The 141,107-nt window shown below is 47.0% G+C and overlaps 5 protein-coding genes across 10 annotated transcripts in view; 1 reads left to right on the top strand and 4 right to left on the bottom strand.

The window, feature by feature from the left end:
- The first annotated feature begins 3,987 nt into the window (after window positions 1-3,987).
- On the top strand, window positions 3,988-34,187 carry DPF2 (double PHD fingers 2). 4 transcript variants are annotated; one of them, XM_077329274.1, is made up of 12 exons: window positions 3,988-4,165; window positions 6,187-6,347; window positions 6,761-6,868; window positions 9,263-9,426; window positions 11,697-11,789; window positions 15,520-15,598; window positions 16,615-16,656; window positions 23,929-24,066; window positions 24,958-25,086; window positions 26,780-26,892; window positions 28,716-28,797; window positions 30,680-34,187. In XM_077329274.1, exons 1-12 carry the CDS (start codon window positions 4,011-4,013, stop codon window positions 30,754-30,756), a joined length of 1,341 nt encoding a protein of 446 aa, XP_077185389.1. In that variant the 5' UTR covers window positions 3,988-4,010; the 3' UTR covers window positions 30,757-34,187. The 4 variants fall into 4 exon arrangements, with proteins under 4 accessions (XP_077185389.1, XP_077185381.1, XP_077185405.1 ...); XM_077329266.1 differs by having other exon boundaries at window positions 3,989-4,165; window positions 24,955-25,086; XM_077329290.1 differs by lacking the exon at window positions 16,615-16,656 and having other exon boundaries at window positions 3,990-4,165.
- Window positions 34,188-39,551: 5,364 nt separating this feature from the next.
- CHRM1 (cholinergic receptor muscarinic 1) lies at window positions 39,552-73,568 on the bottom strand. 2 transcript variants are annotated; one of them, XM_077329302.1, is made up of 3 exons: window positions 73,477-73,568; window positions 44,084-45,833; window positions 39,552-42,073 (listed from the first exon to the last, which is right to left on the bottom strand). In XM_077329302.1, the coding sequence occupies exon 2, from the start codon at window positions 45,738-45,740 to the stop codon at window positions 44,106-44,108; it is 1,635 nt and encodes a 544-aa protein (XP_077185417.1). In that variant the 5' UTR covers window positions 45,741-45,833; window positions 73,477-73,568; the 3' UTR covers window positions 39,552-42,073; window positions 44,084-44,105. The 2 variants fall into 2 exon arrangements, with proteins under 2 accessions (XP_077185417.1, XP_077185426.1); XM_077329311.1 differs by lacking the exon at window positions 73,477-73,568 and adding an exon at window positions 49,691-49,763.
- Window positions 73,569-82,672: 9,104 nt separating this feature from the next.
- Window positions 82,673-103,820, bottom strand: LOC143833464 (solute carrier family 22 member 6-A-like). 2 transcript variants are annotated; one of them, XM_077329323.1, is made up of 10 exons: window positions 102,918-103,809; window positions 98,331-98,434; window positions 96,868-97,022; window positions 92,281-92,449; window positions 88,496-88,619; window positions 87,906-88,021; window positions 87,407-87,621; window positions 85,949-86,057; window positions 84,627-84,830; window positions 82,673-82,973 (listed from the first exon to the last, which is right to left on the bottom strand). In XM_077329323.1, exons 1-10 carry the CDS (start codon window positions 103,323-103,325, stop codon window positions 82,883-82,885), a joined length of 1,695 nt encoding a protein of 564 aa, XP_077185438.1. In that variant the 5' UTR covers window positions 103,326-103,809; the 3' UTR covers window positions 82,673-82,882. The 2 variants fall into 2 exon arrangements, with proteins under 2 accessions (XP_077185438.1, XP_077185448.1); XM_077329333.1 differs by lacking the exon at window positions 82,673-82,973 and having other exon boundaries at window positions 84,638-84,850; window positions 102,918-103,820.
- Window positions 103,821-110,048: 6,228 nt separating this feature from the next.
- Window positions 110,049-126,101, bottom strand: LOC143833329 (solute carrier family 22 member 6-A-like). The gene is made up of 10 exons (XM_077329057.1): window positions 125,706-126,101; window positions 123,580-123,683; window positions 122,500-122,654; window positions 121,271-121,439; window positions 119,854-119,977; window positions 118,123-118,238; window positions 116,493-116,707; window positions 114,293-114,401; window positions 111,785-111,988; window positions 110,049-110,585 (listed from the first exon to the last, which is right to left on the bottom strand). The coding sequence occupies exons 1-10, from the start codon at window positions 126,099-126,101 to the stop codon at window positions 110,426-110,428; spliced, it is 1,752 nt and encodes a 583-aa protein (XP_077185172.1). The 3' UTR covers window positions 110,049-110,425.
- Window positions 126,102-128,863: 2,762 nt separating this feature from the next.
- LOC143833475 (solute carrier family 22 member 6-A-like) overlaps window positions 128,864-141,107 on the bottom strand; it is a 15,513-nt gene continuing 3,269 nt past the window's right edge. The window contains exons 4-10 of the mRNA XM_077329345.1: window positions 138,445-138,613; window positions 137,408-137,531; window positions 135,331-135,446; window positions 134,817-135,031; window positions 133,053-133,161; window positions 131,455-131,658; window positions 128,864-130,774 (exon numbers count right to left, since the gene is read on the bottom strand). Of these exons, the coding sequence (XP_077185460.1) occupies window positions 130,690-130,774; window positions 131,455-131,658; window positions 133,053-133,161; window positions 134,817-135,031; window positions 135,331-135,446; window positions 137,408-137,531; window positions 138,445-138,613 (1,022 nt within the window). The 3' untranslated portion in view covers window positions 128,864-130,689. The remainder of the gene's footprint in view (window positions 130,775-131,454; window positions 131,659-133,052; window positions 133,162-134,816; window positions 135,032-135,330; window positions 135,447-137,407; window positions 137,532-138,444; window positions 138,614-141,107) is intronic.

A 141,107-nucleotide genomic window follows, 5' to 3' on the forward strand; every position in this document is an offset into this window, starting at 1 on the left:
ATCTGATGTTTAACATTTTTTTAATATATAAAAATAATTAACTGTGAAGGTTCAAGGGGGTGGCAGGTTACAGTGGATGAGTAATAGGGTTGTGAGTGTCCTACATAGTGCAGGGGGTTGGACTAGATGACCCAGAAGGTCCCTTCCTACTCTATGATTCTCCCATCCATTTGGAAAGCCCATCCAAGGCTGTCAAGAAACTGCAGAGTTTCATAAAACCCTGGTTGAGAAAGGCTGCTCTAATCCCCCTTTGTAACAACAAACCCAGATAAGTACCCCAAAGGCATTTAAAGGTAAAGGTAAAGTTGGGTACTCATTTTACCGACCTCGGAAGGATGGAAGGCTGAGTCAACCTTGAGCCGGCTGCTGGGATTGAACTCCCAGCCTCATGGGCAGAGCTAAAACCATGCTTATAGTGGGGGGGGGAGTGGGGGGGGGAACGCAGTCAATTAACAAGAAGGAAAAGCTGCAGACTGTAGCTGATTCATACTTCCTAGAGGAAAGCATTCTATGGGACAGCAATAGGCTAGTGGATCTTTGTTATCAACTGCTAACCTGATCTATTCAGATCAGGACGTTAAGCAGGGTTGGCCCCAGTTAGCATTTGGATGGGAGACCACCAAAGAAGTCCAGGAGTGTGATACAGAGATAGGAGATGGCAAACCACCCCTGAGCTTCTCTTGCCTTGAAAACACCACAGGGTTGCTGTAAGTTGGCTTTGATTTGATGGCCCTTTCCACCAGCATTCTGAATATGAGAAGCAGCAAATAGTCCTCAAAGGTCGATGAACACAGCAACACAAGCTGGAGGTTTCCAAAGCGTAGGTAATATGTTGATCAGCTCTTGGGTATACTGCCCCTCCCTGGTGGTCTTCAAGCAGCAGCTGGAGCAACTTATCAAGGATGCTTAGGGCTGATCCTGCATTGAGCAGGGGGCTGGACTAGGTGGCCTGTATGACCCCTTCCAGATCTATAATTCTATGATCATCCTTATCAGACAGCCTGATAGTTCTGGGTCTATATCAGCAAGCCAGCTCTTCAGCCCCCATGAGGGCTGCCCCTGCACTCAAAGCCCTCATGTGGGAAAACAACAATAAAACTCAGCGATATGATTTTAACCTAACTGGTCCATCCAAGTACCAGCTCAGGGCTACTGATAGCCCTGAGGGGAGGAGATGTTTGAAAAGAGGGCAGCTTGTCAGATAACTCTGTGCCAAATGAAGATCTAGAATCCCAGTGATTGTATGGATTCTTACAGATTTTCATAAACATGCTTTTGTGAAGGGTAGTTGAGAGCCACAGGCACATGGGCTTCCTACCAATGTTTGCTTTCTGAGGGGGAAGCATATGGACCACCTTGAAGGCCCTAACTTGTACAGTATTTTTGGTACAGGTCTGCAAGTTTTATAGTAATAGAATCCTAGAGTTGGAAGGGGCCATACAGGCCACCTAGTCCAACCCCCTGCTCAGTGCAGGATCAGCCTAAAGCATCTGGATATGTATCAAATTAGTACATGAATTCCAGAGTAATTGGGCAGACTTTAGATAACAAATTTAAATACTTCAAAAGGGTCAAATGGTAGGGACCATGGTAGAAAGGACACCTATTTATTTTTCACTCACACATGCCTGCCTCCTATAAAATACTTTCTCCCCTCATAACTGCTACAGGCAACTGCACCCTAATTGTGGTTGCCAACCTCTGGGTCGTACCTGAAGATATCCTGCTATTACAATAGATCTCCAGACAACAGAGATCAGACAAAGTGGCAGACGGGCTCTATGGCATTGTACGTTGCTGAGGTCCTTCCCTTTCCCAAACCCCACCCTACCCAGGCCTTGCACCCTAAATCTATAGGTATTTCTCCACCCAAGCTGGAAACCTATACCTCAACTTAATTAACAATTCAGTAGTAAACTCTACAATTCAGAAGTAAAAGCCCCTTGTGGCACAAAGTGGTAAAGCAGCCAACATGCTGTTTGAAGCTCTACCCATGAGGCTGGGAGTTCAATCCCAGCAGCTGGCTCAAGGTTGACTCAGCCTTCCATCCTTCCGAGGTCGGTAAAATGAGTACCCAGCTTGCTGGGGGGTAAACGGTAATGACTGGGGAAGGCACTGGCAAACCACCCCGTATTGAGTCTGCCATGAAAACGCTGGAGGGCGTCACCCCAAGGGTCAGACATGACTCGGTGCTTGCACAGGGGATACCTTTACCTTTAGTAAACTCTGTTTTAAAGCCGAAGGATGTTCTAATTATTACATTTGCCTTTAATGGTTAAAATAAAATCAATGCTATTATTGTTTCACTGGATATTTTGTTTCGGTTTTTTATGTGATACAAAATATACAAAATATTATGTTTTCCCAACCTCCACTGCTGTTTTTTTCAGTTTGTCCATCTCTGTTTGCTCTCTGCTTTCATAGCTCTTTACTGGTACTTTGATTAGGGAATGAATTTTGCTTCCTGCCAAGAAAGAGCTGCACCTGTGCCAGATGAAGTAATCTTTTGTTGATGAGCCATAGCCAAAACTTGATTTATACCTAACAATAGACCCCACCTTTCTCCCTGATGGAGAAACAAAGCGGGTTACATCAGTCTCCTCTCTTCAGGTAGGTCTGGCTGAGAGAATGTGACTGGCCCAAAGTCAGATGGCAACCTTCTGAGTTAGAGAGAGGATTAAAACATCTCCTTGGTCGGAGTCCAAAAATCTAACCACTACATGACGCTGACTCTTATGTGAGAAAGGAACCTGTTAAACCCTCCGGAGAAGAGATACTTTCCACCACTAGTCTGTGCTGATGCCTTTGCTAGATTCTCAGGAGTAAACTTTGCCTCCACTGCAAATATTGCATTTGTGCGTGTGGTCATTTGTGCAAGGATCATATGAGTCCATTAATTTTTGGTACTACAAATACCATCATCCATCTAAACCCAATGACCACTTTTGAGACTCTTAGGTTTATTGTTCTGTCCAAGATGCCTAAGACGACTTCAGTTTTGTCATATCTTGGAAGCTGTGTAGGACGGGGCCTGGTTACTACTTGGATGGGAGACCACCAAGGCAGCGCAGGATCATTAGGCAAAGGCAGTGGCAGACAGCCACTTTTGCCTTGACTGCTTAATGGGATTGCCATACATTAGCAGAGTGACTTGACACCACTTTCCACTGCCAGCTTAATTTTCTGATGAGTTACGCCTGCCAAAGGCAACTTTCCCCTCAAAATGTTGTTGGTCTCTGAGATGCTCCTGGACTTGGAATTTAACTTTTTTGAGGAGTTATGCAGGCTTCCGAGGGATGGACAGATCCTTTTATTGCTACAAACGTAACTCGGCTTCAGAGGTCTGATTTCAGGCTTCTCCTACTGTTAACAACAGATACAGTTGGTTCTCAACGATGTAGAGAAAGATCAAGATGGACAGTCGTGTTTGCCTCCAGCTGTAGAAAAGACCAAAAGGACAGCAGCACCTAAAAGACTAACAGAATTGGTGGCAGGGAAGGAGCTTTCATGAGTCAAGGCTCACTTCTTCAGCTGTGAGTCCTGATTCACCACTGTTGTTAGTCTTTAAGGTGCTCCTGGACTCCTGCTCGTTTCTCCTGTATACGGAATTCATCCTCATAAGTTGCACAAAGTAATATATACTAAGAGTATTTTTTTCCATTCAGCCTCCTCTTATGCGTCAGCATCACACTCCTGATACTTATTTATTACATTTATATGCCGCCTTCCTCTAAGGCTCAGGGCGGTTTTAAAATGTTAATAGTTACACACTTGCTCTCAGACTGTGCAGCAGCGCCTGACCGGGAAATTTCTTAGCCCTATGCAGAGGGCAGAATTGTATTTACGCACGCGCAATTGGGCAAACTCCGGCAAAGTCTATGGCGTCAGTAGTGCTTATTGCCTTTTCCTCTCTGCGCGTGCGTAACTGTGATGTTGACGGTAGCGGCGGCGGGAAGGGTGTGGGATTTGGTCATACTTTACATTGCGCATGCTCGGTTGGACTCGTACGCATGCGGCTGCTCTTGGGCGACAACGAGACGTCTATAGAGCACGGATTAAGCCGATGTCAGCGTGAACGCCGTCTTGGCGCACGCGCACTTCAGCAGCCTGCGGCCCGGGCGGCAGAGGGGAAGATGGCGGCGGTGGTACAGAATGTGGTGAAGCTGTGAGTGGAACTCTTGCTCTTCTTTCTGTTTCCCCCCTCCGGGCTTGAGTGGTACAGCCCGAACCCTTTGGAAGCGCGCGCGCAGGAAGGCAGTCAGGAAGATTCCATTTCTCTTTGGGTGGTGGTGGGATTGGGGAAAGAAGAAGGGAGGGGGAGGTTGTTATATCTTCTCATTGTTCGGGGTTGAAGTTTTTGTTTTAACTTAAATAAATTTTGTTTGCTAACCCCCATAAGGGGAGGGGAGCGAAAAACCGTTCTCCCCACAGAGTTTCGAAAGTGGAGGAAAACAAGAGCCGATCTGTTAAAAATCCCAAAACAATTTGAGAAAAAATCCAGAGGTCCCCGTTCCAAGATTCAGAAATGGGCAGATTGATGAAAGAAGTAGAGCCTTCACTCTAGTGATGGAGTTGCTAGAAGAGGGGGAAGAGAAACGACCCCTTAAAATCCCACAGGGAAAAGGGGGTGGGGAAGGGAATTGTGGCTGCTTCCCCCTGTCCCTTTAGAGCAACAATGTTGAGGGTGGGAAAGGAAAACCTCCCTCACTTTTGGAAAAAAAAATCTGGAAGGAACGGGCAGGGGCAGAATGAGCCTTCATCCACCCTGTCCCAAAGGAGAACAGGAGAGGGGAGAATAAAAGTGAACCCCACCATAGATATCCAAAAAGGGGATGGGGTAAAGTCATTAATGAACAGCGTATCAGATCTACAGAAAGAAAAGTGTCTGTCTTTGTGGAGGGGGCAGACCCCCTCCCCCCATTGCCTCGTCCATAAGTTTCTGCAGGAGATGGTTGGGGTCAAAAAGCAGAATCATACACCCAGAATCATGGCAGGAATTTGTATATTTGAAACGTTTATAATCCTGCTCTCAACCAAGAATGGTTTCCAGGCTGGTTACAGATTAAGTAAAAATAGGTGCTAATCAATAAGAGAAAACCAGACCATTATAAAACAACGAAACATTCATAACTGGTGTATCAATACAGTCATTGTACAAAATATTAAAAAGCAAGCATCAAAATTAGAAACAAATAGAAAATGAATGGGAGTGGGAAGATGCTCCCCTAGATCAGGGCAAGGGCTGGAAAGGAAGTTACACTCTCCACCCACTATGTAAAGTCTCAGTGGTCAGAGGTGAATGCAGGAGAAATGAAGAGCTCTTCACTGGTAAGGAGAAAGTATGGTGATGCATCTCCCCATAATATATATATATATTTAAATTAGGGATTGGGAGAGGGCTCTTCATAGAAATCAAGAAGACAGGGATAAGAGGGAGGATTGAGTACCACAAATGATCTTTAATTCTTGAGAGATTTCTTTGCCAAACAGCTTACTAGACAATGTTTTACTTTGTGGAGAGCCTGGAGTCATAGAATTATAGGGTTGAAAGGGGCCATGCAGCCCATCTAGTCCAATCTAGTTCAATGCAGTATCAGTCTATACAGCATCCCTGATAATGGTTCATCCAGCCGCTGCTTGAAATCTCCCATGAGGAATGCAGGCAGGGGCTCATGGGAATTGTAGTCCATGGACATCTGGAGGGCTGCAGTTTGACTACCCCTGTGGGTACCTTTCCACCTGTAGTTTAAAACCATTATTGTGAGTATTATCCTCTGCTGCTAAAAGGAACAGATCCCTGACCTCTAAGTGACAGCCTTTCAGATATTTAAGCATAGCTATCATGTCCCCCTTCAGCTTTTTCCTCATAGGGCTTGGTCTCTAAGCCCTTCATCATCCTCGTAGCTCTCTTCTGAACTCCAGGCACATCTTTTTTGCACACAGTATTTTAGGTGTGGCCTCACCGGTGTGGTGTATAGCAGGACTATGACATCTTGCAATTCGGGTGTTATGCTATTGTTGATACAAAAGGACCGTTTTAGCCTTTTTTGCCGCAGCATCACCCTTTTTGAATTGCATCTTGTTCACATCTGCCCACTTTTCCAGTGTGTTCTGTTATATGAGTTCATGAAGGATGATTCTGGTATGAACAAGTCTTTTCTGATGCTTCATTCTTTGACTCCACAGCCTTGGTGAACAGTATTACAAGGACGCAATGGAGCAGTGCCACAACTACAACGCCCGACTGTGTGCTGAGAGGAGTGTTCGGCTGCCATTCTTGGACTCGCAGACTGGGGTGGCGCAGAGCAACTGTTACATCTGGATGGAGAAGCGGCACAGAGGGCCAGGTTGGGAGCGGCTGTTCTTTTGAGGCACTTGAGATCCTGGATCTTCAGATCACAGCATGTTTTTTTTTGTGTGTGGGGAGCATTTTGCAAGAAGATTGTGGGCTTTACTTAGATCTAGGCAGCAGCTCTTCTTGGCTCCTTAACAGCTCACATGGGAGGTATGGGACAGGCGGGTACCTTCTTCCTTGTTAAAACCTATTCAGTGGAAGAAGATAGCCATGTGGAGAGTATCACTTATGTAGTTCTGTGTTAGTGCTTTACAGTTTTATAGACCAGTAGTGGCCAAGATGAATGATGGGAATGCTCTGTAGAGGCATGAAAGAAGGGTCATCTGGATTTACCCCGGATAAAGCTCCGAAGAGGCCACGTTAGTGCTGCTTTTCTGAAGAGCCTTTCTTTTTATTTCCTGGAAGGTTTGGCGTCTGGACAGCTCTATTCCTACCCTGCTCGCCGCTGGAGGAAAAAACGCCGTGCTCATCCTCCTGAGGATCCAAGGCTTTCCTTTCCTTCTATTAAACCGGGTATGTCATCTGTCTTGTCTCCAAACCACCACGGCTTTACTGCGGTGTCAAAAGTGGCATTGACCTGGGAGTGGAGATGAGAGGGTTAAGAGGATAAAATAACTTTGCTGGTCTGATTGAGTATTTATAATGACAGGAGTGGGTTTCAGGAGCATCTCTCCAGGACTTGTCATCCCCCCAAAAAGAAGTTAAAGAATCATACTTCGACCCTGCGAAGGCTGTACCTCTTTGGGTCTTGTATATTTCAGTTTCCTCTGCTTTATCTTATCAGCTACTATAATATTAATGGAGAACCCATTATTGTAGATCAGCGGTTCTCAACCACCTTAATGCTGCAACTCCTACAGCAGGGGAAGGGAGCTCCAGGGTCATCTAGTCCAACCCCCTGAACAATGCAGGACACTCACAACTACCTGCCCACCCACACTGACCCCAGTATCATGCCCAAGTGATCCCTTCACCAAAAGTCTCCAGAATCCAGCCTGGAGGAAATTCACCTACCATCCCAAAGTGATGATCAGCAATTCCCTGGGTATGCAAGGAAGGGCCACAAGAGACAAACACTGGCACATCTCTTCCTGCCCACCCACTCATAATCTACCTAAGTTCATAAAATCAGCATTTCTGTCAGATGACTATCTAGCCTCTGCTTAAAAACTTCCAAAGAAGGAGAACTCTCCACCTCCTGAGAAAGCCTTCTCCACTGAGGTCCTCTGGGAGGGAAGTTCTTCTGTTACAGCCCCTCTGCATATAATATAACAAGACCCTTGCTGGGTTAAGGCATATTTGCAGAAACTCTTGCAATGTTTATCAGATCAGGAACTGTTAACTTTCCTGAAAATCCTTCTGGTGACTGCTTCTGTCCCATCCCCTGTGATATGTGGCCAGAGGGAAACGCTGGTATGTCCCAAGTCATGCCTTCCATTCATACCCAGTGCCAGTGAAGACAGTCATGCTTTTGGCCTTGCTGTGCACCATACAACAGTTTCCAGATACTTTTGCAATATGCAGTGTTTCCTTCATGGTAGATTTAGCAGCAACAGTTCCTTGATGTCAGAAGGCTTGAAACCCAGTCTCCTTCTATGCTCCTTTAGCTCAGTCCTCAACCTTTATAGTACAGTGACTAAACTGAGCATGTGCAAATCAGTAACACTGAGGGACCCACTTTAACAGGCTTTGAGATTGAGACTCACCAGTTGGGGAAAGCTGGCATCATGGTGGAAGGTGCCTCGTAGGGTTTTCAAGGCAGAGGTGGCCTGCTGTTGCCTGCCTCTGCATGGCAACCCTGGGCTTCCTGGTGGTCTCCCATCCAAGTACTCACCAGGGCTGACCCTGCTTAGCTTCTGAGGTCTGACGGGATTCGGCTAACCTCGGACACCTGCTTATTTTATTTTTTTATTATCACGTGTATAGTCCTCCCTTCCCGAGATCAGAGAAATGCTGCTCTAGCTCAATCTCCACCCCCAAACAAACAAACAAACACAATCCTGCATGTTGAGATTCTGGCACACGCTCCATTCTACAAAAGCAACCAAGTGTGACACCTGAAAGACGAGCAGGTTTTTTGTGGCAGAAGCTTTTGTGCTGTGTCCGAAGCGCAGAGTATTGTCCTTGATTGGTGTGCACTGTATATTCTCGTAGAAAGGAAATAAAGGCTGTGAAATGAAAAGAGTTCCATGACAATCTAGGCACAACTCAGGCTGCCCTTATGATTCCTAGCTTTTGCAGTACTAATGATGTTGGAATATGCAGTGTGCATGATGGAGCAGAATAGAAAGTGTCCTGCAGGGGGAGATGTGTATTTAGCATAGTTAGATCAGGAACTTCTTGATATTTTTCAGATTATCTCCTCCAGCGTCCTGATTGGCTCAGTAGGAGACTTCCTGCTCCCTTGAGCATACCTCCTCCCTGCTTGCCTCCAGGTCACCAGTTGCACAGAAGAATGACTGCAGACAACAGTTAGAACATTAGAACCATTAGAGCATCCTGGTGCTTTGCTCCTTTGAGTGTTCAAACTCTGTAAACAAATGGAATAGCTGCATAAATCAGCATAGCAAAATGAGGACGATGGTGTTCCTAATAACAGCTGTTGTGGGTGGATACTCCTTTCATCTTGTATACATTTGAGCTTTGCATGGAGATGCCACAGTCCTCTTGCATTTCATAACCTTCTGGCTCCCCTGTCCACAGTTCCTTTCCCTCTGCTTCCATGTGTGTGTGTGTGTGTGTGTGTGTGTGTGTGTGTCTATACCTGCTTTTGGCGAGTAGCCCTTCCTGTCCCTGAGAAAGCAGCCCCCTAGCTCAAGAGAGCTGTTAGCTTTTATGGTGCCACATGATCCTGTTCTTGCAGCAGTCGGCTAAAATGGTTGTCTCTCTGGGACTTCTCTTTTGCAGACACTGAACAAACCCTAAAGAAAGACGGTATCATCTCTCAGGATGGAAGCAGCCTGGAGGCCCTCCTGAGGACGGACCCTCTTGAGAAACGCAGCCTGCCTGACCCTCGGACTGACGAAGACAGCCTTGGCGAGTTCCCCGTTGCCAACAGCCGTGCTCGTAAGGTAGGGCAGAGAGAGGGCAGTCTCCTGTTTAAAAAGGGGATTCGTGGTAGAACTCATAAAGCTCCTCTGTTATACTGCAGTTTCAACTTGCTTCTCTGTTTTGTTGTCGGGGGCGGCAGAAGGGAAAAAACTTCACCTAGAAGATGAAGTGAGAGGCCTCCTGGTTTTCCTTGCTTGATCTCTTTAGTTCTGAATCGTGTTTTCGTCATCTTTTTATCTCAGGTTTCCAAGGCACTGGAAACGTTTCCGGGACTCCCTAATATTTATAGGGTGTAGCATATCCTGTATGCTAATAAAGGAAGTTGGGATCAAGGCTATGTGGGACCTTCCGCCTAGCAAAGGGTGTGGAGTGTTGGATGCAAACAATTAATTTTTCTTTTATCGACATATAAGGAAACATGCCTTCCATTCATCATGCATTTATTTTCTATTCCCTGCATCACGATACACGCAAAGTACAGCCTAAGGCAGCTTCCTCCGACTTACATGGCTCTTTTCCTGGAGGGAGGCTTCAAATGTTGGTCTGTGCCAAGTTAGTATCTATGCGTGAGCCTCCGGGGAGGGCGGTATAAAAGTATGATAAATAAATAAATAAATATGCCGTCTGTTCTTTTTTATAGTACAGTGTATACTTTTTCACTGGATATCCTCCCCCTTTTCAGATGACTTCTCCCATTTTCTGTGGGTAGTTGGAATGCATCCTCTTTTGTCAAGCGTATTTTCATAGGTAACTAGAGGATGTAACTGTGAAAATCTGGTTGGCTTCACTTTCTCAAGGATTGCCTGCTCATAAACATGAATGTTGTTTCAGTTTAATAGGCAGGCAGTTAAGTTACCCGGTGCTATGTGCCAGGTTTTTCCAGCGAGCAAGCTTTCTCAACCGTGACTAGGACCACTAATCCATGCTCATCCTTTTATGCTTCCGGAGAAATTCAGCTGCTTTCGACCTCTCAGTTTTCTGGTGGATGGACTGCGTGCGAGCCGTGCTGTTAGTGCATGGTTGGAGTAATGGTTTCAATTATATTAGTCATGCTGTTACAAAATTCTCCACTTGTGCCGTGTAATCACATGATATGATCCTGCCTGTAGCTTCTGTTTCCAGGACCTTCATTTTCTTCCTGCATTGTCCTGTCACATCTCCCCCCCCCGCCTCCCCCCCTCCCCCCCCATATCCTCCTTAAGGCCTTCTGCTATCTTCTGCTCCTTGTTTGTTTTCTCCTTTTATTGCAAACTGTCTTTTTGGCTCATGGACACTTCCTTTGTAACCAGGATGGAATTTAATGTGAAATGTAAACCAGTCTGCTTTGCAAAAATCACTGCAGGAAAGAGGGATTGGGGTTGGTTGGGGGGGGGGTGGACTCTCTGGTTTTCATCATCATTTTTGGCTTGTTGAACTGCTGAATATTATAACACTGTTGGCCAGCTCCCAGCATCAACGCCAATATCCTAGTAAGGCAGCTGAAAGAGAGAACTTGTAGTTTGTTTCCAGATTCCAGGAAAGCAGAGAAGGGGGAGAGAATTCTTTTTCTTATTGAAGAGCTTGCGTGTGCCAGCCCTTGTTTAACTCTGAATTGTGGGAATGAGATGCCCACTTGCACATCCTGTGTGTTTTCTTTGTTTAATTAGCTTATGCATGCCTACATAAGTTGGCTGCAATGTAAAACAGTGGGAAAATTTTGCTTGCTTCAGCTTGAGACACTTAGAGCAGAGTTCCTCTTAGTTCCCACCTACATCAGAAGTAACTTATCAGATGGAGCCCTATTGAGGAACAGTGCAGGTGGTCTGCTATGTGGGATCTGTTCTCTGGATTTAAAGTGAACAGATGTTGGGATTCATGAAGTCCATCCAATGGAGCGTGGAAAGAGGACTTGTCAGGCAGGCCCTGCAGCCCCCCCCCCCAATTATATTTAATAATGAAGTGGATTTATTACATCGCCAAGTGTGGAAGAATTGCTGAGGCTACAGTAATGCAGTGTTACTTTTGTTTCTGCCAAGCAGATTGACAGCCTGATCCTATGTGAGTGACCCTCAGCTTAATCTCGTTGATTACAAGCTGGCTTAAACCAGATCAGTTCTGCCTAGGGTTGCACTGTAGATCCTTTGTGGTCTTCAGCTGGTCACTGGTTTTGTAACAACTTCAGAAACACTGCAATTAAAATCTGGGACAAACCCAGTTCTTAACAGAGGTGCCTGTTGGATCAGCTCTGGAAGCTGTTTTCCATCCACTTTCTGCTTGTTTCCAAATGATGATCTCTATTTCTCGGCTTTAGCGCATCCTGGAACCAGATGATTTCTTGGATGACCTGGATGATGAGGATTATGAAGAAGACACGCCAAAACGCAGAGGAAAAGGCAAGGCGAAGGTACAGCTAGGGAAGCAGAGCTTGGGAACGTTCTGTTATTCCTCTGCTGAGGGATGAGGGTAATCCCAAGTGGCTTCCCACTTTTCGCCCTCGATCCAAGCACAGGGCCATGCAAGTTTTGCCTGGATTGTGCCGCTCCTTCCAGTCCCAATCCCTGCCTCTCTTATTCTGCAGTGGTGTGTTTTTTTGTCAGAGTTCATGCTTGGTCACTATTTCTGGATACAACTTGGATGTCATGGTTAGGCCACTTTTGGAAAAAAACAAATCTGGATTCATCCGACCCAGCCAACTATTGCCCAGTTTTGCATTTGCCATTTCTGGGTGTCGAGTGGACGGGCAGAAAACAGCTTTAGAGCTTCTTAGAGGAAACATTGGCTCTTGATCTATTTCAGTCTGGCTTGTGGCCTGGCTATGGTGTAGAAGCTGCTCTGGTTACCTTAATGGACAACTGGATCTAGGCAGGTTGGTGATGCTGCTTTTCCTAAATCGGTAACAGCTGTGTTTGACACTATCAACCATGGGCTGCTTGCCTAGTATTTAGCCAACATGGGAAGACAAAGGGCCACCCTCAGTTGCTGCAGTCTTTCGTCCAGGGTCAGGGACAGAGTCAGAGGGTTACGCTAGGGGAGAGTACCTCCCAGCAGCATGCCCTGGTTCTGCAGGGTCTGTTCACTCCCCAATGTTGTTTAACATCTATATACACCCCCTCACCCAGCTGATCTGGAAACTCAGGCTGGGCTGTCATCAATATGTAGATGACACCCAGTTGTCTCTGTTGATAGCTGGCCATCCATCTGTACCCCCGAATTTGTTGGCCAGTTGTCTGGAGGCTGTGGTGGACTAACACAAGCAGTGTTGACTAAAGTTAGATCCAGCTAAGATGGAGGTCCTTTGGCTGTGTTGGTGTGCCTGTGCAAATCCCAGCTCTTGAGAGTCCAATTAAGTATTTCAGCCACCACCAAGGGCCTGTGTGTGATCCTGGACTCCTTGTTGGCCCAGGTCACCAATGCTGCTTGGCAAGCATTTTACCATCATTCACAGGTGTGGCAACTAGCACCTTACCTGTTGGCATCCGACCTAGCCAGTGTGGTTGGCGTCTGACGTGGCCACTATAGCGACCACCTCTAAACTGGACTACTGCAACCTGCTCGTTATTATTATTATTATTATTATTATTATTATTATTATTATTATTATTATTATTATTATTATTATTATTATTATTATTATTATTATTAAAATCACTCTACGCAGTGTATTATTATTAATATAATAATATTAATATTAATTATTAATATTAATAAAAAAATAATACACTACGCAGTGTATTATTATTAAAATCACTCTACCATGAAGCTCTGGAAGCTTCAACAGATCCAGAATGCGACTGTGCGGGCCCTTACTGGGACCCAGTAGAGAGCACACGTTTGACCTGTGCTTTCCCAGCTACACTGGCTCCAGATTGAAGGCTAAATCAGGTTCAAGGTTCTGGTTCTCACCTTCAGAGCCCTAAATGGTCTGGGACCTTTGTATCTTCAGGACCACCTCCTGTGTTATGTCCCTCCAAGGAGACAAAGATCCAGTGACGAAACTTGCTCAAAGCTCCCAGCCCCAAAGAAGTTAAAACTGACCTCACCTGGCCTGGTGCAGCTCTTCTGCTTGGCATATGGTTGAGGCCAGGAAAAATAGCAAAATTCAGGCCTCCCTGCCCCAAACGTTAGTTGAATAATTTTGATCACCAAGCTTACATTTATTATCCTCTCTCACTAGAGAGAAGTCAGCAGCTTTTAGAATGATTAATTTTAAAATGGAATGTAATTTAATTTTGGCTTTAGGCCAGTTGTGAGGGAGAGAATCGTACATGTCACAAAAGATGCTTAATGGAGAGGAGGGAACAAGCAGGGGAGCAAAGTGGAGTCAGAACAGTAAAGGGGTTGGGCCCTTTGCTCTCTCAGCCTCAGTGGCTTCAAAGAGTGGTTGTTGTAAGGATAAAGTGAGTAATGGGAGAATAATTTTGCACGCTGGTTTGATCTGCATTGGGAAAATATAATGCAAAGTGCAATGACAGAGCCCTGTGCAAGGATATGAAAGGGGTGTAGATATCTCTTAGTGCAGGCTTTCTCAACCAGGGTTTTGTGAAACCCTGGGGCTTCTTGACGGCCCTGGAAAGAATTCCCAAACGGGTGGGAGTTAATTAATTTTCATTTAAAAATTGTTAAACATTTATCAGGTGATATGACCATATATGGTCATGTTCACCTGTTCCCCCCCCCCAATGGCCAAAGATGGGCCTGGAGAGGTTGCGAACCCCTAGTCATATTCTGCACAATTGCATCACTTCTGGGGTTTCTCAAAGCCTGAAGAATGTTTCAGGGATTTCTCAATGGTAAAAAAGTTGAGAAAGGCCGTCCTAGTGTGCTATCATGTCATTTATAGTTATTTATTTAGTTTATTTACAGTCTCTCTTGCTGAGGCTCAAGCTGGATTACCAAATTAAAAACAACAGGAGGAAGATGTAACAGTAGTTGTCCACTTTGAGGCTCACAATTCTTTAAAACTTAAAATTCCTTCTAGGTGTCTGCCACAGGGGGGCAGTAATGGACTGTCATTTCTCATCTCCTTGGCAGTGCCTGAGCTCAGTTAATCTACTTCCTGTGTTTGATTAGAATTACTCCCCTGCCCAATTCCAATAATGATAAGAGATTTGAAAATAGTTTTTAAACAACTTAGCCTTTGCTGTATTTTCTGGAGAAAGGATATATGCCTGCATATTTTCTTTTTAAATATTGTCATAAAATAAGGGGACTCAATGTATATGCCGCATCCACAATCCAAAGAAGATAGGATGCTTGTATTTGTTTTTGCCTAAATTTATAGTTTGCCTTTCTCACTGAGACTCAAGTTGAATGACATTCTTTTAAATGCAATAAAACAGTTTAGTAATACAGAAACCGGGTTGTAAAAATTAGGAGAAAATTCAGTTTTAAAAGTGCAATACATATAGTTAACTTGGTACACTGTGTTAAAAATATTTCTCTATACTAACTGCAACAAATAATCCATAAGGATCACGGCAAGAAATCTCATGGGTTTCAGTTAATGGGTCTGCCTCATGTAGCTAAATTGCTTGTTTAGGTCACTTGCTGCCTATATTATACATGCCATACGAAGGCCCCGGCACCAGGCCGTGGCTCCCTCTCCCCGCCCCCCAAGGCCGCAAGCTTCTTTTTGCGGGAGGAGGGGGGAGAGGGAAGTGCGACCGCATGCGCAAACGCCGGGCCGGGCATGCGTGTTTGCACGCATGCGGCCGCGCATGGCACAAATGCGCATTCGCAACCCAGCCGCGCATGTGCGGCTGCCGGATTGCCCTCCCACACCCACCAGTCCGCAGCCTAAAAAAGGTTGCGGACCACTGCTTTACAACACATGTATTGTTACCTTTCATGTGGGGTTGAAAACATATCTCAGTTCCTAGAGCCAGCAAGAACTTTTATTTTCCTTAGGCCAGCTAGTGTTTCATTTATTATATATTTCTATATCTTGTTCTTCATCCATTATGGTGGCTTAAATAGGATTCCCAAGAAATCTCCCAGCCGGTCACCGATTAGACCCAGGTCTGTCTGTTTAGCTTAGCTTCAGCAAGATGACTGTGTCCTGTGCTCTCTGGCTGTGCTTTGGGGCCAGAATATCACATGGCTGTGTTTCCTCATTTCCTTTTCCGGTTCCCTAGGGCAAAGGAGTTGGGGGTGCCCGGAAAAAAATCGATGCAGCCATTTTGGAAGACAGAGACAAACCTTATGCCTGTGACAGTGAGTACTAAGGCGGGCGTTCCTGGCGGGTGGAAGCTGTCATGAGTCTACACCAAATGTGCTTTTGCTAGAGAGGGCATTGATCTTGTGGGCTGTGGGGCTGCAGGTGAATGTCATGTCTGGTCTCATTTGAATAAAATGCTTTAGAAGAGCCAGAGGAACTTCCTGTTCTGTCTTGGCCTTTTGAGGTTGTGAGGAACTGCTTTATCGTGAGAAGCTGTGAAATTATGACTTTTCTTTGCCCAGATTAGGTGTATACAAGCCTTTCAGGTTCACAGAACTCTTGCTTTTGCCTGCTGAAATGTTTTGTGGAGATGCAAATGCTTGCATATTCCTTCTCCCAGCCTAAGTCAACTCCCGCAGAATGAGAAATTTTGGCAACTTCTTCATTTCCTTGGCTTCAGGCATGAAAGCCTAGCCCAGTATTGTCAGCCCTGACTTGCAAGAGATCCTGGAGTCTCTCCCAGGCCTGGAAATGCTGGGGATGGAACCTGTGGTCACATTGATGTGAAGCAGGTGCTGTACGACAGAACCTCCACCCCTTTCTCCTTCTCTGGCAGAACCCAGGGTGGAGTATGCATATACACAGCACAGAAGGAGCAGCTGCTTTGCCTGGGTATCACTTTACTAATATTCCATCCCACACAGGTGCCTTCACTGTAAGAAAACCAACCCTGTTTGGCTGCCTTTTTCAACTCTGTATTCACTTTTCCATTCCCTGTGTACCAATTTGGAAATTATTGCCCATGCAAACCTGGCTATTATCATGGGGCGGGTAGGGGAACTGACGAGAATTTTAAAAAAATTACAAAGAATGAGTTTTTGAAATTACTTTTCTTTCTCTCTTCCTTTACTGTCCTGTACAAATTTTATATTTGCCCCCTTTAATTTGAAATTAACACCAGTTAGCGTTTTCTTTCCTCCTTTTTAATCGCTCTATATAGCTGACTGTGTGCATGTCTGTGACCTATAGAGTGTTTTCATCTTTCTCTCATTATTCTCTTTCTGTATTTCAGATAGTTACAAACAAAAGCATACCTCGAAACCTCCTGACCGAGGTAGTCCATTCTCTCTGTCTGCTATTTTATTTCTTCCTGACTTTGTTCTCCTGAAATGTTAGTTTCAAAACTCTTTTTTAAAAAGTGGGTGTATTTTGATACAAGGCACCAAAAATCCCTCCCTCCTGTGATGTGCTCGTTGGAGTTGTTGTGTGTGTTGGGGGGGGGGGGTTGTGTTTGAGTGGGTGTTGTGTATTGGGTTTGGAGGGTCTATGGGAATTGGTTTTGGGTCCGAATTTCTTAGAAATGTAGTAGAGAGATAAGAGGTTGGCAGTAAAGTGGTACCATCACCTCCCGTGATCTGGACACGATACTCCGTTTGATACAGCCCAAAATCCCATTTGCCTTTTTAGCCACTGAGTCACACTGCTGACTCATGTTCAATGTATGGTCTACTAAGACTCCTAGATCCTTTTCGCACATGCTACTGCCAAGACAAGTCTCTCCCATCCTATATTGGTGTATTTGTTTTTTCCTACCTAAATGCAGAACTTTACATTTGTCCCTATTGAACTTCATTTTTTTTCAGTTTAGTCCACTTCTCGAGCCTATCAAGATCATCCTGTTGAGCTGGCACTTGCCACAGTGGGGCACTGTGTTGAGCTGCTGGGCCGCTAGCAGGCTGTCTCTGAGTTCTGCTGTTGGGCAGTGCTAGGGTGGCACATGGTTCTGCAGCAGGGCTCTAGTATATTGCACTGGCTTTGCTGTCCCTGCAAAATGTCCCTTCCCCCTCAGTTTCTTCTTCAGTGATTCTCTGATGTGGACTTGGTCCTGTTGGGTTGGCATGGGCACAGTGTGACTGGTTTTGCTGGGCGGTGTTGTACTGGTCCTGCTGCTGGGCTGGCCTTTCAAAAATGCCCCCCCCCCCCCCCCGTGATGTTCACTGCAGAAATTCTCTGGGACATTCTGCTGGGCTTGTTCTAGCAATTTTCCCCCCATAGGAAACCATGGAGGATGGGGCACCTTCTTTGGGTGTCCATAGATCCAATCTTTTTGAACTTTGGTGGTTCTTTTGAGGACAGTCTCCAGCATCTACTCTGCAAATTTGATGCCTCTACCTAACCCTCCTTATGACCACTGAATAGACAGGTTAGATTTCCCATTGACTGTAATGGCTCCAGAGGGTATAATGGAGCTAAATATATATTTGGGGATCTTGAATCTTGACAAATCAAATTGGGCTTAGCGATTCAGCTCCCAGATTAAATAGGAGAACTGTGTTTGGCTTAAAAATACCCCCTCACACACAGCATTAGGGTTTTTTCGTAATATACCACGCCAAATCACATACCCCTAGTCAGAATTGGCTTGCTTCAGACCAGACTCGACATATGAAGCACATTCTGCGGATTCATACTGTAAGTCTGTCCTTGCTCCTCTCCATACCTTTCACTGCCCTGCGTGGCACAAACAAAGCCCTAATTTTTCCTGTCAGCAGCATTCCAGTTTCTCCTCTGCCTATAAGAGTGAAGAAGTCCAAGAAGCACCCAGCGAAGTTTCCAGGCCTGTCCATTGCAAGTTTCTCTGCTTCCAGCTGCCAGCAAATGTAAAGAGTACCAGTTTATTGGGCCTCTTGTAATGCAGTTTTTCTGTCTTGAGAGGAGGGCTCTTTGCCCTTGAGCCAAGATGCAGCTTCCATTTCTGTCCATGGGCAGGGTAATGCATTAACACAGCCGTGGGGTCCAAAAGGCCTTGGAACTTGACATGCTCTGTTAATGATAGGCCAGAGCATGAGTCTTCAGTTTCCTCTCCCTGTGTAATGACCCCTTTCAGCTGTTGGTTTCTGGCTTCTCAAGGCTGCCTCTGGCCATAATCTTGATTGGTGGCATTCCTTAAAAAAAAAACACCCAATTTTTTATAAAGCGTTTAGCTCAAAGGATACCTCGAAAGTACACACTTAACAAGAAATAAGCCATAGTTTGTATTGTTAAGTCATGTCTCAGATTGTTTCAGAAATACAAAACAGTGCCAAAGCTTAATAGGGGCAGGTCAATTAATTCATAAACATAATGTTCTAGGCTTTAGTCAGACATTCTAGTTGGCACGGAATGCTTGTCCTCCCTTTTGCCCAGCTGCTGAAAGAAGATCTCTATCTAAAGTAGGGTTCTCTGTATATTCAAATAGAGGCGTGTGTTGTTTTTGAATGCATTTGGGATAATTACAGTTCTTCTGTTAGTAAAATCAGTTGGATGATCCCCGTCATTTCCCTCAGTGAGGTCAACTTTCAGAACCTTTCCATCATATATGTTGATAGCATTAAATACAAATCCTGTAGGGAATTTTGGGCTAGGAGCACAGGAGAGTGACTCTTAGAATTCAGCGAAGGCAACAAATTGTTCATAACAAGCACATGTCTCAGGCAGCCAAAACCGATGATTGGGTAAATGGATAAAAGGCTGAGTCCCTAATACAGAAATCATAGAATCATAGAGTTGGAAGGGGCCACACAGGCCATCTAGTCCAACCCCCTGCTCAACGCAGGATCAGCCCAGAGCATCCTAAAGCAGGGGTAGTCAACCTGTGGTCCTCCAGATGTTCATGGACTACAGTTCCCATGAGCCCCTGACAGTGTTAGCTGGGGAATTGTAGTCCATGGACACCTGGAGGACCACAGGTTGACTACCCCTGTCCTAAAGCATCCAAGAAAAGCGTGTATCCAACCTTTGTTTGAAGACTGCCAGTTTTGAATGTTTTGAATACGGGATGTTTTGGAGGCCATGGATTCATTGGCTCGCCAGAAGCTGGAAATGATAGCACATATATTAATACCAAGTATCTCCAATGGGCTTATTGACTTGTATGCTTAGGAAATGTTTACACTGCCTTTCCAGGGAACATGCCAGAGGTGTCTTACAAAACAAAACATAACTTCTTGTTTAAAACCCAGCCAGAACACACAAACACACACGTAAATCACTGAGCAGCTTTAAAATAAATCTAACACTTTTCAGGCTAAAAGTGCTGTATAAATCGGTGTCAAAAGCTGAGCCCCTTGATTAAAAGTCTGGGTAAACAGAAACATTATGATTGGTGCCTAGAAGAGAGTATCATAGGTACCAGGTGACCCTCAGGGCAAAGCCATTCTGCTTAGTCTAATAGTGATAACCTCACTGATAAGATTTGAAACAAAGGGACAAAAAAGGATTTTTTTTTTACAAATTACAGGATAACGCCCTGTTTGACATCACTAACATAATTGGGCATAGGTTAGAGAGAGCTGACAATGAGAAATTTCCCCCCCTCTCCAAAAATGGTAGAACATAAGAGCATCCAATGAAGCTGTGGGGCAGTAGATTCAGAACCGACAAAAGGAAATACTTCTTTGTGCAGTGAATGATTAAAATGTGGAATTTGTTGCTAGAGAATGTAGTCATGACCACAGGAATAAACAGCTTTAAGAGACCGGGCAGATAGATTCATGGAGGATAGGTTTATCAGTGGCTACTAGCCATGGTGACTGAGGGGAATCCTTACATTCAGAAGCATGAATCCCTCTGAATCCCAGAGTCAAGAGGCAACCTCAGCCTCGATGCCTTGTGTTTGGCCCTCTATAACAGGGGTAGTCAAACTGCGGCCCTCCAGATGTCCACGGACTACAATTCCCAGGAGCCCCTGCCAGCGAATGCTGGCAGGGGCTCCTGGGAATTGTAGTCCATGGACATCTGGAGGGCCGCAGTTTGACTACCCCTGCTCTAGAAGAACTGTCTTGCCACTGTGTGAGTCAGGATACTGGATGAGATGAACCACTGGCCTGATCCAGCAGGGCTCTCCTTTAAGTTCTTGTGACCATAGGAGGAGTCGTCAGTTTAGTCTTCACTGGTATCACATTTAACAACACATTATATATATAAAATAAAAATTAATAATGATTATTAGTAATAATAATAATCCTTTAGCGTTTACTGATCCTCTTAGAGGAGCTGGATCTTGCTTTCGGTCACTGACTTTCCCTGCGTTGATCCCCTCACTGATCTAAAGGCCGTTTATTTCTGAGATCACAGACCTATGTGGACTAATGGCTGTGTAGGTTGGGAGGCTTCAGTGGAAGGGTATGTGTGAGATCTTTCTCTTCCATCCTCAAAACTGCACTGGGGAAACAGACAAACAGGGCATCCCCTTCTCCACTGCACTTTCCCTGCTCCTGCGGCTATTAGACCACATGGGTCCGGCGGCCCCAGGAATAAGCTTTTCCAGATTTGGAAAAGACTACATGAAGGAGGGTAGTGCAGGAAAAATTCATGTTCCCTCAATCCAGGGATCCTGGAATCTATGCCAGGATCTTTTAAAAAGTGAGCAGTTTTCTGATTCTTTTGAATGCGAGTTGGCAGCATTATTATTATAAATTGCAGCTCAGAAGGGAGACGGCCCTTGAATGGCATTTTGTACCTTTTAATATTCTTTGCTGGGGGAACAGCTGCGGCTGCTGCTACTCCATGAATCACTTTATTGCAACATTATACTGGACTAGCAATTAAGCCCGCTGTATCCGAAATACAGCGGGCGCTAGTGGGCAGTGGGTGGGTGCGGGAGGCCCCCCCCACCCGGGAGGCCCCTTCCCCTGCCTGGGCCTCCCACACACTCCCCCGATCCTTCCCCCCCCCAGTCAGTGGGCGGCCCCCCTCACTCACGGGCCCGCCCTCCCCACCCTCCAGGCTTCAGCGCAGGGCTTGGAGCCCCGTGCGGAAGCCTGCCCCAGCCCCCACTCTGGGGCTGACGACAGGGCTTCGGGGCGGGCCAAGCGACAGCCCTGCGGCGTCAGCAACGCAGCGGAGCTGTCCCTTAGGTCAGACCAAAGCCCCCCTGGCCACCTCCCGGTCAACACCGGGGCGCTGACGCGGTGGGGCTGTCCCTTCGCCAGCCCCGAAGCTCTGCCCGCCTGTTTTTCGGCCGAGGCCCGCTGGGCTGGCCGGCCGCCTACATACCGTGTCGGTGGCCAGGGGGTGGGCCCAGTTCGGGGCCAAGGGGCCAGTGGGTGCCCTTCCCCATCCTAGACTGGGCCCACCCAAACCCCCCTTACTGCTTTATTTATACCACTCCCGCAGAGTGGTTAAAGATGTGGCACAGAATGCATCCGTGATTTAGTAGCCTGTCCAAATGGCTTCCGTGAAACATCAGGTGGGCATCAAGAAAAAAGGTCAAGTGGCCATATGTGTGCCACACACTTATCCCTGAAAAATTTTGTTGCCAGTTCTACAATGATGGGTTTGCGCCAGAATAATCTCCCCTGAGTGTGAAAAGTGAGAGAGCCAGCTAGGTGTAGTGGTCAAGAGAGTGGATTTCTAATCTAGCATGCCAGGTTTGATTCCACACTCCCCCATGTGCAGCCAGCTGGGTGACCTTGGGCTCGCCACGGCACTGATAAAGCTGTTCTGACCGAGCAGTGATATCAGGGCTCCTTCAGCCTCACCCACCTCCCTCACAGGGTGTCTGTTGTGGGGAGAGGAAAGGGAAGGCGACTGTAAGCCACTTTGAGACTCCTTCAGGTAGAGAAAAGCGACATATAAGAACCAATTCTTCTTCTTCTAAATGGGGTTTCCTCACCCTTAGGGTCATTATTGTAAACAGAGGAGTTGGGGTTAATTTCCTATCCAGATTAGATTGGCCAGCACCCTCGACTCTCTTTTACCTGCCAGCTTTCCCTGGCGCCATCTTGTGGCTTGGTTTGCTGGCATGAATTGCCTGCCGCTTGGCTTCCTGCGGGTGGCCCATGGTGGTGCAGGTTGGGTATGGGCTCAGTGATCTCCTCCAGATCCTCTCTCAGCATTAACAGGTCTGAGTCGCACAACACCATACTTTGTCTGTCTCTGGGTTAACCTCTGAAATGGTTGGGCTGGTGTGCATGGCAATGCCTCGCCTGCTTCCTCCAGCACCACCCAGGACCAGCCAAACAATCCCCTGAGGACCAAATAAAGAAATGCTTTAAGGAAAGTCGGGGATCTGACTGCCAGGAACGTTTTGTGTGATGTGGTTTACGAAAAGGAGAGGTGCTGGGGCTTCCGAATCCCCCTCTTCTGGATGTGTGTAGGCTGACTGTGTTCCAGATTTGGAGAAGGGGGAGCTCTGTCCTTCTTCTGGTACTGGGGATAAAGTACCCCTCCCGCTGCACCTGAACAAGAGCTCCTTTGGGGCTGAAGCCATTCCCTTCTCTCCTAGCTCTTCCAAATAAGTTTTCCTCACTCCAGCTAAGCCTCTTAAGAAGCAGATAGAGCAGTAGAGGATGGAGCCAGCATTCTTCCCCCCCCCCCATCAGCTGTGTTTACACAAGCCTTAAGAGAGTCATAACTTCTTTTTTTGGCAAATTCGCTTTCTAGTTATTGTGCAGAAACACTTGGGGCAGGCTTAATGGACTCTCGAAAGGATTTGTTTCTTTCCTTCAGAGCTGAGCTGTTTGCTTGAGAGCAAAACGCTGGGGAAAGACAGCAAAACGCTGCCTGAGCAACGTCCACCTTACATTTCTGATCCTGGCAATTTCCTACTGCTGGTTCTTCAGGAGTGGCCCAGTTTAGATTGCTGAGTTGGCAGATGGAGGGGTATTGCTTGTCCCTGTCCTGGAGGATATGCGACTTCTGTGTTGGGGATCCAAGCATCTGGTCCCCCGAATATTTTTGTTTGCCTTGCGGGCGGGGAACTAGCTGGAGACGTAAGAAGGGCAAGGCAAGCACAGAGTTGAAAGGAGCCACCTACTAAGGGCTGCTTTCACCATATAGAATAGCTGCATTCTGAGATCCGGGCACATTGCCACAATAATTCTGAAAATGGGCAGGCTGTTGAATATCCACTCAGCATTTTCCTGCTGACTCTGGACATGGCTTGTGTGTCTTTGCCCCCCCCCCCCCGCAACTTCTTTCCTGAGGTCTAGTATCATTGTTTGATTGTTTATTTTTAAAGTAAAACCTTACATGGCTTTCAATTTGTAATCCACGAGGCTGTGCGGTAGCCAGTGTGCCCTTTGCGAGGGAGGCACCAGAAGACGTGGGGGAAAGGAGTTATGAGACAGTAAACCACGCACAGGTTACTAGGTATGCTGTGATGTGCAGGGTGTGGTGTTTAAGCAAATACCAGTTGTGTCTAGGAATCTGAATGTGATCTGGCCACCCTTGGGGTTTATGCTGTTGTGGGTGCCTTCCATTCCAGTATTCAGTTCCAATTTCTGGGTGAGGGTTGCAGTTTGGGGAAGTATCCGCGGGTAGTCGATTATCTTTGTTGAGAGGGAGGAGATGGAGGCTTCTCATCCCGGGTCTTTGTGTCTTCTTGAAATTTTGTCCTCTCCAGTCTGTGGGAAGCGCTACAAGAACCGGCCGGGGCTGAGCTACCACTACGCACATTCCCACCTGGCTGAGGAAGAAGGGGAGGACAAGGAAGACTCGCAGCCTCCCACGCCTGTCTCTCAGAGACCCGAGGAGCAAAAAAGTGAGGCTCTTCTTCTGGGACACTTAATGATAAGTTTGCTCTTCGGTAGCAGCTTTCTTTCCACCCTGGCTTAATTTGAGGCAGAGGTGACAGTGCTGATATTCAGTTAGGGGTAAGAGAAGTACTGCTGCAAAATTGGAGTGCCCCTGTGCATGTGCAGAGTGCTTTTCATGCACCCAAACAAACTTTGCATGTCAGATTAGGAGAACTGTCTTGAAGATTAGGAGGGAGGTCTTCTGGCAAGCTGGAGCCCCTGGGTCCTTCCATTTTAGAAACTAAGCAGTGTCTATCCTACTGCATTTCCCACTTTGCTGTTCTCTGTGATGCACAGGTGCAGCACTTATGTGTGGCAGTGTCACTGTCAGGACTGTGGTTTGGTGGTTTAAGGGTATTGGACCAGGACCAAGGAGAACTTGGATTCAAATCTCCCCCCAGTCAGTAGGCGAGCCTATGGCTAGTCACCCTGACACAGCTTGGATAGTGTGGTTGGGAAGAATAAATGAGGAAGGGAGAAGCGTTTATTCTGCCCTGAGCTTCCTAGAGAAAGGGAAGAATAAAGATAACTAAGGCTGAGTTACTGGGCCTTTCTGAAGCTAGGCCTTCAGATACCAGCAGTGTTCTGTTAAAGTTAATCACTAGTTTTACAGGTGGTCAGTATCAGGAAGACAGGATGTGTGCAGAAGAGCCAGCCAGTAAGCTGAAGAGACACTGGGGAAGCCAAGTGGGAAAACTCACATGGAAGATCTTGGCAGAAATTGTGTTTCTTTTAGGAGGGGGTGGGGGTCTTTAGGGTAGGTGGCTTCTGCTTACCTGTAGAGTCCTGGACCTGGTGGTGGTGGTGTTGTCTGCCTTGACTCACTTGTCCATCACAAATGGCTTCCTTCCTAGCAGCCAAGAAAGGACCTGATGGCTTGGCCCTGCCCAACAATTACTGCGATTTCTGCCTGGGAGACTCCAAGATCAATAAGAAAACGGGACAGCCGGAGGAGCTGGTTTCATGCTCAGACTGTGGGCGATCAGGTATGTGTTGGGGGAATAGATATAACCAGATCTTGGTGTGAAACGGCACTATGCTGCCCCTTGTTTTTCTTTCTAAAATATCTTCCTCTTCACCTGCCTCTTGAGAGCCAGTTTGGTGCGGTGGTTAAAAAACTGCTGGACTCTAATCTGGAGAACCAGCTTTGAATCCCCACTCCTCCACATGCAGCCATATAGGTGGCCTCGGGCTGGTCACAGTTCTGTTAGAGCAGTTCTCAGAGCAGTTCGACCGAAGAGCTCTGCCTGGAAGTTTCGTCATAGGAGATGTTGGCTGCCTTATTTGGGATGCTGTTCGGTGGAGTTAAGGAGTGACTGAAAATAACCGTACAATAAAATCAGAGTCCAGTAGCACCTTTAAGACCAACAAAGATTTATTATGGGCGTTAGCTTTTGAGTACTTGCACTTGAAAGCTCACACCCTGAATAAATTTTTGTTGGTCTTAAGGTGCTACTGGACCCTGATTTTATTGTGCTACTTCAACACAGCTGCCCATTTGAAAATAACAGTGTGTTTTTAAAGGGAGATGAGAGAAATTCTGCAGGTAGAATCATAAGAGTTGGAAGGTGCTTCCAGGGTCATCAAGTCCAACCCTCTGCACAATGCAGGAACTCACAACTACCTGCCCACCCAACAGTGACACAAATTTCATGCCCAAGTGATTCCTCCCCCACCCAAAACAAAAAAAATCTTCAGAATCCAGCCTGGCCAGGAGGAAATTCACCTACCATTCCATAGCAGCGATTCCGTGGGTATGCAAGGAAGGGCCACAAGAGACCACAAGGTAGGAAGAGGCCTATTGTTGATCATTAGCTGTTTTGACTTATTGGAGCTTTCCTGCTCAGAAACTCCTGTGCTTCTGGCTTCCAGGTGCTGGAGACTAAATAAAAAGGCAAGGGCTGTTACTGCTTGCTCCTCTTGGGAGCTTGCTAAAGCTATCTGTTTGGCCATCATTGGAAACAAAATGAGAACGTAAGAAGAGCCCTGCGGGATCAGGCCAGTGGTCCATCTGGTCCAAGATCCTGTCTTACACAGTAGTCAGCAGGTTCCTCTGGAGGAGCAACAGCAGGGCATAGAGGCTGAGGCTTTCCCATGATGTTGCTTCCTGGCTGGAATTCAAAGGCTTAGTGCAGGGGTAGTCAAACTGCGGCCCTCCAGGTGTCCATGGACTACAATTCCCAGGAGCCCCTGCCAGCGAATGCTGGCAGGGGCTTCTGGGAATTGTAGTCCATGGACATCTGGACGGCCGCAGTTTGACTACCCCTGGCTTAGTGCCTCTGAATGTGGCGATTCCCCACAATCACCAAGACTAGTAGCCACTGATAGACCTATCCTCCATAAATCTACCTAATCCCCTTTTAAAACTATTTACTCCTTTGGCAATTCCTCTGGCAGCAGATTCCACATTTTAACCACTCTCTGGTGGCTGGACAGCTGAATGACTGATCCAGCAGGGCTGCTCCTATATGGCCTTTTGTATGTAACGCTTTTTTGAACAAACCCATTTCTCAGCCATCCCACTTTGGAGGACTGTTGCCAATCGAGTATGTTGTCCTGATCTCCTTGGTGGCAGGAGGGTGCTATAAGTGTCCTGCATAAGCAGGGCCTCTTCATTTGTTCACCTGCTGACCCAGAAGTGTGTCTTGATGCTGGTTCCACTGTGCTTCTCCCCACCAGGCCATCCTTCCTGCTTACAGTTCACTCCGGTCATGATGGCAGCAGTGAAGACCTACCGCTGGCAGTGCATCGAGTGCAAATGTTGCAACATCTGTGGGACCTCAGAGAATGATGTGAGTGCCATGCCCCCCCCCCTCCTGATGGGTTGCTCACGTTCCCCATTTTCCTTTTGGCACAGCACCTCTTTTGCTACCTCTTCCTCCTCCCAGCCATCAAGCCGTCCCTCTCATTCCCTCTTTAATTCTGGCTTCTTTAAACTTTCCTTGGGAGATGAAGGCTTAATACTCTTCCTCCAGTTTCCACCTAACTGAACTCTGGCCTCCCCTGAATTAAAGACAGGGAAGTCTCATCTTGGCTTGCCTTGAGTATAGCTTGCAAAGATTTTCAAAGAATTTGGGGGAGGGGGGGCTACAGGGGCTAACCCCACTTCCCTTTAAGAGATGTGGGTTGATTGTCCCATGGAGCTGTTTAGAACTGCCGCTGAGCCCTGGTTTGCTGGGGAGTGTATCCTTCTCGTCAACTGGACCTGAGTAAAGCTCCAATGTTTTTGGCTCCAGTTCAAACAAGATATGTTCTGGCCCCTGCCACTTATCTGACTCAGCTGGTAATAAGTAAACAAAGAAGGGCATTTACCCTTGCAAGATGCTCTGTCTTGCCTTCAGCTCTTATAGAGGGTCGCTATAAGAACATTCCCCTTACACTGAGACAATGTTTTTGTGGGAGTGGCGAAATTGATACAAGAGAGCATATATTGTTCCACTGCCCTGCTTATGTAGACATTCGTAGCAAGTTGCCAGAACATCATGATGTAGATTGAGCAAAGAGGCTGCTAAGAGATGAGTCCCTCCCCAGGTGACAACTCAGCTGGCTAAGTTTTGTGCTGCCGCCATAAAAATCCGATGCTCTAAAGTAGCATAATTTTAAGTTCTATTTTATGATCTAAATTGTTTTTAATTGTATTATATTAAATGTCCATATTCTTTTGGTCTTTTATGTATTAACTTCATATAACTTGGTCTGAATGACTGTGATAAAGTTTTAATCTGAATCTGAGTGTATCCTTCCCACTCTTCTGTTTGTCCAAGCTGAACTCTGCTTTTTTGACTTCTGACGGAACGGCTCACTGGCCACTCCCTGGGTGGTCGAGTTGATTGGGGATAAGAGCCACTCTTCCCCGGTCCTTGAACATAAGTAGTAGGCCAATAGAAGGATGGGGCGTTTGGCTTCTGTTCTGTTCAGCCCCAGCCAAAGAGAAAGGGGCTTCTTCCGCCAGGCCTGTGGTTGAGGCCAGGAGATGAATGTCATCAAAACCCGGGGCTCCCGATCTGAGAACTGTGCACTGCCTCAAAGAAATCCAACCAAATGCCAGCCAAGCCCCTCCTGCCAGAAGGATTTGAATTATATGAAGAGACGGCTTTTAATCCTGTTTAATTCATTTTAAAACCTAATTTAAATCTATGTAATGAGTACCCAGCTTGCTGGGGGGTAAAATGGTAATGACTGGGGAAGGGAATGGCAAACCACCCCGTATTGAGTCTGCCATGAAAACGCTAGAGGGCATCAACCCAAGGGTCAGACATGACTTGGTGCTTGCACAGGGGATACCTTTACCTTTACCTTTTAATGAATGTTTTATTGCTTATACATTATTGGATTACTTTGTGGCGAATGTTCTGCCATTGCTGCTGCCCACTTTGAGCCTGCAAGAGAAGGGCGGGCTGTAAGAATCAAGTGGCGATGATGGTGATTTTGTTTTTTTAAGTTAAAAGAGTTGGGTGTTTCTGTGTGTGGAAGAGCTGGAGTTGGCCCCTCCAATGCGAGGAGTCATCAGACGTGCTTTTCGGTCGCAAGGGAGGGTTGAGTGGATCTCTGCGGGATTCCTAATTTGGTCCCAGATGAGGGGGATTAATGGGCACTTTCTATTTCGCCTCCTTAGGACCAGCTGCTGTTCTGTGACGATTGTGACCGTGGCTATCACATGTACTGCCTAACCCCGCCCATGTCGGAGCCGCCTGAAGGTGAGTGCTTTCTCCCCCCAGACTTTCCACCTCTTTGTGCTTCGGGGGCAGACAGAGACTTAAGGTCACCTAGTGCAGCTCTGGTGCCCGATTCTGCGTGGGAGCTATCCTTTTGTGGGCCAGTGGAAGGGCTGAAGGGCTGTCTTTCCCAGTCAGTGTGGCACGTTTCCGTCCTGCTTTGTCAGGGTACGGTTGCGAGATCGTCTTACGTAGCAAATGCTGGCTGCGCCCGGCAGCGGGTGGGTTGCTGACTCATTTCCTGAGCACCCGCTGACTCGGGCATTGAAAGGGTCCTTCCAGGAATGGACTCGTGGCCAGAGGTCGTAGGGCAGCTCTTCCTTCGGTTAATCTTAAATTGCCAGTTAATTTTCAAATCCCCGATCACAGCTCAGTGTTTTTTTCTGGGCCCCAGTTGCACTGGAGGGGTGTTCTTTCCGCGATGGTTCTGCTTCTGGCAAGCAGGTGACTTCTATGTTGCATAACTTTCATTGAAGCCTCCATACCAGGGGTGGCTAAACTGTGGCTTTCCAGATTTCCATGGGCTATGATTGCCATGGCGGGCAGGTGCTGATGGTAATTGTAGTTCATGGACAACTGGAGAGCCACAGTTTGGCCACCCCTGCTCTATGCAAAGTCCTGGCACAGAGGTAGAGCATCTGTTCTGTATGCAGGAGGCTCTCGGTCCAAGCCACAAGTTCTTCTGTTTTAAAAGAACCCCGGCTGAGAGAGGTCATTCTGTGTCTGCCGGTCAGAAGAGGACATGGAATAAAAGCGCTTGCAGAACTTTCAGAACTGAGCAACCACTCCTCATCCATCCATGACTGGAGTCTTTGACCATGCTGTCCCAATTCTGAATAGTAATGGCACAGGCGTATGATGTTGCTGGCCTGCCCCCAGGCCCAGAATTTCCTCTCTCCTCCTGGATGCTCAACCACCGTTGGAATCTGAGCATGGTTGTAGGGCTGCCGTGTTTGGTTATTAATAGCCAAGGTTAAGGCAGCCCGGTGTAAACTTAACACTTTTATTTTTACTGCACATCATCCTAAGTTACCGCTACGTGCTTTTTAGCGGGTAGGTCTATAAATAAACCCTGCTTGGCTTGGGACGGTGCCTGAGCAGACCCATGTTACTTCTGCGGAACTCGGAGCCCTGTATGCCAAACTCGTCGGTCTCCTAGTCTGCACTGCATTGGCTGTCAGAAAGAAAGGCCCAGATGGCATCCCCGTACCCAGTCGCTAGAAGAGCCAAAGGGACAACTGCAGTGGAGTGGTTCTACAAGGCTAGACTAGGACCCTGCTTCAAATCCCCACTCTTGACGTAGAAGCCAGTCGCACGCTATTAGTTTAACCTACCTCACAAGGTTGTTGTGAGGATAAATGCTTGAGAACGGCATAAGCTGTTTTGGTCCGTGCTGGGGAGAAATATGGGGTATAAATTCAGTAAATAAGTACCTGCGCCTCATGTGGCGCAGGGTGGTAAGGCAGCCGACATGCTGTCTGAAGCTCTGACCATGAGGCTGGGAGTTCGATCCCAGCAGCCAGCTCAAGGTTGACTCAGCCTTCCATCCTTCCGAGGTCGGTAAAATGAGGACCCAGCTTGCTGGGGGGTAAACGGTAATGACTGGGGAAGGCACTGGCAAACCACCCCCTATTGAGTCTGCCATGAAAACGCTGGATGGCCTCACCCCAAGGGTCAGACATGACCCGGTGCTTGCACAGGGGATACCTTTACCTTTAAATAAGCACCTGTTGTTCTTGACGGACTGCTTCTGTTCAGGAAGTAGCCGTATTTCAGCAGTACCTGTTTTGGCCACTGTTTGCCTCTGCTGACTTGGATGTCTTTATGTGTCTCCCACCCCACCCACCCCCATTGGTTCCTGCAGGGAGCTGGAGCTGCCACTTGTGTCTGGACTTGCTGAAGGAAAAGGCCTCCATCTACCAAAACCAAAACTCTTCTTGATGGGCGTCGGGGCAGCAGAGAAGAAAGGAGGCTCCAAAGAGGAACCTTTGGCTTTTTGCATTACAGGGGCTGTCTTTCCTTTTGTGGTTTACTCTTTTCTCCTGCCACCTTCTGCTTGCGGTCGGCGTCTCCTTCACCAATTGGATCAGGCCCTCCCCCCACTGGCTTTTGCTGTCGTTCTCTCCACCGTGGTTTGAACCTCACTCGCTTAGCAGTTGTCCTGGGGAGTGAAGGGACTGGCCCCCTGTTCTTCTCTGAGGCCTCAAGCCTACCTGGAGGTTTCAGGCACAAGCAGATGCAGGGAGTCGTCCCAGGGCTCATGCCTGGCTGAGGATCATCCTACCTGCAGCCTCAATGCTCTAGGAGCAAAGCTTCTCTCGAGAGACCTGAATGGGGGAAGGCAAGAAGCACCTTCTCACCTCACTCACAGTGCGCAGTTGAATTGACAGCCGATCCTCGGGCTTCGACCTCCGCAAGCCGGGCTGACAAATTGAAAAGGGAGCCGCTGTGAATGTATCCCCCCGCGTTTGCCTGCTTGTTCTTTTCCTGGGTTCGAACCCAACCCACCTGCCTAGAGAACCCGCCAGGGCGAAGAGGTCTGCTCTCCCTCTTCCTAGAAGAAGCTGCTGGTGTAATACGAAAGGAACAGCGTGGCAGTCAGGACGAGCCTCCTAGACGAAGGGAATCCTGGATGGTATTCTGCACACCGTGAAGCCAGCAGTGTGAGCCAGAAGGTTCTTGACTTGGCTCGGGCAGACGTTGACTCCCATTTGGCATGCTCAGAGAAGATCTTTTGAGGTTTACCCCTGTCTTAGTGGAGGTTGGATCTTGGCCCAAAGAATCCCTATAGAAACAAAAAAACAAACAAACGTCATTACTTCCTTTCATGTTTTTACAAACATGTAGGACTGTGTGTTTCACTCAGGGCTGTCTTCTGGTGGGGTAGAATGGGTGGGTGGGGGGAACCCTTCTATCCTTGGAGCAGAAAAAGGGTCTCTGAGTTTTCCTGACCCTACCTTAGTAAGTAGCAGGGGGTTGACCACAGTCTCAAGCAGGCATATTAGCGTAGCAGAAGTTTTTAGTACATTTTAATCCAGGAGGGTATCTTTCTAATTTCTTGCCAGCATTATAGATTCTCCCCCCCCCACACACACACCCTTTTCTGCTGGTTTTGGGAGTGTCTTCAGGGCAGTTAGTTATTTCGCTGGGAAGAGCAAAGGACCTCTTGGGCTGACAGCTCTTTGCCTCATGGAGTGAAGGAGGTTTAGTCCTCCAGCTGAGCAGCAGATGCCTGTGGAGACTGTCCCAAGACCATCCGCCACCCTTGCCGTGTCACGTGCCTCTCTGGGAGTGTCAGCCATGAGAGTTGGGCTTCCTGCCTGGGTTCCCCTTTTGTCCTAGCCTTACTTGATGTCTGCGTGCCACATCCTGGTTCCCCACATTGTATGTGTGCAATGTCTTCTTTCTACCCTTGCTGCTTTTGCTTGAGAACCCTGTGGGAGCTGGCGTGCTGTCCTGGTCCACCAGACCTGGTGTGTGGCGGCGCCTTTCCAGGAGCAAAAAATGTCTTTCGCTTCTGTCTGCCCTCTTTGCCTTTGTGTCCCTTCCTGGGAGGAATCGGTCCCCACAAGTGACATTTCAGAAGCTGTCCTTGAAGTCCCATCATTGGTTATTTTGCTCATGGGAATTTTATCCAGTCACTCCGGGTTGTGGTAGAGGGCAGAGGAAGGGTGCCTCTCTGGAACCGGGTGGTGTGTAATAGCGTACTAACACATGTGCCTGTATTTTCTAAAATTGACTTCAAACCTACCTCCAAAGCCCCCCTTTGCATTTTCCCCGCGTGCTCTCAAAAAAACATTGGAATCTTTCTCTTGCCTCTGGTTCATTTTCCTGCAGAAGGTGGCATGAGATGGCTCAGGGCTCCCAGTCAGAGTGGGAGGGGGTGGTTATTTTTTTCTTCGCTGGGCCACGAGTGCAAATCCAGCCAGCGGTTGACTTGGCTTCACTTAGAGCCTAATCTGCTACCCTTTTGGTTAGGCTGGTGTCTGACCAGACAAGATTTGGCCTCTTGGGGATGGCTGTGTGGGGAAAGGGTAAACACAATGAAAGCGTTGCAACCCTTCAATCCCTATCACTGAATAGGCTCTTCTTCAGGTGGGCTAGAGGCCTTCAGGTTTACAAATGGCCCTGCAAGCTCAGAGTTTTGGCGGAGTGTAAAGAAGGACCTCTCTGTCTGTGTCATTGTGCACTTATGCTCCTAGATCCCCTCAGCACCCCTCCCCCAGCTTTCCTTAATCTTGCACTTGTTTTTTTCTCCCATCACTGGTTGGGGTGGGGAGGTTAGATTCACAAGATTAGGGGAAAGAGATTTTGGTCTTTGGGCTCCCTTGCCTCCTCATTGTGTGTCCCTGTGGCTTGGGCATGGCTTTTTGGTTCCTTTCCATGTGTGTTCCCTCGAGTGGCTGATTGGATAGGATGCTGGCCATAAGTGATGTAATACTGAATCGACCACTAGAGGGAGCAAAGTGTGTGGGCAACAGAACACTGGCTTCCCAAGCTACAGGCGCACACAAAAAAGGAAGATGGGAAAGGAAGGGGGAACCCCTTAAGAAATCTTGGCTGAATCTCATTGGGGGAATTGCTGTCCTGATCCTAGCTGGGGCATGTCTTCACTCGAAGCATCACACCCGTGTCTTAAACTCACTACCGTAATAAAACACCAAAATGGCTTGTTTTTAGATCTATGTTTTCTTGTAGTCTCTTGTCCTTTGGGTGGGTGGTAGTGGGGTGATAGGTTGATTTTGGGGGGTTGTGTTTAAAAGAAATAAAGCTGTGTGAAACCCCCACCCTTGTGGGAATTCCATGCTCAGGTTAATTCTGTTGATGGAGGTGGGATGGAATAGAAAGGTGACGCCTTGGTTCCTAAATTGGCTTTCTTCAGTGCTTTTGTGCTGTGGGGTGAGAAGCAAGGAGGGGCACCTGTCTCCCATTTCTCTGCCCTGCAGTGCTTCTGTTCCTTGGGTATTTGCAAAGCAAAAAGACTTCCGACTTTTTAAATTGAAACCCCTCCAAGGGCTGGAAGTCAGGCTACAAGACCTTGACTCTGTGCTTTTGTGGTGTCCGTGAGTTGGTTCCGTAGCCCCTTGCACACCTGGGTTGCCATCCCTGCTTCTTGCTGCCCACCCCTCCGTCTCCCTGACTTACTGGTTTTACATTGAGTTGGTGGCTTTGTTTCTTCCTCTCCCCAAATGTTGCAGATGATTTTGTGGGTTTTGGAATTTATTTCTGTCAGTGGTTCTTGCGCTTTTTAATTCTCGGGGGAGTCAACCCACCCACCATCTTTTTATAGCGGGTTAAGCTGAAGTGTGTTTTGGCTCTTTCATTTTAAGGTACTGTAATAAACATTAGTGAATAAATATTGTTTTTACACAGGTGGTGCCTCTTATTTTTGTCCCAACAATCCAGTGCTGTGACTCCCCTCCCCTTTGCAGGGGACATTTATAGGATTAAGGTATCAGGTGAGATCTGCTTTTTTGTTCAGGTGCCTTTTTGATAGTATTTATGGACCAGTGAGTGAGCCAGGCTGTATTGATTTGTCCTCCAGGAGTGTCACTTGACTTGCTTATTTAAATCACCTAGCCTGTGGTTGGGGTGGCTGTGGAAAAGCCCCAGGGTACTCAGGAAGCTGCTCTGGTGATAAGGGAGCTTCCGCTGCTGCCTTGATCAGGAAAGAAGAAGAGTTGGTTCTTATATGCCACTTTCTCTACCCGAAGGAGGCTCAGAGCGGCTTACAGTCACCTTTCATCTCCCCACAAAAGACACCCTGTGGGGTGGGTGAGGCTGAGAAAGCCCTGATATCACTGCTCTGTGAGAACAGCACTATCAGGGCTGTAACGAGCCCAAGGTCACCCAGCTGGCTGCATGTGGGGGAGCGCAGAATCGAACCCGGCTCGCCAGATTAGAAGTCCGCACTCCTAACCACTACACCAAACTGGCAGGATGCCCAAATCTACTGCCAATGGGAAGAGAGTGTGATCATATCTGGAAGTGATTGGGACTAAGGCTTGTTGGGTGATCTCAGTCAGTCAACCTAAAGTCCACTCACAGAGGAATTACAATACAATGTGGGAGGAGGAAGACGTCTTTCGTTTACTTTGAATTCCCTGAAGGAAAGTTGGAAGGGGGGGGGGGTAGAAGCAGACTAGATGGCTCGGATCAGTTCTGCTGCCTGTTTCTCAGTCCTGGAGGAGGGGACCTGGCCTCCAGATTCATGTTCATGGAATTGCTGGTGGGTGAATGGATGGTTGGCATGAGACGCTACCTTGGCATACGGTCAGAAAATGTTGAGAGTTGGAATGAGGCCTTGGAGGAGATCTAGTTGAATCCACTGCTCCATCCGAGACTTGCGAGACCTCCAGCAGATGGCTATCCAGCTTCTCTGCAAAGCTCTCCGAAGGCAGTCTGTTCTACTATGGGCCTTGTTAGAATTACCGCCCTCGGGGGGGGGGGGGGGGGAGGTGGCTGCAGATCTCCTGGGATTGAAGACAATCACCAAGAGGCAGAGATCAGTTCACCTGGAGAACTGAGATGGGGGGGTGGGCAGTATGGCATTATATTCTATTGAAGTTCTTCCCTTCTGCAAACCCACCTTCCTTAGGCTCCATTCCCAAAATCTCACAGTATTTCCCAACCTGGAACTTGCAGCCCTAATTGAAAAGCCCCTTGTAGTGTTCAGCTAAAAATGACTGTAATTTCCCCCTAGCCTGTAGTGGAACAAAAAAGCACAATTCCTCCTCGTCCTCTGTGATGATGGCTTTAGATGTGACTGCAGCCATGTCTCCACCCATTCTTCTTCAAGCTGAAGATGCCCAGCACTCTGTCCTTTCCTCGTAGGTTTCCAGGCTCCTTGCCCTCCTGCTGCTTCATCTTAATGTGCTGTAGTTTGCTGATGGTCTTGATGTGGTGCCTGGAACTGGCCACAGTACTTCTGAGGAGGTCTGCTCAGTAGATAACAGACTGGAACTATTTCCCCATGATTCTAGACAGTGGAATATTCCATTAGCCTTACTAGCTGCTGCATTACCCTACTGGCTCTTGATGTTTAGCGCAGCCAAGCCAAACTTGCCTTAGACATTTTTTTGTGCTTGAACGTAACAAGTTCACGTTTCCCTGTTGAATTTCATTTGGTTGGCTCGGCTCAGCGTCTCAGCCTGGCAAAATCGTTTTGAACCCTGATGTCGGTGTGGACCATGCCTCCCACCTTCCTGCTGTTTGCATATCTGATGAGCATCCCCCCCAATACCCTTATCCAAGAACTTTCGGAACAGCGCAAGATTTAAGAGCGAGCCCTGCAGCGCTCCACTCAAGATCTACCTCCGGATTCATGCGAAGTCACTAACGCCAGCTGGGTATGGAAATCTAACCAGTTGTTTTCCCAGCATTATTGTCCAGCCCAGGGGTAGTCAAACTGCGGCCCTCCAGATGTCCATGGACTACAATTCCCAGAAGCCCCTGCCAGCGAATGCTGACAGGGGCTTCTGGGAATTGTAGTTCATGGACATCTGGAGGGCTGCAGTTTGACTACCCCTGGTCCAGCCCATATCTCGTCCATTAGAATACCATGGATGCCAATGTTTTGTGGAAATCAAGATGCTCCGAGTCTGCAGGGTCCCCAAACTCGACCAAGCTACCTTTATATCAAAGGAGGAGATAAGCTTGATCTGCCACCACTTGTTTTCATATCCTTTCCTTTGCAAAGGTCTCTCCCTCCCTCAACCCCTGTGCTGTTAATTCCTGTGCTACAGGCAGAAATTCAGCTGCATTGCTGAGGTTTGGAGACTGGGTAGAGGTGGTGCTGGGGATTTTTCATATGTGAATGTTCTCAGCGAAGGCTCAGCTTTACTCAGAAATAGGTAAGTTGTGCCTTGATGTGGCTGGCCCAGAATAGCTCAATCTTATTCGATCCGGGAAGCTCAGCAGGGTCATCTCCCTCAGATGGCAGATCCCTGAGGAGGTCCAGGGTTGGCAGGCAATGAAGAAGAAGAAGAGTTGGTTCTTATATGCTGCTTTTCTCTACCCGAAGGAGGATCAAAGCGGCTTACAGTCGCCTTCCCTTTCTTCTCCCCACAACAGACACCCTGTGAGGTGGGTGAGGCTGAGAGAGCTCTGATATCACTGCTTGGTCAGAACAGCTTTATCAGTGCCGGGGCAAGCGCAAAGTCACCCAGCTGGCTGCATGTGGGGGAGTGCAGAATCGAACCAAGCATGCCAGATTAGAAGTCCGCACTCCTAACCACTACACCAAACTGGCTCTTCCTCTGGCAAACCCTCTGTTTGTGTCTCTTGCCTTGAGAACCCTGTGGGGTTGCCGTAAGTCACCTGCGACTTTATGGCACCTTCCGCCACCAGGTAACATGTGGGCATTAGGTTCTGGCATGATCAGAACGTGTTTTGGACCAGGAAGATACTGTCTGTCTCTCTTTCCTGGAGCCCTGACTTGGATGGCCTCGATTAGCCCGATCTTGTCAGATCTCTGAAACAAGCAGGATCGGCCTGGCGGTGGCCATAAATTGGCTGCGACTGGACAGGACTGATCACCACACTGTCCTGCCTGTTACAGGAACAGGTGTGCCTAGGCAGCCCCTCAGTTGCAAGCTGGCCCCCTAAACCTGCCTCCTGGAACAGGCAGCTGCTGTTTGGCTCCTGCTTGAAATGACCAGGGAGCCATAGGAATAAAAGTGACCCTTCCCCTTAGTAAGGCTCTACACTCCCCCATCCCTCATGGCAACTTGCTGGGCCAGATGGTGCCTCCTTGGTGCAGTGGTCAGAGCAGTGGTCTTGGGGGTGAGGGCTCCGGGTTTAAGCCCAGCCTCTGTCTTGCAGGCCTGTGCCACTGGCAGAGCACCTGGTTGTCACACCTACGGTCCCTGACTCAATCCTCAGCATTTCCAGTTGAAAGAGTTGGGTAGAAAGACCCCTGCCCAAGACCCCGGGGACCCACTGCCAGCCTCATTAGCCAATAACGTCCTTGAGAGAGGAGTCTTCTGACGCAGTGTAAGTAATGGCAGCTCTAAAAGAGGCTTGGGTGTCTTTAGGGTGCCAGTTGCCATTCAGTGTTCTTGCTCCTTTTTGCCTGGGGACAGTGAGCCTTGTTGATGCTTCTGACTGGGAGTGCTTCTCAGTCTGCTGTGCCTGGGATACGTGGCGCCCCTTGCAAAATCCATGAGGGCAGCTGTCAGAATGTGGCATTTCATGGATTCTGCAGGGTTGCCTGCCACCAGCAAGGGGCAGCAGAAGACTGCTTAGGTTTTGCCCAAACTCTCTCGATCTTTTGTGTTCACCTTTTCTGTTTACGTGAAATAGAAACTGCACAGATCTTAGTCACAAGGCAAATCTCTAATGGTCTCTAAGCAGTTATTGTTTCATTCCTCTGATGCAGCAGTTCCTGAAATTGCGTTAAGTAAAACTACTTATGAGCCAGTGACGTGTAATGGTTAAGAATAGTGGCCTCTAATCTGCAGGACTGGGTTTGATTCCCTACTCCTCCACATGCAGCCAACTGGGTGACCTTGGGCTAGTCGCAGTTCTTTTAGGGCAGTTCTTGCAGAGCAGTTCTCTCCGAGTTCTCTCTGCCTCACCCAGCTCACAAGGTGTCTGCTGTGGGAAGAGGAAGGCGATTGTAAGCCGCTTTGAGACACCTTCGGGTAGTGAAATGCAGGGTATCAAAGCCAACTCTGCTCTCTCTCAGCTCTTTTCTTTACTAAGATGTTCAGGTGGCCAAAAGGTGAGGAGAAACACCGTTCCCACCCCTTGCTTCCCTAGATATTTGGACCAGAAGTGTGAATCTCTCAGCTCTTGGCTAAGATTACCAAGTGAACAGGGAAGACCAGATAGCTTGTTTTTTTGGGGGGAGGAGGGGTTGTTCTTGATGGGCTTTTTTAATGCTTTCAGGGCCTGCCAATAAAGCAAGGTATGAGCTGTGTTATTTTTTTTTTAATATACAGCCTCTGTGCAGAGCTGACCCCTGGTCCTTCCAGAAACCAAGTGAACTCTGAGGCCCTCTGTTTGGTGGTAGAAAGTGTTGGCAGGTCACAGCTGGGTTTTTGGCAACTCTGGGTTTTTCAAGGCAGTCTGCATCGTGGCCCTGATATTCTTTGGAATCCTCCCATCCAAATACTTGCCAGGTAATACTCTTGCTTAGCTTCCGAGGTCTGATGAGACCAGGCTAGCTTGAGCTGTCCAGGTCACGGCTCATATCTCTTTAGTACATAGTAATTGGAGCTAGGTATGCCTGAGAGAGCTCTAAGAGAACTGCTCTATGAGAACAGCTCCAAGAGAACTGTGACTGGCCTAAGGTCATCCAGGTGAAGTAGTGGGGAATCAAACCCCAGTTCTCCAGATTAGAGTCCACCCCTCACTAACCACTATACTACGCTGGCTTTCAAAAGCAGGAGCAAAAGCAGATCAAGTCTCTAGCAAATGCACTTTTTCTAAATTTACTTGCTAAAAAGGTTGAAATGTTTATTCTCCCTCGTTTGCCATTTTTTAAAAATATCACAATAATACTCATTATTCATTTTTAATGGGGGGGGGAAGCGAGTTACCACGCATTGCATTTCCCAGGTTGCCGTACCTTTAAATGCCCTAACATGACATCAGACAGCGCCATTTTGTGTCTTAAGGTCACAGGTCTTGAAGTTCATGAAATTTTGCTCAGTTTTGATCTCATTTAACCTTGGTTCTGCTCTGATACCCATGAACCCTCAAAGGCGCCTGAAAATGAAATAGTCTTTTGGAAAATAAATTACATCTTTTTATTTGGAGAGTGTGGCCAGCAAGGCCCATGCATACTGTGTACCTAAAAATTAAAGCAAACTCAGACCCATGAAACACACAAAGTTTGTAACCAGAATCTCCAGTCTGCAGCAGGTTAGTGACATATACGTATGTCTTCTGTAGCCCTTTCTGCACTTTTTAAAGGAACTTGTGCAAACATACAGAGGAAAACCTTTCTGTAAAGATACTGGAATGAATATAAAGTCAATAAATTGGATGGAAGGTAGATAGGTCCAGGAACTCGACTCTTTGCTGAATAACTGAAAAACAGGACTGGGGGTGGGATTTGGCACAGAAAAACAGGAACACAACCTACCCAACCTTAACAGGTAGGAACTCAGAAGTTGAGCTGTACAATAAAATAATGTAAAAATCTTGATTATTTATTATAGTGCACAATTAAAAACAGAATAAAAACTTCATATGCTGTTTTTAATAGTGCACTATAATAAATAACATTTTGGTTTTGCATTGTATGTTTCGGGAATTATAACAAACATTTCTGGGAGGTTATCAATCTAAAATTTAGCAATCCCTGGCATAGGAAAACCTTTTTTGGTTTTGCAAACTTTTAGATTGAACAGAGACAGTCTGCCTGGAAATGTGTCTGTTCATGAACTGGCACAAACCGCCATGAACAGCTGGAAAGTTTGTGGAAAGTTTGTGATAGTTGACCTGTTATGAACTACTCCTTGCAAACCATGAACCGGTCAAAAGTCACCCCAAACTTTAGTTCATGAGCCAGTTTGTGTCCATTCCTAGTATTCAGGTTTTATTGGGGAAGCGGTGAGGAAAAGACTTCTGAACATTTTTTTGGTGTTAAGAAAATTCTTTGCAATGAGAAAACCAGCTCGAAAGAGAGCAAGCTGGACAAGAATCCCTCCTGATATTAATTTATAACTTGCAGGGAGTTTTTGTATGTAGAAATATAGAAATAGCCCTGCAGGTGAGTGACCCTAGAAGTGCTGCTGTTGCTAGTGAAGGATCTGTGGTGTCTGCAGAATTGGCTGTATTTGCTTCCTGCCACCAGTGGACTAGTAGGGCCAGTGACCTAGTGGGAAATTTCCCAGTAAAATGGCCAGTCGACCCATAAGAAGCTCTCAAAAATAAGACCTTTCCCCCCGTGTCGGGTCAACCCACTTGATAGCCACCTCACAGAAATGCTGATTCTTTGAACTTAAGCAGGTTGTAAGGGGGCTGGGCAGAAGGAATGGTGCCTGAGCTTAGCTCTTGAGGCCCTTTCTTGCATGCCCAGGGAATTGCCGATTGCCACTCTGGGTCAGGAGGCGAATTTCCTGCAGGCCAGACTGGCCAGGGATTCTGGGTTTTTTTGGGTGGGGGGGGGGCGGGCATCATCTAGACATAGAATCACGGTCATTGTAGGTGGGCAGGTAGTTGTGCATTTCCTGCGTTCTGCAGGGGATTAGTCTCGATTACCTTGGAGGTCCCTACTCTATGATTCTATGGCTGTCACATCCTGTTCTGCTGCACATGTAAACCAGGATTCCTTTGGGTTGGCTTCTACACTCAGTTGCCACTAATCCAGGATTGTGTATCTGCATGTGTGAACCGGTGCACAGCAAGCTGTATTTTGACTGACTGTGCCTACAGTGTAATTACCAACTAGTAATTTCTATGTCAGGATTCAGAAGCCTGCTCCTCCTCGTGGGGCTCACACTCAGGGGTTTGGTAACCAGATCAGTCTCCTCTTTGGATGCCCTCAAAAAGCTTAATGTCTGTCCATGCCACAAAAGAAGCATGTCCTTGCTCAAATGCGGTGCAGGCAAATGTCAAAAAGTAAACAAGAGTCTGGGCATTCAGATGCTTCTGGTGTAGCCAAGCTGGATTTGGCAGTGGGCCTGCTGAACCATCAAGAAGATGCTGTCTTGTGCTTCTGTCTAGTTCCGCCTGCTGACCTGGGACTGCAATAGCACAGGCAGGTGCACGCTCCTGGCAGCCTGCAAGTTTGGTTTGCCTTGGTGTGTCACAAGCTTGGTTTGGGGGCAGAACTAGGACCTCAGCAGCTGCGAAACAGCCCTCTGGATTTTAGCACAAAGCTCCATCAGTGGGTTTTACTGTAATCCAAACTCACCCCCTGAAGTTTGAAGATCAGAAGCAGTGTTTTCCGGTGCCTCTTAGCTCCCGAAACCAGTTCCGTTCCTGCTATTAGGAGGCAAAACCTGTATGTATGTGGGGTATATACCTTCTACCCATGACTGTTCCTCTCCCCTTGGTCCATAAACACAGTTTTGAGGTGAGCAGGGACCATCAGTAACACTTGGTTATTCTTGGCAAAAATTCACAGTGCAGGGGCTCTGAAACATGACTGGTGCCACTGAGAAGTTCAAAAGATGGGTCTTGGAGGATTCTCCTTCTGCCCCTAGGCTGTAGACACCTCCTCCTTGCAAAGGAGTCTTTTGATGGCTGTAGAGATCCTGCCTGTCCCTGGCCAGAGTCTTGTGGCTGCCTGTCCTTGGGAAAGCTGCAAGAAAGGATAAAACATGGTGAGAAAACTCTTGTCACCATCTTGCCCTGGTTGGTCAGTTGCACCTGTCAAAACCCTGTTCACATGTTCACTGGTTACCTACTCTCAAGTTCTTGCTGTGGGATGCTTCCTTGACCTGTTTATGCCCAGCTTTAATGTGCAGTGTTTTCTCACAGGCCCAAGGTCTCTCTCTCTCATACACCTTCTGGGAGCATTTTATTGCTTTCACCTTGTTAGCCTGACATATCTGTTAGGAATGTCCTTTTAGAGCAGGGGTAGTCAAACTGCGGCCCTCCAGATGTCCATGGACTACAGTCTAAGCTGTTGTGGGTACTTTTGCATGGCAAACACAGTTTGTGCCTGCTGTCTCATCCAGTGGGCCTGATTCTAAATTGGGGGGGGGGTGGATTTAGAGAAAGCTTATGGTCCACTTGCTAGCTTGGTTCTTCAGTTTTAGCAAGAAACCACCTTGCTCCCTGTTCGCCATCTCCTTCAATAGACAGTGAATCTGCTTACTGAGAGTTCGACAGGGACTTGGCAGCTGCCAAGAAGGCAAAGATGGCTTTAGAAGTGAGTTTAGGCGGATTCAATGAGAATAAGTCAATCAGGGATTACTAGGCATAGTGACTACAGGGATCCTCCATATTCAGAGACGGTCAACTTCTGGATTTGGGTGCCAGGAGGCAAACCCTGGCCTCTGTGTCCTGCTGTGTTGCTCTTCCAGGGCCACTGGTAAGTGAGTCTGTACTGTCCACAAGCTTGGTGGCATTGTGCAAGATATGTGCATGTGTGTTTTGACCTCCGGTTATGGTGCTGAGGCAGATCCTGAGTAGAAGCTGCAAATGGCAACTGATGTGATCCAGGGATCGGCGTGTCTTTTCTTGCAAAGAAAGGATCAACCATGTATTGAACTTTAGGACAGGGAAGCATGAGGATGGTTTATAAAAGGCTAATCCTGTGTTGAGCAGGGGGTTGGACTAGATGGTCTGTATGGCCCCTTCCAACTCTATGATTCTATGATTCTATGATTCTATGATTGGGGTGGAAAAGGGAGTGTTTTTGTCCTACCCACAAAATAGCGGTCACCCGTTAATTAATTGGTAATAGGTGCAGGATGGCCAAATGGAAGCTCTTTCCCACCAAATGCAAAATTAAGACATGCAATTCACTGTTACAAAATGTTAGCTGTGGTGACTAAGTAGTTCTTACAGGTCCTGTCAAAAGTCTACCTCTGAACAGTGGCTGCTAGGGATGGACAGCATTGTACGGGGGTCTGAACAGTTCTGAAATCCTTAAATGGAGAAAGATCACTTAAAATATGCATTGGCAATCTGATATATTTAGATGAAACCTCCATGTTCAGAGGCAGTTTACCCCTGAATTTCAAATTCTCACAATAAATGACAGCAAGGGATGATTTTTTTCATGCCCTGCTTTAGTGCTTCCCAAAGTCACTTGAAGTTCTCATACACTAAATCAGGGGTAGTCAACCTGTGGTCCTCCAGATGTCCATGGACTACAATTCCCATGAGCCCCTGCCAGCAAATGCCAGCATTTGCTGGCAGGGGCTCATGGGAATTGTAGTCCATGGACATCTGGAGGACCACAGATTGACTACTCCTGCACTAAATCAAACCGTTGATCTGGTTTTGGCTGGCAGCAGGTCTCCAGGGTCTCACATCACTTATTATGGTCCTTTTAATGGGAGATGCTGGAACTGAAACTGGGGCTCATCTGCATGCCAAATAGAGGCTCTATTACTGATCCATGGCCCCTCCTCATTATCTTGCTGCCTGCCATTAAGGCAATCCAGAGGGACTTCTGATTGGATCCAGCCAGGCACTTGGTATGAACCAAAACTGCCTCCTGAATCTTAAAAAAAAAACTTTATGATACAGTTCTTACAGCTCAGTTCTGTAAGGGATTTTAATGCTGCAATTACTCTCCTCCTTAATCGAACCCCCCTAAAACTGCTTTTCAACTCCAATTTGCTAATGCCATACTTACTGCCTGGGTATCGATGCCTTGCTCAGCAGCCTGACACAGCGCAGGAGATGGGAGTCTTCCTGGGCATCTTCTTGGGCATCTTCCTCCAGTGATGCCGATTCCAGTGGCACTGCAGCAGCATCCGGAAGGTGGTTCGGAAGGACCGGTTGCACAGAGCATAGCACATGGGGTTGATGGTGCTGTTGACATAGCAAAGCCAGTAGCCGAGTTTCCAGAGGGTTTGCGGGATGCATTTCTGGCAGAAAGTTGACACGAGCACCATAATGTTGTAGGGTGTCCAGGTAATGATGAAGGCCAACAAGATTGCACTGAGCGTTCGGATCACCTTCCTCTCTTTCATCAGTGAGAGAGTCTTCCGCTTGGAGAGGTGGTTCCTCCCCCTTCTCCTCCTTGGGATTTGCCTTTTGGTCTCTTCCTCTGTCTTATCCCTTAGGGGTATCATTGCTTTTTTGAGTCTCTTGTCTTCATCCGGAGGTGGCTTGGGGATAGTTACCAGGCCCTTTTCTCCAACCCAGTCCCTCTTGGCATCTGCCTTGGGAACTCGGTACTCTGTTTTCCTTGGTGGCTGCATCACGGTGCTGATCATAGGGAGCTGGATGACCATTGAGCAGATAGAGTGAACTTCAAAGGGTTGTTCTTCTCCTTCCGACGATGTCAAGGAATCGGCAGAGGCCTCCTCCACCTCCTCCTCCTCTGTGGTGTTCCAACTACCATTGCTACTTCGATCTAAGTAGATGCCTTCTTTGGTCTTCTGTCCAGGGAAACAGCAAGCCTTCATGGGGACGATTGCCACGGCTGGGGAGGCAGCAGGATGTGACGGGTCTGAGCTGCTACTGCTGCCGCTGCCACCATTCTGGATTGTTTTGGAAGCTACTCGTGGGTTATTTTTAAACTCTGAAGCTTGTAATCCAGAGAGCTCCTTCGCTCTCTTTTGGGTCTCTTGGTAGATTCTCCAGTAGAGGGCCACCATGATGGTGACTGGGAGGTAGAAAGCAGCAATGGCTGTTCCAAATGTAATGATGGGCACTGAGAAGAATTGAATGTAGCAGTCGTTCTCAGGGACTGTTCGCTTTCCGACCACATTCTGCCAAAACAAGATGGCAGGTGCCCACAGGATGAAGGAGATAGTCCAAGCCAGACTTATCATAACAGCTGCTCTCTTGGGTGTTCGCTTGGCTCTGTAGGTGAGGGGACGAGTGATGGAGAAGTAGCGGTCAAAGCTGATGACCAGAAGGTTCATAACAGACGCATTGCTGGCCACATAGTCTAGGGCCAACCAGAGGTCACAGGCCACACTGCCCATTGCCCAACGTCCCATGACAATGAATGTGGTGTACAGGTTCATTGAGATTGCTCCAATAATAAGGTCGGCACCAGCAAGGCTGAGCAGGAAGTAGTTGTTGACTGTCCTCAGCTCTCGGTTGACCTTGAAGGAGACCATCACCAGCACATTTCCCACGACGGTGACCAATGAGAGGATACCTGTTGTCACAACTATCAAGACTACCTCCCAAAGAGAATGGCCTTCTTCTGGTGATGTGCTTTGTACATCCAGGGAGCTATTGTGGCCCAGTGGAACATCTGATTGGTTCATGGCAGCTCTACGATTTCTCTCTTTGCTGCCTTCCAAGAAAGGGTCCCAGAACGACAACAACATGAGGGTGTGGGGCCAGGTTCTTTCTTGATGACTAACCACAAGTGGTAGACTGTGTGACAGTGCAGAAGCTGTTCTTCAACTGAAGAGCACGGTCTGACAGGAGAAAACAAATCCAGAACTAAGACAAAGTACTGTGGGCCACAATGGATTTTTTCCTTGTGGAATGCATGAAACATGTCATATTAACACTGCAGTTTTGAAAACCTGTTTCAGCCTCTTTATACAATTATGTTCACTAGCCAAATTAAAGTTCTATGAAGAGGCTTAATTTTTTTTTAAGAGATTCTCTTTGTTGTCTCCTCTGGGGAAAAAAGGAGTCCTCTCTTAATTTATTTACTTAGCTGTGAGTTTTTGTTAACTAAGAGGGAAGTTTCAAAAGTGAGAAAACTAGGCAGTGATCCAGAGGGCTTTGTGTGCAATACCGTTCCTGCATCTTTCTGCAAAAGACGCACATCCCGTTGCAGAAACTGCTTTTGAGTCCTTGCCCAAAAGAAGAAAAGGGGGATAAATATATTTGAAATACATTTTAATAAAGCAGCCCTGCTTCATGAGATGCACAATGGAACAATCAGGTATGAAGGAAGGCTGTTCCCAACAAAATTCTTTGCCCACTCACACTCTTGTGTAAAAACTTCCAGCCCTACCTGCTTGTGGATGGCAGATCCCTGCTTGGTTTGGAGGACAGACTTTGGCAGGATAAAAATGAAATAGACAGGAAGAAGAAGAGTTGGTTCTTATATGCCGCTTTCCTCTACCCGAAGAAGTCTCAAAGTGGCTTACAGTCCCCTTCCCTTTCCTCTCCCCACAACAGAGAACCTGTGAGGTGGGTGAGGCTGAAAGAGCTCTGATATCACTGCTTGGTCAGAACAGAAGAAGAGTTGGTTCTTATATGCTGCTTTTCTCTATCAGAAGGAGTCTCAAAGCGGCTTACAATCCCCTTCTCTTTCCTCTTTCTACAACAGGCACCCTGTGAGGTAGAAGAAGAGTTGGTTCTTATATGTCGCTTCTCTCTACTCAAAGGAGTCTCAAAGCGGCTTACAATCTCCTTCCCTTTCCTCTCCCCACAACAGACACCTTGTGAGGTGGGTGAGGCTGAGAGAGCTCTGATATTTCTGCTCAGTCAGAACAGCTTTATCAATGCTGTGGCGAGCCCAAGGTCACCCAGCTGGCTGCATGTGGGGGAGGAGTGTGGAATCAACCCCAACTCACCGGATTAGAAGTCCGCACTCTTAACCACTACACTAAGCTGGTGGACCTTTCCCTCTATAGTTGGCAGGGGCATTTTTAGTTCATTGCCTCAGGTTTACCTCAGATAATGTTCTGAAACCTAGAAATTATAAGTCTGCTGCCCAAGATTTGTGACTACTATTTTAAAAAATGTTGTGAATAGCTCTCTTCACCTGAGTAACTCTCATTAATTTATTTCATTTTTATCTCACCTTTCTTCCAAGGTATTCAGAGTGGCATACATGGTTTACCCCTCCTCCACCATTCTGTTCTCACAACTATAATTGCCTTGTGAAAGAAATTAGGCCGAGAGACAACGACTGGCCCAAACTCAGCCAGCAAACACCCATGGCAGAGTGGGGATTTGAACGTGGGCCTTCAAGATCCAGTACTCTAACCATTACACTATGCTGTCTGTTTGCCTGTTTCCTCCCCCCCCCCCCAGATTCTTCTGGAGCAAACCTTTTTCAAAACTGCCATCTTCTGAAGCTTGTCTCTTCCTTCCCTGGGTTCCTGCTTCTTCTGCACTATCTTCTACTTGGCTTATCCTTCTCTAGTAGCTGAGAAGCTCCACCAATTGTAATCTTTTGCTTACTTCACAGTAGTTCAGGCTCTTACTCCATGACCATCACAATATTGCATGTTTGTATACATGTCTAAAAATGTCCCTTGCTGTCCCCAAATGTCCCAAAAATTGGAGCCATCCCCCCCCTGAAAAACAGCAGTTGAATCCAGGGAGAGAAACAGAACTGGGAGATGTGAACCAAAATGCTTCCTTGTGCATAAACAATCCTGTACGTCTCTTCGCAAAGCTCATGAGTTACATTTTCACACTTCTCACCATTAACTTTGTCTCCGATTCCACTTGGGAAATACAGAACCTAATAACATCAACTACACAGTATCTGGGGTTCATCCTCCAAATGAATCTCAGCCATTGTATGTCAAAAAAGTCCTCCTGCTTTCTGCGTTCTACATTACACTGATCAATGCGGATAAATGGACACAGATCTAGCGTAAGAGGTCAGTATGTTCATCTACCAGGACACTCAACTGCTGGCCTGAAAGACACTATGCTCCTGCAAAAGAACCTCTGAAGGATGTTTTGATGTGAAATCGCTTAATTCAGATTCAAAACGATTGTTGATTGTATTTCCTGAAGCTCAGCCATGAACATAGGTCAGTTTAGTGAACAAAGAGGGGCTGCTGTTATCCCTAAGGACTATGGATGGCCTCAGAAAAGTTCTTTACATTTGAATTTTATACAGTTGTATCTCACCTTGAATTTCCTGCCTTTCATGGCCCTTTGATCCTGCTTCCTGGTGCCTGTTTATCTTTGCCACTGCAGACTTACATGGCTACTTCTCTGGAATTGTGACGTTCTGCAGCAGAAGGTCAGCAGCACATAATTTCTCCTTTTGTTTTGCAGCAGGAGATTTTTTTCCTTTTTGTTTTGAACCCAGTTCTGCTTGATCCTGACTGAGTTCAAAACAAAAAGGAGAAATTATCCCGACCCAGACAAAAGTCAAGGATCTAAAAAAGTCAACAGAAGGGAAAAGAACTTCAGCCTCTACAGGGTAAAACATGATTAACATATAGATATAGTACTAGTATTTACCAGTCAAGTTAAAAACCCAAGGCTTCTAGCACAGCCTCAATAAAATCAATAAATACTAACGCCTCCACTGATGGAAACGCATTAGTATGTATGTATTGTATGTATGTATTGATTTTATTGAGGCCGTGCTAGAAGCCTTGGGTTTTTAACTTGATTGGTAAATACTAGTACTATATTTTGTAAAATCGCATTCTACCCTGCATAGGCTTATGTTCATTTCCCTTGTGTTGTCCTTTTTAGCTTCTTGAGAAACTGAGTTCAGCATCTAGTCCATCGTGGTGGTTCTCTCCTGGAAGCAACCTTGGCGTTGTGGTTCCTTCCTGCCCTTCCAACCAGAAACTCAGGGCAGCTTTCAAGGCTCTTCCTCTCCACCTCGTCCTCACAAAACCTCTCTGTGGGACGCTGGTAGAGAGAGAGTCTGGCCTAAGGCCACCCACAAAGTTTAAAGCAGAGGTAGGCCCTGTGCACCCAGGTGACCCCAGTCTTTGGCCAACATGCCAGCCACGATTCCACAGGGCGGTTACGTGGACAGTGATCTCCACACCTGTCACAGCCTTTCTGTCCAGGGCAAATGCTCAAGTAACAGCTCTCAATGCCTCTCTGTGTTGAGAAAACTGAGACCCTCAGTTATTTCACCTTAGGATGCTTAGGACTGATCCTGCGTTGAGCAGGGGGTTGGACTAGATGGCCTGTATGGCCCCTTCCAACTCTTTGACTCTATAATTCTATGATTCTATGACTTTATTTATTAAATTTTTATACTGCCCTTCCTGAGCGCTCAGGGCAGTTTGCATCATAAAAAATACAAAAAATAATCAAATATATACAGTTGAAGTTACGTTATTAATTTTTTAAAAGTTGATTAGAAATCATTCCCTATGACAATCCCTCAGAGATAGGAGCATAAACCCTTATCTAGTAGCCATATATCATAGGACAGGAAATGTGGTCACCAGTGGTGTGCATCTCAAAAATCCTAAATCGAAAATATACACAAAATTTGCTGTTTGGGGTCAGTACTATTTTTGGCTCTGTCAACGCAGATCTGGGACTCTTAGGTATTACATTATATAAATTCATGACCAAGGCATGAAACCCACCCTACCTTGAATGCCCTCCATGCAGGGAAAAGGACTCAGCCTGGCTTCTGCTGTGCCATTGCGCCCTCTTTCCTAGAGCCTTCTTTACTCTGGCACTGGTCTTCTTTTTGGGTTCCCCCACTGCACAGAAGTCTGGATACTGGTAAGTGTGGGAGAAAGCTGCCAACGGTCCCTTTCCAACGTCTTCTGTGGTTTCTGTTCTCTGCGGCTTACCCTTGTGTCAATATTAATGTTTTGCGTATTCAAACAATGACTTTTAACACCTTGGAGGCACCTTGAAAGTGATCTCGTTTATTTTTCCAGAGGAGAGGGCTTAGACAGGGCAGGGAATTGAACTTAGCAGGAAGGCCCGCCTCCTCTCAGGAAGCTACATCTCCCTACCCAGAGGCTTCTGTGTGGGGAGTCCCTCTGATCCTGGCACTGGCGAGGTGGTGAGCTAAAAGCTCATGGACGACTGTGTCTAACGCTGCAGAGAGATCTAACAGTATGAGCAGTGCCGAACCACCCTGGTCTAACTGGCGACGGAGGTCATCCATCAGGGCGACTAGCGCTGTCTCTACCCCATGGCCAAGCCAGAAACCTGACTGGGATGGGTCCAAGACTGAAGCTTCTTCCAATAATGCTGATGGTGGAAACGTGCCAGCAAATCATAACTCTGGAATCAGTCTGGGTGTTGAGCAGATAATACCAGCTAAGCTCCAGAAGACAGGCTTGATTGGAACAGCAACAATCCTGAGAAGATACATCTGCAGTTCCCAAGAATTTGGCTAATCTCAAACTGTAGAGCACCCATCTCCCAGTGAAATGTCTGTGGCAATTCATCTTCTTCTTCTAGAACAGGAAACAGCTGTGCCCCTCATGTCCAACAAACTGTTGCAGGAGAGAACGAAGGCATCTGTGTGATGCAGTGATGAGAGAGGTGTCTGGAACTTGTGAGATGTGTGTTCAAATCCTTGCTATTAGGCTTGTGAGTTTCGGCGTGCTTTGGCGTGCTTCAGCGGCCCTTCAAACCTGAGGGAGGGTCGTCGCCAACAGCACCGTCCCCCCCCCCCCATCCTGTAGCTCTGGCTGCCTCAGGCTTGAATGGCTGCCAAAGCAGCCGAAGTGCACAAGTCTACTTGCTATAGAAGTAAAGGCAGAGAGGACACTTTTTTTTGGTTTTTATTTACATTTCGACTTTTATTTTGCCCTTTCTCTAAAAGACTCAGGGAGGATTACAATGTCACTGAAACGTAAAATTCTAAAAGTATGCAAAAAACCAATTTTAAAATGAATTAAATACAGTTAAAATATTTTAAAGTCACTCTGCTCTTGTTCCCCCTAAGATAACCCTGACTGAGGGGATATATTCTGGTGACTACCAAAGGAGTATTCGGCAGCTAGATGTTAATGTAGGCCTCAGCCTTAGGCCCGGCCCTGTGGAACTGTCTAAGGTCCTGCAGGGTCCTGATCTTTTGTGGCAGAGAATTCCACCAGGCTGGGGCCAGGTCCAAGAAAGCCAGCTTTACCTCCCTAGGGCCAGGGATCTTAAGATCTTAAGATCTGATCATTAGATCTCAACTCTCTCTGGGAAGCATATTGGGAAAGGCAGTGCCAAAGATACAAGGGTTTCAGGCTGATTAGGGCTGTAAAACCAGAACCTTGAATCTGATTCAGTTTTTGACGTGGAGCCAGTACAGCTGGTAGAGCACAGGTTGTACCAGTGAGGACTGGTGAGGACCTGTGCAGCCACATTCTGGACCAGTTGAAATTTCTGGATCCACTTCAAGGGTAGCCTTGCGTAGAGTGAGTCACTGTAATTTATCTTGGAGGTGACAGTTGTGTGGATCGCTGTGGCTAGGTTCGGTATTGACAGATAGGGTGCTAGTTGCTGCACCTGAAAAAGGTGAAAGGAAGCCTGGAGGACAATGTTCATGACCTGGGCCTCCATAGACAGCAAGGCATCCAGTGTCACACCCAGGCCCTTGACAGTCACTGAAGTTGTTAATTGGATTCCACCAAGACCCAAGTGGGACATGCCAGCCCAGCCAGAAGACTTCCACTGGATTTGATTCCAGCCAACTCCACTTAGAACTTAAAACTGCCCAGGAACAAGCAAAGCCAAATGGTCCCCGTAAGGCTTGGAGTGCAGGGTTCATGCAACTGAGACCCAGGCTGCAGTGATTGGGGTCATGGTCCTGTCTACTGTGGACTGAGTCCGTGCTGAGAAGCTCTTGTAGTGGTGCCAGTGCTGAAAGAGCCACCAGGCTCAGCTTCCTCCTGCAAGGTTGCCAACTCTTGGAGATTTGGGGAGAGCAAGGTTTGGGAATGAGAGGAACTTCAGTGGTAGATAAGGCCCTAGGTGGCCATTTCCCTGGTGGCCATTTTCTCCACGAGAACTGATCTGTTTTGCCTGGAGATCAGTTTGCCTAGGATCAGTTATCCTAGGAGATCTGCAGCCACCAACAGGATGTTGGCAACTCTACCTGTGGCCCTCCAGTGAGGGGTTAACCCTTTCCCCACTGTCCCTTTCCCCACTAGGCAGCCAGCCCTTCACCACTGGCCCAAGCTGGGATTCTTTCCAGGCAAATGCTTGCTACGTCACAGGAGAAAGTGGGGGAGGACTGGGTTGCAGTAAAAAAGAGGTCCGGGAGGAAGCATGTCTCTAAAAATGTCCCATGTTATTCTAAATGTTAGGAATATCCTTTTCCTTCTATCCTTCTCATCCACCAGCCAATTTATCTTTCCCTTGCCCACAGCATTCAGCCTTCTCTGCTTCCCTTCCCCTGGCAGCCTTTCCAGAGGAAAACTTTGGCTGAGCTGGGTGGTGACAGACACTGGGCTTGGCTGGGCCAGGTGCAATTTCATAGTGGGGACTGGGGAGCTTTTAAGGACTTGTGTGTGTGTGTGTGTGTGTGGGGGGGGTTGCACCTCACTTTCCCCTGTTTTTCTCCCCCCACACTGTTGCCTCTTTTCCTTATATCCTTACCCTTCCGTTTCTCCTTCCAACCTACCTGGACCTTCCAACCACCTATCTTTTGTTTACCCCATCTTCAGCTATATTTATTATATTATTCACACTTTGTCTTTCTATACAACGGGGAACTGAAGCAGATTACATCATTCTTTTGTCTTCCGTGGCAGAATGATGATTCGAATCTGGGTCTCCCAGAACCTAGGCTGAAGTTCTAAACACAGCACCACGCTAGCTTTTGTGGGGTGGTAGCTGTTGAACAGTAGCAAGCTGTCCAGTGGTTGCTGGTGGCCCTGATCCTGACGAGTTCGCCTTTCAAGGTCCAGATAGCCCTTCCCCCACCCCCAGCCTTTTACTGACATTAGCCAAGGCTTGAAGGCCTCTGATATTATGTGGCTGCCTAGCTAAGGCCACTGAAGGCATGCATTTCTTGAAACTTGCAGGTATGAAGTGCCCCAATGTATATTTCCCCCAATTTCAGTTTGGGGCTTTTTTGGGTTTGCAGAAGGTCCAGCACACTGCTTTAATGATCGGCAGATTTGCCCATGTTGAGAATGCAATCTATTGATTCGATAAAATACTTATCTACCGAAGTTAGAATCATAGAGTTGGAAGGGACCTCATGGGTCATCTAGTCCAACCCCCTGCACTATGCAGGACACTCACATCTAGTTCTTATGTGAATGATTCTTATCTGTGATTCTTATCTATGATGATACTCCTCTCCCCAAGTCCAGCCCTAGTTCTAATATTTTGGAAACCTGAGCATAATTTCTCTCCATTAACCCTCTCAAAGAAGATTATCATTTGTAAACATCTATTAACTGGGAAGAGCGGCGTGTTGCCAAGAGAGGAGCCCGGTGGTGTGCCTCATGGATCGGGCCGAGGGAGGAGTGCAGCCAGGAACTCTCCCTTCTCTTAGATGTCTGTCCCTTGGTGGAAAATATTTATATTAGCTTTGATGAATGGAGCTCTGGATGTCATCATGGAGGCACTGAGAGGGAGCAGCCGCCCGACCCTCATCTCGTTCCCTCCATACATTGCGGTGTGGGTGACTGGAAAGTTCAGCAAGGCTTAATGCCCTATTGCTCTGGAAGAAGCCAGCAGGCTACCTCTGGAGCCCCAAGCCAAAGAGGAGCCTCCGGTTTGGCAAGTTCAGAGGCTTCCTCAGGTGCCAGCGCAAGAGATGGAGGGATCGGATCCACGGGGAACAATCTGCGAGGACGGTCTCTTGTGCAAGCCTGACTGAAATGAACTGGAAGTGAGGAAGAGCATTGCGTCCTGTGCAAATTAATGGGTGTGTTTCGAGGGAGGAGAGTTTGCACTTTGGATTTAGTGCCTCATGTCACCTTGCTGCTTTCCTGCTCAGCAGCAGTTGCTTTGTTAGGGTAGGATATTTCATTCAATCCCCAATGGCTTTACAGAAGTTTTTGCAGCATTTCGATTCATAGGGTTGCCAGCTCTGGGTTGGGAAATACCTGGCAACTTTGGGGGCGGAGCCAGTAGTGGACAGAATTTGGGTCCTGGAGAGACCTCAGCGTTGTATAATGTTATGTCCTTCCAAACTGCCGATTTCTCCAGGATTATTGAACTGTTTAGTTTGGAAATGAACTGTAATTCCAGGGGATCCCCAGATTCCACCTGGGGACTCATATCCCTAGCCATTCAGCAACACTTGCATTGCTTTCAGGCAATTGCCAGTGTTGTTCTACTGATATCAGGGATATCTGACAACAAGGTGACTATTTCCAAACAGGTTCTTTGCCATGGGGTAAATCCTGTTGGGAAATGATTTTTCCTATGCTTCCCGACACGTGGGCATGAAAATTCAGAATTTTCAGACCTTGCTCTCAATCATATGCCAGTTGTTTTCTCCAATGTAGCCATTTCTTCCCCCTGATTTTGTTTTGCTTTAATTGGCAATGGAATGTTGTTCTCTGAACACTCAAATTGCTCTTTTCATTGCAGAGATATAAGGTGAAAGGTGGAGGGAATTCAGAAAACCCCATAGTTTTATATCAATGTAACATTATTCAGTTGCTGATTACAACACCTGGCCCCTGTGGCCTGAGGGAGGGCCACTCCTGGGGAAGCCGTGAAGAGCTTGCCAGGTGGAAAGCCCAACACCAAACTAGCTGCTGCTATCTCAGCAGCAAGGCAACTATAAAATCCTGTCCCTGTGTGGAAATCACTACAAGCTGAGCACCAGGAAATGTACCAATTTTGTCAAGAGGCGCAAACTAAAACAAATACAGTAAAATAACAAATTAAATATTTATTATGTCATGTGTGCATATAAAATTAAAAACATTAGAGGTCTGAGTATCAGACAGTACAATTTACAAGCATTCCTAGGGGATGAGAATGTCCTATGAACCACATGGAACCAGATGCATTTCGGCTTCTACAGCCTTCCTCAATGGTCAAAAATACATTAAATATACAGGATACCCATTCAGAGTATTATATATTTTTCACAACTGGGTGTTGTTCTCTCCTATGCTGTGTGGTTAGGCAAAGAATGTTTTATATATGCATTCCTCTTCATGATGCCCGTCCTCACACAATTACTGCCTGGCATGGAATTTCCCATCGCTCTGGATGTGTGTAACATCAACCGGCAGATAGCAAGTCGACACCTTGCTAGTGAAAAATATAGAATATTCTCTGGATGTGTGTTCTGTATATTTAATGTACTTTTGACTACCAGGGAAGGTTGTAGAGGCCGAACTTAGTCTGGCTTCGTCTGCTTCATAGACATAGCCACTGGGAATGCTTGTAAATGGTACAGTTTTTAATTTTGTGTGTGCTCATTATATAATAAGTATTTGTTTTGTTGTTTTGTTTTGTTTGAGCTTGACCCTCTTGGCAAAACTGGAATATTTTGGGTTGAGTTTGTTCCCCCTCTTTTGATGTTCACCAGGAAACATACCCCGGCAAGGAACAAACCAAGAGTCAGTCAAGGAGTCCTTGATATCTGTGGAGGGGCCTTCTTGCCATCCTATTGCTCTTCTCAAACTGCATGCAAAGAGGAGCAGGTAGCTTTGAGAACCATCAAGTTCATTAGTCAAGTATCACATGAAGACCAGTGGCAGGACCTTCCATAAGGAGTAAAAAAGATCGGGTCTAGAGAAGATTGCAGACTCCATGGCCTACCTGTGGGTCCCGAAACCACAGGTTGAAGGTCACTGCTGCAGAGTGACCAGCAAACAAGCTGGGGTGGTGAAAATGGGCCAGCTTGATTCTGGGTCACCAGCTTAGCTTTCATCTCATCAACATCCTCCCACCTGCATCCTTTTACTTTCTCTCGTGGAGGATCTGATGCTCTGACAACAGGGTGACATTCAACACTGTTCCTTCTGTCTGTAAGCAGCCTGTGAGTATTTTTCGACTCAAACTTGACCTCGCAAGAGAGGCACTGTTTTTCTCCTGGTATCTATCTGAACAGTGCTGCTTTCCTCTGATGCAGGAAGTGCTTTTATAGCTAAGGAACCATTTGTCTGGTGTAGTTAAGTAGAGCTGCAGGATTTAACCTGCGGTTATCATGTGAGAGGTGACATTCAAGACGAGAGTGTATTATTTTATTTTCCCTTCAGGTATCCCTGGGTTGACTCTGATCTGGGATGTGGTTAAACAGCAGTGTGGGTGTTTTACAAGCTGAAGCTGCCAAGCGCTAATTGCTAATAGCTCATGAGCATCAAGTACATGACTGTTCCCTCAGCCAAATCAGCTGGTCTCTCTTTCAAAATAAATCTCCCCCCAATAATTCCTGGGTTGCGTCTGCGAGGACACGTTGGATAAAACTCGATTAAATTGGCCATCAGTGTGGGTGTGTGTATGGGTGTCCCACCAATAGGAAAAAGGCAGTCCAAGGGAATCTGCTCAGCAACTGCTGAGTACATGGCCTGCCTTTTTGTTATTGTCCGGGCTGCCACAGGCTGCCACATGTCCAGGCTGCCACATGGAGCTACCACCACCATGTCAAAGAAGTCAGCCATGGTGGTGGTGGTGACCTAAAGCAGCCTGGCTGGCTGTGGCCTGATCCTGGATCAGCTGGCCAATGTGGGGGCAGCCCTATGACCAGCTACCTCTGTGAGTCCCCCCTGATGAGTTCCTTCCCCACGTTCCACCATCTATTCTCCAGGAATTTGAGAGCTAGCAACCCCAGCTCCAGAATTACTGCCTGGCCCCATGCTGAAGCCAATCAAGGAGTGGTCCGTGTCTCATGTCAGGTGAATTACTGCCTGGCCCCACACTGAGGCCAATTAAGAAGTGGTCCTTGTCCCATGTCAGGTGGATGGGAACTGCTGCTGCTGCTGGAAGCCATCTGGCTGAATCCCCCACCATAGGGCTGCCCGGGCCCTCCTGGCCACCGGTGGGGGAGTAGAAGGGGAGAGCTACTAGATCCAGGCTGGGAAAGTCCTAGAGATTTGGAGATGGAGCCTGGAGAAAACAGGGACCTCAGTGGGGGACAGAGTCCACCTTCCAAACCAGCCATTTTCCGCAAGTAAACTGAACTCTGAAGCCTGCAGATATATTCTGGGAGATCCCCAGGTCCCACCTGGAGGCTAGCATCCCTGCTCCACAGGCAGGTGCAAATGGCAGCAGGATTCCACTCAACTTTTTCCCACCATCCTTTGGGGAGGGGGCCTCAGGGCAGCATGGGTTCCTAGGGCAGCTACTACTGTTGCCCATTGGCTATGACTGTCCCTGCCCCTAGAGAGCCTAGAAGAAGGAGGCAAGACCTTGGAAACTTCAGGCCAGGCCCTGAGAATGAACAATCCTGACTGTGTGTCTGGTAGGACAGAAAGGCAGGGCTGGCTTGAGGAGACCTGGGAGTTGAGGTGGATAAGATGAGCCTCACAAAGCCCCTGGAGGCAGGTTTGTAGGCTGAGGTGAGAAGCAGGGCCATATGGGGGACAAATGGAGGCTTAAGTTGGGGGGAAGGTGAAAAAGAGGGGCCTGGAGGAGGAAACTCCTTTTTAGGGCCTAGTGGGGCTGTGTGCTGTTGGCATGGGGGAGGGAGTGGCCAGGTAAGTGATAACCTCGAGGCATTAAGTTCTGGGGGGCTCAATAATATAGTGGTAGCAAGGGAGGGGCTGAATGAGTGTTCTGCCCCGTCCTCAGCCTAACAAAAAAAAAAAATCTCTGACGACCTTCAGGAAAAATGCAGTTCTCTCAGACTATGAGAGGCCAATGAGGACGCCTGCCATGCATTCAGCAGTCTGGGCCTCGCTGTTTTGAACCCTCAGGAATCTGCCGAAATGTGTTCTTCCTCACGCTCTGTTTATGGAATAAAATTGCCGAGTGACACATCCCCTCTGCCCGCCTTCACCTCCCTACAAACTGAGAAGAGCCGATCTATTTTAGGGATTCACGCACGCAAGGTTGGCGCATGCTGTTTGGGACGGATGATGCTCATGGAAGAATGGGAAGACGCAGCTTCCGATTGGCTGGGCTGGGAGGTGGCAGCATTTTAGAGCAGCAAGGTAATTAGCGCTTGATGGATGGTCATCGGCATGAGCTCACATATTCCCCCCTCTCTGCTGTGAACAACTCTGCCAAATATATATATATATAAATAAATCTTTTTTGGGCTATTCAAATGCTTATGCCCCAGTGTCTGAAGGAGGGAATACATTGTTCTCCTAATACCTTTACTACTGTAGAGAGAAAAGCAGCTGAGGGTTTTTTTGTGGGGGGAAATGAACTCTGGGTAGGATTCAGCTGCTTCTCTAACCACACCCCTCTGATCATCTTCTCAAAATGGCTGTCGCTTGCAATGCTAGGCCTGATAATCTTGCCTCTAATATTTTTCTATATAGGGCTGCCAGCTTCAGATTGAGAAATGCCTGGAGATTTTGGGAGTGGGGCTTAAAGAAGGTGGGGTTTGGGGAGGGACTTAGAATCCACCTTCCAAAGTGGCCATTTGCCCCGGATGAAATGGTCTCTGTAGCCTGGAGATCAGGTGTAATCCCAGGAATTCCAGCTACCACCTGGTGATTGGCAAGCCTCAGTGTGATGAAAGGGACCTTCCCAATATGAGCAGAAAGCCTTTTCCACCTTACTTTTTAATGACAGTCAGCACACCAACACCTGTGGGAGTAGGGTTCGTGCAGCTTCTCTTTCATAGGGGAGAAAAACTATGCTAAATACAATGTATATATTAGAAGAAGAAGAAGAGTTGGTTCTTTTCTCTACCTGAAGGAGTCTCAGATTGGCTTGCGGTCGGCTTTCCTCTCCTCTCCCCACAACAGACACCCTGTGAGGTAGAAGAAGAATGGGTTCTCATATACTGCTTTTTTCTATCCGAAGGAGTCTCAAAGCAGTTTATGTTCACCTTCCCTTTCCTCTCCCCACAACAGACACCCTGTGAGGGAGGTGAGGCTGAGAGAGCCCTGATATCACTGTTCAGTCAGAATAGCTTTGTCAGTGCTGTGAGAGCCCAAGGTCACCCAGCTTGAAGGAGTGGGGAATCAAACCTGGCTGCCAGATTAGAAGTCTGCACTCCTAACCACTACATTACATAGTAATTGGATTCTGTTCGAGCAACGGAATCTTAAAGAGCTGTTTTAATAGGTTTTATTGATTTGAACTAATGTGGAAATTATATTTAAAGTTTTAACCACTATGCAATTTGTCATAGTGAGGGGCGGCATGAATAAATAAAATAAATAAAATAGTATTATATTCTTAAGAGCCTTTTGTGGTGAAGGGTGGTAAGGCAGCCGACATGCTCCCTGAAGCTCTGACCATGAGGCTGGGAGTTCGATTCCAGCAGCCGGCTCCAGGTTGACTCAGCCTTCCATCCATCCGAGGTTGTTAAAACCCAGCTTGCTGGGGGGTAAAACAGTAATGCCTGGGGAAGAGAATGGCAAAACCACCCTGTATTGAGTCTGCCAAGAAAACGCTAGAGGGCGTCACCCCAAGGGTCAGACATGACCCAGTGCTTGCACAGGGGATACCTTTATATTCTTAATGGCCCTAACCAGTCTCTTGGTTTCAAGAGTAGGAGGCTTTGAGTAAATTAGCTCCAAGTTTTTAGATTTTTAGAATTTTACAATTTAAATTTAATATTTTAAATTCCTACTAGATATTTATTAATTTATTCATTCATTTAATTTATATGCCACCTCTCACTGTGATGTTTTGTACAACATATATTTATGTTGAATTTTTAAATAGATGTGATCTACCCTGAGTCTTGGGGAAAGGTTAGAATAGAAATATAATTTTTAAAAAATACGTCAGTGCTGTCAAGTCACAATCAACTTAGGGTGACCCCAGGAAGGGCCAAGGCAAGAGCAAAGCAGAGGCGATTTTCCATTGCCTTCCTCCAGCAGAGCCTTCCCTGGTGGTCTCCCATCCTAAATCTGATGATATCAAGCTCTCCCGTGCTGCTTTCCCTCCTGGAGACCTGCTGAAATCTCTTCTGCATGAGTAAAGAAGACCCACTGACATTTGCACCCAGTATATCTCTCTCTCTTGCCAACCATTATTATTATTATTATTATTATTATTATTATTATTATTATTATTATTATTATTATTTCGATTTATTTCCCGCCACTCCCAAATGGCTCGCGGCGGGTTACAATGTCTTAAAAAACCCATTAAAACTCCCATTAAAAGACTTTAAAATGTCACAACATGGCAGCACAATAATAAGATCCCCTTCCTACCCCCATTCCTAAAAAGGGGGGGGTGGAGGAGAAGGAGGTCAACGATGTTCAGGAAGCCCGAGGGAGAGCAGTCGATGTACCCCGGCAGCCCCAGCCTCAACCATAGACCTGGCGGAAGAGCTCCGTCTTGCAGGCCCTGCGGAACGTTAAAGGGTCCCGCAGGGCCCGCAGCTCACCCGGGAGCTCATTCCACCAGGTGGGGGCCAGGACCGAAAAGGCTCTGGCCCTGGTCGAGGCTAGGCGTGCTTCCCTAGGGCCGGGAACGACCAGAAGATTCTCACTCGCAGAGCGCAGAGCCCTGCGGGGGGCATAGGGCACTAGGCGGTCCCTCAGGTATGTGGGTCCCAGCCTGCGTAAAGCCTTAAAGGTTAGAACCAGAACCTTGAACCGGATCCGGACAGCAATTGGTAACCAGTGCAGCTGCCTCAGCACAGGCTGGATGTGGGCCCTCCAAGGTGTGCCGGTGAGGACCCTAGCGGCTGCATTTTGTACCAGCTGGAGTTTCCGGATCAGAGACAGGGGTAGGCCCGCGTAGAGCGAGTTACAGAAATCTAATCTGGAGGTGACTGTTGCATGGATCACAGTGGCCAGGTGTTCGGGGGACAGGTAGGGCGCTAGTAGCCGGGCTTGGCGAAGATGGAAAAATGCCTGGCCGGCTACTTTCCTGACCTGCGCCTCCATAGTCAGGGAGGCATCAATGGTCACACCCAAGTTTCTAGCCTGGGACGCGATGGTAAGATGCGCCCCTGCCAGGGTGGGTAAATGCGCTTCCTGTTCCCGCCCCCTACTTCCCAGCCACAGGACCTCCGTCTTGGAGGGGTTGAGTTTCAGGCGACTCTGCTCAAACCATTCTGTCACTGCTTCCAAACATCTGGCGAATGGTTCCGGGGGGGAGTCTGGGTGGCCGTCCATGAGGAGATAGAGTTGGGTGTCATCAGCGTACTGATGGCAGCCCAACCCAAAACTCCGTACCAGCTGGGCCAGAGGGCGCATGAAGATGTTAAATAGTGTGGGGGAGAGAACCGCGCCCTGTGGGACCCCACAAGGGAGTCCATAAGGGCGCGAGAGCTCATCCCCCACTGCAACCCTCTGGGTCCGGTTCTGGAGGAAGGAGCGTATCCAGCGCAAGGCTGTACCCCGTATCCCCGTACCGGCGAGGCGGTGGCCCAATATCTCATGGTCCACGGTGTCGAAAGCAGCCGACAGATCCAGAAGGACCAGCACGGCTGACCCGCCTCTATCCAGCTGGCGACGGAGATCATCCAGCAAAGCGACCAACACCGTCTCCACCCCGTGGCCAGGACGGAAGCCAGACTGATATGGATCGAGTGCCGAAGTTTCATCCAAGAAAGCTAGGAGCTGGTCCGCCGCAGCCCTTTCCACCACCTTGCCCAGGAACGCTAGGTGCGACACCGGGCGGTAGTTGGCAGGGTCCTGCGGGTCCAGCGTTGATTTTTTCAGGAGAGGGCGAACCACTGCCTCCTTCAGCCGCTCGGGGAATTCCCCGGAACTCAGGGAAAGGTTGATAATATCCCTGAGTTGGCCTCCTATCCCCTCTCCGCTCCCCTTGAGAAGCCAAGAGGGACAGGGATCAAGGGGGCAGGTGGTCGCCCTGACCGACCCCAGCAACTTGTCCACTTCGGAAGAAGAGAGCCGTCTGAAGCCATCAAACCTCGCTGCCAAAGACGGCCAACAGGTCTCCAGTTCATTTACTGTATTAATTGTGACAGGAAGGTCATGGCGAAGCGACAAGACTTTATCCGCAAAAAAGCTCGCTAATGCCTCGCAGCCAAGTGCCAATTGACTAATATTTTGGCGCCCCTGAAGGGCGGTAAGGGATCTAACTACCCTAAATAATTGGGCCGGGCGAGAGCTTGCGGACGCGATTTCCATGGCGAAGAACTCTCGCTTCGCCACTTTCACCGCCATCTCATACGCCCTCATAAGCGTGCGATAAGATGTTCTTGCAGCTTCGTCGCGAGTCTTCCGCCACACTCGCTCTAGTCGTCTCACCTCCCTCTTCTTTTCCCGGAGCACCCCCGTGTACCAGGGGGCCCGTTTGAGTCGAGGGCAGAGAGGACGCTTAGGGGCAATCTCATCTATAGCGGCTGTCAGACGGGACTGCCAGTCCTCTACTAACGCCGCCAGTGAGTTGCCAGGAGGCATCGGGTCCCGCAGAGCATTCCGGAAACCAATTGGATCCATGAGTCTCCGCGGGCGGGCAAAAGTGCGCCCGCCGCCCAACTGGGGAGGGGGTGGCATCACAAGCCGGGCCCGCAGGGCATAGTGGTCTGACCATGGCACGGCCAAAGCTGGCTCCAGAACCACCTCTATCCCGGCACCGAAAATCAAGTCAAGCGTGTGGCCGGCGTGATGAGTGGGACCGGCAACAAATTGCGAGAGCCCTAGTGTCGCCATGGATGACACCAGGTCCCCACCAAGTCCTGAAGTAGGCGAGTCCGCGTGGACATTGAAGTCACCCAGGATTAAGAGCCTAGGGAACTGCAACGCCCAGGCGGCCGCCGCCTCCAGCAGGCGGGGCAGGGCATCTGGTGGCGCGTTGGGCGGACGGTATACCAGCCAGATGGCTCTCAAAACTGGCCCCATTGTACTTGATCCTTGTGGCGCAATCTGGCATTTCTTGCTTGTGCTGGGAAACCACCACGCTCCGACACATTTCCTCTTGCCCTAAGTCTGTCCTTAGACTGCAATGTTCACGTTTTGCTTGTAAAAGCTGCCTCGCCTGTTCTGGATTCTGTCTTGGGAAGCTACACGGCTGGCGAGAGTTCAGAACTTCAGCAGTGGGATCGAGGCCCTCTAAAAAGGCACATGCTTGCAGACAAAAGACTGTAAAAATCGTCTGGGGGCTAAAAAAGGGGTCTATCTGATTTGCCAGCAGCTAATATGGTTTTGAGTACCATTTACTTGAACAATTTGGCCCCTTCCATCATCTGCTGAAGGAGCACCGAGAGCAGCTTAAAACAGATGAAGAAGAAGAGGAAAAGTTGGTTCTTATATGCCGCTTTTCTCTACCTGAAGGAGGCTCAAAGTGGCTTACAGTCACCTTCCCTTTCCTCTCCCCAGAACAGACACCCTGTGAGGTGGGTGAGGCTGAGAGAGCCCTGATACTACTGCCTGGTCAGAACAGCTTTATCAGTGCTGTGATGAGCCCAAGCTCACTCAGCTGGCTGCATGTGGGGGAGCGGGGAATCAAACCCAGCTTGCCAGATTAGAGGTCTGCACTCCTAACCACTACACCAAATTGGCTCTATACACTAACCTAAAATGTTTAATGTCCTTCGTAATATTTATATTGGTTAACATGGCATGTTACTATTTATCCTTCATTTCAGTTAGGGTTACAATCACAAGGTGGTGGCTGGAGAACTCCTGGGATTATAATTGATCTCCTGGCCACAGGGATCATTAAACCTAGAGAAAATTATTGCTTTGGAAGGTGAACCCTAAAGCACTGTACCCCCATGATGTCCTTCCTCTCCCCAAGCCCCGGTCTTCTCCGACTCCACTCCAGAAATCTCCAACTTGGAGCTGGAAACCCTAATGTCCATTCTGTTCAGATTTCTGCATTCTTAAATAAATACTGAAAATTATCAGTGTTGTGATCAAACTGATCAAACCTCTCAAGCCACAGACCAAAATATCCAGCTAAAATTAGTATTAAAAGCAACATGGAGTACAATAAATAAAACAACTGGTCACAAAGAACATTACATTAACAGTTAACTTCATCATTGCATAATCCTTAATCCCCTTGTACAAAAATGCAATTAATATTAGTACTAGTTAATAGCCATTCACTTCAAAGTCTCTCTGAAAAAGTCTGGCGCTTAAATGATACCCAAGGGGCAGCACACAGAACACAGACGCACTTGCCACGGCAGAGCATGGAGGGAGCAGACCTGAAAACAATCAGTTATGACTGTCTGCCAATGGCAGGGTGGGAGATGGACAGACCTGACCCCGGAGTTCTTTTCCTGCGCAAGCCCCACTTGAAATGAACAATAATGCTCTTAAATAGCTCCCAGTCATGTCTGTGGGTTTGCACAAAGGATTACGCTCTTTGTAGATGATTGTGTACCATGTAGGGCAGGGGTAGTCAACCTGTGGTCCTCCAGATGTCCATGGACTACAATTCCCATGAGCCATGGACTACAGATGTCCATGGACTACAATTCATGGACATGGGAATTCATGGGAATTGTAGTCCATGGACATGGGAATTCATGGGAATTGTAGTCCATGGACATCTGGAGGACCACAGGTTGACTACCCCTGATGTAGGGCATTTCTCCCAGAATGACAATTTATCTCTACTGATATCTCTCAGTTGCCCCGGCGAAAATGGCAGCTTTGGAGGGCTGGCCTTATGGAAACACATCTCTGCAGAACTCCTTCCCAAGCCTCCATTCCTAATTCCAGGAATTTCCCAACCCAGAGCCCCAAATAGAACAGTAACGTTTGGATGGGCAAAGGTCTGTTTCCAGGAAGATACTGGAAGAGCACTGGATGGAGGGGAGATCTGTGTGGTGCTGCACAGCCTCAGGTCATGTCTATTAAAGCTTAACATTTCAGTGGTCCCCCAAGTGGTGGTAAGTAATTCTTTTATCAAGTCACAAAGGGTTGCCAAGTCTCTTGAGGGGGGGGGGTATAGGGTTGCCAGCTCCAGGCTGGGAAACTCCCAGAGATTTGGGGGTTGAGCCTGGGGAGGGCAAGGGCCTCAGTGGGGTTCAATGCCATAGACTCCACCCTCCAAAGCATCCATTTTCTCCTGGGAACTGATCCCTGTACAGTAGAATAAGTTATTATTCCAGAGGATCTGCAGGCCACACCTGGAGGCTGGCATCTTTTCCCCAGAAAATGACCTGATCTGGAGCATTCTCCCCCCCTCCCTCCAAAAGAAAAGAAAGAAAAGAAAAGAAAAGAAAAGAAAAGAAAAGAAAAGAAAAGAAAAGAAAAGAAAAGAAAAGAAAAGAAAAGAAAAGAAAAGAAAAGAAAGAAAGCCTGTGTTGCTCAAGCCCAGGGTGTCCAAATGCAACAGAGAGGTGTGTAGAGGCAGAAATGTCAAGGGTCCAATGACTGGTCTGGGAGCATTTGATGCTTTGGAATTTCTGAAGTGAAGCAGGTACAGACCAACCAGCAACTCAGCAGGGGGATCTCTGGGTTCCAAGGCAAGAGCAGGAAGATACGAAAGAAATATTTGAAAGTCAGGAAGCACCTGTAGATTTTCCCACCCTGAAAGGAGAAGCGAGAGTGACCAAAATTCTGCACTTCTCTGAGAGTGAGACCTCCTCTGGTTCTTTCCTCTCAGTGGCTGCTCTTAACATGAACTCTGTCACTAAGGGGTTAAAGGTACATAACTCAAGGTCAACCTACATATGTTGATGTATTATTTAATGTTAAAATATGGGTGTAGTGGGTGGGAATGGATTTTGACCAGAGCTACAGCTGTGGACATGGGGAAGAGATTCAATCACCTCTACCTCCCCCTGATCTGCTTGTTAGCCTGGTATATGTGTGGGGAAGACTGGCAATGAGGCTAGGGTTGCCAGCTATGGGGTAGGACATTCCACAAGGTTTTTTTTGGGGGGGGGGGTTGGAGCTTGGGGACGGATCTCAGCAGGGATGCTATGCCATAGAGTCCACCCCACTGATATATGGAGATTAGATATCAGAGGTCCCACCTGGAGTCTAACTGCAGCTAAGAAGTAAAATTTCTATCAGAAAAATGGTGCAAGGAGAAAGAATTAACCCCCCCCCCATCCAAACTGGGCCTTCCCACTGCTGCTTTTTGTTGTTAAAAAGAATACCTCAGGAAATCTAATCACAGATCTCTCACAGAACCCTCATGTTGACCTTCATTCAGGTGATCAATGGATTCTTCTTCAGTAGCTTTGGTCCTTAATAATTAGGATAGGGCTACCAATGAGTATTCACAGTAATGCTAAACGGAGCTGTCTTGTTCAGAAGCAGTCTGTCTCTGAGCCAGCCACCAAGGATAGGTGGGAGGGGAAGGCCTTTGCAATCTGCCTGTGAGATTCCAGAGCCATCCTGCTGGAATCAGAGGGGGTGATGCTTGGTGGGCCATGGCCTTGTACGTGCGATGTTATGTTCCTTGATATGCAGACCCATCCATTCCCAGATTGTGCCCAGAGCCAGCTACTGTCTCCCAGCTGATGGTTATTTGATTTCTCTTCATCTTAAAAGCCTTAATTTAATACAGAAGGTGGTTGTTTACAATCCCAAGAAGGCTCAGCCTTGGAGTTCTTATTTGGACACACAGAGCAGATTTTGGAGGGGTGGGTAGGGGAAAGATTCAGTTTGGACCAAGATATTTGTTGGAGAGGCTTGCTGTCACATCTAGCTTGTGTACTGGTTTTACAATTGGCATCACAGTGCTTGCAGGCTAGCTTCATCTACAGAATTTCTACTAGGCAGGCATCTCATAAGGATGTAGGAAGAGCCCTTTCAGAAAAAGGTAGCAACCCTGACAAGGCAATCCCACTGTCCACCTTCTGATTCCAGGCTCTGATCATTCACAACATGGGACTGGGATTTACTTCTTCATCAATTATACTTTCTCAGTGCTGCCATGTTAGGTTTGTGGTCCTCATTTCTAATGCTGAGTGAAAATGCCTTCCCTCCCTCCCTGTTATTTATTTATTTGTTTGTTTGTGAAACATTTGTATGCTTCCTTTCTACAAAACTTCGGGTTCCTAAGGTAAAGAGCTAACAAATCAGTATCAGATATGTACGTTTTGCTATTGTCCCATATTCTGTTTGTTTGACCAGTCTGTCATATCTGGTAAAGATTCTTTTTTCCATCTTGATGCATACAAGATCCTAGCAGCTATTGCCATGTATTGGTATCTATCAGATTTTCAATATCTTTTGCATCTCATCATGAATCATAATCCAACATTTCCTTGTTTTTTGACAAGTCCACCCATTGTCTGTCTGTCTGTCTGTGTGTCTGTCTATCTATCTATCCATCTATCCATCTATCATCTATCATCTATCATCTATCATCTATAACACTTGCTAGTCTTTAGGAGCAATATATGTTTTAAAACATTTCATTTCAGTTTTCTTGTTCTGGTCTAAATGACTGTAAATAAAGTGTTTGTTGCATACCAGTTTTCTTTTAGCATTTGACATTGAGTAAATTTCAAGTTATTTTAGAAGAAAATGGAGTTAAATTATATTGATCAGTAAAACTGAGATGGAAAGGAAAAATTGATCTATAGACTATATATGTAAACTTTAGGGAAAAGGTATACTTTAGAAAAAACTGTAGTGTGTGATGTATGATATCATTATGATACAAAATAACAAGATATAAATTTGTAGAATGCCAGCTTAATGCTCTTTTTTATAATAAAGGGTAAAGGTAAAGGTATCCCCTGTGCAAGCACCGGGTCATGTCTGACCCTTGGGGTGATGCCCTCTAGCGTTTTCATGGCAGACTCAATACGGGGTGGTTTGCCAGTGCCTTCCCCAGTCATTACCGTTTACCCCCCAGCAGTTCTTAATATCTAGGGTTTCCTTTTTCTAAAAGAATAAAGAAAAAATAGAAAAATGTTAAAATACAAATAAATAATATATAAATGTTTTGAGCCATTAAATAAAACAAGCCATAGAGGGCTGTAAAGGTCAATACCAGCACCTTGAACTGAATCCAAAAGCGTATTGGGAGCCAGTGTAGGTGAAGCAAGACCGGAACGATAAGGTCACTATGATTTATTCTAATCAACATTCTAGCTGTGGCATTCTTTACCAACTGTAACGTCTAGGCAATCTTCAAGGGAAGCCCCATGTAGAAAGCATTGTAGTAGCCTATGCATCATGCTACCAGGTCACGCATTGCAGTGGCTAGATCTTTTCTGCTCAGGAACAGCTGCTGCTGATTCATCAGCCAAAGCTGGTGAAAGGCATCCCTGGATGCTGATGCCACCTTTTTATTCAATAGGAGGCCTCGATTGAGCAGCACCTGCAAGCAAAAACATGCTCCTTCATGGAACCATCCCTGGGTCAAATTGTTAGGGGAGTTTTCAAAACTCTATAGACTCCCACTTCCTTGAGAGAAAAAGATACACTCAGGTTTTCAGCCTATCAGAGGGTCAGAGCATGTAGTTTTAATAGAACAATGATACTGATCCTAGCAAGAGAGCCTAGCAAGATTCTGATCCGCCGAACACAATTCAAAGATCTTTTCTTATAGGATAAAAAAGACAAAAGGCCAGGGTCTAAAATTCCTAAATCAGGTTGTAGAGAGAAAAGGAAAATGAAACCCTTAATACATTTTTCATGAGCAATAAGGATGGAACAGACCCTTGACTGAGATGGGTTTGCTTCGAGATCAACTGATCAAAAAACAGATTTTTGAGCAAGGATTGGAGGACGGAAGCATCCTAAAATATTCAACCTTAGGCTAACAATTCCCTCCCAAAAATCCATTAATGCCTGCTGCCCCTGGACCTGTTTGCAGTGTTATAGTTACCTTTGTTACAGTTATTAATGTTAATAATATTAATGTTGTGGTTATCTATATGTTATGGAGAAGCTAAGTTCCTTGTATTGTTTCTATGTTTTATGTAAACAGCCCTGAGCCTCTGGGGAGGGCGGTATGTAAATAAATAAATAAACAAAGAAAGAAATACATAAACAAATAAATAGAAGTCAATGCAAGCCACTCCACTATGATTAATTAAGGCCTGTCAAACAGGATCTAAAACCATGATTTGAAATTGCTTTATTGATCACACTTAATCTTAACTTTTGTTGACATCTGAATGCAGACATCCTGGCCATTTCCTGTTTTGTTTCCTTTGCTCTCTTAAGTGATTCCTGCCTATAGGGACACCTGGGCAGAGCAAAGGTGATGAAACCAGAGATCATCTGCAGCCCAAATCCTGATTTCACAAACTAACCATAGTTAAAAGAACCCAAGTTTGCATGCCATCTCTGAACTAGAGCCAGAGACTGAACATGCTCACAGTTCAAATGAAGTGTATTAATCCCTCCTATTACTAACATTTCACTGAGGGCAAAGAGTTATTCAGAAAAGCTTCTGAATTAGCCGAAAGAACAATGTAGGCACGGCACTCGTTATAACAGTTGCACAAACCCCCACACGAAGTACAACTACCTTGTGGCATAAATATGAGAGCTTACTGAGGGATTCAGAGTGATGAAATGTTGGGACAAATGTTTAGAGGACACGTGGAGGAAAATTCAGGACATACACGATGGAGCATGAGTTATCATGCCTGCTCACAAAAGTCACTGTAAAGAATCGTAAATCTTTGCTTCGCTCTTAGCAATACTTTCCAAACCTTCCAAGGAGATAGATCAAGATGGGCAGCCAAGTTAGTCCGTCTCCAGCAGTAGAGTTAAGTGTTCAGTAGCACCTTCAAGCCTAACAAAAATTGTTGCTGGGAATGAGTTTTCTCTCACAAAACTCCTACCTTGCCACAAATGTTGTTAGTTTTTAAGGTGCTGCTGGACACTTACACTTTTCTACTGCTACAAACCTTCCAGTCTCTAACAGCACCTCCCTTTTGGGGGGGATTACGTTTTATTGGGTTTAATCACAGGTACCCCCTAGAATTCTTTTCTTTCAGCTTTCAGGACTGCCAATGAAAAAAGTTCTGAGTATAGATTCTGAGCCCTAACTTGCTTTAGTATGAAAGAAGGAAGGTATTTTTGGGGGTGGACGGTCTGGGTTGCTGCCTTTCCCTAGTTTTCTCTGGTAGGAGAAAAAGAACCCTTTGAATACCAAGTGTAGAGAAGACAAATGATCCTAAGCACATGCAATTTGGAAAGGCATGCGGGAAAGAACGAACAAGCATTTTGCCCTGTCGCCTTCACTGGCAGGTGGCTAATGTAACTTCTAAAAGAACCGAGGAAACAGATCTCACTGCCCCCCTCCTCCACTACCAAATTAAGGTTGTGACTTATTTTCCTCCTTGTGCGCTGGGCTGTCTCATTCCACATGTCCATACACACCATGTGCTTACACTTCTGTTGAATCCATTAGCTATTCTAAACATGCCCAGATAGAACAAGACAGAAACCTCAAGCTTCTTCCCATTGCCTTTGCTGAACCCTCAAACACCGGGAGGAATGTACAGTTCCAGTTGGCCCAGGGAAACAAAATGCCATAGATAGCGGTGGAAAAATTGCAGAGCAAGACAACTTTTGGTAGCGAAAAAAGATGCCCATGGTTGGATCTTCTTTCAGACTCTCCCTTCCGATTGGGACTGCCAGGTCGGGGGTTAGCAGGGAAACAGAAGGAGCTTAAATTTTTTTGCTTATCCTAATGCAATTTGCACCCACTCCCTGCAGTTAACGCCCCACAGTGACCCTATGAATTAATAACCTCCAAAACATCCTCTCATTATCAGCCTTCCTCAGGTCTTGCAAATGGAGGGCTGGGCCTCCTTGATGAGTCAATCCATTTCCCAACAAAATTTGGGTCCAAGGGGACCTTTTAAGACCAACAAAGATTTATTCAAGGCAGCTTTTGCCTTGAATAAATCTTTGTTGGTCTTAAAGGTGCCATTGGACTCACATTTTGTTGTGCTACTTCAGACCAATAGGGCTATTCATTTGAATCAATCCATTTCATGTTGGGGCTTCCCCTATTCCTACTGCTTTTCACTTTTCCTGACATTGATTTTTGCGGTGTATTCTCTTCATTATGTGACCAAAATATGATAGCCTCAGTTTCTTCATTTTAGCTTCAAGGAAGAGTTCAGACTTGACTTGATCTAGAACCAACTAATTTGTCTTTTAGCGCTGGGGTGGGGTGGGGGGAATAGCTACAGGACCACCTTTTGTCCCTCAAAGAGCATTATGTTCTAGTGAACAAAGTCTGCTTAGGGTTCTGGACCTTAAGGAAGCATAATTGGCCTCAACCAGGGCCAGGGTCTTTTTGGCCCTGGCCTTGGGCTGGTGGAACTCTGCCAAATGAAATTAGGCCTCTGTGGGACCTTAGACAGAGTTGTTCCACCAGCAGGCCTAAGGCTGAGGCCTAGAAACAACTGGATTCCATGTCTATGACCCATCCAACTAAATGTCATCTAAATAAATTTTGTATTCTTCCCTGCTTTCACTTGGGAAAGGAGGTGGTGGGATACTGGCTTAGTTATTTTATCTTTTATTAATTTTTAATTTTTTAAAAGCCAATATTTAACATTTTACTTTATGTATTTTACTCCTTTGTAATCCGCCCTGAGCCTCCAGGGAATGGCTGGTTATAAATGTCATAAATAAATAAATACAGACGTGCCAGGCTTTCCCTCTTTGCTTAGCAGACATGATGAAGATCACACAAATTTCCAATCAGTCTACAAAGAATAAACTGCATGTGTATGCAACTGCAGTTCTGGATCAGGGTCACTTAGGCAGGAAAGAGGGGATTTAACCATTCTGCTCCCACCTGGTTTCATTCATCAACCTCACCTGGGCATTCTGGGCAGGACAGAATCACCTCTCTTTTCATCTCTGGCAATTAGAATCATAGAAACAAAGAGTTGGAAGGAGCCTTACAGGCCATCTAGTCCAACCCCCTGCTCAACGCAGGATCAGCCCTAAGCATCCTAAAGCATCCAAGAAAAGTGTGTATCCAACCTTTGCTTGAAGACTGCCAGTGAGGGGGAGCTCACCACCTCCTTAGGCAGCCTATTCCACTCCTGAACTACTCTGACTGTGAAAAACTTTTTCCTGATATATCGTTGTACTTGGAAGTTTAAACCCATTACTGTGTGTCCTTTCCTCTGCAGCCAACAGAAACAGCATCCTGCCCTCCTCCAAGTGACAACCTTTCAAATGCTTAAAGAGGGCTATCATGTCCCCTCTCAATCTCCTTTTCTCCAGGCTGAATATTCCCAAGTCCCTCAATCTATCTTCATAGGGCTTGGTCCCTTAGCCCCAGATCATTAAGATTAAGCCCCCATCTTTAGACAATTTAATCTGAGCCAGTTCTTTTAAAATATGTGACCTCCTTCAGGGTTTATTAAATCACTTTATTAATCTGGCGTTGGGGTTAATGAGACCCCAGCTAAGCAATTCAGTGCGCAAGAACGGAGAAGGGCTGTTAACAAGGACATGAACTCACAAGGGTAAATCGGAAGCAACTTGATGGCACTAAACACACGAGGAAGTCCAGCAGGTTTTTTAAAAGGGACAAGCAGTAGATGTAGTTGGTGGCGGCTCCGGTTTACTTTAAAAATAAGAAAGTGCATTAAGGATTATGTTTTATAGCGCATGTAAAAAATATGAAAGGGGGCTTGGAAAATTGCCCACAACCCGAAGAAAACATGTCCTGCCGCTTTAACGGGATGTTATTTACCCAGGGGAGGTTATTTTTCTCCACAATACTGATGGGGCTTGAACTTGAGCCTGATCTCCATGGGGCACTGCTAGCTTTTGCAATGCCAGCACCAGGAATCTGGGGACCCTCCAGTCCAGAGGCCCCCCTCAATTGAAAAAGGATGGGGGCATATGAACCAAGAATGCTCTCTTGCCACCTTTGACCTGCTTGGGTGTTCCAAATGAGACCTTGTTGTCCTCCAAGAAATGGCCAACGTTGTCGATCAAGAGCAGCCACTGAATTTCAAATTGCAGTCCAAAGCCTATGTACACAGAAGCAATTCCCCGCTAAATCATTGGGTTTGATTCTGAATAAACGTGACAGAAAACAGATTCCCCCCTCCCCTGCCTGCATCCCTAATCTTCACCCTTGCAACCACAACCCCCCCCCAAACACATCTGGACCGGCTGGGGAGAGGCAGAGGGGGCAAGGAGATTTTCTAGTCTTTGTTACTGCAGGTTTTTGTGTTTTGTTTTGAGTTTCTCTGCCACTATCAATGCTATTCTGTTATTAAGTTAGATTCGTCTTCACTTATATTATTAAAAGTACGAGTCACATGATCACGATCTGCAAATGTCAGTAAATAAAACCAGTGGGACCCCCTCAAGAGCCCTGCAATAAGAAGACAGCCTGTAGCCCCGTGACCTTCCTGGGTCAGATTTGTCTGTTTCAGTTCCCCTTCTGTTTAATACAGAAGAAGATGCTCATCAGAGCTTGCAATCCCCCAGAAGGTAAGAACTTAGCTGCCAAATCAGCACTTACCTGCCTTGGTCCTATACCAGGTCCTCTATCCCCTGCGGTCCATCCAGGTGAGACGTCCGCTGACCTCTGCTTCCTTCAAGACTCAAGTGCCCATCTGGCTAGCCGAGGGTCTCTCACTCTTTCTAAATGTAGGAGGGTGGAAACACCCAGTTTTTCTCCTCTCCTCCGCTCCCTCTGCTGGATATGATGCCGAGAGACTCCTGGCTTTGTGCAAGTACATAAAGCACAAAGATATGAATAGCAGCCTTATATATTTTGGAGAGTCAAAGGAGCAACTGCATGGTCAATCTGCCTGCTTTGTGCAGCATCCTGCCACCGAAATGCATGAAAAACGGATATATGCCCACATTCCAGCTTTGACGGCTGGGAACAGGAAATGTGAGGCTCCTATTTTGGAGGAAGCCTGAGACAAGATTTCTACCTCTTCATCCCATTTGCTCTATTACATTTCCTCCTTAGTTTCAAAGAAAGTGAATTTAATTTTAATTCAGAGGTCGTTTCCGCACAGAGAAGATTCTGCCTTGTGCTCCGGTTGCTGCTGGAAATGAAAGAGACTTTGTCTGGGCAGTGGAAAAAGAAGAAGAGTTGGTTTTTATACTTCACATTTCACTACCTGAAGGAGTCTTAAACTGACCTACAATTACCTTCCCTTCCTTTCCCCACAACAGACATCCTGGGAGGTAGTTGAGGCTGAGTGAGCTCTGAGAGAACTGCTCTGTATAAACAGCTCTAACAGGACTGTAACTAGCCCAAGGTCACCCAGCAGGCTCTTAAATGTGAAGGAGTGGGGACTCAAACCTGACTCTCCAGATTAGAGGTTTCCACTCTTCACCACTACACCAAGCTGGCTCTCTGTGTTATCCCCTTAAGGCCATCATTGTCTCCCTCTTGCAGAGGGGGTGCTTCTTGCCTATTTTTTTTTAATTGGAAGGAGAAATACTGGGTGGTAGTGGAGGAGGCATCTGCTTGTATTTCTGGCACCGGCAGGGAAGAGGCACAGGGATGCGCTTGGCCATACTTGTCTCTGGCAGGGATGGGAAATCCATCTTTCCTCTATGGAGGGTATGCAGTCCTTGCCTACCTCCTCACTGCTGCTGGTTTTGTCATGGCATCAGCTTCACCTCTGGAGGAACTGGCTGGCCAAGATGCTGGGCTAGGTGGACCAGTGGTCTGATCCAGCAGGGTTCTTCTTATGTTCTTCCATGCTCCTTCAAAGTCACCTCAGGGCTTTCCCACCTATGTCTCTTGGGTCCTCCATCCCTCTGTCATTCAGCACTCCTTGAGGAACAGTAGATCAGTCTTCACCAAAAATAGTGTTGCATCTGTGACACCGCCACGAGCCACTCAGGAGTGGCGGTTAATAAATTAAATATAAATAAATAAACAAACAAACAACTGGCAGTCTTCAAGCAAAGGTTGGATACACACTTTTCTTGGATGCTTTAGGATGCTTTGGGCTGATCCTGTGTTGAGCAGGGGGTTGGACTAGATGGCCTGTATGGCCCCTTCCAACTCTATGATTCTATGATTCTATGATTCTATAATGACAGGTTCATACCTTTGTGAATTCATACCTAGACATCTCCTTTTAAATTGCTGGCAGAACAGTTTAAAAGCTCAGATCTAAGGTCTTGTCATGTCATCTTCCTGCCTTAGAGATGGCAAGACGCTCAGGAGTCATAAAGATATCTGAATATGTAAACAAGCTACAGTAGGGTCATTTCCAGAACTTGCAGAGCTCCTCAAAGCCAGCCAAGGATCCAAGGGTACCCAGGGAACAAAAGCAGGATACCCCCAAAAAATTGGATAGCCAAGGAGGAAATATTCCTTGGTTTATGAATTATGCCTCACCAGAGTCTGTTCTTTGTGTCATCTCCTCTGTGGGCCTTAATAGCATTTCAGATCCACACCTGACCTCTGTCTCTCGGAAAGAGCTAGCTAGACTGAAAGAATCTGAATGAACTTGAAAAAGCAGCCGCAAGAGCAGGAAGAGGGGAAATTATGTGCTGCACTTTAAAAGTTTCATTCTTGGCTTCCAGTTCCGAAAGGAGCGTATTTGGTTAAGGCCTGACTGCGAACCAGGATGTGGAGCCATGCTTCAAAATGGCATTGCCAACCTTAGTTTACGTGATCCACAGTTAAGTATCATGGTATCTAATTCTTAACCCAGCAAAATCCGAGGATACTTAAATCCAGAGACTGAAGTCATGAGGAAAGACAAACCCTTCTACAAGCCTGAAAAACATGCATCTTGGGAAAAAATTGAAATCTACCCCCCAAAAAAAGAGGAGACAACGTTAAAAACCCCAAATGATAAAATGAGCACCTGCAGCTTTAAGAAGTGGTGTTTTTCCCATGGATGTCAGAGTAAGCAATACTCTGAAATAGAAGAAAGCAGCATATACAAAAGCACCATAGGTTAAGCATGTGCTGATGCCTTCCTCCAGGGTGAAGAACTTTCAGCTGGGCAGGTTAATTATGGTTCAACCATATGTGAATGAACTTAAGATAGCAAACACACGCCAAGCATTTGGTGGGAAGCTCTGCAGACCCCCAAGGCCAGTTCCCCATTTGTTGTCTAGAGGAGAGAAGGGGGCTCATCCTACCTTTCTAAACCAAAGCAGCGTTTACTTAAACGTTCACAGAAACAGCTGGGCCCTTTCAACGTTTCTCCTTTGTCCGGAGTTATGCCTGTTTGTGAGAACTCCACCGATCCGGGCCTAGATTAATGGGGTTTGCTTGCCACAGGACACAGCTGTGCCTTTGGCAGTGGTCACGGCACTTTCAAGGCGCTTCGGCGGTTGAGCCATGCTGCAGAAAACAATGGAGACTGGAGTGTTTTATTTGCTGCCCGGCTCTTGCTGTTCGCGTCCCGTTGGCAGGGCTCTGTGTTCCGTTTCTGTGCAGGGGCCTGCCTGGAATACAGAATCCGGCCTTCCGAACGTCCGCTTTGGCTCCTTGGTCTTTCTGACCAAGTAATTTTTGTGCGCTTTTTGGCCGTTAAGATTTTTTTTTCTTGTGGCTTCATAGTAGACCTTCTGCCTGCTACAGAACTTTTCCCTATGGGTATGGGGTTTAGCCAGAGGGCCAAGGTGATGTGAGGCTGAGGAGTGTGTATGACATGCATAACTCCTCTGTGTTTCAGGCTGATTTATGCAGTACTAGGAAGGCCTGTTTTGTGCAGAAGCTGTCCTTCCCCATATAGCCAAGTTAGTATAAGAAAGGCTAATTTCACACGTGTTGTATTTAACGCACTATGAATGTTCTTTGGTAATCCTTTGCAGCAGGAAATTCCTGTAAGAAACAAGGGAATCTACTTGCAAACAATTGCTAAAGTACATAGAATCATAGAATCATAGATTTGGAAGGGGCCATACAGGCCATCTAGTCCAACCCCCTGCTCAACGCAGGATCAGCCCAGAGCATCCTAAAGAATCCAAGAAAAGTGTGTATCCAAACTTTGCTTGAAGACTGCCAATGAAGACTACTATTATTCAACATGTGTGAAATTGCCTGAAGTCCCAACAACATGTGATGCAGAAGAGGTGTGACCACAATCTTTGGGATTCTTTTGTTTTCAAAAAGCAGCTTGCCTGGAGCAGGGGTGGGAAAATGGCATGGTATAGCTCTGTTTCATCAGATCTTGAAAGCTAAGCAGGGTTGGCGTTTGAATGGGAGACCCCTGAGGAAGACTCTGCAGAGGAAAGCAAAGGCAAAGCCCCCTCTGCTTCTCATTTGCCTCAGAAGCCCCTTGCTGAGGTTGCCATAAATGGGTTGTGATTTGATGGCGGGGAGGAATCGGATCAGGGCTGTGGGATAATTTTTAACCCTTTCCTTCCATGCAGCTGCCCAGGTTTGAATCAACCGCTACACTGAAAACTTAAAACTTCATTAGTAGCAAACATCAGCTGTGGTGTGTGTATGAGGCTGTGTGAGACAGAGATTTAAATCAAGAAAATAGCCTACAGGGAAAGGATTACCCCCCTCTGTGCACCAGCAATTACCTTTAGAAATCTGCTGAAAGCCTGACATGTTGCCTGGGGTTTGTTCCTCCCTTCAGCTCCATTTTAATCAATCAATTCCCCCCTTTTAATTTAGCTAATGAATTAGTTCTATTAAATGAATATTGCAGCAGTCTGATCTCAAAATGCACTGCTCTGTCTCAAAGGTGCGTGGGTTTTGAGCCAGCCGGATGTAGTGGTTAATTTGGAGAGCTTAGTTTAATTCCCTGCTCCTCCACAGGCAGCCAGCTGGGTGACCTTGGGCCAGTCACAGTTAAAGCTGTTCTCACAGAGAAGTTATGTCAGAGCTCTCTCAGCCCAATCTACTTTACAGAGTACCTGTTGTGGGGAGAGGAAGGGAAGGTGATTGGAAACTGCTTTGAGACTCCTTTGGGTAGTGAAAGGCAGGGTAGAAAAACCAACTCTTCTTCTTTGTTTTCTTGGGGAGCTCCAGCTCAGATGCCATGCACAACCTGGCCTTTGTCAACAGAATCAGGGAAATTCTATTTCCAAGCTGCATGTGTGCACTGCAGCCTGCACAACAAATAACAAAATCACCTCTTTCCCATGCCATCGGGTTCCCACCTCCACCCCAAACACTGCCACTCTTATCTGCATCTTATCTTAAGGACTGGAAACTTAGTTTTCCCCTTTAAATGAAAGGTGTGATTATTGCCCCCTGCCAGGTGCTGGGGATGTTGCAATACAGCAACTATCTTTTAGAACAGTGGTCCCCAACCTTTTTATCACTGGGGACCACTTAACGCTTGACAATTTTACTGAGGCCCACTGCCCTAACACTCTCTGACTATGGTCGCTATGGTAATGTTTAAACACCCCTTCAAAATAAGATACAGACACGCCACAACAATGAATATAAGGAACATTTTATTTTCATGGAAATTTTAACTCATGACAATGACAAATCAATGGGAACCCTGAGCTTGTTTCTCTGCAACGAGATAGTCCCATCTGGGAGTGATGGGAGACAATGACACTCAAAGTGTGTTGTAAAGGGCCAGGGGGGGGGAGAAGGCGTCCTTCGTGGCCCGCCTCCAGTTAGTCGACAGACCACATGTGGTCTGCGGCCCACAGGTTGGGGATCGCTATTTTAGAATATCTCTTTCACATTCAGAATTTTGTTTCCTTTTGCATCCTTTATTCAAACCACCAGAAAGGACAGGGGGGCGAAATCAGTCTGAGAGTCTGTGAAGCCAGTGTCATGCATATCAGCAAATGTATTTTAATTTATTCGGCTTCTAATGCAATTCCAGGCTGCAGCCACTAGGGGCGCAGTGAAGGCTTATGACGCCCTTGCTTTTCCATGTTCGGTTCAAGCTCAGCATTACTGAGCGACCCAGAACAATTTGACGTTTTATTTCCATACCGTTAAGACCATCAAGCAAAATAAAGCAGACTTTCTTTCTTTATAATTTCTCTTCCTCTTTTCCACACTTTCCTCCTCTTGCATTTTGTTTTCTTCTTCTCATGATATGCCTTCATTTCTCCCCACCACAACTTGCACGGGTTCTTATTTTCTGCCCCCCCCCCCATTTTTCAGTCTTGGTCTCCTCTCCCTCTCCTGGTTGTCAACTCAGTGCTGGTGCTGCTGCAAAGTGCTGCAGTCAAAACTGACTTAGGGCCGCACCAACCTTAGTATTTTCAAGGCAAGAGGCACCCAGAGGTGGTCTGCTGGTGGTTTGCAACTTACAAGGTACTTAATAATAGTATAAGCAGATCTTTGTCTATAGCCCATTATGCACGCACTTTTACTGCAGGTTTGCAGAGCAGTAAACCTTTATTCCGTGCCCACCTCATATACCATTCTTTTACCTTATTCTGCAGCTACAATTTAAAAAGGCACTTTTCTAAATCAGAGTGGAAAGTCACTTGTGACATATGGAGGTTGTCCAGAGTTTTTAAAAAACGATGCAGTAGCCCCTTTGCAACTGTGCAGTAGCGTCTAGCAAGCACCTTCCATTTAAATCCTTTTGCACAGGCATTTTAGCATTAGTTTGTTGGATGAAAAGGAACAAATAGGAAGACAGAAAAAGGGGGCCTTGTTGATAAGGCTTGTTTTGAAGCTGAGATGCAGCTGTGAAGCCCCATATTGGAGAGCCCTAGGGCAGGGGTAGTCAACCTGTGGTCCTCCAGATGCCCATGGACTACAATTCCCACGAGCCCCTGCCAGCATTTTCTGGCAGGGGCTCCTGGGAATTGTAGTCCATGAACATCTGGAGGACCACAGGTTGACTACCCCTGCTTTAGGGGATTCTCTGCTGGGTTATCAACCACTGTGAAAAATGGGACAGAGTCACACAATCTCATAATATGATGAAACATGTTGAGTGTACAGAATGCACAGTAGAACCCACTGACATTGTCCCTGCCAGCTGTGATCATTGACAATGTGTGTGCGTGTGCATAAGTGCACCTCAGCAAAGTCAGCACCACCTCCACCATGCTTTCTACAGGGCTGCGATTTGTATGTGGGAGAAGTCCTCTGGCAGGAGCTCTGGAGAGCTTTTTTCCTCTTATTCCACTGAACTGAATTTGGGAGGGGGTATTTTTGCAAATGCATATTAATGCTAATTTCCTGCCCTTCCTTGCAAATTTGCATGGTTTTCTCTTTGTGACTCTCTGATTTGATCCTGCCCACTGGTCATGATCTTGTCAGTTTTTAAAGCCTCTTCAGTGTGGATTACACTGTTCTCCAAATGGATCGATCCCAAATGATTCCTGAGTTCGCAGTTCACAGAACTGTGGCTCAGCTGCCATTTTAATGTTTGTTCATTGCCAAAATGGTTCCCTCCAAAGTTTGTTCACTAAAGCATTAAAGGGAACAATATTTTCGAAGCTTTAGGGTTCCTATTGCCGGGATCTCACACCTTACTTCCTAACGTGGGGGTGATGGGGCTTGGACAGTGATGAAGGGGAGAGGATGGTGGGAGTACAGTGTTGGTGAAACAACCTTGATGTGGATGTGGAATGGTCATCAAGGGGTGGCAATAGGGCAGGGGGAAATCTAAGGGAATCTGTACACTTGGAAGGGAAACAAGGGAGAAATTGGCACAAAAGTACTCTGGGGAAACCTGGGGGAACAGCGACCAGAAAATGAATCGTGTGCAGAAGGGAGGAAAATCAATGCAGAAAGACAAAGGAAACCCAATGGACATGCATGGTAAAAACGAAGGAAGACACCCATGCATAATAGGCCCTTATTATGAATAGAAGGGGAGGCAGGTTAATATTTCTCCATGATCTTTAAAAGCAGGGGAAATATGCTCACTCCCCTTCCCTTTACATGAAAGGTAATGGAAAGTTAATCTAATTTAGTGGTTATACATAGGGAACAGAAGTTAGAATACCTTCTCCCCCACATACATTTTAAACACTGTTCAGGCAGTGGGTTGCAGTTATTATAGTATTAGTAAACTCTTTTGATTACTATTGAGCTTCAAGTTATACGGCAAATTCTTTAATCTTAAAAAAAAAACATGTCAGCAAAATCAGATCCTTCTTGCTCCTCTTTTTGTGCTAGGTACAGGTATAACTATGTGAGTAAACCAAAATTGATTTCTTACTGATTTTCTTTCTAAAAGTTTATTGTGACATGAAGTTTTTGTGGTATTAGTGCCTACTTCATCAGATGTAAGAAGTGTATCCTATAGGTGTGTGTGAATATAGACAGAAGGCTACAGAGAGTAATATCTAAAGGCACATACTATTCAAAGTGAATAGATGGAGAGGGCATTTTTGGTAGGGAAAGGTTGCCTGGAAACTGGTGAGGATACCTGTTTCTGCTGCTTTTACACACTCATGAAGGCTTACCTAGATATGAGGGGCCTTCCCCCACCCACTGCCCTCACAATATTTACAGTAGCTTGAATATTAAATATGTAGTTCTTTCTCCTGCCCAAAGAGTTGCAGCAATACCCAATGAAGCAACAGCGACAGCAGTTGGTGTACTGTAGGTAACACTAGGGGCCATTCCGCACAAGGACCAATGTTGCCAAATGTTCACAGAATGCAGAAATGCTATATTAAATAGTGGAATTTCGTCATTCCATATAACTTTATTTTTAGTGGAATATAAAAGTCCCAGTAGTGTTTCATTCATTCCCCACAGGTTTCCGGTCTCGCTGGAATTGCAACAAAGGAAGCAGTTTTTTTCCGCGCTTCTTCCCGCCCCTGGACATCAGTCAAATGGAACAGCCAATGTTGTGTTCATGCTCCCGAAAAGCCCCTTTCCCTTTAAGAACTGTTTTTTTAAAAACCAAACACACCCGTTGCAATGAATATGCGTTCAATCGTTGCATTGGAAATACCTTTTTGCTGGCAATTAATCGTTTACACGCTCCTCAAGTAGAAAAAAAGAATACCCCCCCCCCCCACGGGCACGATTTGTGGCCGAAATTACGGGCGGTGCCGAACAGGGGGCTGTGTTGTGCTTGGGAACTTAGGAAGCTTTGTTTTACTTTAAATCGCTTCTGTGGAGGGACTTTAGCCAGAGAAGCCTCGCTCGTTCGTTGCTTTCGCAGATCTAAGGGGGAAAAAATGGCGATCGCTTCTCTGGAAGTTCAGGGCAAGAGCGGGGGAGGGACTTTCTTTCTACCGCTACCTTGAGAACGCACATGTCTTTCGCTGGTTTGTTGCAGCTTGTGCGCAGAAGTGTAGCGTTTTTTTCAGGGGGAATCCACTTTTCCCGATTCCCCAAAAAGTGCTACAACGAAGCACTTTTTGCGGGAGTGTTGCAGGAGTGTTGCAGATTGTGTGCAACTCATGCGGAACGTTGAATTTGTAGCGTTTACCAAAGGTAAGACTTCTGCTACATTTAAGTCGTGCAGAATGGCCCTAGATTTATACAAAATGTCATACCATGCCTTTCTCCTTAATAGGGACTCAAAGAGTTTCCATTGTTCTCCTGACCTGCATTTTATCCTGCACTGAAGGTCTGGCTGAAGAGGTGTGTGATTGCACAAAAATTACAAAGCAACTTCCCATTGTGAATTGAGTATTCGAGTATTGGAGACACTTCACAGATTGTTTGCAAGCACTCTTATTATATGTTACCTGGTCCAGGATATTCTGATTCCTTTCATTTTTGATACCGGAGTTCCCACAATCATCCTGCAGCTGACGGGCAATTTTGAGACTCTTAGCTATATTTTCTGATGAGATATGCTAGCCAAAAATGGACAGATGGACACATTGGTCCTTTTATTATTACAACTTCATGGTGACAGCAAGCCAACTGGTATGTTTTGTTGTGATACTTGGTTTGGATCAGGGTCAACTTGGGTGACCCAGATGGAATCTCTTTCTGGGAGCCCATGGTGGATTCTCCAGCCACCCACTCAAGGCTGCTTATAAAGACTGCAGCGATTCCCAGCTGATGGTCTGCTTCATAGTCCGCCATCTTGTGATGCTTCTTGGTTCACCTTCCTTAGCAACATGTTTTCTTGTTTTTTGGTGATGCATTGTTCTAGCATCCTCCTGTTGGGATAAAGAGCAACTATGGTTCAGAATTGTACTTCAGCTGCTCTGCTCAGCCATCATGCCAAACAATGGTTTGAATCAACCATAGTGTTTAGAACCCGAAATTCAAGTTCCAAGATGTTGCTTTCCATTGGTTCAGCTCAGTACTCCTGTCTCTAAGTGCTGCAGCAGCCTTCAGTGGTGGCATAAGAATAGTATTTATGATTTCTTAATTTCACACTGAACCAAAGTTTGCCCAAACCAAGGTTTGCAAACCTGCTTCAAGCCTCAGTTTCTGGCTGAAAAACCATAAGAAGTTGCAGTTCATGACATGCCTGGTCAAGTCTCAGTTAAGTTTCCTGTTAGAGTTGACAACAGGGATAGGACACATTTTTCCTAGCCAGTTGGCAACTCTCCTTCCAGTCTGAATTAAACCAATGTATTTGAGCAGGAATAGTCAAACTGCGGCCCTCCAGATGTCCATGGACTACAGTTCCCAGGAGCCCCTGCCAGCTTTCGCTGGCAGGGGCTCCTGGGAATTGTAGTCCATGGACATCTGGAGGGCCGCAGTTTGACTACCCCTGTATTTGAGCATCACATACCTGTAAATATGACTTTGGGGGGGGTTTATATAAAAACTATTGGCTTAGTCTTTTGAGGTGGAAGACTGGCCTTCTGCTCCCAAAGGCAAAATGAACATTTCAAACTCAGTTCCAAGGAACCCCACCCTCCCCTTAGAATATGTTGGAGAAAAGCTAAGAACTCCCACTGCATCAGACCAAAAGTCCATCTCATCTAGCATCCTGTTTCCACTGGTGGACAGCCTCTGGAAAGTTCACAAGGACCCCAGAGAACTTCCCGGCCAGAGGAGGGATTTGAACCTGGGTCACTGTGATCCTTGTCCAGGGACACCTAAGCGTTTTGAGCCTTTAGGCACCTTTGGAATTCTGACACAGGTTGGTGGGTGCAGCTACAAAATGGCTGCCACAGCTTACCTTCAGTAACATTCTTGACTTGTAGTGGCAGCCACTGCCAAAGTAACAGTTTTAGAATTCTGCACAGCCAGTCAAGTTCCCAACGGCCAATCAGAAGCTTTGCTGAGCAAAAGCCCCCACTGGCACCATCCACCTTCACAAAATACTTGATGGACACCAGGAGAGGCACGGGCAAGTGCTACAGCACCCACAGGCACCATATTCTGGACCCTTGTCCTAGTTAAACATTCAGACCACAGCATCATGCTATACCACATCATCGTTGACAGTGGTGGCCAAACTGTGGCTCTCCAGATGCCTGTGGACCACAATTCCCAAGAGCCCCTGCCTGGGAGAGGCTCGTGGGAATTGTAGTTCATGGACATCTAGAAAGCCTGTTTGGCCACCCTTGCCATATGATGTCCAACCTCTGTTCTTTGTCCCAAGACTGTATATATGAACGTTTTGTTTAACATTCATGGCTAATACCTGTTGATAGTCCTCAATGAATCTGCCTGAATAGAGTTGTGACATTTGACAGTGAGACGCAAGTCTTAATTCTCTTAGGGGTTATGTCCCACCAGTCCCTTCTAGGCAATGCCTCCTCTGCCTTGGGTACATCATGTACCTTGCTGGTGCTAATCTGCTAGCAAATACGAGCCGGTGAAGCAGCCCTGCCTTTCTGAAAGTGACTCACCCGCTCTCAACTTCCTCGATGGTGTCTGGAAGTGGCACGTTGCGTGTCTCTGGCAGGAAGATGGCAGCAAACCCCGACAGAATTGTGGCTGTCCCATATATGATCGGTGGGAGGTATGGGAAATATTCCCCTGTTATCCTTACCATCGGTGCCACTATGCCCCCCACACGAGCCAGGGTGCTGCCCAGCCCCATCCCGGTCTGTCTGCAAGTGTAGAAAACAACCTTTAAAGGAGAAACCATAGAATTGTAAAAACAAAGAGCGGGTCTCTTTGGGTTCTTTAACCAAAAATAATGACCAACAATGTTCAGTGGACCAGTGCTTCTTTTTCCCACTAGGCTACCAGGACCAGAACCAATGGGTTGAAATTAATTCAAAAGAATTTTCAGCTAAACATCCGGAAGAAGTTCCTGACAGTTAGAGACAGTTCCTCAGTAGAACAGTTTCCTCGGGAGTTGGTGGGTTCTCCTTCTTTGGCAGTTTTTAATCAGAGGCTAGAGAGTCATCTGACAGAATTGCTAACTTTATGAATTTAGGCAGATTGTGAGCAGGTGGGCAGGAAGGGATGTGCCTGTGTTTGTCTCTTGTGGCCTTTCCTTGCATACTCAAGGAATTGCTAATTGCCGCTGTGGGATGGACAGTGAATTTCCTCCAGGCTGGATTTTGGAGATTTTTGGTGTGGGAGGGAATCACTTGGGCATGAAATTGGGGTCACTGTGGGTGGGCAGGTAGTTGTTAGTTCCTGCATTGTGCAGAGGGTTGGACTATATGACCCTGGAGGTACCTTCCAACTCTATGATGCTATGATTCTAAATGTGGTTCAGACAGCCATATGCCCACATCCACTTCTCCATGCAATGACTCTTGGGCAGGCACTCGTCTGAATATTACTGCACTGATGTGTGGATGATAAGGAAAGTGTTGCTCTAGGATTCCATTTCTGACAGCTGCTTCCCCATTTGGTCCTCCATGGATGATCAGAATCTCATTGCTTCCACAAAATTCAAAGGGCCATTCCGCACATCCAAAAACATAGCGTTAAGCCAGTACTTAGCTTCTGAGATCTAATGAGATCTAAGGTGCCTCTTCTGACAGGCAAGGGCTTTCTGCTGGTGTGTTTCCCAGCCCTGTTACTCTGAGGTGACTGAAGATATCTGGGTGTTAGCATCCCTACCACTAGTCCAAATGTGGAGGTATGCTGTTCTCCTATCATGTGCTAAAAGTAAAACGTTATTTTTTAAAAGAGCTTCCAAAGTGAGCTGATTTTAGAGGACTCTAGTCAAGGCAAGGCAGCACCCAATAGGAGGGGGTAGGAAATGTACCTGATTACTGTGGGGAAAAGTTCTCCTGTGTAGACATAGAGACAGTTGAAGGATGACGCCAAGCACCCTTTCCCAAGTACCGCCAGGGAGGTTCTCAGGGTCCGGAGATCTTTGGGTTACAGAACGGAGGCAAAGCAAGAGGTTTATTGAGAGGTTTACTGTTCAGTTTTCTAATCTTGGCTGAAGGTTTTTCACTACTTGAGGCAACCTGGACATCATAGGAAATAAGATCCTGGGCTTCATAGCTCATTTATCTGATCTTAGCCATCTTGGTGCAGTGGTTAGGAGTGCGGCCTTCTAATCAGGAGAGCCAGGTTTGATTCCCCGCTTTCCCACATGCGGCCATCTGGGTGACTTTGGGCTCACCACAGCACTGATAAAGCTGTTCTGACCGAGCAGTGATATCAGGGCTCTCTCAGCCTCACCCACCTCACAGGGTGTCTGTTGTGGAGAAAGGAAAGGGAAGGCGACTGTAAGCCGCTTTGATCCTCCTTCGGGTAGAGAAAAGCGGCATATAAGAACCAACTCTTCTTCTATTCCTATCATTGTTCCAGTGAACAAAATAGAGAATGTAGTAATATGGGGATGTCCTCTGAGCACGTGCAGAATGCTCAGCCTTCACCATTTTCTAACACAGCCAACTCCAGCCCATGTGGGTTGGCCCCAAACAGTCCCAGACTGTGTTGTCTGAGGGCAAGGTTGCCAACAATTTCCCATCAACATGATCAAGACCCCCCCTCCTTCTGGCCAGTTGCCCCCACCCCTGTAATAATGGAAGAACTAAGAGAAACACTGTTTTAAAAAACAATTTAAAGGCTTTAAAACATTCTGTTTTATTTCCCACATGACTGAAATGACTCATCTGAAGTAATTTCACCCATGAGGGGAATGGGAGGGAAAGGCATTCAGAGGGGTAGCTAAAAGCCATTTTGGCTCCCTTTGCCTCTCTAGGATTGTCATAGATCAGTTTCCTCTCCTTGCCTGATTTGCAGCTTTCAAGGTTTGATCACTTTATTTGAGTGGTGCACCCCTTCCCATCCTCTCTAGGATCATTTGGAATGCTCTGGAGCAGGGGTAGACAACCTGTGGTCCTCCAGATGTTCATGGACTACAATTCCCATGAGCTCCTGCCAGCAAGCGCCAAGCACCTTTTCCTAAGTACCGCCAGGGAGGTTCTCAGGGTCCGGAGATCTTTGGGAGGGGTTCCCATGAGCCCCTGCAATTGCTGGCTGTGGCTCATGGGAATTGTAGTCCATAAACATCTGGAGGACCACAGGTTGTCTACCCCTGCTCTAGTGGATTGGTGGACGTCAACCAACCATCTTTGGGTGGTTGCTGGCAATCTCTGCTCAGGGAAGACTTGAGAAGAGAGTCATCCTGAGAATGTACAAAGCAACACGTCACCCTCCGCTCTATGCAATCCAACCGTAAAGCCCGCATGACCCAACAGTATCTCACCGTGGGGCACAAATATATTGGCCAGGATGGCCAAGCCAGCCAAAATAACGGACAAAGCCTGCGTGATTCTCCGTCCAATGTAGTTCATACCAATGGCGGCAATCAGCTTGGCTGGGATATCGATGGAACCAAAGGCCACCTGGATCAGGTAGATGCTGAAACCAAAGTTCTGAAGATCCATGACGAGGCCGTAGTAGGAGAAACTAGTAGCAAACCTGACAAAGAAGTGTAAGGACACAGGAAAGAAAGGCAGTAAATGCTAGCTCCTGGTTGTTGCCATCAGTCTAAATGGCCTATGCCATTTCATAGACCAGGCATAACGGCGAATGTGGTTAATACACCCAAAAGGGCATGGCTGGTGCTCACATTCTTAGAAAACTGAGAGGACTCTGATTTCACATTAGCAAGATGGGGCTGCCCTTTGCTCTGACAAAGGACTTAGAAGCCCCACAAGAGTACCTTCGTGGACCCCAGTATGAGAAATGTAGATCTAGCGTACCAAACACTGGAAATACAGAAGGAGATCCGGCGTACAGTGGGTGTACGGGCCAAGCTGACGAACGTGTATGAGGAATTTGCCAGAGACATTTCTTTCTGCATGTTAGATTTCAAAACCTGCAGTAAGACACAGAGCATATCAAACAATTTGACTAGTCACCACAATAAATTTAAGTGTAAAGATGTGTTGCTGACAACCAAGATCAAGATGATTCATGCCATGGGATTCTCCATCACGATATATGGGCGTGAAAGTTGCACAGTGAAGGGAACTGACAGGAAGAAAGTTGATTCATTTGAAATATGGTGTTGAAGGAGAGTTTTATAGATATTGTGAACTGCCAAAAAAGACAAATCAAGATTCCAGATTCTAGAATCTACGTTCTAGATTCAATCAAGCCAAGGAAACAAAGGAAATCTGTAGGCTGGCTAATGAAGGTTTTCAAAATCCAAGTGACAACAAAACCTAGTGTTGCCTGGTAGTTGTCTAGAAACAAAGATGGAGTGATTCCACCTGATGGAGAAGAGCCCTGTGGGGGAAGGGGGGGGGGAGAGGATACATCCCTGGCTTCAGCCCCTTTTTCTTTGTACCTCTGTTGTGAGCTTTTCTCCTTCTTCCTTCTTCCCATTCATCTGGGCCACCTTCTTGAGGACTTCCACAGCTTTCTCTGCCTTGCCAGAGAGAACCAGCCAACGTGCAGATTCAGAAAACCACCTGGGAGAAAGAGCCAGACATCAGGCTACTGATGCAAATACTCTTAACAATGTCTCGGTCTGTCCTGTTAGATTGAGCTCACTGTTTTTCGGCATTAAAAATTGAAGATGTGCTTAGCTCTTTCAGCTCACAATGCTAATATTTAGAGCAAGGAAGAATAGAAGCCCATTTAATGTATTCTGCATGAGTTGCAGTTCTGAGGATGCCAGACCAGAACAGGGACTCATTGAGAAACACAGTCGCATTTTGAGGATTCAAGTAATTTTATGGCATTTCTTTTCCATATTAGAACCAATAGACTGACTGATCCTATTTCATCTGAGATATGAATCATAGAATCATAGAATCATAGAGTTGGAAGGGGCCATACAGGCCATCTAGTCCAGCCCCCTGCTCAACGTAGGATCAGCCCAAAGCATCCTAAAGCATCCAAGAAAAGTGTGTATCCAAACTTTGCTTGAAGACTGCCAATTATACGGAAGAATAACTCTTTTCCAACCGAAGCTGATCGGACAGTGGCAAGGCTGGAGCAGTAACTCATGCAGAGATGCCGCTGATGAGTGTAAGTACGGACTCTTGCTTATTGTGAGGTAATCATTAGAAGCTTTGGAAGAGGACAAGGCAGACAAATGTTATGAGGTTATGAACTTGAGGACCTAGTCTGGATTCTAGGCCCTCTGTTGTGATTCGCTGAAATGACTAAAGTGACCAATCATTGGAAAGGTGTTATGAACCAATCACAAACATACATTAACAACCAATGGCATGTCTTGGGGGTGTGGTTTAGACAAGTATTTAAGGCCTAGCAGTTCTGCCTACTGCTGTTCAGTTCTTCACGTTGCCTTGTCGTTTGGAGCCAAAATGTCTGTGTCAGACTGAACCCACAAACTTAATAGAAGTCAAATCTCCTGTTCATTAAGTCCCATGGGCGCTTTTGGACCAATCAGTCTCTCTCAGCCTACCTCACCAGGTTCTTGTGAAGATAAGATGGAGGAAGAGAAAGCAATAGGCATCATCCTGAACTCCTTGGAAGAGAGACACGAAAACAATCAGATGGAAAGATTTAACGACCTCACAGTGATGCTCACTGCTGCTGAGCATGGTTCCATGCTAAAGGGAGAAGGAAAAAACAGCTGCCAGTTTGGTGTTGTGGTTAGGACTTCTAATCTGGCATGCCGGGTTCAATTCTGTACTCTCCCAGATGCAACAAGCTGGGTGACCTTGCGCTCGCCACGGCGCTGATAAAGCTGTTCTACCAAGCAGTGATATCAGGGCTCTCTCAGCCTCACCCACCTCACAGGTGTAAGCCGCTTTAAGACTCCTTTGGGTAGAGAAAAGCGGCATATAAGAACCAACTCCTCCTCCTCCTCCTCCTCCTCCTTCTTCTTCTTCTGTACTCCACTTTTTACTACCCCAATGAGTCTTAAAGCGGCTTACAATCGCCTTCTTTTCCTCTCCCCACAACAGGCACATGAGGGTGGGTGGTGCTTCAAAGTTGCTGCACTGATTGGCCCACGCTTGCTGTGCCTGCGTTTGAATCCTCTGCTACACATTTATTGTTTGGGTTAGTGTCATCCCCAGCTACAAAAAGGGTAAATATAATCTTGCATATGTGTGACCTCACCTACGGTTTGTGGCTTGGCTTGCTTTCTAGAGTTATCCACATATTTTGCATTTTCTGCCATGGATTCCCTGGTGGTCTTTGGGGCTAGTCTCAGACTCAGTGTCTGTCTTAGAATCATAGAATCATAGAGTTGGAAGGGGCCATACAGGCCATCTAGTCCAACCCCCTGCTCAACGCAGGATTAGCCCTAAGCATCCTAAAGCATCCAAGAAAAGTGTGTATCCAACCTTTGCTTGAAGACTTCCAGTGAGGGGGAGCTCACCACCTCCTTAGGCAGCCTATTCCACTGCTGAACTACTCTGACTGTGAAAAACTTTTTCCTGATATCTAGCCTATATCGTTGTACTTGAAGTTTAAACCCATTACTGCGTGTCCTCTCCTCTGCAGCCAGCAGAAACAGCATCCTGCCCTCCTCCAAGTGACAACCTTTCAAATACTTAAAGGCTATCATGTCCCCTCTCAACCTCCTTTTATCCAGGCTGAACATTCCCAAGTCCCTCAACCTATCTTCATAGGGCCTGGTCCCTTGGCCCCAGATCATCTTCGTCGCTCTCCTCTGTACCCTTTCAATTTTATCGACATCCTTCTTGAAGTGAGGCCTCCAGAACTGCACGCAGTACTCCAGGTGTGGTCTGACCAGTGCCGTATACAATGGGACTATGACATCTTGTGATTTTGATGTGATGCCTCTGTTGATACAGCCCAAAATGGCATTTGCCTTTTTTACCGCTGCATCACACTGCCTGCTCATGTTTAGTTTACAATCCACAAGTACCCCAAGGTCTCGTTCACACACAGTGCTACCTAGAAGCGTATCCCCCATCCAGTAGGCATGCTTTTCATTTTTCTGACCCAGATGCAGAACTTTACACTTATCTTTATTAAATTGCATCTTGTTCTCATTTGCCCATTTTTCCATTGTGTTCAGATCTCGTTGAACTCTGTCTCTATCTTCCGGAGTATTTGCCAGTCCTCCCAATTTGGTGTCATCTGCAAACTTGATGAGTAGTCCCTCTACCCCCTCATCTAGATCATTAATAAATATGTTAAAAAGTACCGGGCCGAGCACCGAGCCCTGAGGTACCCCGCTACTCACCTCTCTCCAGTCTGATGAAACACCATTGACAACAACTCTTTGAGTGCGGTTCTCTAACCAATTCCCTATCCACCTAACTATCTGAAAATCCAGATTGCAGTCCTTCAACTTATCCATCAGAACATCATGGGGAACCTTGTCAAAAGCTTTACTAAAATCCAAGTAAATGACATCAACCGAATTTCCCCGATCCAGCAAACCTGTTACTTGGTCAAAAAAAGAAACTAGATTGGTCTGGCTTCACAGAGCCCTGGAACTGGGCCGGAAGTGGTGTCAGATGGCCACACTTCCCTGCCATGCCCGGGTAGGAGTTGGGTGGGGGAAAGAGAGGATGTGGTCTGAGGCAGGTGTCCAGACTCCACCCCCTTTCCCAGGTCCAGTAACCACATGAGAACACCACCTCCAGGTCAATGGAAGTGGCTGTTTTTCTGCTTTGGGAATAGCTGGGAATAGCTTGTGACCAAGTCCATTAAGGTAGGATAGAGGGGGAAGGAGAGGGAAGAGCCCCCAGGGAACTCTCATGCAGCCCCAGGGAGCTCTGGTTGGGAATCCCTGACCTGGAGAGTTTGTAGCTAAGACGAATCACAGTTAATATTCTTGGCCACCCGACTACCACAGTTCCTATTCCTCTTATCTTTGATTATTGTTACATGGGAAAGAAGCCACATAATAAGCTTTCATTAAAACTAACCAAAGTAATACAAAACAGTGTGCAAGCTTTTGAGTTCTCCAGAAGTCTTCATCAGACTAAGGATTTAAACAAGCCAGCAACAAAACAAGGGAGTGGGAAGAGCCATTTCAGGCCAAATCTGTAGAAATGCCAGGAAGACTGAATGGACCAAGGTCCTGCCTTGTGCAGGGGGTTGGACCAGGTGACCTGATTCCACTGAGAATGCCAAGTTAACTGCAAGGAGCTTCCCCCCCCCCCCGCCCCTGCTCACCAGGAGTAGAGGAAGAAAGCGAAAAAAGGCAGGGAAGCAGCAAACTGAAGCCAGCGCCAGTCCGGGAGGGCGTAGGCCAGTCCGGGAAGGATGATTTGCCCCATGGTTGCTGAGTAGCTCACTACAGTCCCAGCAGCAGTTCGGACTTTGGTCGGCACCCACTCTAGGACTGAGAAAAAGAAGATAGGGAAGGGAGGTTAGACGAGCCCGGTTCAAAAGCTGCAACAAGCCATATGCTGATGGGGTTGTTGCCGTTTCAGTGTGGTGCAGTGGTTAGAGCCGTCTTTTTCAACATTTTGACCATGCAGGAGCCCCTGAAATATTTGTCAGGCTTTGAGGAGCCTCGGAATCAGGCTGGAAATGATGTCAACTGGCCACGCCTCCCGGCCATGCCCAAGGAGGGGGAGGGGAGGGGAATGGAGGTACCTTGCGGCAGGAGTAGGCATCCAGGCTCCGCCCCCTTTCTCAGGTGCAAGAACACCACCCCCTGTTTAAAGGAAGTGGCTGGTTTCCTGCTTTCACGGCAATGCTGAGGAACAGTTTGTGGCCAAGTTTGTTAAGGATGGATATAGGGGCAAGGCCAGGGAGCCCCTGGAGAGCTCTCCCAGGGACCCAGAGTTCCAGGAGCCTTGGTTGGGAATCCCTGGGTTAGAGTATCAGACTAGGAACCGGGAGACCCAGGTCTGTATCCCTCACTCTGCCATGGAAGTTCCTTGGGGACCTTGGGCCAGTCACATAGACTTAGCCTAACCTACCTTGCAGGGTTGTTGTGAAGATAAAATAAAAGAAGATGGTAGAATTATGTGCACTGTCTGAGCTCCAAGGAAGAAGGGAAGGATTGAAATGCGCTGGATAAATAAATACATACAGGCCATGGCATCTGCAATTGAAACCTGACTGTCTTGCGTTAGTCATTAAGATGGCAACAGATGGTCCTGTTCATTTCTAGTCTTAATGCCAGCAAGAGGAAGACTTGAGCTTACTGAGAAGACAGGCAAAGAAGCAAAAGATTTCCTTGTTCCTCTTTGGAACTTAAAGGGGGCAGGCCTGGCACTCATCTGTACTTTGCAGGATACGGATCGTCATTCCTTCTAAATTATAAACTGTCCGTCCCTGCCTGTACAATTCTAAAAACTGGTGAAGGGCGCCACTCACAGACAAAGTATGGGCTCATATATATTCAGAGAGACTCCAGATAGACAGGAAAAACAACTTTGCAAGTTATGCAAAAGAACAAAATAAAACTGAGGGCCATTCCGCACCAGGATCTATGTGGCAAATTGGTTGCAGGACAAAAAAACGCCATTTTAAATAGTGGAATTCGTTGTTATGCATACCTGCCTTTGTACTGGAATCCAGTTGCGTTTCTATCGTTTCCCACAGGTTTCCGGTCTCTGCAAAAATCGCTAGCCAGGAAGCGATATTGCCGAGCTCGTCCCACCCCTGGCCGTCAAGCAGCCAATGGGCAGCCGTTATCATGATCCCAAAAAGTCCCTTTCCCTTTAAGGATGTTAAAAAAAAACACATTGCAATGAATCTGCGTTGATTCGTTGCAACGGAGAGACACATCTAGGTAGCAGGTGGTGTTTTGAGCTGCCGTTTCATTGTTGCCACACTCCCCCCGAGTGGGGAAAAAAATACCCCCCCCCCCCGGCACGGGCGCAATTTTTGGCCGAAAATACAGTAAAAAATAAAGGGAAAATAAACCAGCAAACAGGGCTGTGTGTTGTTTCATGCTTAGTGACTTAAAACAGCTCTGCAGCCAGGGAAGCCTCGCTGGGTAAACAAAGGCTCGCAGGTGCATTGATCTCCGCTTGCTCGGAGAAAAAAAAATGGCGATCGCTTCGCCGGAAGATCAGAGGAGAGAGCTAGGGGGCGGGACTTTGCAGAAACCACAACAATGGTAACGCACAGAACTTTTTCGCTAGTGTTGCTGATTGGTTGCAAGAGTGTAGCGCTATCCGGAGGGTGAATCCACTTTTTGGGATTTCCCTGAAAGCGCTACAACGAAGCGCTTTTTGCGGATTGGTTTCAGGAGTGTTGCAGATTGTCAACGACGTTGTGCACGATGGCAAAACTGTAGCGATTTCAATTTGTAACCATTGTGCTATTTTGGACGAGTGCAGAATGGCCCTGATTTAACGGGGATCTGGGCATGCTTCAGGAGACAAGGGAATGTTCGGGAGGCAAGAGGTGGGTTGAGAGGTGCTTGAAACAGGAGGGGGAAACAGAGGGAGCTGGTGAAATTGGCCTGCTCAAGCCCCTGTGAGTTTACAACAGGCTTTCTCAACCAGAGTTTCATGAAATCCTGGGGTTTCTTGACAGTCCTGCAAGGGTTACCTAAAGGGGTGCGAGTTAATTAATTTTTAACATATTTTAAAAAATTGCTTAAACATTTCTTGGGTGACATGACCACATATGGCCATGTCAGCCTACCTACCCCTCCCAAAATCAGGTAGGTAGGGGGACGCGTGTACACAGCTCTGCTTCCCAACCATGTTCTGCATGATCATGCCATTTCTGGGGTTCCTCGATGCCCGAAGAATGTTTCAGGCGGTTCTCGATGGTAAAAAAGTTGAGAAAAGGCAGGTTTACAGGATCCACAATGTCATCCTCCCTCCATCATTTCCTTTCTGCTTTGATAGGTCTTTCCCAAACCTGCTTTGGGATGATCTTGGAGAGACAGCAGCCCTAGCGATCAGCTAGCAACGCCATACTTTTCCGTGGCCTCATCTTCTCTTTTGCCTGGCTTGGATAGCCCAAGCTAGCCAGATCTCATCAGCTCTCAGAAGCTAAGCAGCTCAGCCCTGGCTAGTATTCGGATGGGAGACCATCAAGGAATTTCAGGGTCGTGACACACACAGGCAGGCGTACGGTGAACCACCTCTGAACCCCCCTTGCCCAGAAAACCCTCCTGGGTTACCCTCAGTCCCACCACCAGCAGCATATTTTCTGCAGCCTTTTTTTTCCGGGGGGGGGGGGGGGCAGAGACCTAGGGTTGCCAGATTATTTAATCATCCCCAGCATCCTCTCCAGATGGCAGCATGCCGATCTCCATAAACCTACAAGGCCTCTCTTTCCTTTCTTTCTTTCTCTCTCTCTTAGAGATGAAACCGCACATGCCGAGCTGGGTTTGTTCCTCCCCTGGTCAGTTGGCAACTTCAGGACAGATCAGATGGGAGTTTTTGTTTGTGCTAATGGCTCTCTTCTGAGCTTGGTGTTCTCGCCCCCCCCCCCTTCTGTCCCCACAGCTTGCACATCATGTGACTGTCTTTTTGCTCAGCGTGTGAGAAAACCAATCAAAAGTCAGGTATGCTGAACTGGAGGGATAAATATTTGTACAGTTTAACACACGCTGAGCACAAAACAGAGCAAATGGGGTCAGGAATGCAGGGGAAGGAAGGGGGGGGGGGAAGAAACGTCTTTCACACCCTACCTTGCAGGAACAAAAGCTGCAGAGCACCTTTGATAAGAACAGCTGCATGCAAACTCTGGAGTTCTCCGTAACTCTTTAGTTGGCCAATAGGTTGGGGGGGGGATAAGTTTTATTCAGAGCCCGTAGGCCAGGGGCAGTCAAACTGCAGCCCTCCAGATGTCCATGGACTACAATTCCCATGAGCCCCTGCCAGTGTTCGCTGGCAGGGGCTCATGGGAATTGTAGTCCATGGACATCTGGAGGGCTACAGTTTGAGTACCCCTGCCATAGGCAGTGCCTAAAGTCTGCCCTTGCAGTTATTAAACTGGAAAGCAGGATGCAGTCTGGACTAAATTGGATTTATTTTGGAGGTGTTGTAAATTTGTTGGGACGAAGGACAGCAAATACCAGCTCTATCTCTTCAAATAGATCATTAGCAGAATCCCTGGTTGCAGCTGGCCTATTTTCTACAGAACCCTGGGCTCAAATCAGAATGATAGAATCATAGAGTTGGAAGGGAACTCCAGGCTCATCTAGTCCAGCCCCCTATAGAATGCAGGAAGTCACAACTACCTGCCCATCCACATGGACTCCAATTCCAAGCCCAGATGATTACACCCCCCCCCCCCGAGTCCCTGGCCAGTCTGGCCTGGAAGAAATTCACCTTTTGACCCCAAAGTGGAAATCGACCGTCCCTGGGCATAGCCAGGTTCGTCTTGGCCACCAGCGAAGGGTGGGTAGGAACAGTTTCCACATTGAGGCTGGAAAACTCCTGGAGATTTGGGGGTGGAGTCAGGGGAGGGCAGGGGCCTCAGTGGGGTATAATCCACAGGCTCCATCCCCAACGCATTCATTTTCTCCAGGGGCCAGAACTCTGTAGTCTAGAGATAAACTGTAATTCCAGGAGAGTCCCAGGACCAAGTTGGAGGTTGGGTGACTTTGGACCAATCTCTCTCCACTGGGTCTACTTCACAGGTTGTTGTGGTCATAGAATAAAGACGGGGATCTTTAGAAGACAAAGACAACTTAGAAGACAGAGGCAATTTAAAAGACAGAGGGGATACTTGCCACAATGTGGAAACTTGTCAAAGTTCTGATTTGAGTTCAGGCTTCTCCCTCCCCTGATGATATGATTAAAACTGCCCTCACGCATCTGGTCCTTCGGCTCTTACCTAGAGACATGCAGTTCAAGATAATCCCAGAGTACGCCATGCCAACCAGGAAGCGGAACACGCAGTACGCCATGAACGTAGGGGAGAAGGCTGTGCACAGGCCGGAAACTGCCATTTGCAGGTAGGACCAACTTAGTACTGATTTCCGCCCAAACCTAAGACACAATGACCGTGCGTAAATACATTCCCTTGAGTGTTTATAGGAACCTGTCAACACAGCTGGTGTGCTAGGGAGGAACACAAGGGGGGAAAGACAACCCTAATCCCCACGGAATTTCCACTCTACAAGGATGAGGAAATGGTGCTTCATATCCTTGCTTTCATTTTAGAACTGCCAAGGGGTGGCTAGAGATCTCCCAGAATTACAACTGATCTCCAGATTACATATATTTATTTTAAACACTAGGGGCCAACCTGTTGCATTCAGGAATACAAGGGGCGCTAGATTGTGTGTGTGTGTGTGTGTAAGAACTCTGTAGATGGCTTCCCACTCCCCCCAGGACCTGGAAAGGCTGCAGGCAGCTGTTATGGAACTCACCGCAGGGGCAGCTCTCATGCTGCAGGGATTTGCAGCCTCCAAGCCTCGGAGGGAAGTGGAAGGAGGAGGGAGTTGGGGATGGAAGGCAATTGGCTGGCTGCTGGACAGACAGGTAAGCTGGTTGGAGGAGGAGGCACTCAGGGGCGGGACAGCTGCCCTGAGTGGTCGTTAAGCGCTGAGTGGCACTTAAGACATGAGACATGCTCCTCCTCCAAAGCCTTACCAGAAATATTAAGTGGAACAGATTTATTCCAATTTTTCTGGAGAAATGGTGGCTTTGGAAGGTGGAGTGTATGGCATTATATCCTACCATGGTTGTCCCTTCCTAAACCCTACAACCCCAGGGTCCACCCTCAAATCTCCAGGTATTTCTAAACCCAGGACTGGCATCCCTATTTTGTTGCAGAGGGAGATGAGAATGAAGGGAATACAACTCAAGGTTTCATGGAAAAGATGGGATTCTCGAGAAGGGATTTGAAGGAGCAGGCAGAAGGTAGGCGTTCCAGAAGAAAGGAGCAGCGAGGGAGGAAGAGTGGAGCCATTTAAGAAAGTAGCTCAATAGGTCAGTAATATGGGATGTGTTCAGTCTAATCTAGAATTGTTTGCTCTGATTGGAAGTGGTTCTCCAGTGCCTGGGGACGAAGTCCTCTCCAACCCTGCTAATCTGAGACCCTTTAACAAGGTATGCCATAGGTTGTGTTGTCATCCTCTTTGCAAACCTTGAAATATGGCTTCATGATTCCCACTTTACAGAAGGAGAACGGAGAGCGACATGACACCGGTCGTTGGTGGCAGAGTGGGATACCAACCTCAATCTCCATCTGACTCTCCAGTCATTGGATCATGCTCACTTCAGTCCTGCCTGGAAACCTGACCCAGATGCTGTTGGCAGACAGAACCATGAGAATCCCTTCCATGCACCCACCTGTCAGCTAAGCTTCCAAATGCAAGAGCGCCCACCAGCACTCCCCCCATGTAAATAGACTGGGCCATCTGTATCCGGGTCCTCAAGTTACACACCAGATCCCACTGCATGGATGGAAAAAAAGAAAAATGCAAAGTAATCTACTAATTAGGACAGAACAGGACTATATGCTGTGTAACTAGGCCAGACCCCCAGTGGAAACAGGGGTCCCTGCTACCAGGCCCTGCCCCTCAGTTGCCAATCAGCTGGTCAGCAGGAGTACTTACCAAAAGAAAATAGAAGGCCTAGGCCATGTTGCTGGCATTGCTCAGGAAGTGATGTCATCATACTGGTGACACATTGGTGCCGCTCTGGTATTTGGGCAAAAACTCTATGGTAGAAGCTGGTTTTACCATAGAGTAGGGGTAATCAATGTGTGGTCCTCCAGATGTCCATGGACTACAATTCCCATGAGCCCCTGGCAGCGTTTGCTGGCAGGGGCTCATGGGAATTGTAGTTCATGAACATCTGGAGGACCACAGGTTGACTACCCCTGCCTTATCCAAATGCCAGAACATCACCTGGAATTTGTTGGCATGATGATACCAGCAACATGGACTAGTCATTCTTTTTACTGGTAAGTCTCCTTCCCCATTCCCCACCAGCTGCCAGAAGGGACCTGGTAACCCTATGTGTGACTGGTTTTATTCAAGAAAGTTTTATTCAAGCTTTTGTGTGCACGCATGCTTCCTCAGATGCAATGAAATGACAATTACCAAGACAAGATTGGGAGAAGAGGAGCTATTTAACTCCTTATTCTGTTTTCCTGTTGATGATCACCACCCACAAGCTACTGTTACTCCTTCTGATGGGAAAAAAGAATTAAGGTGATGGTTGCAGAGTTGCCAACTCTGGGTTGGGTTGTTCCTGCAGATTTGAGGGGCAATGTCTGGGAAGGGAGCTCAGCAGAGTCTGTCCTCCAAAGCAGTAGTCCCCAACCACGAAGACCCCGGCACCGGGCTGCAGCTCCCTCTCCCCGCCCCCCCCCCCCGCAGTGAGAAACTTCCCAGGCCGCAAGTAAATCGGCCACCAAATCGGCCCGGCAAGCTTCTTTTTGCGGGAGGGGGGGGAGAGGGAAGCACGGCCGCCAGCGCAAACGCGCATGCGTGGCAGACCCGCGCATGCACATTTGCGCCATGCGTGACTACCAATGTGCATGCATGGCAGTTCCACACATGCGTGAAAGTGCCGCACATGCACGTTTGTGGCCACACATGGCGCAAACACGCATGCACGGGCCTGCCACACATGCACACATGCACAATATTCCATCACGTGCGTGCTTGCAGCCACACATGGTGCAAATGTGCACGCACGGACCTGCCACACATGCACGCATGCACGAAATTGCATCACATGCATGTTTGCGGCCACAAGGTGCAAACACGCATGCGTGGACCTGCCGCACATGCACGTCAGCCTAAAAAAGTTTGCGGACCACTGCTCCAAAGCATCCGTTTTCTCCTGAGGAACTTGTCAATTGTCAAGAGACCATTTGTAATTCTGGGAGGTCTCCAAGCCTCACCTAAAGATGGGCCACTCTGTGATTGCCAATTGGCCTAGCCTAGGGGCAGGGGGAGTCCTGGCATTATCACCTACCTCACAGGGTGTCTGTTGTGGGGAGAAGAAGGGAAGGCAAATGTAGGCCGCTTTGAGACTCCTTCGGGTAGAGAAAAGCGGCATATAAGAACCTACTCTTCTTCTTCTTTAGAGGCATAATGTGAGAAAATGGACAGCTGCAGATTTTATGGCATGGTGGGAAATCAGCTCACCCGGTAACTAGCAGCCAGTGTTGTGTAGTGGTTACGCATGTCAGACTAGTGTCTGAGCAACTTGGGTTGGAATCCCCACTCATTCTATGGAAGCTGTCTGGGTGACCTTGGGCCAGTCACACTCTCTCAGTCTACCCTACCTTGCAGGTTTGTTGTGAGGATAACATGGAGGACAGGAGAACAACATAAACCTCCTTGAGTCCCCATTGGGAAGGAAGATGGGGGTACAAATGAAAAAAATAAAACAAATAAATAGCACTCTGTTAAAGAGTTTTCTCCAGGTCAGCTGACAAGCCTGCTTATGGCACCCATCTCCCACAGAGACCTACCTACTTCACCTTGTGGCTTCAATGGTTGCATTCCACTTGGGAAAACTAGGGAAAAGAATGACCAATCTACACATCATGTCCATGTAATGCCTGGTCAGTCAGGATTTAATTGCAAAGTTAAGCCACGAGGAGGAGCTGTGCTTTGAAGGATTTAAGGAAGGGGGTTGAACACAATGGCCTTTAACCCTGTAAGAGATAGACTGTAGGTATGAAAATATATTGGCCAGGCGTAACTGCCCTTCTGGATGTGGGTTATTCAAACAAATAGGTAAGCTAGACAACCAGGTGGGGGATGAAGTGCTCCCGAAATGAAAGCCAATTTTGAGTCTACAGAGATCTGTTTCCCCTGATTCTATGGCATCACATTTCTGCTGAGCTTCTTTACTTCCCCAATTTCCAGACCTGGCACCCTCCCAAATCTTCAGGATATTCCTAAACTAGAGTTGGCAATCCTCTTGGGGGAATTGTTTCGAATCCTGAGCAGATCCTTTCTAAGCGCGTTTGTGGCTTCCTCCTGAGTTCGAGGTTCAACCCAGGATTGGAGTTGCTTCTGTCCACATTTCCCTCCTGCCGCTAGGGCTAACTGGGAAGAAAACTGATAAATGAGTTTGGTTCATTGACTTTCTGACATATTAACATGTTTCCCCCTGAAGCGTAAGAAGTCTAAAGCAATGGACACACTGTCTAAAAAGTTTAAACTTTTCTCAGTTACGCATGAAGCTTTATATTTATACTAAATCAGACCATCGGTCCATCCACATCTTCTGAGACCTGCAGTAACTCTGGGTCTTAGGCAGATGCCTTTGGGGAGAGGCGGGCAATAAAGTTAAATAAATAAATAAATAAATAAATAAATAAATAAATAAACAAACAAACAAACAAACAAACAAACAAATAAATAAATAAATAAATATTGCCTCTTGCCTGTTCCTTTTAACTGGAGATGTGAGGGATTGAACCTTCTGTATGCCAAGCAGATTCTCTACCTCTGAACCACAGCCTTTCCCCTTGGATCGTGTCCTTGAGGCAGCCTGTCTTTGAGGTTCTGGCAGCATGAAGGTCAGGACAGGTGCCTTGCCTTGCTGTACCTACCACACCCTGCCCATCTACTACACCATGCTGTTTCCAAGACTACAAGCCTCTGCAGGGTTTCCAGGACTACGAGCCTCTGCAGGGTTGATGACTGCTCTAAAGCAGGGGTAGTTAAACTGTGGTCCTCCAGATGTCCATGGACTACAATTCCCCTGAGCCCCTGCCAGCAAATGGGAATTGTAGTCCATGGACATCTAGAGCAGTGGTCCCCAACCTTTTTGAGGCTGGGGACTGGTGGCAGTAGGGAGGGCGATTGCCCAGCCATGCATGCCGCGCATGCGTGGCCACGCACGCGCATTACGCATGCTCGGCCCTGCTTCCCTCTACCCCCCTCCCACAGTAAGAAGCTTCCTGGGCCACAATTTTGCGGCCTGGGAAGTTTTTTAGTGCGGGGGGGCGGGGAGAGAGAGCGGCGGCCCAGTGCCAGGGCCTTCGTGGCCCGCCACCGGGCCATGGCCCGGTGGTTGGGGATCACTAATCTAGAGGACCACAAGTTGACTACCCCTGCTCTAAAGCATCAGGGATCAGAGGAAGCTCTAGCAATTGGGGTGGCTAATAGGTTCCATTATGCTTCTGGCTAGAGGTGCACATAATTTGGGCCAACCACTTTCCCAGGAAAGTTCTCCTGATTTTGAAATTTGGAAACTTGTATAAAATGCAGTCTATACTGCTTGAAAAGATTCTGTTTTGGATACTGCTTGATTTTCAAAGTTAAGAAAAAATAGGATGCATTTTTGTGGAAGTGCTCTTTGGTTTTTGCAAAATTAGTTCCCATTTGTATAGATATTTGTACCTCCTGCCAAGGGGGTGGGGGAGTCTCCATGAATAAGCTTTGATGGCTGTTCTAAACTGACCGAGGGGCTAAAGGGAACAATGTTTTTGCAGCCTTCAACTGGTTATGAGAAAACAGAAATCCTTTTTAAGATTTGGAACTGTCTGGACTTGGACCTGGGGCAGTTGCTTGTTTTTGCTTCCTGCCTGTTCAGTCATTTGGAAGGAGCACTGCAATGCTATGGAGAGTTACTCCAGCCTAAATGCATTGATTTTACTGGTCTCTGCCAGGAATAAACAATTCCTGAAAGAAGGGCAAGCCCTACAAAAGTACTCTCCCCTGCCCCAAGACAGTTATCCCCTTGATGTGTGAAACAACATAACATTTAGCACACTGATATGAAACACTTAGAACACTTAAAGTTGGAAGGGACCTCCGGGGTCATCTAGTCCAGCCCCCCAGGATGCAGGGGGTTGTAATGAAATTTTTTTTTAAACAGTGCCCAGTGCCCACTGTGGCGCCAGAGCTTAAAACTTCACTGTTCTCTGAGCCTCCGTGGCAACCTTAACCCTATTTCTCTCACCTCCATCACGATGGTGTTGGTGAAAATGCTCCTGTCGTAGATCCATCCGTCCTGGCAGGGCTCCGTGTCCGCCTGAGTCCCGTTGGCAGGGGTGGCGTTTGCGGGAAGGAGATGCCATTGCGGAGTGACAAACCGGCGACATTTGTCCAGCTTACCGGCCTGATCTTTGGGGATGGAGATCCACAGCAGATCCTCTTCTGCGGCGGGATCCAGAGTCCTGTTTGGAGGCGGGTGGGTGTCGTTGCCCAGAAGCCTGATCTGACAGTGATGTTCGGGGACGGCGGCCGAGAAGTTCTGGAGAAGGTTGTGAGTTGAGGTGAGCAGAAGCGGGATCACCAGCAAGGCCACGTGAAGGACCTGGAAGCGGCCTGTGCCCCCGAGCCGGTCGAGAAGTTCGGCAAATGTCATAGTAAGGGGGGATGCTTAGAGAGTGCCACCAAAGGGGCCGAAGCAGCAAAACTCAGAAGCGTTCTGGCATGGCCTGCATCTCTGGAACACATGCCAGCCACATTACAGGCTGTTCCCACCCTCTCTGGAACGTTTCCTCTTGTTAATTTAGGGTCAGGATCTTTCAAGGCGATGTTGCAACGCTCCTCGTCTTGGCTGCGGCTGTAAACATCCCCTTGCAGGCGTTGTGGGGATGGGGGAGGGGGGCTTTAAAAAAAAAAACCAGGAAAGAAGCCTTTGAGTAACCTGTTGTGTGAACTCTGCGAGACGGTTTCACCCGGGATGCTGCAGGCCACGTGGGGTGTTTGTTAGTCTGTGCATGTGTTAATAACCTTGGGGAACCGTCGGCCGCTCTGGGGAGGGTAGAGGCGATTATGCAACCCCCTCCTTAATAACTTTACTTGGGTCAAAGTTCTAATGAGGCTTCCGTGGATTAACTCGAAAAGAAAGAAAGAACAAGAAAATGCAGCCATTCAGCAAATGTGGGGCAGGTTGTGTCCAGAAACAAGTCTGAGGGGGGGGGGGAGGTCGGGGGGGGAGAGGAAGGAGGGGGGTCTGGCTGTGTACTCTTGGCTGTGGAATATGCAGTTTTTTTGTTGCCTGCTCCGTGCTCACACTCTTAAAAAGAAAGAAGGCTGGACTACTATAAATGTTTGGTTCCAAACCAACCCAAAGTTGGCAGTGCAACGTTTGAAGAATGACACTTGTCATCAAGCCGGTACAAGTTGACGCATGCAGGCTTTCGTGTTTCACAAACAGCTTCATCAGGGCACCTTTTTGTGCCCCTATAGCTTCAGGAAGCGTTTTGTGAAACTCAAAAGCTTGCTCCAGGCTGCTGTACTGGTGGGTTCTGGCTGCTTTGAACATTGGTAGGCAAACAGGTCTGATTCGTAAAGCCCACATTGAATTGTATGGGAACTGGAGAATGGTTTAGTAGATCATCTGTACACCGCCCGTGGCGCCGCGGGCGCCACGGACTAAATAAAACAGTAAGGGGTTCTGGGGCGGGATGTGTCCGGGATGAGGAAGGGTCCGGATTGGACCCTTCCTCATGACAGACAACCGGAGGGACCAAACGGCAGGCGCGAAGCGCCTGCCGATTGGTCCCTCCGATTCCCAGCCCCAGCAACTGCGAGCCGCGCTCAGCGCGGCTCGCAGTTGCTCCCGGCCTGACGTGGTGAGAGGCGCGAAGCGTCTCTCACCGCGTCAGGCCGGCCCCAAGGAAGCCCCCGCCGCAAACACAACACAAGACTCCAGCCGCCGAGAAGCTGCAGAAAAAAAAAAACACCCCCGGAGGAGCCTTTCGCCGCTAGCGCAACGAGAGGCAGCAGAAAAAAAAACCCCTGTAGGAGCTCCAAGCCGCCGCGCCGACGAGAGGCAGCAGAAAAAAAAACCCCTGTAGGAGCTCCAAGCCGCCGCGCCGACGAGAGGCAGCAGAAAAAAAAACCCCTGTAGGAGCTCCAAGCCGCCGCGCCGACGAGAGCTAGCAGAAAAAAAAAAACCCTGCAGGAGCCTTTCACAGCTCCAAGCAGCAGAAAAAAAACCCCGGAAGGAGCCTTTCACAGCTCCAAGCAGCAGAAAAAAAAACCCTGTAGGAGCCTTTCACAGATCCAAGCAGCAGAAAACAAAACCCTGAAGGAGCCTTTCCCAGCTCCAAGCAGCAGGAAAAAAAACCCCTGTAGGAGCTCCAAGCCGGCACGCCCACGAGAGCTAGCAGAAAAAAAAAACCCTGCAGGAGCCTTTCACAGATCCAAGCAGCAGAAAACAAAACCCTGAAGGAGCCTTTCCCAGCTCCAAGCAGCAGCTCCCTGTAGGAGCTCCAAGCCGGCACGCCCACGAGAGCTAGCAGAAAAAAAAAACCCTGCAGGAGCCTTTCACAGATCCAAGCAGCAGAAAACAAAACCCTGAAGGAGCCTTTCCCAGCTCCAAGCAGCAGCTCCCTGTAGGAGCTCCAAGCCGGCACGCCCACGAGAGCTAGCAGAAAAAAAAAACCCTGCAGGAGCCTTTCACAGATCCAAGCAGCAGAAAAAAAAAACCCTGTAGGAGCCTTTCGCAGATCCAAGCAGCAGAAAACAAAACCCTGAAGGAGCCTTTCCCAGCTCCAAGCAGCAGGAAAAAAACCCCTGTAGGAGCTCCAAGCCGGCACGCCCACGAGAGCTAGCAGGAAAAAAAAACCCTGCAGGAGCCTTTCACAGATCCAAGCAGCAGAAAAAAAACCCCGGAAGGAGCCTTTCACAGATCCAAGCAGCAGAAAACAAAACCCTGTAGGAGCCTTTCCCAGCTCCAAGCAGCAGAAAACAAAAAAACCCTGTCGGAGCCTTTCACAGCTCCACGCAGCAGAAAAAAAAACACCTCCTGGTGTCCCCTGGGTCCTAGCGCCCATTGCATTCCTGGTTGCAATGGGCTTTCTTGCTAGTTCATTCATAAATTCACTCATTCACACCCCTCCCTTGTGGCTCAGAGCTGTTTACCTAGAACAGGGGTCCTCAAACTTTTAAAACAGGGGGCCAGTTCACTGTCCCTCAGACCATTGGAGGGCCGGACTATCGTTTTTTTTAAAAAAAAACTGAACAATTTCCTATGTATACTGCACATATCTTATTTTGAAGATAAAATGAAGAAGCCTCACCAGTGCCCATATTGGTGGAACTCCACTTTTATTTCAGGCTCAAACTGGTGTGGTGTGGGAACCGGCACAATTACAGAGTCGGTCCCTCCACCACCATTCCAGTTCACACTACCCTGTGCAAACTGCACTGCGATTTGTGAACTCGCATAGGAATCTGATTGCATAGGTGAGATTAAGACCCATGCAATCAGATTCCACTGCAGGAAAAAAGAAGGCACATATGCCTTTTTTCTTCCAAATTTAATGTGAGTTCAGCCATACAAGCACATGGCTGAACTCGCACTGCTCAGAGATCACAACAGTGTGAACCAGGGCTTACACAGCACACAGCATACAACATCATACACAACTGAATAGCAATCAGAATATTGCAGTTTGGTGTAGTGGTTAGGAGTGTGGACTTCTAATCTGGCATGCCAGGTTCAATTCTGCACTCCCCACATGCAGCCAGCTACCTTGGGCTCACCACAGCACTGATAAAGGCTGATCTGACCGAGCATGAATCTCAGGGCTCTCTCAGTCTCACCCACCTCACAGGGTGTCTGTTGTGGGGAGAGGAAAGGGAAGGCGGCCGTAAGCCACTTTGAGTCTCCTTCGGGTAGAGAAAAGCGGCATATAAGAACCAACTCTTCTTCTCCTTCAGTAATATCAGGGCTCTCTCATCATCCCCTCCCTCACAGGGTGTCTGTTGTGGGGAGAGGAAAGGGAAGGTGACTGTAAGCCACTTTGAGACTCCTTTGGGTAGAGAAAAGCAGCATAGAAGAACCAACTCTTCTTCTTCAGTAATCTCAGGGCTCTCTCAGCCTCACCTCCCTCACAGGGTGTCTGTTGTGGGGAAGGGAAGGGGATTGTAAGCCGCTTCAGATTCCTTCAGGTAAAGAAAAGCGGCATATAAGAGCCAACTCTTCTTCTTCTTCTACTGTCAATTAAATTGGGTTTCCTACTCCTTCGCTGTCTGCAGAGCTGGATTAAGTTCCCATGCAATAACACTGAGCACTGACCATTTGCATTTCCTCTGAGCACTGACAATTTGCATTATCATTGTTATGCCACCCACCTAGAAACCACCCCAACCAACTAACCAACTTCAAAAAAAGGCTCTCCTTATGTTAAAAAAAATCCTAATTGTTTTAACGTGGTGGGGGGGCGGGTCTCTCTTCGGAGGAAGGCAGCAAAAAGAGCTTGGCAAAAGAGATCCGACGGGAAGGTGGGGGGGGGGGTAAAGATTAAAATCCTTGCAAGAGCAGTTTTTCTAAGGCAGCCGCTGTGCGCTGCAGACCCTGCGCTGCTTTGTAAACCTCATTTTCCTGTTGCTACTCTAAGCTCAAGCCAACTAACCAACTTAAGAAAAAAGGCTCTCCTAACGTAAAAAAAAAAATCCTAGCTTGTTTTTAACCTCGATCAGGCAGCCGCTGGCTTTCCACAGGCACACTCGTTATCCCTCCAATCACGCCAGAGACAGAGGAAGAATGAAGAGACGGAGAAAAGGCGGGACTCAGAGATTGCAGCTCAAATTTCACACATGCGCACCGCAGGGAGTCGGCTGCTGACAGGCGGCTGGAGGGAAAAACACCCGGCGGGCCAGATAAAAATCGTCCGGGGGCCGGATTTGGCCCGCGGGCCGTAGTTTGAGGACCCCTGACCTAGAACATAGGAATAAGTATAGTAAAACAACTTCAAATAATATAACACTAAAACACAACAGAATATGAGTCCAATAGCACCTTTAAGACAAACTGACTATTTCTGTACATTATGCCATCTTGGTGTAATGGTTAAGCGTAGCAGCCTCTAATCTGGAAATCTAGGTTTGATTCCCCGCTCCTCCAATGCAACCAGCTGGGTGATCTTGAGCTAGTCATAGTCCTGTTAGAACTGTTCTCTCAGAGCAGTTCTGTCAGAGCTCTCTCAGCCCCACTTACCTCATAGGGTGTCTGGGGTGGGGAGAAGATGCTGGTAGACCCAAGGTTTGATTCAGGATAAGGCCACTTCGTATGTTCTGTAAGAAAGTTCACCTCCACAACTGAGCTTTTCACAGGGAACCCCTGGTAGGTTACTGTGAAAACTCTGGTTCCCTAGAACACAATTTGTAGATTTGTAGGGAACCGTCTTCTTATAGGAGGTTCAGCTAATCAGGAAGGAAACCCCCTTGGGGAATGAGAACAGCAGAGCTTTGGTTAATGTTTGTTAATTTTTTATTTCACTCTTCTTTGAAAATCTCACAAACACAGATGGTGATGGTTTTAAACCTTGTGATTGCTTGTCTCCAGATACAAGTTAAGTTTCAGCATAACCTACTTTGCAAGGATAAAATGGGTTGACCCCTATTACTGTCCCCCTGATATCCTAGACTGGGGTTCAGCATTATGGTGGTTAGGCCTGAGCCAACTATTCATGTGAACACTCTGCAGAGTGCCAAAAGTTGCTTCTTGCAGTTTCCAGCACTCCTTGTGAAAATGTTTGAGTAAATTGCCCTCACTTGCCACTGCTCACGCTAAAACTCAGACCGTTAATGCGTTCGAGACATCCATTATTTTAGCCTCGCTTTGGATTTCCATTGGTTGCTGCAAGTTGACACTTTGCTTTCCACATTTGGGCTTTCCTCTGCTCATTTTCCAGCCATATGAAATTTGCCATATGTTTTCCGCATTGAGAATTGGAAGGAGGCAGCTTCCCATGATGCTTTGCTCCCTGCGTGGTAATTCAGAGGGCAATTCAGGTCTGTGCCCGAAAGGGCAGATTTTAATGTGGAAACAGATGAAAAAGTCAGCCTTTTAAAAATGCAAATCGGAGCAATATTCCTAGTGTGGAAATGGTCTCAGTGGTGTCATTGTACTGCCAAATTTAATTGGTCATTTAGTGTCTTAATGTCATGATTTCTAAATGAATAGAATGACTCATGAGAATAACCCTGGAAAAATGAAAGAAGGAGGCCGATGGGGAAATCAGTGGTGCTGAACAGGGATTTTGAGGGGGAGGGAGGGCAGGATTATTCATAGAATTGACATCTTGAGGGAGCAATTTCAGACCCATCAAAATCACTAGTTTTGATGGGAAAATACTCATTGGGGATCTAATGATTGAAAGTCATTACTGTGTTTATTGCAGTCACAGTCAGGGATGCTCTAGGCCAGTGGTTCTCAACTTGGGGGTCAAATGACCCTTTCGCAGGGGTTGCAGCAGGGCAAGTAGCTTGGCCGGGGGGCACCATCCACAGGGTCGATCGAGATCAAACATTTGACTGTCAGGAGCAGCAGAAAAGAGTGGGACAAGAGGCAGAACTGAACCGAGAAACCCCGGGAAAACCCCCAATTTATATACAATCATGAACAATGGATCTTTACGACATTGTTCAGTTTTGGTTTAATTTCTGTGAAAGGACACTTGCATAATTTTATGGTTGGGGGTCACCACAAGGAACTGTATTAAAGGGTCGCGGCATTAGGAAGGATGAGAACCACTGTTCTAGGCTGATCCTGCGTTGAGCAGGGGGGTTGGATTAGATGGCCTCTATGGACCCTTCTAATTCCGTGATTCTAGGATTCTCTTTTTTTATACCATCTCACCTTTAAATGTTTTGTCCCCTCCAAATGTAAAGTGACTTTCTTCTTCTTGCATCCCAAGAAAATGGTTTTTGTTGGGGTCATATAGTGTTCATACAATATGGAATAAAAAAATGTCTGTCTGTCAACCTATTTATGATTTTGAACATGTGACACTATCAGCCAGTATAGTGTGTGTGTGTGTGTGTGTGTGTGTGTGTAGGAAGATAACCAGGTATAAATTTCCTTCCTTCCTTCCTTCCTTCCTTCCTTCCTTCCTTCCTTCCTTCCTTCCTTCCTTCCTTCCTTCCTTCCTTCCTTCCTTCCTGTTGATACATCTGACCCTGCTACATAGTACTCATTGCCAAGCGGCAGCTTGGTGTAGTGGTTAAGAACAGTGGCTTCTAATATGGAGAGCTGAATTTGATTCCCTGCTCCTCCTTGGGGTCGTCACAGCCCTGATAGTGCTGTTCTCACAGAACAGTAATATCAGGGCTCTCTCAACCGCACCTACTTCACAGGGTATCTGTTGTGGGAAGAGGAAGGGAAGGCGATTGTAAGCTACTTTGAGACTCCTTTGGGCAGTAAAAAGTGGGATATAAAACCAACTCTTCTTCTAAAAGTCACAATGGGTGGATTTTCAATGTCACAATGTACTGAAACCTGATATGTGTGGCAAAGCCTAATATGTGTGAAAATCCACATATTGTGCTTTCCAGACAAAATGCTTAACATGTGTTCTGGGAGGATTGCATGTAGCTTGTTTGCCCTGTACGCTCAGCCAAAATGTATCTGATGGAAAGAGTTATAGTGCTGTAGTTAAAAATGCCACAACCATGACTATCTGAGTTTTCATTGGAGGTTCTGTTGAGATGGTGCATTGGCTTCTTCTATGACTTCTGATCCTCAATGACTGCAGGGGCGTCTCTTTTTTCTGGGCTTCTGACTGGCCTGGAATCTGTGAACATTCTCATACCCAGGAAGACGCCATCTTGAATGGTGAAGACTTTGTCTTTGCAGGTTTCATCTCCCTTATGTTGCTTCAGGTTCCTAGAGAGAAACAAAAGGGATCAAGGTTTAGGACTGATGCCATGGGTCTTTGAAAGAAAAAATAGATGGCAAATTTTCAAAAAGAGCCTCATGGGAGTGTCAGTGTCAAATCCTGATAACTCTCAGTTTATGAATACCTCGAAAATATTCTTATTTATTTCTTTGTTTGTTTGTTTATTTATTTATTTATTTATTTATTTGTCATATTTTTAGGCCACTACTCCCAGCCAGCTGGCTCATGGCGGCTAACAACATAAAACGACACAATAAAATCAGAGTCCGGTAGCACCTTTAAGACCAACGAAGATTTATTCAGGGCGTGAGCTTTCGAGTGCAAGCACTCTTCCTCAGACACTCGAAAGTTCACGCCCTGAATAAAGCTTTGTTGGTCTTAAAGGTGCTACTGGACTCTGATTTTATTGTGCTACTTCAGACCAACACGGCTACCCATTTGAATCTAACATAAAATGACAACAGTTAAAAACGGTAACCCTAAAAAACTCTCTGCCTTCTGATTTCCTAAATTGCCCCGGTTGCATCCCCTTTGCTGGATGCCGAGGGTGTTGGAGGAGAGGCAGATCTCTCTCCTCTATCTGCCCAGTCTCAACTAAAGGCCTGGCGGAAGAGCTCCATCTTGCTGGCCCTGTGGAACCAACTCAGTTCTGTCAAGGCCCTTAGCTCTTCCGGGAGCTCATTCAGCAGGCAGGGGCCAGGGCTGAAAATATATCCTTCTCACATATTCCTCCTTGATGTCTTGACCCGTCTATCCTAAGTCAAATCCCTAAGTTTCTAGTTTTGCTTGAAACAAGAAGCCAAGAAGCCAACAGAATGCCAAAGTGGCTGCTCTTCTGTAAGATCCTGTTGTGGCGTAATCGACATTTACTTTAGTCAAAGATGTTACTTGGTAAAGAGAGTTTATTGTAGCTGCTGTTGCAGAAGTCAGTGCTCTGAGGAAAGCAGGGCTTTTCTGAGGCTATGTACTGGGCAAAGGTTTATTTGCCAGACTGTTCCCCTCAATGCATCTTTCAGCTGCCTAAAGCATTGCGATTCTTCTGTTCTTTCCTTATGCAAAGGAGCTGGTCTGCAGAAAGCATTGATTAAGTATATATTTATTCTTTCACAAAATAAACTTCTGACACTCCCTTCGTCATTTTCGTTTTACCAGGTGCTCAAAGGCAGCTTTTCATTCCTGGACTTACTGACTCTCCACGTCTTCCACTATATCAGGTAGCGGCACATTCCGAGTTTCCGGGAGAAAGCAGGCAGCAATGCCAGAGACTATGGGAGCCGTCCCATAGATGACGAGAGGAAGGGAGGGGGAATATTCGCTGGTCATCCTCACCAAGGGAGCCACAATCCCACCGATACGTGCCATGGTGTTGCCAAAGCCCATTCCGGTCTGCCTGCCGGGCAAGGAAGCAGATTGAAAATGCATCATCTCTTGCGTTTTCAGTGATTTTTTTTAAAGAAAGAGAGGTATGTGTGTGGGGCAGGGCATTGCGCCCTAAAAGCCTGGCGAACTCATCCCAGGCATGTATGTGCTGGCTGAGATAGTTTTAAGTCGTACTCTGGCCTTTGAAATGTGTTCACACTCTGGGTTCTGGTGTGGTTTGTTTTTTTAACTAAGATGACTTTTGTTTTGGTTCCTGCACAGTCATGCCAATACCGTACAAATCTCAATGTTGATTTGCAAAGCAGATGAGAACAAGTCAATGGCTTTCATTAGTTAAAACTGGGACTGTTACATACGCTCTATGAAGCAAAAAACAACAAATATTTGAATGCTTCTTAATGTGTATTGATCTTTGCCATGAGGATTGTGTGTTTCTGTACAGATCATTATTTTAGAGAAAGCAAGCCTGTAAGAATAATGATATGCAAGTCGCTGCTATTAAATAATATGCATGGAGAAGTTTGGTTAACCTTTAATGATTTCACATACGTAGGTAAACTTCTTTGATAAAACTATTATTTATACATTAAGTGTTGATAATAAGATAGAGATATAATAACATGGGTTCTGAACTCAAAATCCCAGTTAAGAGACATCATAATAAAGGAGATTTATCCCTATCTAAGAAGAGAAATTGAACCCTGGGGGGATCTGCCCATCCAGAATTTAAAATGCTTCTGGTACTTATCTGTTCCCTCTTAATAAAACAGTAAGGGGTGTTGGGGTGGGCTGTGTCCGTGATCAAAACTCCCGGATTGGCCCCTTGGCACCGGACTGACAAGCGGAGGGGCCAATCGGAAGGTGCGAAGCACCAGGACAGACCAGAGTTCCAGAGTTCCAGAGTTCCAGAGTTCCAGGGCAATCTGGAGACATGGCTGCCGGTCTGCTCCTGACCACCGCAGGGAGAGGAGGTCAGCAGGGCTGCCAAGGGGGAATGAGAACAGAGGCTGTGCCAGCCCTTTTCGCCCCAAGGCTGTCCTAACTGTCAATCCTATTGCAAATTGCCTTAGACCCTGACAGAGCTGGCAGGAGGCTGGAGAGTGAGACAACTCCTCCCCTTCCTCTTCCCACTGCCAAGCTCTAGTGCCCGTTGTATTCTTGGATACAACGGGCTTTGCCCCTAGTGTCAGATATGACCTGTGGCATTGCAGGATCAAGTTTTATCATAACGGAAGAGGGAAGGCCCAGAATTTGTGGGGAATTGCTGACTCTTGATTTACTGCAGCTTATGAATCAGTAAATTAGAGGCTGAAGCAAGAGCAGAGGTTATCTGGGAAAGGTTCTGGGACTTAAACCTGGAACTGTGATGCTGAGGCCGGGCCCTAGCCCCAGAAATGTTTGCACTCAGTTGATTGGTGCATTAAGGAAGTACAGCCTTGACCCTTGGATTTGACAGACAGGCAGGATGACGTTTCTCAGTGGGCTATTCAAGATACAAATAATGGGAGCCTGTCTTTCTGTCCCTACCCCCCCACCCCCCTACCCCCCAGCGTGTGGCAATTCTGGCTTCTTAACACAAGGCCTCTGTTTAGCTCCAAGTACAGTAGGGTTGCCAGCTTCCTGGTGGGGCCTGGAGATATCCCAGCATCCGTTGCTCTGACCATTGAACTTGGTCCAGAAAAGCGGGTATAAAAAAACAATCCTTCTTCTAAACCATGCAGCAGCATGTCGCTTAGGAACAGGCAGGAATGGTGTTCATACATCCATGTTCCTGTGCTGCCCGCTACCACTCCTCCCCTGTCTTCCATTACATGCAGGCAAAGGGACAGGCATTAGAGTGGCTATACCCAGACCCCCCACCCCAGTCCTGAAACCACCCCTGTCCCCTTCCTTTCCCTTTCCCTTTCCCTCCCTAACTGTGCTGTAACCCAGACCAGCAAAGAAAGAGCAAAAGCCCTTCTAAGTGTGTGGGGGAGGAGAGGTCATGTGGCAGTGAGTTGCTCTGTGTGCCATTTTGAAAGTGGATCTCCGTTTTTGTCTGCAGTAGCAATACTCTTTTGCAGCCACTCAGTAGATCTCTCTGTGAGCCAGATTAAAATGGATTAACCTTTTCCCTCCTGCTTAAATAGCAAAACTCCAGGAACACTATGAACCATGCTCAGAATGTGCACAATGTCATGTGAACATTCGCCTTTCATGTGTGTGCTTCCTCCTTTCCATGTGGGAGATGGGCAGGAAGTCCCCTTGTGGAAGCAGCCCATGTAATCTGGCCCACAGGTAAGGGCTCCTAGTTAAGTCGAAAACTGAGCGTTACCTGATTACTGTGGGGTAAAGTTCTCCAGTGTACAGGAAGACACAGTTGAAAGAAGCTGCCAGGCAGCCTTTCCCCAAAACAGCAAAGATGGTTCGCAGGATCTGCATATCTGAGGAAAAGATAAATTTTATATTTTGCAAGTAAATTTAAGTTGGGGAAAATATGCATTAGAAATTTCTCTCTAAATTATAGCTGCGGTATTGATGCTCTTAATTAACTACCGTTTTGCTCCATTTTGTGCTCAGCAAAAACTTCCTGTCCTCACCGTTCTGGTGCTGGGTGGGGTTTTATCCCCCCTGGTCAAACTGGCCTGAACGCTCTTTTTCCGAGCAGTTGGAATGCTTGCAAACATTCCACAGCCTCACGCTGTTCAGCCAATGGCTGTAGGTGTGGTTTGCAGGTCACAGGCAAGTAATGAATCCTAAACGTGGGTAAACCTGAAGGCTGACCATCCCAGAAGACTTTTACAAAGGCTTAAAGATTAGGAATGGTACTGATATTATGAACAGATGGGCAAAGCTCTTTCTGATTGTAATGGAGGAGGGAGGAAAAATGCAACTAAGACACAACCATTTCTTGGTTTGGTTAGTTTAAAAACAGCAGCAGAAATGGAAACTGACATTCAGGAAGGAGTACCTATGTGTGATCACTCCTGTTGCTGTTTGCCCTCGAACCCAGCCAGATCAATCCCCACCATCCTCTGCTCCACTAACCAGCCAGTCCACTAACCAGCCAGTGGAGTGCTCTTCTCAGTCGCTGACTTGAAGCTTTTCCTAGTGTTCCTAGTATTAGCTCCTTGTCTTTCACTCGGGGGAGCTAATTATTGTGGTCTTAGAATCATAGAGTTGGACGGGGTCTCCAGGGTCATCTAGTCCAACCCCCTGAAGAATGCAGGAAATTCACAACTACCTGTCCACCTACAGTGACCTCAATTCCATGCCTAGATAATCCTTCCCCCCCAACCCCCAGAATCCATAGTCAGTCTGGACTGGAGGAAATTTGCCTCTTTAAATCCACTGCAATGTGGTGTGGTCTAGGACTTAGTTGAAAGAGTTTATAGAATCACAGAGCTGGAAGGGGCCTGACCTCCCATCTAGTCCAACCATCCACTGCTGATAGTTGACAGGCTCCTGCTTAAAGACTTCCAGCAAGGGAAAGCCTACCCACTCCCAAGGTAATTCGTTCTACTGTCAAACTCCGTTCACCATTAGGACATTTCTCTATTTCAACCAACATTCACCCTCCCATATGATCTAGTCTTGCCCTTTGGAGAAACACAGAACAAGTCTTCGCCCTCTTTCATGGGGGGGGGGGGTCCCACCACCCATTTTGAGGTAAAAGCCGCCTCCTCAATTGGCTCACTTAGCCTGTTTCAGTGTTAAGTTTGGTAACAGGGTTGGACTTTCAGTCTTTCCTGTGAGAATTTCTGCTTGTCAGGTCCCTGATAAAAGTGCAGGATCCCTGCTAGAAAAAACAGAGTGGCCTGTGGGGGCAAACTTATCCTCAAATCACCCTCCAGTCCAGTGGAATAAGAAGAAAGGCAAAACAGTCCATTCTTCTCTTGAGGTAAATAAATTAAACCAGGAGAACAGCCAAAGAACAGGTATGATCTTAATTATTAGGAAGTATTCAGTTTTTGGAGAAGGAAAAGCTGGGAGTATACTTCCATCTGGAAACATACCTTCTGCTCACCTTCTAGATCAGGGGTAGTCAACCTGTGGTCCTCCAGATGTTTGCGGACTACAATTCCCACGAACCCCTGCCAGCGTTTGCTGACAGCAGCTCATGGGAATTGTAGTCCATGAACATCTGGAGGACCACAGGTTGGCTACCCCTGTTCTAGATCACCTTCTGATCTAGAAACCCTACAATGTGTGGGCTCTCTGTAGTAAGTCAGTAGTAAAAGGAATGGTCTCTATACTTGCTCAGGAATTGCCTTTTTTCTATTCAGATGCTGTTGGTTGAACACTGGGAAAATGTCTTGCTGTCAGAAAGCTCAGGGACATATCTACACCTTTGAGATGATCCTCTCTTCCCTAGGGATCCTTGGAAATAGTAGGCATGAAGGATCTCATGATCTCTTGGTGGTCAGTTCCCTGCATTTTTATAATTCCCAGAATCCCTCTGGAGAATGTGTGGCAATTGAAATGCCATGAAATCAACATACCACTACTAGTGTAGTGGTACCATGAAGCCTCACCTTGCGAAACAAAGATGTTGGCAACGATGGAAAACCCTGCCAGAATGAGTGACAACGCCTGGGTGATGCGGCGGCCAAAGTAGCAAATCACTAGGAAGGCGATGAGCTTTGCTGGGATGTCGACAGCCCCGAAGATGACCTGGATGAGGTATATGCTGACCCCAAAGTTCTGCAGGTCCATGGCCAACCCGTAGTAAGCAAAGCTGGTGGAGAACCTGCAAGTGGGATTGGATGAAGCAAAACCGAACCCAACTGAGACAGAATTCTTCAGTCAACTGGAAAGCTAGGCTTGGATCTCCAGCACCCTGGAGAGCTGCTGCCATCCTCCAGTAGCTGTCCAATGGTGGTGGTGGGGAGACCTCTGTCTGATAACCAGAGAGTCATGGATAGTTGGGACAGGCAGTGCTGAGATAGAAGACAGCTCTTCATATGCTTTTTGTTCAACAGTTCCGTGAGCCCCTGGAAGAGGTCATGCAGGGCTTAGGTTCATTGCTAAGTAGAAGACAGCCACTCCTCTTCCTCCTTTTCAGCAGATTCTGGCAATGCTTTCGCAGTCCCCCTGGCACCACAATGCCAGGGTATTCATACTTTTCAGCCAGGCTTTGAACAGTAGTTAGTTTTTAATTGCTAACGAAAAGTAATTTGTGCCAATTGCTTTAGTGATTTATGCGGAGCTGCCTTTAAAATCTTTTATTGATGATTCCATTTTTTTTTGCAAGGCCTGAAATTTTAAATGTCACACCTTACCTTGAGGATGTTGTTTGATTTGGAGAGGTGGGGTAAGAATGCTACAAACACATACAGGCTGGGAGGGGAGGTCCTGGAGCAGCATCAGAACTCCTGCTTTGCTTGCACAAGGTCCCACATTCAACCACTGGTCCTCTGGCTTGCTACCACTGATCAGAGTAGACATTAAAGAAGTCAGCAGTCTGGCCAGTATAAAGCAGCTGCAGAGGTGTGGGCTGGGTTTCCAAAATAACAAGGAACTAGGGATCTCAGCCTAGATGACTGAGAAAGCTCCCTTAGCATGAGATCTTGGAGAGTGGCTGCCCATAAGTCAGAAAAATGTTTTGCCCAGCCAAATTGGCCACTGCTAAATCCCAAACAAAATCAATGTAATGCTTTTTTATTTGGGCCAACTCAAATGACGCAAAACGTTTTGCAAGCTTTCGAACTCACAACCTGTCCTGATGAAGAGTTCTGATGAGCACCGAAGCTTGCACAGTGTTTTGTTGTCTCCAATGGACTTTGTCTGCAAGAGTAGTCACTGTTGGCCTAGATGAATCAATGGTCAGAGTCTACTTTATACACCTGCAACTAATCCTTGCAGTGCTGCCTGTAGACTTTGTCATCCTTTAGAATAGGGGTAGTCAACCTGTGGTCCTCCAGATGTTCATGGACTACAATTCCATGACTACCCCTGCTTTAGAAGGACTGGTTGTGCTAACTAAGGAGAGGTTTGCATTCGAGATGCTAAACACGTATCCGTTTACCTGTGTATACAGCCGACTGACAATCCTGCCATGGAACAACCTCAAAAAAGATCGCTAGCCAAATTCACCCAGCAAAATGTTTTCAGCTTCATGCTTTCCCTGTCTTGCTCCTCAACCCTCTTTCCACCCCTCCTTACCACACAAGGCACAGGCAGCCGGTTAGTCGGCGTAAGACCGGCGTGCGCACAAGGTCAGCTGCAGTAAACTTTGATTTGGCAGAGGCCGCTTCCTTCTGAAGGTTGGCTGTTAGGACCTGCAAGACAGACAGATGAAGTTTCTGGTGAAGTCTAATTTCCCAGCCTCTCTTGACTCAGGCAGGCTTCAGTCAGGGGTCCAACCCAGGAAGGGTCCACTTGGGAGCCCCAGATAAAAACGTGACAAGTCAGAGTCGAGTAAGAGGAAGGAGAGGGCGGAGACATGACCTCATTAACAGCGAGGCTAGGAGCTTGGCATCAGAACGAAAGAGCCGGGCATGAGAAACAGAAGTGGATCGCCACGAGGCATAGAGCAGGGGAGGGCTGCTAGGCTGTCTGCCGCAAAGGAATTTTGAATACTTCAAAATATATGTTTGTATTTTAAATTCTGCTTTAACATTTGAAATGTATGTGACCTTGGGGGTCTTGAGCTGGGCCCCAAGTCCACTGACCTAGAGGCCTGGCCTGCACATGCAGCAGAAAGAGATGCTGAGGACTCTGCGGTGTGCTGAGGGGGTAGAATGGATGGTACCACTTCAGGGAAGGTGGGCACATTAAAAAAAAAAATTCTCCTATATGCACAGTTCCCTGTGGGTGAAAACGAAGTCGGTTTAAGGATTCATGGGACCTTAGCAGAACACAACTGATGCTCTTACTTGGCAGGGCACCCTTCCCAAGGAGAGTTGGAACTTTGGAAGCAAATGGCAGGAATTTTTTTTTCTTGCGGTCTGCATGCTGCATGAGCATTAAGACTCCCTAACAATCATAGTGTGAAGGCCCCTTAGCCGTACAGCACCACGGGGTCTCTGGAACAGCGGGGCCCATAGCACATGCTCCATGTGCTCCTAGGATAAACCGCTTTTGGCGAGGCTGGAAAACCTACCTCTTCTGGAGGGCTTTGAGGCCAAATAGGGAATGCCTGCTGGGGAGAAGGCAGAAGGTGTCCCTAGGTTGGTTTTAATGTGTTTACTTGACAAGTAATTACACTGTGGAATTCATTGCCAGTGGTCGTAATAATGGCCATGAGCACAGATGGCTTGAAAAGGGGCTGAGATGGATTCATGGAGGAGAGGTATCTCCTGTATTTTCCCACCTGGAGAGATGACAGAAATTTTCCTGGCAGCAAACTGAGCCTATGTGGTAGAGGGGTTAGAGTGCCAGACTAGGGAGTCCTGTGTTCAAATCTTCCCAGCCATAAAAGTCATGATTTGACTGTGAGCCAGCTACGCTCTCTCACGCTAACCTACCTGACAAGGTTGTTTTGAGTACAGGGGAGAGCAGTACATGCCAACCTGAACTGTTTGGAGGAAGTGTTGGGTAACAAATATCATCGAATATGAATTGTTATACAGGGGAGGAAAATATAAAAATCCTCAAATTGTACTCTGGTTGCAGAATTCAGATTGGCAAGGAGTAAACAGAATTCTGAAAACATTTGGCCAGATTTTCTATGGCTGACTCTGTGTGTCCTCTTTTTCCTAGGGGTGCCACTACTCCCCCCCTCCCCAGGCAGAATCCTGGACTTGGTTCTTCGGCAGGCACCAAATCAGAAAGTGCGGTAGAAAGGTGTGATGGTATGATTGGGAGAGCTGGACCTGTTGAAGCCCAGCCTGACAGCATTCAATGGCATAGGTACACTCCCAGCACTAGAAGGTGGTGACCCTTCTGCCTTACCTCTAAGCTCAGCTTCTCCCCTTGTTCCCTCTGGCCATTCATCCGTGCGACTTTCTGCAGTTCTTTTAATGCCTGTTCCAGTTTGCCAGAAGTGGCATACCACCGGGCTGACTCTGTGAACCACCTGTACAAGAGAATGTCAGGGGTGGGGCAAAATGGGGAGGGGAGGTCAAGAGGGAAGGTCAGAAGGACAGACAGCAACACCCTGACATTCACTGCATTACTGTGCAGAAGGAAACCACCTTGTGCTGACAACCGATCACCTAGAAGAAGAAGAGTTGGTTTTTATACCCCACTTTTCACTACCCGAAAGAGCCTCAAAGCAGCTTACAATCACCTTCCCTTCCTCTTCCCACAACAGACATCTTGTGCGGTAGGCAGGACTGAGGGAGCTGTGACAGGACTGCTCTGCAAATATAGCATTATCAGGATTGTGACTAGCCCAAGGTCAAGCAGCTGACTGCAGTGGAGAAGTGGGGAATCATTCCTGAGGTGCAGAAAGCCACACCTGAAAGAGTTTAAAAGAGTTACCACAGTCTCAGTTAGCCGTGATCACTTCCTTTGATGCAAATCAATCTTGGGAGGTTTACAAGAGCATGCCTTAAACCGAAAGATGATCTTGAGATAATTTGGAACAGATTTGTTTATTTGTTTATTTGTTTATTTGTTTATTTGTGTGTTTGTTTGTTTATTTGTCTATTTGTCTATTTGTTTATTTGTTTATTTGTTTATTTGTTTATTTGTTTATTTGTTTATTTGTTTATTTTCTGTCTGTCTGCCTATTGCTTACTGTCTTGGTGTGGTTAACAACATTAGTTACAATACAATAAAACAGTTAAATTAAAATAAGAACAACAAACAATAAGCTTCCAGCAGCTGGTAGAAACAGATTACCACCTTCCTTGGTCCCGATGTGGGAACCCTCGGTGGGAACCCCTGAGAGATTGAATAGCATTGGAATTGCAATCAGCAAGTCATTTGATGAAGTCAACCCTATAGTTGTGTTGCTAAGTTGATAAGAAGCTAAACTGCACCTATGTGCTCACTAGTGACACCAAAAGTAACACCAAAACACGATCACTTCCTTTGATGTAAACCGAGACTGCTGTTGCAGGTACAGGAGCCAAGAACTGGCTCAAATGCTGACAACCTTGATATGTCCCCAGTTGCTTTGCTGCTCTCGTCAGTCTGCTTCCACTCCACTCACTGTATTTTCGACCTAGCCACTCCCTGGGAGTGTTCTGAAGAGTTTTCACTAGTGTGAACCTCCAACACGTGCACTCTTCCTGGTCCCCAATCCCCCCCTCCACTTCATGTGGTTTTGTAAAGCCTCTGGGGTCAGAGATTCTGACTTTCTACCGGCGTTCTGCTCTGAAGCCACGTCAAGCCCTAGCAGGAAGCAGGCGAGAGTACCTACCAGCCATAGAGGAAGAAGGCCAAGTACGGAAGGGACACAGCCAGCTGGAGCCAGCGCCAGTCGCGGATGGTGAAGGCCAGGCCGGCTAGGATGAACTGACCGATGCTATAGCCATACCCGGTCACCATGCTGACAGTGGCCCGAGATTGCATGGGGGTCCACTCGACCGCTGGAAAGAGAAGGAGAGCTGGGTTGTTTTTTGGTACCCTGCCTTTTACTAACCGTAGGAGTGTCAAAGTGGCTTACAATAGCCTTCTTCTCCCCTTCCTCTCCCCACAACAGACAACCTGTGAGGTAGGTGGGGCTGAGAGAGCTCTGAGAGAGCTGTGACTGGCCCAAGGTCGCCCAGCTGGCTGCATGTGGAGGTGGAGTGGGGAATCCAACCCAGTTCCCCAGATCAGAAGCTGCCACTCTTAAACACGAAACCAGGCAGGCTCTCAAGAGGAAAAGGCAATAGGATAGTCAACTCTAGTCGAATATTTCTGTAGCCAACCAAAGGCATTTGAAAAACAGTTCCAAAAGCAGTTATGCAAAGCTTGCTCACAGACGTTCCAGATGCATTGACTATCCTATTGTATTGATTTTCAATTTTGGAATCCCTTGAGAAAGACCTATTTACCGAAACGAGAGTCATTAACGAAGACTGCTCATTAAAGAACTATTTGAAGCTCGAAGACTCCTTGTCTATCTACTTGCTATGCTAGATTCAGCGATCTTGTCCTTTGGTTTAATTACTATCCCTTATTTTGTGTGCCAGCTCATCTGCATCTTCACAGGTGGACGTTGCATCATTTTCAACCTTTGGGCCCAAAGATTTGCCTGACCCTGCTAGAACTGCCATAGCACACCAGCAGTGTTCAAGGCAGCTGTTTCCAAGGCTGCTTTGAGAGATCACCATCTTCCTGGGTCCTGATGTGGGAACACTTGGTTACCCGGGAGATATGCCCTTTGCACACGCTCAGAGGGCTTGCGTTATTTCACCCACGGGTTTGGACTGTGCTCAATATAGTGATCAAGAGAGATTCTTTTTATGGGGGAGGCTGACTAAGCATGCTCCCGAGGAAGGGGGGGGAGGGAAAGGTTACTTCAGCTCTGATTCCAAGCTGGATACCTCGCTGAGGCTTTATGTGTCACGGTTCCAATAAAACGGACGTATACCCTTGACCTGCCGATGCGGACACCGACCTTGCAAGTAAACCCTTTAAAGTTTCAACCCAAAAGGAACTCACAGAGTGACGTGCAGTTCAGTCCGACGCCTGAGACAGCCATTCCTGACAGGAAACGAAGGATGCAGTAGGCCGTGAAGCCGGGGGCAAAGGCGGCACAGGAGCCTGAAATGGCCATTTGGAGACAAGACCAGATCAGCACGGTTTTCCGGCCAAACCTGAGGCAAAGAGAGGTGCATTTTTGTTATGGATGGTGATGGTGGCTCCCCAGTGGCCACCCTAGCAGGCAAGAAGAACCTGGCAACAGAGCTGGCGAGGTGCCACCACTGGAAAAGCCCTGTATTTGGCTACCACCTCCCTCCCTCAACTCTACAGGAGGGGGCAGGGCAGAGACAGCATGTAGCATTTACCAGGACGACCGATTCGGAGGCTTCATTCATACCGCCTAGTGCAGGGGTGGCCAAATTGGCAGGGGCTCATGGTAATTATACTCCATGGACATCTGGAGAGCCTCAGTTTGGCCACCCTGGCCCAATGTTAGGAGCTAACGTTGCACATTCTGCTCCTTCGAAGCCTGAGCATACAAAGCCCATAGTAAATTTAGGAGGGTTGCCAACTTCCAGGTGGAGTCTGGAGGTCCCCTGGAATTACAATTGATCTCCAGATGACTTTTTCTCCCTGGAAAAAATGGCTGATCTGAAGGGTGGACTCTATAGCCATATGCCCACTGAAGTCTCTCCCCTTCCACAGGCTGCCCCGCCAAATCTCCAGGAATTTCCCTACCCAGAGTTGGCAACCCTAGGCCTAGTCTGCACACACAGGATAATGCACTTTCAATGTGCTTTGGCAGCTGGATTTTCCTGTGCAGAACAGGAAAATCTACTTCAAAAGTGCATTGAAAGTGCATTATCTATTGTGTGCAGACTAGGTCCTAGTTTCATGACATGCCAGCCTTTTTGGCCGTGATGCTGAGCTGCTGTGGAGGTTTCTTGATTGTATTGGCCTGATCCCACAGGACAATTCATTGATTAACTGTTACAGGATGTAAACCCCCTCCCCTGAATGTCAGGATCTGCAGCTTTGCTGATTCCTGTCGAGAAACGAATTCAGCGGTGGTAACTGAAATAAACAGAAGCCTCTTACTTGTCAGAGAGGCCCCCGAATACGACTGCGCCCAGGAGCACCCCGGCCATGTAGATTGACTGAGCCATCTGCTTCAGAGTTCGGGAGTCACACACTAAGTCCCACTGCAGAGAAGGGGAGGGATAAAAAGAACAGTCCACACACGCCCAGGGGGGTCTCTACATTGGAAGTGGAAATGTTGAGTCATGATTTCAAGATTCAGTTTTGAATGTGCAGCTGCAAACTCTTTGCTGTGCCTTGTAACACATTACCCCATCTTGAGTTGCTTGGCTTTCGATTTTATCTGACTTAGCAAAAGATTAAAACAAAATGCCATCACTGTTTTTTTTCCTCTGTACTCAGTCTATCCATTGCTGAATAAAATGGGGTTTATTTCTTAGATTTACTCCCTTGACCACCTTTTTTCTACTGTGAGGGGAAGGAGAATATGAGTTTTTTAAACATGTCTGAGTCAGAAGAGTTAATTGGGATAATTTTGTTTGTTTCAGATTTCACCATAGGGATGCTAACTTTAGGTTGCAAAATTCCTGGGGATTTGGTGGTGGATCCTGAGAAAGGTGTGATGTGAGGAGAGAAGAGACCTCAGCAGTGTATAATGCAGGGGTGGCCAAACTGCGGCTCTCCAGATGTCCACAGACTACAGTAATGCTGGAGGGGCTCATGGGAATTGCAGTCCATGGACATCTGGAGAGCCACAGTCATAGTGTCTACCCTCCAAAGCAGGGGTAGTCAACTTGTGGTCCTCCAGATGTCCATGGACTACCATTCCCATGAGCCCCTGCCAGCAAACGCTGGCAGGGGCTCATGGGAATGGTAGTCCATGGACATCTGGAGGACCACAGGTAGACTACCCCTGCTCCAAAGCATCCATTTCCTCTATGGGAGCTGATCTCTGTAGTCTGAAGATCAATATTCTGGGAGATCTTCAGGTTGGGATGAGTTATAGTCCATTCCAAACAATGAGAAGAAATGGGGATCACACCAAGGTAAAACAAAGAGAAAGAAACAAATGGTGCGAAAGACAAAAGATCTTCAATGGTTTAATAAACTCTACGCATTTCGCGTTCAGCTTCGTCAGGGGGAATTTACTTTTAGATTTCTTTTCAGTTCCTTTCAAGTGTTGTATGGAAAGGAATCATAAAGGATTCTAAAAGTAAATTCCTCCTGATGAAGCTGAACATGAAACTCATAGGGGTTATTAAATCAATAAAAAGGCTTTTCACATTGCACTGTTCATTTAATTTTCTCCATTCCAAACTACCAATCTGATCCTATCCTAGGCACCTATGAAAACCTCTCGCGTCTATTTAAAACTGGAGAATCATAGCTGGGAGGCAGAATTCAGTCCCACTGGAATCCAAACACAAATCTTTGGGTCAGTCCTTCTTGCTCTAAATATGTACAGGTGTTTGATGTTCACATCATTCCAAGGAGGAGGAACAATTCTGAGAAATTCAAAAGTTTCTGTGAAAGCCCATGATTTGGCAAACCCGTACTTTCCACCATTTCTTTTCAAGTTCTTTAAAAGTCACATTTCAAGGAAAAAATGTTTAAATGGTCAAAAGGTGAAACATTGGAATGCCCATCAAATTTAGAGTCCAGTGGCACCTTTAAGGCCAACCATGTTTTAGTCAAGGTATGAGCTTTTGTGGGTGACATTGTATCTGAGGAAATGTGCGTGCACACGAAAACTCATATATCGTGAATAAAACTTGGTCTTAAAGGTGCCCCTGGCCTCTAAATTTGTTCTGCTGCTTCAGACAAATGCAGCTACTCACTTGGATCTATTGTTTGAATGCAGAATGTTTTACCAGATTTTGAATTTGCTTATTATTTCGGAGCAGAAAAGTCATTAAGTAGAAGTCAACAATATGCTTGTTTATTGCTATAATGTATTTATATCCCATAATTCGCCATGTCTCAAGGCAGCTTTTGTATTTAAATTTAAAACATACAATCACACCCCCAAGCAACCAGGCTTAAAAAATGCTTGCAACCTATTTCCCATGACAATGACCTTCCAGCACAATTTTACAGGACAGCAGATGTATTTTGTCCTGCTCAGTTCTTGGCTGCCCCCTTCCCCAGGTGTGGCTTGGCAGCGATCACCCCGGGGACTCTCCTACCTCTGTTACAATGGTGGATGTGAAGACAGTTGTATCGTAGACCCATCCGTCCGGACAAGCTTCTGTCCCTTTCTCCCTGTCCTGTGGCCCTGTCCTGTTGGAATTCAGGGACGGCCACTGGGTACTGATAAACCGATGGCATTTCTGCAGTGTCCAGTTGCCATTGCTGGGGCTGGAGGTCCTCAGGAAGTCCTTGCATTCCAGGTTTTCTGTTGCATTTGTGTTGCATGTGTTGTTAGCGGGGTCCCTGCAGCGGTGATCGGGAACGGCGGCTGTGAAGTTCTGCAGGAGGTTGTGGTTTGCCAGGAGCACTATTGGGAAGGTCAGCAAAATCACATTGATGACTTGGAAACGACCCATGCCTCCAACCTGGTCCAAAAGTTTGGCAAAAGTCATGGCTGGGCCAAAAGGTCCTGTAGAGGCAATAGTAACACTAAAGTGGTTGTCGGAAGGAATATTCAAAAACGGGCTCAGTGTATGCTTGAAGATTCAGAGGTGCCGGTTGTAAGTTGCTTGTGGACTGCAGAGCCGGGTTTGATTCCCACTCCTCCTCCACATGAAGCCTGCTGGGTGACCTTGGGTCAGTCACCGTTCTGCCCCTCAGAACTTTCTCGGCCCCACCTACCTTGCAAGGTGCTTGCTGTGGGGGAAGGGGAGGTAATTGTAAGCCAACTTGAGACTCCGCAGTGTAGAGGAAAGCAGGGGGTATAAAAACCAACCCTTCTTCTTCTTCTTTGAAAGAAATTGGAAAGCCCTGACTAACCCAGTGGAAGCTGTCAGAAAATTCCAAGTGCTTTCCGCTTCTGCTCAGCCGCTGTGGGGCTTTTTTTTTTTTTTTTTTTTGGTCCAAATGGTCTACGAACGAAATAGTTAAGAAGAGATGTCTTAGATTTCTCCTGCTGGTGAGCAAACAGACCAGGCCAGCATCCGGCTGTGCCCTTTGTTTTTGAGACTGATCCAAAGCCACGGAGAAACTTGGTCTCCCTTGGGTGGAATGCCTGTGAAGAAGCCAGTCAGGTGTTTTCCCTTCTCTAGGAACCTCTGCAGGAGGTCTAACAGGGCACAACAGAATCAGGTCCCAGCCTGGTGCTGCTGGGGTTTTTTTTTTTGCTTTGGATTAATCTCCTGCGGCGTCTTAGCGGGCTTATCCAGTTTAATTGGATGCATGAAAGTGAAAAGGAGAGGAATTTGTTTCTAAAGAATTTAGGTGATATGGGAATAGTGAGGGGGACCAGCAGAGTCAGCGCTGACAAGGAGAACCTGCTGAAAGACGAGATTTTCATTTGCATTAGCCAAAGAAAATATGATGAAGGGAGCTTTAACTCTTGAAAGATCCTAACTTGAAAAATCTGTTTGTCTCTAAGGTGCTCCTGGGCTCATATCTAGCTGTTCTACCATCATGGCTACCCTGGGAAGGGGTCTGCTATAGCTGCTGTGTAGACCCAAAGCCAAGTCAGTTGCCTCAGGGCTCCAAGGCCACGTTGGCCTAGGCCATTCCATAGTGACCGTGTCTGTACACTGTCACACATGCGGTTTACAGGTCTGCCACTATAATAACATTTTGGGCGTACAATGCAAACTTAGCTACCTACAAACTACATTTTCCCTTCCCCTCTTCTTCCAAGAAATTGAGGGGCATGCATGATTATCCTGTCCTCCATTTATGTACTGACACCAATCATTGTGGTTGATGGGACGGACACCCAACAAATGTCCTGGATGTGTGGGGATTTGAACATGGGTGTGTCAGGTCTTGGTCCTGTTACTCAAATAGGTGGTCTCCTAAGTAGTTGCAGGATCAGCCTAAAGCAGGGATAGCCAAACTGTGGCTCTCCAGATGTCCATAAACTACAACTCCCATGGGAGTCACCCCTGGCTAAAGCATCCGTGATAAGTAGCTATCAAGGGGGATATAGATGGTAGGGGCTCATGGGAATTGTAGTCCATGGACATCTGGAGGGCCGTAGTTTGACTACCCGTGATCTAGATCGTATGATAAATTTACCAGAGAAAAAATGGTTCTAAATACAGGTCGGGGACACTGGAACACTTGCTTTGCATTCAGAAGATCACATGTTCAGTCCGAAGAAGAAGAAGAAGAGGAAGAAGAAGAATTGGTTCTTATATGCCGCTTTTCTCTACCAGGAGTTTCAAAGTGACTTACAATTGCTTTCCCTTTCCTCTCCCCACAACAGACACCCTGTGGGGTAGGTGATGCTGAGAGGGTTCTGAGAGAACTGTGACAGGCCCAAGGTCCCCTGCATGTGGAAGAGTGGGGAATCAAACCTGGTTCTCCAGATTAGAGGTTGCTGCTCTTAACCATTATACAAACCTGGCTCTCTTAACCACTACACTAAGCTGGCTCTCAAGCTAGGATCTGCAGGGAATTGTGGGAGACATCCAGTCTTTAAAATCATGACGTTTCTCTTTTTAAAAATCCATGAATGGATGTTTGTTTGAGACAGTTGAGTGAGAAAGAGAACTGGGACACATAAATGATTATTCTTGACCTTAATGTGTTAATTAGATTAACTTCATTGAATCCCCATATTTCTCTCCATGGTGGACCCAAAGTCTTAAAACATTCTTGCCTCCTCCGTGGTATTAACACAATAAACATGCGAAATAGGCTAGGTTGAGCATGTGACTAGTTCTGGGTCACCCGGCAAGCTTCCATGGCAGAATGAGGAATCGAACCTGGATTGCCCAGATCCTAGACAATACTTTAACCATTATACAATGCAGGCTGTCAGGTCTGGATGACAGAGGAGATGACAGAGAGGGGATCTGAAAACGTCTTCAAGTATTTAAAAGGCTGCCATATAGAGGATGGAGCAGAGTTGTTCTCTCTTGCCCCAGAGGGAGAGACCAGAACCAATGGGATGAAATTAATCCAAAGGAAATTCCGTTTAAACATTGGGAAGAAGTTCCTGACAGAGCGGTTTCTCAGTGGAACAGGCTTCCTTGGGAGGTGGGAGGTTCTCCGCCTTTGGAAATCTTTAAAAGAGGCTGGGTAGCCATCTGACGGAGAGGCTGATTCTGTGAAGGTTCAGGGGGGTGGCAGGTTACAGTAGATGAGGGTTGTGAGTGTCCTGCAGGGGGTTGGACTGGATGATCCAAGAGGTCCCTTCCAACATGATTCTATGATTTTATGAAAATGCTTCATAAATTTATCTTTATTTCCTAATCCTCACAACAACCCTGTGAGGTAGGTCAGACAGAACCAATAACTTACCAGGCTACTAAGGAAGATTTTTAATTGAACAGAGTATTAGGGGGCCGAAACTCTGGGGTCTGGAAGTGGCTATGGTCCTTAAGCAAAAGCCTCATCCGTAAATCGGAGGCTCCATCAGGCATGGACCCATCACAAGGTTGAACAAGATAACATGCAAATATTTGCTCTATAATCAGAGAATAATTTAAAATGTCACAGAAGTGTTTGATCAGTATACTTGTCCCTTTTTGTTTTCCTGAAAAGGAGAATCAAGTAATTAACATATTGCCCCAGCCTCAGTTTTTACAAGTTGGCTGTGTTTGAATTTTTTTTTGGGGGGGGGGGGGCGTCTCGGCCCATCCATTTCCAAATGGCATTGAAGATACATTTCCCTTTTCAACTATGTTCTTTCCCACGTGGGAACAAGCTTGAGCAGTATCTCTTCTGCTGCCGCTACTAAAACAGCACATCGACAACATTGCTCCCACACAGAAGGTTTTCTCATCATTTGGGTTTTTTTTCAAAAATTGACCATTTAATAACATTATATCAATATAGCATTGCACTAAATATGCATAAGATTCTCAGAGTTTGCAGCTTTCATTTTGAAAAGGATGAACCTCCAACTTGTTCTTGCCTCCCCTCCACAAAGAAAGAGCCAAGAGCCTGTTTGTAAGCAAGGCTGTGCATAACCTCACTCTCTGACTTTTTGTGTTTGGCTCCACCTCCTATAGCAGCCATTTTGTGGTTGTGCTCCCTGCCTTGTGTCAGATTTCCAAAGTTGCCCTATGGCTCGAAAAGGCAAAGAGACTCCTGCTTTAACTCTTTGGCACTCATTGATTTATACACTGCTTCCCCACCCCTATGGGGACCAAAAGTGGCTTACAGCATAAGGTGACCAGATTGTCCCACTTTTGAAGGGACATCTGAGGGCACCTGGCAAATTGTACTTATGTTGAAATTAAAAAATATATATTACAATACTATTTTTGCATTCTATTCGTTCAATGAAAATTTTTGTTGCTCCATATAGACCAAATTTTAATCGAGAATCCCCCCCCCCCGGGTCAATGGTGTCCCACTTTACCAATGTTAAAATCTGGTCACCATTACAGCATTATTCTCCCTTCTTCCATTTCCTCCTCACAACAACCCTGTGAGGTAGGCCAGGCCAAGAGAAAGTGACTAACCCAAGGTCCACCAGAGAGCCTTCATGGCTGTGAAAGATCCTAGTCTAATGCTCTAACCACTGCACCACCCTGTGTCTTTTATAACACTGCACAGTAGACATGCTCGTGGACTTGTAACCCCCTGTTGATCAGCAGCCTCTTCCCAGAATCATGCTTCTCCGCACGCTCTTCAGTGTCCGTATTGATCGTTTATCCAGAAGCAGCCTGTATTGCTCCAGGTTCAGAAGTGGGGCTTGTTTCCATTGTCTTCAAATACATTCAGAGTGCTTCCCCCAGTTTCAGAGCGTCCCAGTGGGCTTAGCTGTGCCCGTTGCAGTGGGGCAGCAGTTCCCATACGTTCAGCCACATTTCATTACGATAGGGTGGGGTGGGGGTGGAGGGGAAAGCTTTGTATGCCCACATGCATGCCTGACATTTTGCAGAGACACTGTAGAGGCATGCCTGTTTAGACACACCTGTCCCCGGCAGACATTTTACAGACTCAGGGGATGGGGATGGAAGCCTGAAAGAACTCTCATGCACAGAAGCAGGTCAGGATTAGGTGGGGGGGTTGTCAGGGAATGTCTGTGTTTCTTTTCCTTTAGCTGCTGTTTTTGTCTGGGTCAGGCTTGGTGGAGGGGAGAAGAACCTTCATCTGCAGTTCGTTTTCTTGGTTGGGCCTTGACCTTAAAAGGCAGAGACAAGAAATTAAATGAATATACAAGGAATGGGGGCAAATGCAAATGCACTTACTTCTCAGCAGGTTTAAAAGACTGGAGAAACACAGGTATAAGAGTGAGATTTCCCGGAGCAAACTAAAGAGGAAGAAGAGCTGGCTTATTCTAAACCCAGCTTTTCACTACCCGAAGGAGCCTCATAGCAGCTTATGAACACCTTTTCTTTCCTCTCCCCACAACAGATACCCTGGTCTGTTCTCACAATAGGAAATAAGGGGGGGGGGTTGGAAGGGGACACCCTCTTTGGGTGTCCCTAGAATTGGATCCCCTGGTCCAATCTTTTTGAAACTTAGGGGTTCTTTTGGGGAGAGGCTCCTGTAGTTACACTGCAACTTTGGTGCCTCTGCTTCAAACCCCCCCCCCCCATAGCCCTGGAAAGATTAAAAAGGTGAACTTCCCCCTTTCCCTTTAAACAGCCACTTGCACAAATCGCTGAATTGCGCCAAATCGCGAGCAAGATTGATTCAGCCATTTAAACTTATTGGGAAATGGCGTTCGGACCACATTCAGTTGATTCAGTTACTTTTCAGCTGGATCGAATCGAATCACACACGTCTACTTCCAACTGCTAAGAGCCTCCACCATTTCTAAATTTCTAAATTCTAAATTTTCTAAATGCTTAGACTCACCGCAGTTCCACCTGCTCGACAGTCTCTGGCAACGGGACGTTCCTGGTCTCAGGAAGGAAGCAGGTGGCGATGCCTGAAATGATGGGTGCTCCTCCGTAGATGATCAGTGGCAGGGCGGGGGAAAATTCCCCAGTCATCTTCACCAGAGGCGCTATCATGCTGCCCACACGGGCCATGGTTCCTCCAAGGCCCATCCCTGACTGCCTGTGGCAGGAAATGAAACAACATGATTCCACTCCCTCACATGACCCTCAGCTGTTTCAGTCAAGCTGACCCTCTTCACCAGGGGTAGTCAAACTGCGCCCCTCCAGATGTCCATGGACTACAATTCCCAGGGGCTCATGGGAATTGTAGTTCATGGACATCTGGAGGGCCGCAGTTTGACTACCCCTGCTCTTCACCCTTGGAATGCCCCTGATTTTCTGGGCTGCCAGCCATGGGTGGGGAAATTCCTGGAAATTTGGAGGGCAGAAGAGGGCATGATTTGGGGAGGGACCTTAGCAGGGTATAATGCCATAGAATCTACCTTCCAATGCAAGCTTTCTCAATCAGGGTTTCATGAAAACTTGGCGTTTCATGATGGCTCCAGAAGGGGTTTGTTCATTGGGTTAATTAATTTTATATATAAACCATTAATTAATTAATTAAATTTATAGACCACCACTCTTGGCCCGGTCAGCTTGTGGCCGTTTACATTAAAAATAAAATCAATATTAGAACCCTGATAAAATTTATGGTGGCAACAAACAATATTCTACTCTCCCTTGTGGACCCTTGACCCTTCTGCTCATCGTTGTAGTGTCCCACTAGATGACCTGTGGTGATGTTAGCCTAAGGAGGGATACAGATCACAAAAAGAGGGAGGGACCCAATCTTACTACCCCAGTCTCCATCCCAGTCTCAAACCAATGCCTGGTGGAAGAGAATCACAATCACAGTCACCTCCAGATTAGATTTCTGTAACTCGCTTTACGCTGGCCTACCCTTGTCCCTGACCCGGAAACTTCAGCTGGTACAAAACGCAGCTGCTAGGGTCCTCACTGGCACACCTTGGAGGGCCCACATCCAGCCTGTGCTGAGGCACCTGCATTGGCTACCAATAGCTGCCCGGATCCGGTTCAAGGTTCTGGTTCTAACCTTCAAGGCCATACGTGAGTTGGGACCCACATACCTGAGGGACCGCCTGCCGCCCTATGCTCCCTGCAGGGCTTTACGCTCTGCGGGTGAGAACCTATTGATCATTCCCAGCCCTAAGGAAGCGTGCCTGGCCTCGACCAGGGCCATGGCCTTTTCGGTCCTGGCCCCTACCTGGTGGAATGAGCTCCCAGGTGAGCTGCGGGCTCAGCTTTCCGCAGGGCCTGCAAGACGGAGCTCTTCTGCCAGGTCTATGGTTGAGGCTGAGGTCAGCGAACTCGGGACATCACCCCCCCCCCACATTGAATGAATCAATGAATGAATGAATAAACAAACTGATGGAACCAATGAATGAGATTCTGATAAGCCTTCATAGCAATCTCTGGTTCAAAGTCAGAGATTTGATTTCTGGAATTCAGTGGATGCAGCATGAACCAGCATCCGCTTTTTTTTGCCTGACCTACCTGATCACTGTTGGGAAAAGCTCTCCAGAAAAGATGTAGGCACAGTTGAATGAGGCTGCCAGTGAGCCCTTACCAATCACAGCGAATGTCATACGCAGACTAGTCAGATCTAGGGAATAGATGAGAGTCACCAGTTAGAACCAGAACTGTCTGTGCTAGCGATCAATGTGGGGAAGGTCTATTTCTTGGTAAATTCTAAACCTTAAAAAGAGCACAAGTGTTTCCCCTCACTTTCACTGTGCACATCTGGGGTTTTCTTTGTTATTCTGCAATGATTATTCTACCTTCAGCGCTCATTTTGCTTTCTACTTGCTGTTTCCCTGGGTTTTCTGACAGTGCTTTTGTGCCAGTTTTTTCCTTGTTTCGCTTCCAAACCAAAAGTAATTCAAAAGCATACAGCTTATAGATTACATTGCTATATAAATTGCCACAAACTATCTAGCCTGGGAGTGGCAGGCTATAAAGTAAATAACAACAACAACCACCTTGGATTTCCTATTCTGCCCTTTTGCTGCACCTTGAAAGTCACTCCCCTCCCACATGGAGGTCATTCTGTCTACTCTACACCTTTTGCCATCCTCATATGCATTCAAGACCCATTTCCTCCTAGTTTTTATTTTAAAATTTTTTAACAAGTGAGTCTATCAATATAAGACTATCACTAGTCTCAGATCACTGAATATTTAAAAATTAAAATGACAGGGAGAGAGTTTCAAAAGGAATCATAGAATCATAGAGTTGGAAGGGACCTCCAGGGTCATCTAGTCCAACCCCCTGCACAGTGCAGGAACTCACAACTACCTGCCCACCCACAGTGACCCAGTTTCATGCCAAAGTGATCCCCCCACCAAAAATCTCCAGAATCCAGCCTGCAATGGAGAAAATTCACAAAGTTTTTCTATGCAGGTATTGACTTGAAAATGGGATTGGAGTGTCCCCAGTGCAAAAGAAAGTGAAAAGGATTTCAGTGCTGCATTTAAACAAAATGGGGGGGGGGGGTGATTGCCAGCGCAGAATTAGAATAGAAGCCTAACATTAAAATGGCAGCTGAGCCACATGACCTTTCTGCATACTGCTGAACTTAAGAATTGCTTGAGACTGATCCATTGGAAAGAAGAGTGCAAGAGGGTTTAAACAGGGTTTAGCAGCCGCTTGTCCATTTCAAAAACTGTCTTGTCAGTTTCAACGTTGTTTCCCCCCTTTTGGCTGCATTCCTTTCTATTCCCTTCCATCCAATGAATTAATGCTAAAATGCATGTGCAAGCCTTTCCTTTTGTTCAACAAACCAATACTAAAATGTATGTGCAAACCCTGAACCATGAGGATTTAAATGGAAGGCGTTTACTGGATGCTACTGCGCAGACACAATAGGGCAAATGTGCAAATTGGAAGAAAATCTTTGGACACTACCCACCACGTGTTCCTAATGACATTTCACCCCGATCTAGAAAAGTGCGTTTTTAAAATAGTAGTTGCAGAATAGATACACCAGGGGGGGAAAGAATGGTGAGTAAAGTGAGCACAGAATCTAAAGTCAAGATTAAAGGTTTACTGCTCTTAAAATCTGCAGTAAGTTATGGATGCATAATGGGCCATTGCCACAACATTTACCCCTGGAATTGGCCACCCCCATGTTGAAATGTCAAGTGTTTACATTTGAAAATCTCCTTGTCCAAAACATCCGGCACTTTTGTACAGTTGAATTTTGAACTTCTGTCCATTTTTGACTTGACAAGAATGTTCCCATTGGAATAGGACGCTCACCTTGAGGCACAAAGATATTGGCCAAGATACACAACCCAGCCAAGATGAGAGCCAACGCTTGTGAAAACCGGCGTCCTATGAATGTGATGGTCATCACCGAGATGAACTTAGCTGGGATGTCAACAACACCAAAGATCAGCTGGGTTATGTAGATGTTGAAGCCAAAGTTCTGCAGGTCCATGGCTAGCCCATAATAGGCAAAGCTGGTGGCAAACCTGGGGTGGGCAAGAACAGATCAGAAAGCCTCCCAACAGGACCTTTGCTCACCCCCCCTTGCTGATCAAACCCACCCTCGACCCTGTCCGGGCAGCCTTCCCCTGTCCACTCATGAGTCATGACCCTTCCCACCACCCACCATCACAGCTACCTGCCAGATGCCCCACCTGACACCAGGCTAGACACCCCCCCCAGGAAGAAGCTGCTGGGATATTTCTTCCCCTTTACCCAAATGTGTTTCAGCTTGTTGGAAAGCAATAGAACCTTGGAAAGAGAAACCAGAACAGGGAAGACTTACCAGAGAAGGGAGACCCCGGTAGAGATTCTGCGCATGCCAGGGGTCCGGACTAAGTCAGCCATGCTGTGGCTAGATTTAGTGGAGCAGAGCTCCTTTTGCAAGTTGTATTTCAAAACCTGAAAGAGAAGGGAAGAAAACAGGGTCCAAACTAGGGGAACCACAGACAGATAACATGGGGGATCAAAACGAGGATTCCAAATATTGTCACATAAACAGACGAATTGGGGGCATATTTTTGCCAATCTCAGGCATTTTGCAAATGAATTGGCCAAATGACTGTCAAAGAGCTAGAAGACAATATGAACAGCATTTGAAAATGTTCATTTCCTCCATCTCACACATGCAGCACTTAATTCCCATCTGTTTCGGATGTTTCAGTTGAGAGAAAATACATTTTTGGCCTTAGAACCAGAAGTCTTCTTGCTCAAGGTTATGAGCATTGTCAAATACCCACAAGTCATAAGAACACAAGAACAGTCCCTGCTGGACCAGACCAGTGGGCCACTTAATCCAGCATCCTAATGCTCACAGTTGTCAGCCAGTTGCTCTGGAGACCAACAGCGCACAGAAGCCAAGTCCTCCTCATGGCGTTGCCTCCTAGCACTGTCATTTAGAGGTTTACTGCCTCTGGAAGTTCCCTTTAGTTACCATGGCTTGTATGCAGCCATTGGTGGATCTCTTGCCCATTAATTGGTCTAATGTCTTTTTGAAGCCAACCAAACCGTTTCTGCATGAGGAGTTTGCCCCTGGACAGCCTATAGTTGCTGGTGGGTTTTAGTGCTGCTTCCATATGACGTCATCAGCAACCCGAGGCTGTGCAGGGGCTGGCATGAGTTTTGACAGATTTGCCTCAAGATGAGGGAAACCGCCCAAACTAGATCTGCTGTCAACCTTCTTGTAGTTGGGGACCGCCTCCGAGGGTGGGAGAGAGCCGTCGGCCCGTAAACGTGCACGTGCAGTAAGCGCGCATGTGCGTTTTTGCCACTAGTTGGCGCTAACACGCATGCGCAGAGCTGCCACGCGTGCGCGTTTTCGCCGGCAGGGGGTGCAAACATGCATGCGCGGCAGCTCCGCGCGTGCGCGTTTGCATCGCTGGCGTGCCGGTGGCCACGCCTACCTCTTTCCCCCCCTCTCGCTGCGAGGGGGGAGGCAGGTGCGGCCGCTAGCGGCCCGGTACCATGGCCTTCACGGCACGGTACCAGGCCGCGGACCGGGGGTTGAGGACCCCTGCTTTATAGCACTTCACATCAGGGCGCAACTAGGGGCAAGCCTGTGTGGAGGGAGGAACACACAACAGTCTTGCTAGTGTTGTCCCACCCTTGTGCCCGTGCTCCCCTCTCCATTCCCATATCATTAGTTAATTTGTGTAATTATTTTTCAAAAAGCCACTTACATGAGTGGCCCTCACCACATCTTTGATTCCCAAGTCCATTATGTAAAGAAGTATTTCCTTTCATCACTCCTGAAACCAATGCCAATCAATTTCACTGAGTGAATCGAAGTTCTGGAGCCACAAGAAAGTTCTCTCTCTCTCTCAATGACATGCATAATTTCAGCACCTTCTCTTATCTTTTTCTCCCTTTGTCTTGCTTTACTTTTGGTGGTATAGAAATATAATAAATAAATAATAATAATGCATAATAATTGGGTGCTGAAGTAAGCTGCAGGAGCCAGCCCATCAACACATCACTCAAGTATCATTTTTTAATTGTGGAGAAAGAGACTAGGCCTGTAGAACAACGGGGGAAATGGGCTCCAGTAACATCTTGCGATGTCAGCCGCCATTTGAACTTCTGGGAAAGGCCACATAAGCCCTAGGGAATTCTCACATAACCCCAGGATTCCCTGGTTATTTCTTAAAACAAGAAGAGGAACTTTTTTGGCACTCTGCTTTTCATTCCCTGAAGGAGCCTCAAAACGGTTTACAATCACCTTTCCTGCCTCTCCCCACAACAGACATCCCAGTGAGGTAGGTGAGGCTGTTGTGGGGAGAGGAAGTGAAGGCAATTGTAAGCTACTTTGAGACTCCTGGTTGAGAAAAGCAGGGTATAAAATCAACTCTTCTTCCTTGTTCTACCTCAACACTGAGTTCATCTCCTTCTTTCTTCCTTCCGTTGATCCTGGCAGCTCTCTTCAGGCCCGTCACAGCCCGTTTATGCTGTCCTGAGATGGCCAGCCAGCGTGCTGACTCAACAAAGAGCCTGCAAACACAAGGGAAAACATGGTTTGGGTAGCAGCTGGAAAGCTTTGGAGTATAGTGGCCAGGGTGTAATGGGAAGGAGAAACTAGAAGCAGTTGTAGTTGATTGTCCCATGGAAAAGAGGAAGCCTTGGGTTCGTCTTACTCCACACATGGATAAAGCACTTTCAGTATACTTTAGAAGTACATTTTATTGTTTCACACAGGAAAATCCAGCTGCAAAAGCACATCGAAAGTGCATTATTTAACATGTATGGAATTAGATTCTATGCCCTCACTGGCCTATCACTCCAATGTAATTTGGGAAGTAGGGCACTATCAGCTGTTCTTTTCTTTTGGACCTAGAGAAGATTGGAGAACTTCTGCTGTATTCCTCTTCTAATTCTACTTTGGCATCACTGTCCTAAACTTAGCAGCAGGCCATATACACATGATTTCATGCATGGATTTCTGCGCATTCACTTGTGGCCTGGGTAACCACAGCTGAGAAGAGGACGGAACAGGGAAATTATTTGTATATATTTCATTTCACTAAAATCCTGATCGTTATCCCCAGCAGGAACCCAAAGCAGGTTACATCTTTCTCTTCTCTGCTGTTTTATCCCTACTACAACCCTGTGAGGTATGTAGTAATAGTAGTAGTAGTAGTAGTAGTAGTAGTAGTAGTAGTAAAATTTGTTGGGATTGGACTAGATGGCCTGTATGGCCCCTTTAAACTCTAGGATTATATGATTTATTCAGGAGACCTGCATCTGCAAAGTATCCCTTCAGATTGCCCCTGCAACTCTTTCTCTACAAAACCATTTTGGCTGGAGAAGGAGGGAAGCCTGACTTCTATTGCCAAGAATCTTGTAAAGCTACCCCCCTCTACCTCCAGGAACGGGATCCAGGCCTTCATCCAGCATGTCCACCTACCAGGAGTAGAGGAAGAATATGAAGAATGGTAGTGAGACAGTGAGCTGCAGCCAGCGCCAGTTGGGGATGGCATATGCCACCCCAGCCAAGATAAACTGCCCAGCGGTATAGCAGTAACCATTGATAGTGCCAACGATGGCACGATATTTCGTTGGAATCCACTCCATACCTGGCATGAAGGAAGACACAAAAACAAGGATGTTATTTTTCCTGGTTGGAAACTGAGACCAGAGGTGTAGGATGGCTAAAATCAAGGAAGCAGGGGTGCTCAGGAATGCCCAGAGGTTCACTAACAAAAACTCTCTCTGGGTGACCCCTTGTGCCACCCAGACAGCTTTTGAAAGCAAAATCCCAGGACTTTTCCAATTCCAAATTAAATCTATATTGAGACACAGTATCAAGGTCTGCATTGTTTATGCAGAATCGCAGTGGTTCTCCAGTGTCTCAGTCAGAGGTCTTTCTTATCACCTCCTGCCTTGTCCTTTTAACTAGAGATCCTGGGGGTTGAACCAGGGACCTTCTGAGTGTGAAGGAAATGCTCTACCGCTGAGCCACAGTGTTCCACCCCACAACAGGCAGTGAAGTGCTCTGAGTGATCATGAGCCCCAGTCGGTGGTCTCCCTAGTACCCTACCTTGCCATCCTGGTGTGTACTTTCAGCCTTTGCTTTTCAGAGGGAAGCTCACTATAATGGCCCATCTCATCAGATGTTCGCAATGAATCCTGTTGTGTATGCGAGGCAGCAGAGGGCTGAGCTTGGGGTCTGGAGCAGGATCCAAGCAGCCCCGAAGGACAGCCACTGAACTGCTGGATCCCAACCACAGGACCCAATGAACTTGAGGCTTGGACAGCCAATGAGCTGCCAGGTTCCCAATCGTGGGGTCCGATGAGTTTGAATCAATCAGGCTCTGCTGATCCAATCGAGGCTCAGCTAAGGGCATGTCCACCTCTGCCCATATTGGGGGCTTGTCCAGGCAAGTCCCCAGTTGCTTTCAACCTGGAATCGCTATTATTATTATTATTATTATTATTATTATTATTATTATTATTATTATTATTATTGGATTTATTACCCGCCACTCCCTTGCGGCTCGTGGCGGGTTACAACAGTATAAAACAACAGCTATAAGAAATAATAAAGAGCGGTAATGCACGACTGTGCCTCGCTTGTTCCCTATCGTACCCACTATACAACAAATCCTCTGCGGGGAGCTCAGGTCATGGGGATCCCATTCAACTCAGGACAATGGTGCACAGAGGGAGAGAGTGCTTAGGCCATTACCCTGCATAGTTTTCCAGCCTAGGGCAGCCCTATTTTGCTCTGTGGTGGAAGCCTATGTGTAGTCATATACGAGAAGTCCCCAGTGGGATAAACAGCAGCTCTCAATGGCTGTTTCTGAAGAAGGGCTGTATTTGTACCCTACTTTTTACTACCCAAAGGCATCCCAAAGTGGCTTACTATTACCCACCCTTCCTCTTTCCACAACAGACATTGCGGAGGTGGGTGGGATGGAGAGAGCTCTGAGAGAACTGTAACTGCCTCAAGGTCATCCAGCTGGCTGCACGTGGAGGAAGAACGGGGAATCAAACCTGGTTCTCCAGATCACAGACTGCTGCTCTTCACCACGACACCAAGCTGGCTCTAACCACTACACCAAGCTGTTTCAGGTCTGAAAACAGTGCAGGGAGGAAGGCTTAAGCATCATGCCCAAACCGCATCTTGAGGTCCTGGTCTGAATAGTCCCTGCATGCTCGGCCATTGAGTTCCCGGCAGGAAATTGACAAGGCACATCTGACTGAAAGCCCTTGTGGTGGACCCAGGGCATGTAGTTAGGGCTATGATATCATTTGGTCCGTGGTTCACCTATGGCCCAAGTTGTGAGCTGAAACTGACGTTGACTCATTGGCATAGCTCTGGAATAAGGGGTTCTTGCCATCAGTTATTGGCAAGGAACAAGGCTTTGAAATCTTTTGTTTTATTATGAATGATGATGACGTTACTTTAAAGTATAAAAGAAAAGGCTAAAATGTGTGCTGGTATAGCATGAGTCAATATTTGCAGGTTAGCACTTCTAAAACTGTGAACTTAACATTGACAGTGTTGTCTCAACGAAGAAAGAAAGATGGGGGTAAAGCATCATTATTTCAAAGTTTGGAACATTTCCTCATGTTCTCCCATAAATGAACAGATTCAGGATGTTTTAATAGTTGTCAGGTTTCATGCAGCCCCTTTTTCACAGTGGGGATTGTCCTGGACTGCAACTGTTTCCCTATGGTAACCCCTGGTAACTGGGATGTCTTCAGTGCCTCCTGGAAACTTTCTGCTTCCTAGAATCATAGAATCATAGAGTTGGAAGGGACCTCATGGGTCATCCAGTCCAACCCCCTGCATTATGCAGGACACTCACAACCCCATCACTCATCCACTGTCACCTGCCACCCCCTTAAGCCTCCACAGAATCAGCCTCTTTTTTAAAATTTCCAAAGATAGAGAACCCACCACCTCCTGAGGAAGCCTCTTCCACTGAGGAACCGCTCTAACTATCAGGAACTTTCCCCGGACGTTTAGATGCAATTTCTTTTGAATTAATTTCATCCCATTGGTTCTGGTCTGTCCCTCTGGGGCAAGAGAGAACAACCACTCCATCCTCCATATGGCAGCTT

Source organism: Paroedura picta, chromosome 1, assembly GCF_049243985.1.
Source record: "Paroedura picta isolate Pp20150507F chromosome 1, Ppicta_v3.0, whole genome shotgun sequence".
Classification (NCBI taxonomy): Eukaryota; Metazoa; Chordata; class Lepidosauria; order Squamata; family Gekkonidae; genus Paroedura; species Paroedura picta.

Coding starts and splice junctions, on each gene's coding strand:
- DPF2 (XM_077329266.1), top strand. CDS start 4,011: ATGCGGCTGCTCTTGGGCGACAACGAGACGTCTATAGAGCACGGATTA. Junction 4,166..6,186: donor GTACAGAATGTGGTGAAGCT/GTGAGTGGAACT, acceptor TTGACTCCACAG/CCTTGGTGAACAGTATTACA. Junction 28,798..30,679: donor CATGTCGGAGCCGCCTGAAG/GTGAGTGCTTTC, acceptor TGGTTCCTGCAG/GGAGCTGGAGCTGCCACTTG.
- CHRM1 (XM_077329302.1), bottom strand. CDS start 45,740: ATGTTGTTGTCGTTCTGGGACCCTTTCTTGGAAGGCAGCAAAGAGAGA.
- LOC143833464 (XM_077329323.1), bottom strand. CDS start 103,325: ATGACATTTGCCGAACTTCTCGACCGGCTCGGGGGCACAGGCCGCTTC. Junction 92,450..96,867: donor CTTGAACTGCATGTCTCTAG/GTAAGAGCCGAA, acceptor TCTTTTTCTCAG/TCCTAGAGTGGGTGCCGACC. Junction 84,831..85,948: donor CTTTTCCCCACAGTAATCAG/GTACATTTCCTA, acceptor CTACACTTGCAG/ACAGACCGGGATGGGGCTGG.
- LOC143833329 (XM_077329057.1), bottom strand. CDS start 126,101: ATGACTTTTGCCAAACTTTTGGACCAGGTTGGAGGCATGGGTCGTTTC. Junction 116,708..118,122: donor GGCTGCCTGTGCCTTGTGTG/GTAAGGAGGGGT, acceptor TCCCACTTGCAG/GTTCTCCACCAGCTTTGCTT. Junction 111,989..114,292: donor CTTTACCCCACAGTAATCAG/GTAACGCTCAGT, acceptor CTTGCCCGGCAG/GCAGACCGGAATGGGCTTTG.